Raw genomic sequence first — 144,179 nt, 5'->3', positions numbered from 1 at the left:
TGGAACATTAAAGGGGTTGACCACCTGTCCCAGTCCTCTCTCAGGCCTGAATGAGACCTCAGGGAGATCCTCTTCCTCCTGCACACCACCTGCTACCACTACCTCCCCTTTAATGTTGGGCAACTCTTTAAAGATCCCACAATGGCACTTTGTAAGAGCGCCCAGTTCAGCATGGAGACTGCTTGCAAATAAACGCCACACTGTGCTGTGACTTGCCTTAAAATTAAGAGTTAACATTTTAGAATTTTTGTGTTTACTCCCAAAAATAACCTCTGAGGGATATTACACCTTGTCAAAACGTGTTCCTGATAATAAAAACATATTAAACAAATAAAGAGAAATATCTGTTGTACAAGTGATCATGGTTCTATTGTTTTTTTATCCAAGTGTTATGCTTGGCCATATCCTCCAAACAAAAAGGGGGCAGCATTTCCCCTCCTTTCTCCTGCTGTAGTATTAAACCTTGCAATCCCTCAAAGATATAAAGTGAACTTTCCAAACTTCCTCTTTTGCCTGATCTAATTTTTTCAATGCAAGCTTTGATGAAAGTACCTTCTATGTGATTCACAAGGCCAGGCCAACTCTACTTCTTCTTCTTTGGTCTGAATAAAGTCAGACCGGACATAATCAGAATAAGAAATTATTTAATAATCCCATGGAGAAATCGTTTTTTGTGACAGTTTTTTCCATTATAGACTGCATCAGAAAAAAGATAAATACAATTAAATACAATGTATTATATAATTGTAATAATAATAACAAGTATGAATGTGTAATAAAAGAAAAAATAAGATAAACATAATAATTTAAGTAACATGTCCAAAAGTCCAATGCTACAGTGACTCACTATTGTTTTTGAAGATACAATTTGTATTACAAAGCAGGACATTTACTAGATAGCCCTGCAATACAATACATCGACATCTGACAGATAACACTTTCAAGTCACAATATCAAATAAAAAATGTATTTTGTATGAACATATTCTGTCAGCGCGGCAGTACAAACCACATACATATGTTCAAACCTAAAACAGATAGAGGGCAGTCAAAACTAACTGCAAACACAAAATCAACATATTATCACCTTTTAAATTGATGTGGAAAGTCAACAGTTGCCTTTTCACACATAAAGGTACAGAGTAAAATGTCTGCAGCATTCACCTGGCTCTATAGCTGCTAAATGTTCTACTGCGTCCAGCAGCAAGTTGCTGCTTTGATCTGCCTACAGTTTGGTGCTTGGCAGGTAGAATACAGTTGGTTTATCAGATCTGTTTTTGCTAAGAAACAGCTGCCTGCATGAGGCTGGAAATGGTGCAAAGAGAGCAGTGGATGAAAACAGTGAAGTCGTTGGGCTGAAAACCAAAACAATGTGTTGAAAGAGAACGAAAAATTCCATAGAGCTGAGGGAAACGCTAGAGTCAGGTGATAATTATCTGCAGGCTTTTCACTACGAGCCCTTTCACATTACAAGTTTTCATTTGATTTATCGCTCATTTCAAAATGTTGATTGTAGTTGCATTACATTTCTGCAACAAATTGTAACTGTGATTAATATGCATGTACATTACTGTTTTACTAGTTAATCTGCTTGCTTTGTTTCTTAATGTAAAAAACCTTTAGATCGGACAATTGTTATACAAAAAAAAATGCAATATTGGGAGGCTGTGGCTCAGTGGTATAGTGCGTTGATCTTCGGATCAGGGGAGCACTGGTTCAATCCCCACTGCAGTCAGCATGTCGTTGTGTCCCTGGGCAACACACTTCACCCCAAATTGCTCCTGTGGGGATTGTCCACAGTACTGCATGTATGTAAGTCGCTTTGGGTAAAAGTGTCTAACAAGTGTCATGTAATGTAATGCAATGTAATATTCCTTATAATGATGAGTGCTATATTAACACTTACCATATATCATGTAACAGATGTCAAGTTATTTGGATTTTGGAAACAGATAGGTGGGTTAGAATGCTGGTTGTGCAACTGCAGCTGTTAGAAGTCAGGATTGTGGTAAAAGAAGAAGAAACTAAAACTGTGAGACGGCAAAGCCTGTTTCATACAAGATCAGCATACCTCTCTGACTGTGTCTGCCTCTCTTTGCTCAAGGCAAACCGTTTCATCTTCTGTACCCACCCAAACAGCCTTCATGACACTTAGGAGTCCATTTAACTCCAACGGAATAATAAAGACTCAAAGTATGAGCTGATCTCTCCACTAGAGGTAACTTACAGTAATAACGGGCAACATATATTACATAAAATGTATGATGGATCAGCATATGCCTTTTCATGGAAGTTTATTAAACTGAACACAGCACAGGAAAAGGCAGAAACAAAACAAAAGTTCTATGCCAAGTTGTACTCAGTGTTAAATGTAATGGTGCGAGTCAGAAAGGCTGAGGAACATCAAAAGCCTCTTTAAACAGTGGGTTGTTTTTTTCTGCTCAAATAAAAGACAAACTGTCATCATCATTAATCTTGGCCACAGACAGTGTTTTCTCCGCTTTGAATAAAGAAAAGAAGGTTTATCTTTCCACCATTCCTCCCACTGCCATGTAGGTCAGTGTCAGTGATTCAGATGTAATATATATCGGAGAAAAAATGCAGAGCTGCAGCCAGACCCAGACTGGCCATCTGGCAGTTCTGGCAAACGCTTGAGGAGACAGTTCACTTTGGAGCCATTACTCACAGAAAATATTTAATGATAGATATTTGTAAAATACTGTAGTATGAATGTGATGGGGTGTTTCACTAAGCACCTTCACAGCATTTCATTGTGAAATCAAAACGCTTGTGCTGAGAACAAACTGAAGTCTTGGATCAAATTATCATAGTGAAACTACAGATTCTCATTGCTTTTGTATTTTTGCCTTGGAGACAACATATTACATGTTCAACAAATAATGTGTGAATGAAAGTTTTTTAAATGAGGAGTTGCAGACGATTTTCTTGCATTTCAACTACAGTAATGAAAATGTAATCTGCTTGCATTATGGCCTCTAAAAGTGTGCTCCTTAAACTAGGTGTTATCAGATTCAGTCAGGACTGACATATGTGTCAGATTTGGACATGCCCTAATAATAGCCAAAAATTGGTAAGACTTGTTTTTTAGCACTTTGGAGAGTTGAAAAAACTGGATAAAGCGCTAAATAAAATACAGTCCGTTTACCAATTCTTTTTTTTTTTGCATAAGTCTTTGTATTTCAAGTCACAAGAAAGTGTCAAGTATTTAGACCTATGGCCTGTGTCAAATCACAAGTCCTGATTGACAGCTCCCAAGTCAGCGCTCAAACTCTGAGTTTTAGTTTCTAAACAAGTCATAATGCAATATTGATCAATCTCGATCTGCACATTTTTTTTCATGTTAGGGTTAGGGTATGTTTTTGTACACAAATGTAATTGTCTTTGATATTTTGGTATTTGGTATAACTTTGCTTGGAATGAGTGGCATTAACTTGGTGGGAAATGATGGGAAATAAATTGACTTGAGGCACACCGTAGTTTTCAATTATTTTTCTGACAACTGGCTCATGTCCAAGTGAAATCAAACTCTTTGGTCCAAGTCCAAGGCAAGTTGCAAGTCTTTCTTGATTCTGTCATGTTGAATTTAAAGTTATTGAATTTGTGACTCAAGTCCATGATTTTTGAGTGATCTTTGTATAAACCCCATGAAAGAAGGTCCAATTTTTCCTCTCTTCTTATCACCGGTTTCCGCCTTTATCCACCATCCATATTTATATATTTATTTCTTAAATGCTTCTTATTTGAGGAGAATTTGAGATTGAGGTCATCATTCACTATGGGTTTGTCACTGTGAGAAACCTCTTTTACAGTACACTAATTGATTAATTGTTAATATAAAAATGTTGATTAGAGAAACATAGTTATTCTTATGCCTACAGTAGTTAATATAGCAAAATCTGAAGTTGAATTCTGGATGTATTTGGCCTCACCTACTCACACAAAGTTATGTTACGGTCCTGTCCTGGCTGCGTGATTTATAATATTACATTGTGATGTTCCCTCAGCTGGAGGTGCACATGTGAACCCGGCTAAGATCATCAAAGGAGATGCAGCCTTTTCCCATGCTTGTTCCTCGGGTCTTGCTTTTAAATATAAGAAGATCAGGTTAAGTGATCAAAGACCCTTGGTTTCTAGGGCTTAAGTGTTGCTCCATTTCATCAAAGGCCAGCAGTCTTTTAACCTCCTACCTCAAGGTAACATTAAACTAGCAGGTAATGGAGATTTGCCTTTCCTGTAAATACTGTACGTGTCTTTTTCAATGGGAACCAATATTAAAGAGGATATAATGACACAAAATGGCAGCTTCTTTTTTACACATTGCTCCAACCCCTGTCAACAAAGGCACCTGTCTCTTTTATCTTCAAAAAAACAAAACACAATACAAACACACTTCAAAAGAATATCCGGCTGACACTTGGTTTTCCTCCAACCACAGTGTTTATCAGGCAGCTATATATCAGGCCGGTCGGGGCATTGTGTAGCCAGTAACCCGCTTCCTCCAGCCCTTAGTTAATTGTCACGACATGTGTCCTTCCAAACCACAACTTGGGAGCTATTCGAATTAGCTTCCTGTTGATGACTAATGTCTTCACATGGTGCTGTGTGGCATTGGGATCAACAGAACAGAAGTCAAACACATTTGTTTTGTGTTACTCAGCTGATTAATAAATCAGATGTAAAGTCTTTGGTCTAAATAATCCTATGTAATATGATCTCATGCACTTTATGAAGGCTCACAATGTTTAACATTGACAATAAATGTGCTGCTTGCATAAAGTACTTTGTACAATCATTGTTACAGTAAAGGAGTTCAGTTATTGACTATAAATCTCTGCTATTAATTTGTCAGACTAGCTTTAGTGGAGTCTAACATCATTCATGTAGTAATGAGAGAATCTCCACATTACAAAGTCCTTTATATACAGTGCCAAAGTTGCCAAACAGTGTCAATTAAAACTACTATTACATACTGTTAGCAGTTATTGGACAAATGCAATTCAATCGGGCTGGTTAGTAAAAGGGTAAGATGAGCACAACTCCAACGAAGACTGCTTTGTTGTTTTTGTGAGAAAAGCAGCGATGTAATTGGTGACATCATGACGTGGCACCTTTTGGGCTCCGGTCGGTGGAATAGAAATATGTTTCTTAAGTTGTTTTCAAGATAAACCAACTGCGAACCAAACCAGCTCCAGCATGGAACTCGAACAGAACTTATTTTGGTAGAAAAGGGGTTAAAGTGCTCATGTGCTTCTCAGCTCATGGTGTTTGTTTCATGGCTCTGGTTTACTGTATCCATCTGCACGCCAGATAGATCTTGACCAGATGTAAAGGAAAATGAAGGTTTTTCTCTCTTTGTCTGTCTCTGTGATTCATCTGTGTGTGAGAGAGAAAGGGTATAACAATGTGCATTGAAGACAGACAGTCTCCTGAACATAAGGCCAGCATATGTTGCCGTGCTGCACATATAGACTTGCTTTGTGTCCAACTTTGAGCCTTACTGGTATGCACAGCAGCCACATCATCAGTATTTTAGGGCTACTCACTTTGTCTGCTTCGGTTTTGTACATCTTCATTTATTTTAGCCTGGAATGAGGGTGCAGGGTAAACAACCCCATACTAACCCCAATCTTTCTCATTAATGGCGCTTTTCCACTGCAGCACGTAGCACGGTTTAAGCGGGCCGGGCCAAACCAGGCCCGTTTTTTTTTGCTTTTCCACTAGGGGTAGTCTGGCCCTCCAAAAACGAAGTTCTTACCGGGCCAACAACCGGGCTGAATATGCTAAACTAGTGACGTAACACTCTCGACTGCTGAATGGTCAGAGAGAATCGCTGGCAAGGGGGCTACATCTACAACAAATCGATCAGGCTAAGCTAACGTTGTTTATGCTCCGTTCACACTCACAACAACGGCCTACAGACATAAATAAACCAGCGACTGTATTTGCCATGACACAGACAGTCTGTGGTTTGTACTTGTTTAACTTTTGTCTAGTTTCTGAACAGATATGAGGAGCTGTGAGCTCTGAGTGCTAACAGCTAACGGCTGATGTTTTGGTTTTGTGGTTCGCATTGAAGATGACATCACGGCAGTTTTACGAAGCGTCGCTCCGCCCGCCGAACAGCCGATCGCCCCGCCTACACTGCGTTGCTATAGTTACTACCCCTGTTACTAAACTGTAATGGAAACACAGCATAAAGTGAGTCTGGCCTACCAAGGCCTAACCATACCGTACTAAGCCGTGCTAGGTCCTGCAGTGGAAAAGCGCCATAAGTGTGCGTAATTGGCATGCGCTTGGATTAATTAAACTATTCACAGTATCTCTCATCCTACAAAAAGTAAACTAAGACATTAAAGATAACCTTGGAATGTAAACAACAATTACTACACATTTTCTGATATTGTCTGCCCGTCTGAGTGTCTGATATTGCTTTGGATTTGTATCCAAGACCTGGAATCAAAGGGGTAGCTTGCATTCTACCAGGAGCTCTACAGAGAAATGCAAGCCTTCTGTCAGTACCTGAATGCCATTAGATACCGTATGCTTCTAGAGGTCAGCATATTTGGAGTGAAAGTTATATTGACTTTGGCTACCAAATCTGCTGGAAAATCAGTGTAGTGTTTGACGCTATGAGCACATTTGGTGGAAAAAACAAATCAATGGTGGGCTTCAAACTAAATTATTGTCAGATTGTCGAACAATGTTTAGAACCCCTACCCAGCACACCTGTTCAACATCGGAAATGGGAGTTTGTCAATTTCTTTAATACTAGGAAACTCTCAAACAGACAACAACGCGATGCAGGGATTGGCCAGAAAATTGCCATTTGAAACAGCTTTAAGGACTAAGACTCAGATACTAGAACCAGATTAGTTTCAAGCACATTTGGGCTCTTCTTGAGAAAGGTAACCCCAGGTTCACTGACTGTGAATAGAAGTATATGGAGAATGGAAATACAAAACATATGCATAATAATGAGGTAAATCATTAGGTGAGACACTTTACATTTGATCAAACAGTCCTACAATATTTGAACCTCAACAAGCTTCCTCTGCACTAATGAGAACCTTATTGACCTCTGAGCGTTTCTATGCTTTAACATAAAACATACCTCTCCTTTTCTTTGAGCTTCCTCATCAATGTTGTCCTCTTCAACACTTTCTCTGTCTCCCTCCTAGTATCCTTTGCCATCTGGCTGAGAACCATAGCTGCGCTCTGTGTATCGGTAAATATTCCTTACGGCTCTTTGGCCACACTTTTCCCTGATGGTATATCACAGCACTAATCGGAAATACTTTGAAGCTCCACCGATCTTACTTTGTAGCCGACAATAAATAAAATGCATTTTTATTATTTAGTAGACATTTAGTATTTTTCCCCAAATCCTTTCAAGTTTGTCCTAAGCAGCGCTGTATGTGCTATGATCCGTCTCGCCGCACCCCCCCTATCCCTCATCCCTCTCTCTTTCTATCTAATCCCAGACGAAAGGGAGTTGGACACTCATTCCAAAAGTTGGATTTGTAAATAGCGTGAACCACATCTAAGGGAGAGACGAAATTAGCAAGGAAACACCAACTCAGAGCAGAGAAAGATGAGAGAAAAATATCGTATTGTTCAAATTCAGGCCCAGAAATCCTCTAATGCTAGTCCCATTGTGTAAGTAAAGTACATTTTCATCATGGGTTAGTAAAAAGTAAACCTTGGATACATGCATGATTTCCATTCTCAATTAACAAGGAGTTGTCTTTGTTCTCAGTTACTCGGTAGAAATTATAAAAGTTAATTAGATCAGTTTTCGTCCCATAAAGAGATTAATCTCATACATATACAGTAATTACAAAAAATGAAAAGGTATTTCTCCAATGTGGAACTGACCACATGTGAAAGTCTCAGCACTTTCGGAATAAAGCTGTGTCTTTCATGAGGGTGACATGTCCTGCCTGCTTCTTTAGGAGACGCCAGCAAGGCACCATGGTCCGATTAGGCAAACAATACCAGGGCCCAGTGCAATCTCCAGCTGCTTCCTCTCCACAAGGCCCTCACTGAAGTGGATTGTACTTATTTATTCCTCTTTTATAAAGCTGACATGAAAGGCAAAGCTGTGTATGTGTTTATCTTTGGCTCGCAATGGTAACCTATAGAAAGACTCCCACAGAGAATCAAAGTGCTGCTGTGGGTTTGATGACGTAGTCTTGCTCCCATGCTGGGATCAGCTGGGTTTGAAGCAGTACTCCGATCTCGTACTTAAGTAAAAGTAGAAGTACCAGATTGTAGGAATACTCTGTTACAAGTAAAAGTCCTGCAATCAACATGTTACTCAAAAGTACAAAAGTATTGGCATCAAAATATACTTAAAGTATCAAAAGTAAAAGTACCCATTGTGCATATTTTGATTATAATGATTGATCATTAAAGTGTTCTCAAAGCTGGTAAAGGTTTAGCTAGTTTTAATGACTTTGTATACTGCAGGGTAGCTTGTGAATCTGAAGTCTTATGTGATGTTTATATTTCACATTATTAATCCAATTGTGCAAAGTAATTTAAGATATTAAATAAATATAGTGGAGTAGAACTACACTATTTACCTCTGAATTGTAGTGGGGTAGTAGTACAAAGTAGCAAACCATTTGAATATTCAAGTAAAGTACAAGTCTGCCAAAAGTGTACTTAAGTAAAGTACTTGAGTAAATGTACTGTTACTTTAGACCACTGAGTTAAACTCTGCTAGGATTCAGGCATGATGTAGCATGACCTCAGCCCCTCCTCAGGAGCACGCATTCCCATCCTTTCCTCTCAGCAGATTTGGATAGGCTTAAGGCAAGGTGGCACACTGAGTTCTCTAAACCTGAAAGTGCCGCGATTCTGCCATCGCTGCACCAAGTACCTCCGCACTCTCTCTGAAAACTTGGCCCCATCCCATGTGCGTCCCTGTGGGAAATGGCAAAGCCTCACGTCTGCAGCCGATTAGGGAGAGAGATTAAGGCCTGCCAGGAGAGCCCGGGCTGTGGTGGAGGTGTGGGTACTGGTAGAGAGGGAATGAATAAAAGACGAGTTCAAACCAAATCATTCCTGGTGAGCTTATCCCCCATCAAGAGTGGTTGGAGCTTCCCTGATAAAGATGCAAGGAACCATATTGAGAAGAAGGGGGGAAAAATAAATACGTTGAACCATTAAGTTTACATAGGTTTCAACCCCCACCACCCACAGCTTGCATGCTATCCAAAATCTGCTCGCCTTTTTCTTCTTTTACATTCAACTCATCTCTCACCCAATGTGATGCCCGCTTTGATTCCAGAGTCATGCTGGTGCTCTAAGCTCCTAACCAGCCAAAAGAGATTTTCTCTTCTTATTGTAATATACAGTAAGATATTTCTCTGCATATATGCATTCACTGATGAGAGATGAGAGAACACTCTAATCCATTTATCCATTAGACAAACTACTGGCAGTTTCCTTTGGTGTCAATAACATCTCCATCTGAGAACCCATTTCATCTTGGTTAATATAAAATATATACCTTATAATGTATGTTTTATATGTGAAATCTACAGTATATTTGACTAATGTTACTGGATAGCATTTACCCCCAGTAGGCACGCCTTTTTGCACATTTGAAGATAGACAAGGTACCCGTAAACATGCTGAGATTGTTAACTAAATGAGATAATTGACACATGCACTCTATTTTCTTTACAACCAATGTACTTTACTTTGTGTTTGAAGCTGTGTTAACCTCCTGTTGCAAGTTAAGCTGGGATAATAACTTGCAAATTCTTGTCCGCATGCATGCCACATATGACATTATAAAAGGGTCTGTGGCAATCAATGGCTCAGCCCTTTTTCTTTGTTTGGCTCTTTAAATACATGAGCTTTAACTGGAGGGCACTGACAATATGGTGACAGATCATATGTAATATGTCAATGTTGGGGGTGCGTAGCTTTGCAATGCTTTGTTTTTATATATATTTAAATGAAACAGATCCATTTTGAAATGTGATTATGTGGTTTAAAATATCCAAACATTTCTAATATCTTCCAGTGATCCCATCTCTTCTCGTCTTCCAGTCAGTCTCACTCTAAATCAGGAGCAGCTCCACCATCTAGTGGTTTAATCTGAAACACATGCGCTTTCTTCAAAACGCTCGCACCTCGTTCGCAATGCAACAGTCTCCCGTACAGATCATAAAATAGAACTCATGTTGCATCTATGGTAACACAAATAACTCCAAGCCAATCATTTGAAGTTCATCCATACTGTGCTAATGATGCTAATAAGGCTAATGACAAAGAGGATCCTCTGTTCTCTTTCAAGTCAGCCACGAAACAAGAACAACATCTCGCTTCCTTAGGACAGTATTGAATGGATGTTGGCTTCAGAGGGTAGCTCAATTCGCTTTGAAAATCTAGGGGGGGGGGGGGGGGGGTTTATCATGAGAGGAGGCGACTGGAGCAAGTGAGAGAAAGCGGGGAAAGGATTGTTTGGAGTCAGAAACACATTTCAAAGGCTTCCCCAAAAACAGCCTGCGAAATCTGAGATGAAACCAGCTAATAAAGCGCCACACGGCAATAAATAATGCAACAAGAGGAAACAACATGAAAGATCTTTTCATCTCCATATAAAGAAGAAAAGGGAAAGGAAGCGCTAGAAATGTGTATACACTCAGTTCTGTAGTCAATACAATCGTTTGTTGGACTTTGCTTTGAAACTTTGGTCAATAGGAGAAATGTATTTCTGGTCTTTATTGTTGAGAAAATGAGAAAATAAAACAACGTGCTTTCATAAAGATAGGGACATGAGGAACATCATGACCTCTGACACCTTACTTATGAATGTACTGTAGCAAAAACTCATCGTGGCTTCTCTTGTAATATCATTTTCTGAAGGGATTTACCTTTAGATTTGTGTTTGATTTGTTTTCTTTTTATTTCCCCTATTTTCTGCCAATTCCCGGGGTGGAATACTATCATTTCCCTCATTTAAGTACGAGAATATATCTCAATCCCCTCCTTGAGTTCAGAAGTACAGCCAGTTCTTATGACTCAGTACAATCAACAGGCCAAAAAATCCCCTTTGCGCCCACCCAAAATAGTTTTCTCCACCAGCTGAAGGCCAAGGACAGAGATCAAACCGACCACAAGCAGAGGGGTTGAACCAATAGCAACAAAAGCGTTTCCTCTCCTAATCTCTGTTAAATTAGAGTAGACGTGCGTGGTGTGGTGTGGGCTTCCTGTACAGGATAAAGGGGCTTCAGTCGTGACTGGAAATGGACTGTGGTGTTATGATATTATTAATAAAGGCAGCAATGAGGGTGGACAAGTGCTAAAGCTGCTTGTTGAGTAGTGTGTGTGTGTGTGTGTGTGTGTGTGTGTGTGTGTGTGTGTGTGTGTGTGTGTGTGTGTGTGTGTGCGCGTGTGTGTGTGTGCGTGTGTGCGTGTGTGTGGGAAAGAGCGACAGAGAGACAAAAAGAGCGAGAGGAATTAGTCGTACAGTTGTGTAACACTGACATCTTGTGGCCTGATGTGGTAAATGGGGGGGCGGTGGTGGTGAAGTCCATAGGGAGTTGGCTTGGCAACTGGAAGGTCACCAGTTCAAGTCCCGGAAAGACCAAGTGCTACCGAGGTATCCCTGAGCAAGGCACCGTTCCCTACACTGCTCCCCGGGCGCCGTACATAATGGCAGCCCACTGCTCCTAACACTAGGATGGGTCAAATGCAGAGAAACCGTTTCGTTACATAGTACCTATACGTAATGACAATAAATTGAATATTCTTCTTCTAAATGAGCTAATAATCTCAAAGAGGACCATTATGGAGATTGACTGCTGTAATCAACATATATTCAACACAACAGTTAACGGCACAACAATAAATAGGAAGAAATTCCTTAAAATAATATTTGGATTTGGATAACTCTCGAAGTAATTGTAATGTTATCGGTAATCTGTTTGGTAAATTGAAATTACTTTGCACAATCTTGACAAATTCCCTGCAAATGCTCAACTAATTATCATCTGTACTCAGGGGGCAGCCAATATGGGTAAGATGACACTACGTTTTACACCATATTCTGTGATATCAATATGATATCTTTTTGAAGTAGCAATATCTTTATTGACAATTCTGGTATTTCATAACAGTGATGGCCAAAATATAAATGTCTTCAGCTCACTGATTTGCAGACTTGCCTTTACTTGTACAGCACAGTCCAAACCACTAGAGCAGCAGTTCCCAACCTGTGCGCCGCGGCCCCCTAGTGGTCCGCGAACGCATTGCAAGTGGGCCGCCAAATAAAAAATAAAATTATTTTCTTTTTCTTTTTTTTTGTACAGGCTAAAGACACAAACATGGACATAACAATAACATATAGGAGATGACAAAAACAAAACAAAAACAGACGAACTAAAGATACTACTAAATATAATACTAAATATTAATACTATAATAATAATACCACTAAAGATAGTAGGATCACTTCAACATTTCACAAACAAAAATAAGATGACAACCAAAAACCACTAAAAACACAACATGGCAAGCATACTTATTGTTCCTTTAATCCCACTCTTCGTTAAAGCTCATTATTTCCCATTTCATGGCGTGTTGAGCCACCCTTTGATTTGTTGTGGCCAGAGATGGGGTCGTTACTAAAAAAAAGTAATATATTACATATTACATATTACTTTAAAAAAAAGTAATATATTACACTACTTCGTTACTCTCTACATAAAGTAACTCGTTACTTTACTCGTTACTTTACTCGCAGGGCCGGCCCGCCCCTCCTTACAGGCAGATCACGCAGACTGCTAAAGTTTCAAATGTTCTCTTTAGTTCAGTTTCCATAGACTGATCCAGATAGCTCTGACTATGGCTGTCCTCTGTCTCCTGCTATCTGTATTTTGCGCAGTATATCTCTGAACGATGCGATGGTGATTCCACTGTGCAAATGGGCAACATTTTCTCTACTATGAAGGATGCTACAAGCCTGTCCATCTCTGCTTTGGTTACCGGTAATTTTTGCTGCTTCGGAGTCGGCGGCAGCGCACTCACAAGAATCCTCACTCTGGGTTCGGGGGTCCTTAGCTATTAGCTTCACCTTAGCATGTGTTCTTTGCAGGTGTTTGTTGAGGTTTGACGTGGTGTTTACAGCAGTGGATAACAGCTTCTGGCCTGGACACAGTTTGCACCTCACCGTCACATTCCTGTCTATTCTTCGGACAAACTCAAAATAATGGGCATACCTCCACCCCTCGAAAGTTATCGCTGACTCTGCCATGTTTATGCAGCACTGCACGTGGAGATGTGGACGCGCAAGTCGCGCACATTACGTACATATAAAACTGCGGCGGAAACCCCTCTTGTCTGTCAGTGTGATTATGACTGATTTTATAAAAGTAACGAAGTAACGCGTGTCGGGGCAATGTTAGTAACTGTAGTGTGATTACTGAATTATAAAAGTAATGCGTTACACTACTCCGTTACCGACAAAAGTAATATTATTACAGTAATGCGTTACTTTGTAACGCGTTACACCCAACTCTGGTTGTGGCAATACTTTTTTCCAAAATAAATTTCAAACACCTTAAATTAAGATTACTCCTTGATTGACTTTTAAAAATATGTATTTTAGCCAGAAGAATATTTGTATTTACTAACTATGTGGGGTAGGGGTGTAACGGTATCCGTATTCGTCCCGAACCGTCACAGTTCGGACTTCACGGTTCGGACGTCACGGTTCAGCACATGCAGTCACACGACGAATACACCTTTTTTTATGAGTGGGAAAAAAGTCTGTCACTCAGGGCAGTATCCATTACACTATATATACACAGGAGCTAGAAGACCCACCTGCTTCTTTTAAATCAGCTGTGTGGGAAAATGTCGGGTTCCCTGTGGACTACAATAACGATGGAGTGCGTGTGGCTGATCGGACGAGGACGGTGTATCGGCGTTGTTCGACAGCGGTGCCGTATGCTAATGGTAACACACGTCAAACATGCTAAATCATATCAGAAGGCATCACCCAGATTTGCCAATCACCGGAGCCTGGCGAAAGACAACAGCAGTTCAACAGCTTATCCTCGCTGTTTTTAAGAAGCCAATAGACATGAAAGCCGAGAGACCAAAATAAATAACGGAAGCTATTGGCATATTGCAACGGCTATGCACCCTGGAAACACTTTCTTATTATTTATTTTGTAATATTTTCAAAACATTCTTTTTAGTTTTACAGCTTGGTAAAACCTTTTTGTTTGACATCAGCCATTATAGATAATATGGCCATCTGAATGTGTGTGCTACTGTTTGTGGTTTGTTTTTAACTGTGTAATACAGTTAATTATTCAAGATGTTAAAACAACTATTCAAAATAAATAACAACAAACCTGGAATTATGCATTTGGGACTTTTTTTTGCTTTTTCTTGTTGTACCGAACCCGTACCGAATTGTGACCCCCAAACCGAGGTACATACCGAACCGTGAATTATGTGAACCGTGTGCGGTCTTCATCTAAAAGCCCAAATAAAATATTAAAGGGTGTAATAAATTCAATATTTGCCACCAAATAATTTGCAAAACATTATGATTTGTGTGGAAACATTTTCATTATTAAGATTTTTTATTTTATTTTAACCTCTTTTCCTTTCTTTCTTGATCCTCCTTAGCAACGGTCACTACAGTCCCTGACAGCGGTCTGTTCTACTGGATTAACAACGTGTCACATGTTCTGAATCGGCCAATCAGAACTTTATTTAGCCTCCGTATTGTTTATGGATGAATGTGGGCCGCAACATTTTTTTTAATTCTTAAGTGGGCCCTGAGTTGAAAAAGGTTGGGAACTGCTTCACCAGAGGACACTGAAAATGCAACCATGCTGTCGTGGCTCATTCTTGTAGGATATTTAAAACTGTGCCACATTAACAGGGCTCCACTTCTTGACTCACATGTTAAAAACAGTCCAAGTAAAACTCTGTAGGCGCAGATTTCTTTGCCTTCCTCTGGCGGATTTATTTACTTCTTCCATCAAATTAAACAAACAAATAAACAAAAATGATCAGTGTAACGTGAGGTCAAAGACTGTACCGATTCCCCGTTCCGTGCTGGAGTCAATTTCCGCTGAGGCTCAGTCCCACCCCTTCCTTATATAACCGCTGATTGGTCACAATAAATCAAAGCTATTCTCCGAATATTTAATTCAATACTAATTCATAAATGGAAACAATATATTAAGACCTAAATTAATTAGAAAATAATACATTTATTATCAACACAAAAAATTGCTCTAACACATGCCTTTTTACTTACTGTATGTGCAGCCTTGTAGGCTATGTATGTAGGGAGACCAGGGACAGTTGTAACACTGGACAGTTGTAACGCCTTCAATATCTCCAATCACAAACAAGCTAGAGTGATGACACTCACTCTGCACATGCTCAGTTAGATCGAAAGATCGCTGTGAAAAAAAGGAGCCATGTTTAAATCCCTCACGAAAGATATCAGCAAAAGTGTGTTTCTGAGGTAAAAAACTATATGATGTATTTTTTGGATACTGTCTTGAGGTAAAATGTCTAGGAATCCAAACTAGTATTATTAGAATCACTGTTTTGTAAGCTAAAAATTAGGGCTGTCAAGTTAACGTGTTAATAATGCGTTAACGCAAAAAAAAATTAACGCCACTAATTATTTTATCGCGATTAACGCATGTGTATTTTTTGTCCTCGACCGCCCCGTAGTTTCAGAGCGCAGTTTAAAATACCATCTACAAGCTGATGCTGACAGCCCCTCTCCTGCCGCCCGCTTGTGGCAGACCACACTTCCACGCTCACCGGCAGGCCCGGACTGGCCATCGGGAGGACCGGGAGGGTGTGTGTATGTGTGGCGCGACTCGCGAGCGAGGCACAACTTACGTGTTGTTGTTAGCATCTGGTGCTAGCTAGCTGTGCTAACGGATATAAGGAGCTGTTTCAATGAAAACAGAGGAGCGACATTTCGCCGACAACTGCGCCGAGCACTTGACTTTATGCAGGTAGCCAGACAGTGGGACATTGTACGAAAAGTCAGCACACTCAGCACGGATAGTGTGCGCAACATGATTGCAGCGTCCAGGCAGCTCCCGTTCGAGCATATATGCCTTGAGCTGCACATAGCTCCAACGATCCATCACAGTACACACACACACACACACACACACACACACACACACACACACACACACACACACACACACACACACACACACACACACACACACACACACACACACACACACACACACACACACACACACACACACACACACACACACACACACAGTATTATTGTATGAGAGAGGTTCCAGGTTGAATTGAGGCGAATATTTGTAATGTTCAGAGGTTGTTGTGTTTAATATTCATGACAATATTTGTCATTGTTCAAATGATAATAAACAAACATATAAAGCATATTTGTCCACTCATATGTTGATAAGAGTATTAAAAACTTGAAAAATTTAGAACAGATAAAAGATGTGCGATTAATTTGCGATTAATCACGATTAACTATGGACAATCATGCGATTAATCGCGATTAAATATTTTAATCGACTGACAGCCCTACTAAAAATATAACTAGCTAAATATGGGTCAAGCTAGCAATCAGGCAGTTTCACAGGGGGTGAAAACATGACTGGTGGTCCTGGGACGGTTGTAACACCCGTGTCCATCCGTCCACATCCAAAAGCTGGACCAAGGAAGCAGACCACAAAGGGGAGAAAAAGAAGAGAAACCGCTGTCCTCACAGACACTCCTATAAAAATCAACTCGAGGCTGAGAAAAAAAAGTCTAACGCAAACAAGTCTAAAGCGAAGAGAAAAATGAATTTCTGCAAAAAACCCAAACCCAACAAGAAGCAGAAGATTCAGGACTCATCTGATGAAGATGAAGCTCAATACTGCATTGTGTGCCTGGAGAGCTACTCCAGGTCCAAGGAGATCTGGCTGCAGTGTTGGTCCTGTAAAGCCTGGGCACACAAGGACTGCACAGATGGAAGTGACTTTTACACCTGCCACAACTGAATCAGATAAATTCCATCTGGTGTTCTGTTTTAAGTTCTGTTCATTGTTCATTGTTTGTTGGAGGATGTGTGAAACCCCATTCAAATATTGTTGCCTTAGAATTTGACAGCTTTCCCTCTTTTTTGTTATGTAGTGTGAAAAAAGGTAACCGTTATTAACATGTTACAACCGTCCCTGGCATTTGTTACAACTGTCCCTGTACACTGGGATGGTTGTAACAGTTGAGTGACTGTATTTAAATACATTTTCCAACCTGTACTTATTTCATAAAAACACTTAAATACATTGTTTCAGTAGTTGACACATTGAGAATGTATAATATAGCAAAATGGCTATCCTAGTCTAAATGGCTTTTTACTTATTGGGGAAAACCAAGTGTTACAACTGTCCCTGGTCTCCTATATGCATATGAAAGTCCTTTGTGCTGATGAAATATACTCCATTATTTTTACTAGGACATCCCATATAATGTGTTGAGTGTATTGTCAGCATATTTAAATACTAGTTGCTGGATGTAAGTGCACACTTGTAAAAGAATGTGCCCCCAGAGATCGTTGCTCTATGCCTCCTCATTTGTTTGTATTTGGATCAAAAAGAACATTTAAATGCCTGAACTGAACAGACCCTGAGTGAGTAACAGACAGCATTGGACATGAGCATGTTGGTGTTATTTGTTTAATAATGATATCTGCAAGCACTCGAAATGTCTCCCTGTAGATCTTTACAGTACTTTACCAACATTTGTAATAGTATTACAACTGGTTTAGCTTCAGTTGACTATAATCAAACCCCTGTTGCCTCTATTTCCTGGTAATGTAGGTGCACACAGCAAACTGGATGACAGCTTACTTTACTTACTAGACCAGGGGTGGGGAACCTCCGGCCCCCGGGCCGTATACGGCCCGCGAGACCATTTGGTACGGCCCTCGAGGTAATTTATAAACACACGCAAAAAAGAAAAAAATTAAAGAAATCTAGACCGCAATAAAATTAAACAAGCGAGTGCCTGTTTTTCCTGGCCAAGGTCAGGGTCCTTGAACACAACACGAGCCTAACGTGTCATCACGTGGTATATGTCTCGTCTGACAGGGGTGCAGTTCTGATGGAGAGCACCAGAACGCCACTCCGGCACTTCCAAAAATTGCAGTACCCATAAGGAGCCGTACACATGCTGCAGTTTTTGCGTGGCTGTGTCTTTAGGTGTAAGCCCAGTGGCGATCTGTTCATCTGTCATACTGATCATACAGTCAATAACTTTGTTGTTATTAGCATCTGGTTAGCTAGCTATGCTAACGAATATAAGAAGCTTTTTCTCCAACCAGTGAGGTAAAGGCACATCTTTATATGATCATTATAGTTATAAAAAAATAAGAGAATAAAGTAAACTGGTATAAAATACTATATGACAGTAAAAAAAAGTTGTTATTAATAAACAAGAATACAGGGGAGTGATTTGTAAAATATCCATAAAGAAAAATAAATCTGCTTACAGTTCTGTTTCATATGGGTGTTGAGAGATGTATTCATAGACCTCTTAATTTTGCTCTCAAAGTGCACCAGATTGATGATAGATTGCTTAACTTCAACATTAAAAAAGAATGCCCCCAGACCCCCCTAGAGGAGGTTAGGTCCCCCCCCCCCCCCACTTAAATCATGTCCACATGGATAAGAAACTAAATACATTTGCACACATCTTGTGTCCATATCTTTCTGTTTTGGTGGTCATGCCACAACCGTGCACGTGAATGCATGCGCGAGTCATGGTAAAATATCTGCATTAAGAGGTTGCTTTTTCTTTGCACAGCATGAAAGAAAGGCGAAATGAATGGGCTGTGATTTTAGTATTTTTAAGCAGAGGTCAATCATTTGTACGGCCCTTGAGAGGAAAAAGGTTCCCCACCCTTGCCTTATAGTCTATTCCTGCCACTTGACTATATCCCTTTGCAACATATCTGGCTTTGTATATCTCAGTCTTTTCTGTGTTTTCTTTGATTGTATAGACCCATCTACCCCCCACTGCATTTTTGCCCCCTGGTAGTGTGGTCAATGTGAATGTGTCATTTTCCTTAAAATAATTCATTTCCTACTGCATAGCATCAGTCCAGAGTTTTGACTTTGACGTTGCTAATTCAGAGGCTCAGTGTTAGCATTGTGGGTTTTCTTTTAAAAAAAAAAAAGACTCAGTTAGATGAGTTTCTTCCCGTTACATGGATATAAAACATTCATAGTTTATTAAATGAACATGCCCTCAGACACTGTTTCCTGCAAGATGTTGCGGCAGTGCCCCGGTACCGGGGTCTCTCGGGCTTAACAGGTTAAAGGTGTTTGGTACATTACACATTACACATTACTCTGTAGCAGTAGTCAATATTTACATACTTATGGTCGTCACACTGTACTTTACATTCGTAGTCCTCTAAATACTGAGGTCTCTTCCTTTCTCTTTGGGGATAGCGTGACAAACTTCACTTGCCTGTGTTTTCGAACACTACCTGTGTCTGGGTTGTAGACTAGGTATGCTGGGCTGTTTTTATCATACCCTACAAAAATACCCTTCTCACACCTCAAGTCTAACTTTTTATTTTCCTGCTTGTATGCATAGCATACAAATCCAAATATATTCATTTTCGAAAGGTTAGGCTTACGTCCTGTCAGCATATAATAAGGCGTCTGTCCTACACGTCTGTTGTAACATCTGTTACGTATTACAGCTGCAGTCATGACGGCATATGTCCATAGCTTCTTTGGTAAATTGCTCTCAAGAAGCATGCATCTTGCCATTTCAAAAAGTGTTCTCCAGTTTCTCTCAGCTGTCCCATTTTGATGGGGTGAGTAAGGTGCTGAAGTTTCATGTCGTATTGCATGTTGTATGAGGAGCGATTGAAAGTTTGTCCCGGTGAATTCTGTACCGTTATCGGACCTTATACATTTTATTTTACCGTAAGGTGCGACATCAGCAATTAATTTCTCTGTGGCTTTGAAAGTATCACTTTTAGCTTTTAGGAAATACACAAATACTGCCCCTGAAAAGTCATCTGTAAAAGCCAATGTGTATCTGAATCCATCCTTAGCCTCTGGCTCAACGGGACCTGCTAAATCAGTGTGCACAAGATTGAGCGCTGCTTTAGCTCTTGCATCTGGTTGTCTGTTCCTACTCTGAGCAAATTTACCTCGAGTACACACTTCACAGTTAAGATTAGATTTATCAATCCCACACTTCATTTTCATCCCCTCAGTGACTTTTTCCAGTTGTGACACATCATCATAGTTGCAGTGACCAAGTATTTTGTGCCATGTTTGAATGTCATAACATCCATAACATGCATCGTCCTCAGCTTCACAGTCCACAGTGTTTCAAAAATAAAGTCTATCATATTCCTTGATGTCAAATATTTTACCTTTCTGGTGAATCAGCTGGTTACAACCCTGACGAAAGTTCACTGATGCTCCGTTGGCTGTCGCTGCTTCAACAGAGAAAATGTCTTGTGGATAGGACGGTATGTAGAGCGCGTCCTTCAGCGTCGCTGTCACTCGTCGTCCCTCCGTGTCTTGCAGGCAGACCTCCGCCTCTCCTTTCTTCAAAGCGACACCACTTGTTCTGGTCCCGTCAGCCAATTCAAGTGGTCTTTCGGTTGAAAAGTCTCATCGAACCTTTTAAACTTGTCGATGTTCGTTATTATGTGTGATGTTGCTCCGGTGTCGACCATCAGCCCTTTATGTGTAACTCCGGTTACTGGACTGTCATGTACTTTAAAAACAAATGAGTGGTCCTCAACGTCAGTTGCTTGTTTAGCATTGTCTCTCTTTTTGCGTCTGCAGTTTGCATCTCCATGTGTGGATTTTTTGCAAAAACTGCACCACTGTCTCTGGTCTTTGCTGTTGCTGCTACGCGCACTTCGACACTCACGCGCCCGGTCAGGGGCGGACTGGCCATCTGTAGAATCTGGAGAACCACAGAACGGCCGTCAAAGAGAAGGGATTAGACGCCGCGGCAGACAGGGAGAATGAAAAAACATGGATAAAAATCAAAGAAAACGAAAAGAAAAAGGTGGTCACTCGCAGGTGAAGCATATAAATGTCGCAAATTGACAGATCTTTTTGGCAGCAGCGCTGCCACAAGCACTATTGCGGCAGTAATATTCCAAACAAAGTGCCGCGAGGGACTAAACAAGAGAAAAACATTGTGGACGTGCAAAAACTCAGTCTTTCCAACAGTATGCGTTTGACCTTTTATTTCCAAAGCAAACATTCAATAGTCCATATCCATATGCGTGTATTCTTTTATGCGTGCATGCGTGCGTGCGTGCGTGCGTGCGTGCGGTCAACAAAAATTGTCCTTCTCCAGCTCACTCCCCCTCCATCTATCACAAAGTGCGCAGGTAAAAGCAACCGGATATAACCGCAAACGTCACTACACAAATTCAATGACACGCCCACCACCTATAGTGACTCAAAAACATGTACCTTAACAAACACAGAAAAATACATCAAATGTGGCTCCTACATTCCGGCCCCTAATTATATCAACATAATAATTACACAACTGAAAAAATGACAATCAAGGAAAAAACTTCTAAGGATAAAAACGTGTCCTTTTCTTCTTTAGGCAAAAAATAAAATAAAAAATAAAATAAAAATATATAGTTTGTTAGCCTATGAAGGAGTGATCTTTACTATCACTTAGTAAAAGTCGGAAAAAACGTCAATGTCAAGGTCTATGAAGTTCAATGACCCACTAATTTCCTCACGGCTCTTCTGCTTCCTGTAGAAGGCAGATCTTTGTGATAGGCCTGTCCAGATAGCTAGTTTTTGTCTTCACTCGCACCTGACGTACAAGTCCTCTTCTGTCTGGGATGGTTTGCACAATCCTTCCTGTAAGCCATGAGTTGCGAGGTGCTGAGTCATCGACTATGAGCACAATATCTCCTGGTATGAAGTTGCGCTTGACATTTGACCACTTCTGTCGTTCCTGGAGTAGAGGCAAGTATTCCTTAATCCATCGTTTCCAAAACAAGTCTGAGATGTACTGAACTTGTTTCCATCTTCGACGAGCATATATGTCCTCTTTATGAAACAGTCCAGGTGGCAAAGATGGCTTGGTTTTTAGCAGCAAAAGATGGTTAGGGGTTAGTGCTTCCAAGTCATTGGGATCTGTGGATGCTCATGTTATGGGACGGCTGTTGATGATGGATTCGGCTTCACAAAGAACCGTGTGAAGACACTCTTCATCAAGGTTCTGTGCCTTCAGGCTGGAATTCAGAACCTTCCTCACAGATCTGATCAACCTTTCCCATACTCCTCCATGATGGGATCCAGTAGGGGGATTGAAAGTCCACTTTATTCCTTTCTGGAGGGTGTTGTTGATTTTAGCAATATTCAACCTTTCTATTGCCTCTCTCAATTCACGCTCAGCTCCGACGAAGTTGGTTCCATTATCTGAGCGTAATTCCAATACTTGTCCACGTCTTGCGATGAAGCGTCAAAGAGCATTAACAAAGGAATCTGTATCCAAGGATGAAGCTACTTCGATGTGGATGGCTCTTACTGTTAAGCATGTGAAGAGAACACCATACTTTTTAACTGTGCTCCTTCCTCGCTTGACCTCAAAAGGTCCAAAATAGTCAACTCCAACACGAGTGAATGGAGGTTCATCTGGAGAAACTCTGTCTCGAGGTAAATCTGCCATTTGCTGCATTCCTGGAGCTCCATTTAGTCGCCGACAAACAATACATTTTGACAGGGTTTTCCTTATTGCCACACTAGCACCAGGAATCCAGTATCTTTGTCGCAGGCTAGATAGCATGTGGTTACGAGCACCGTGTCCCACATCTTGGTGTACTTGCCGTAGAATGATGTCAGAAATGTGAAGATCTTTTGCCAATAAGATGTTTAGATTCTTCAGGCATTGCTGCTCTACTGAGACGTCCTCCCACTCTCAGAACACCATCTTCAAGTACTGGGTTGAGCTTGTAGATGTGACTAGTCCTTTTCACACCTTCTCCCTTTTGCAAGCCTTTGATTTAATCAGGAAACCTTTTTCTTTAGCAAAAGCAGATCATTTCTTTCTCAACTTTTCGGAGGTCCTCAATAGAAAGAAAACCAGAGACCACTTGAGCCTTGATAGTCTGCATTTCCTTTTTCATCTCTCGGTCTTGTTGTTCCTTATTCAAGCCAGACTGAGCAAGAGTCAGACTCAATTGCTTCCTCTTCCGACTAAGGCACAGCAGCAGGTTTTTCAACCTAAGGATCCAACCAACCGTCTTCTTCAGGTGGATCCAAGAAGAGAAGTGATTGATCAATCGGGTTACAGCATCCATCTCTTTTTCAACCCGCACAGCGTTCACATTCAGACTTATCTTGGCCTCAGGGTCTTCTGGTGCCATTTCAGAGCCATCAGGGTTCACAGGCCACTGTTCTTCAGGTCCAGTGAGAAACTGAGGTCCAGACACCCATGTGTCATCTTTCAGGAGCGTTTCCACTTTGACTCCCCTGGAAGCCCAGTCGGCAGGATTGCTTGCGGTGGGAACATATCTCCACTGAGATGGATTTGATACGCTGCGCATTTTTGAAACCCTGTTTGCAACGAAGGTTCAAAACCTTAACCTGTTGAACCCCATCAACCCACCCCCGGGCGGAAAAACGCATAATCTGCAGGAAACAGCGTCTGAGGGCTTCTTAATATTTAATAAACTATGAATGTTTCATATCCATGTAACGGGAAGAAACTCAGCTAACTGATCATTTTTATTTTTATTTGCAAAAAAAAACACAAAGCTAACGCTGACCCTCTGAATTAGCCACGAGCGAAAAAATGCTAACGGCGTTTGCACAGAAACTCACTCATAACACCCTTATTACTTATCGTAACTGCACATCCAACCCCTCGATTAGCATCGTGAGAAGATACAGAATCGCGACATAATAAACAAAAACAGACATCATAACACGTGGCGCTTGGTAGCAAAAACGGCAATATCTCTTACCTTCGTTGTTGTCTGATCAAAAGTAGTCTTCAATGGAATTAAAATGATAAAAACGCCGCTGAAGGTTAATCCATAGGTTAATCCAATGTGTCTGTGTCACTTTGAAATTATTTTTGATAATCCATAAGCAATAAACCTACTTTTCCGGTTTCAGATTTCAGAGCGTGAGATAGGTTTCGGTTTACGGCCAACTGCATGCGCGAAGCCCCGACTTTTTTTTGGTAATGTTGGTGTGTATGTGGAGATTCCCCTTCGATTATATTGGTTCTAACGGTTAAAAAGATATGTCAATCACCAAAATCGACCAATGGGTTCCAGAGAAACGGCAAAAACGCCCATTTCCACCCAAATCACCCCAGAGGTGGAGTCTTTTTTGCTAAACCTCTCTAAAAAGGTCAAATGTCACTTGTTTTGCATCAATCTTGATACAAGGTGCTTATTATATGTTGTACTTTGGATTCCTAAAGCTTTTAGTCTACCATCCCATCATTCAAGAGGTGCATTCACACCGGAGTACTTTGGTGTACTTTTCCCACAATAGTTCATCAGAACTACGATATATTTGCGTTCACACCAAAAAGCCCCAGGAACTAAAGTAGCTCAAATTAGTTCGTCCGACCCGCTTTTCAGTCCCTGCTAGAGAGCAGGGACTGTCGTGGGAGAAAATAGTTCGTACGTCTGATTGGCTGTGCGGAATGCAAACCACGCCCGTTTGACTCTGAATTTTTTTTTGGAAGCGGCCATTGTATTTGCTCGCTTCGGGCAGCGTACCCGAAGAGATTACTTTTGTGAAAGCAGTTATTATAGCAACACTAAATAAATCATCGGAGCGGTGGAATTGATGAGGATGTCTCGGCGCTTCTGGCGATGTTACTCGGAGGACGCGAAGCGCCGCATTCAGAAGCTTCTACTGAATGCAGTTTCCGTGGCTCTGCAAAGTTAGCAGACCTGGCAAAGTCATGTCGGGTCGACTACCAAGGTAAAATAAAATACATGCACTGCACTGTTTTAATCTGCACAATACTGGTCTTAGATGTACTTTTATTTGCTCAGTAGATCGAGCTAGCCATGCTAGAACTTGCTAACGTTAGGTCCAAGCTGGCTAACAACATCTAGCTAGCTAGCTATTCTCAGCCATGCCCGCTATGAACACGTTTTGACTTGTGAATAAGTGTGCAATGTTCTGTAATTTGCTTCACTAACTCATGGCACTAATCGTGTGTTTCAGGCGAGGTGTTTCTCTCAGGATTAGAAACTAGTTTTCCCCTCCGGGATAAAACGATAATATAACGTTAGCAATTAGCATGCTAGCTGGACATAATGCTACCTCTGTATTCTTACCTCTAACAATACATTAGTTGCTATAATTTCAAGTAATTTGCAACATTCATTCTACATGTTAATGGTAAAAGCTTAAACAGTTGATTACCTGCATGCCACAAAGACTGATGTTCTAATATTTTTGCACATTTAAGTAGAAATGTAATTGAAATTCTATTTATTTTTCCTTTTTTTTATTGATTGTTATAATTGTACTCAGCCATGTTATGTTAGATGTCAATCCACTTACACTGTAACTACTCTGGCCTTGAAAGAAGAAGAAGGTGATATAACTATTAATAAGTCAAAGTAAATCGAAATATGTATTGCATCACCGCTGCTTAGAGTTCATGCACAAGTCATTTGCTTGATAATGAATTGATGCATTGTAGCAATAATTGTAGTCAATATCAAAGAGAGATGTAATTTCGATATTTCAGTCCAAGCTTGATTGGCCCAGCTACCTCAGTATATGTGATGTATAAATAAAAGGATTACATGAAAACGGTTTGATATTCTATCTCAGAGTAAACTGGACTATTAATCAACATTTTGCCTCGTTGTTGCGATTAAACTGATCTTGTATCTTGCATATTTCACCTTAGGAAAGTGGGCACGCGATGACAGCTTCCTTGACACCATCATGGCGATGGACCGCCGTGCCATGGTCAGCAAGGAGAATGAGGACCTGCGTGCCAAGGAGATGCACGACGAACGGCTGCTGCATTCACACAAGGCCCAGGAATCGAGGTGGAGCAACAAAATACCTTTCAGGCTGGGCTTCTGGCAGTGCTAAGCGAGCTGATTAAATCCAACAGGCCTTCAATACAAAAATTAAGAAAAACTTGTCGTTGATAAACTGTACAATGACTTGTTGGGAGGCGTGTGGTGCAGTGGTCTGGTGCGTTGGTGTTCGGATCAGGGGAGCACAGGTTCAAACCCCACTGCAGTCAGGATGTCGTTGTGTCCCTGGGCAAGACACTTCACCCCAAATTGCCTACACCTGGGACAGTTAATTTTGTATTATTGTGATTATATATATATATGCCACTGTTATTAATACTGACACCTAACTTTGCACTAAGGTGTGTCTGCTGCTGAGCCTACCTATTGTTATTATATATATATATATATATATATATATTGCCACTGTTAATATATTGTTTTGATACTACTGACACTTATTGATCTGCTGCTGATAAATAAAAGAGAACCTACATGCACGGCACTAGCATCATGACTGTCTTTGTTTAAACCAGCAGCAGTGCAGCGGTACACAGACTAACCTGTGTGTGTGTAACGTAGTTCTTCAGGTGTGTATGCTTAACATGTATGTTAACATGTATGTATACAAAAGTTTTTAAAGAGCTTTCAACCTCATCCCATTGTCTTTAACACACATTTAACATAATAATATACTCATTAATATACAAATATACAGTATGAGTACTGTTTTGATACTGACATTTAATCTTTGCACTAAGGTGTGTCTGCACTATTGTAATTGTGTCTGTTGACTGGTAAATAAAAGAGAGAACCAAATGCACTGTACAAAAGATCAGCTTTATTGTCAATTTACAATTTCCATGCTGTTCAGATGCCTCTCCCCAACGTTGCTTCCAGGCGAATACAGAGGAGTTGAAAAGAGCCCTTGGACATTCGGAAATCTTTGATCCACTGCACATGTCGGCACCACCTCCCACCAGGCCGACGTTCTATTGTTCACCCAGAGTTCCGTAGTATTCGCATATCTGGAACACATACAAAGACACAAATTAGCCCTACATAACTCCATAAATCCTACATTAGATAGTATTAATGTGATTTAATGAACGTACCATTGCTGTTCTTTGGGCGTGATAACGGCCATCATCCTCAGCTGTCCTACGGCGAAACATGTCCATAGCGTGTGCTTTCGTCGTCCAATCCTTTTGTTAAGGCTTCTTAACCACCTTCGCCTCCGACTCAGCATTTCTATTGCATTTGAATGGTCGATCTGTATTTGTATTTGTGGTTATTGGCTTAAATAACTCAGTTACGAAGCTGTATAACACGACCACCAAAACGTCAACTCCATACCGTGTCTGAGGTCGGAAGGTAAACAGAAGCATACAGCGGAAGCGGAAGTTTTTTTTCTTCTTCTCTCGGTTTTTTGGCGAATTGCAACTTTAAGGAGCATACCGCCACCTACTGTACTCGCCGTGAAGTTGTTTGCGGCCTGCCAGTAAACCCAAAGCAGAAGAAGAAGAAGTGACGTCAGCGGCTCATTTGCCTAATCCACCCCCAGGAACTCATTTTGGTGTGAACGCGATCTGCTTTAGTTCATCAGAACTAAAGGAGCTCTCATGAACTAAAGTTCTCATGAACTACTGTGGGAAAAGTACTTGGTGTGAACGCCCCTGAGGGTGGTTTTCACTATAAGTAAAAATGAATTTTTGGACGGACACTATAATTTACAGGTTTTTACTATGTTCAATCTGAATTTTCTTTAAAATAAAAAACATCTATATTGATTCTGACTTTTCTACATCCAACTCACAGGTTTATCATTACTTTGAGAAAAAAGATTATTAATTTTCCCCTTTTAGAAGTGTAGTTTGTTCTGGAAATGTCATTTTCGAGCCTGAGACCTGAAAAACAGAGATGGGGTTTAACAGTTTAAGGTCTCATTACTGATGTACTTCAGTACGGAAGTACTATCAGTCCAAAAGATGGAGTCTTTAAGTTGCATTTGCAGCTCCTTCCTACACATCTTGTCCATACGACTTGCAACCACGGCAGCCGTCAATTCCATTCGAGGGATGGTTATTGGTTTCAATGGGGCCACTCTAGCTTTTCCCATAATGAAGACACAGTGCACTTGTCCTTTGATGTTATGTAATAACAGGTAAGTCACTGTTCCATAGCCGTCTTCACTTGCATCTGCAAAGTGGTGTAGCTGAGCAGAGGTCACTTCCCCAAAATCCACCGGTTTTAGGCATCTGTCAACTTTAAACTCTTCGAGATTGCAGAGCTCCTTCAGCCAACTTTTCCACTCTTGTGCAGCTGAGGCTGGTATAATATCATCCCAACCTAGTTCCCTTCTGCACAAGTCTTGAAGAATCATCTTGGCTGATAGGACCACAGGTGCCAATATTCCTAATGGGTCAAAGATTGAGCTGACCATGGAAAGGATCCCTCTTCTGGTTATGGGTTGGTCCTTGATCATGATCTTGAACTTAAAGACATCTGACTCAGCACTGTATGCCCAATTGCTAATCCACTTTGTGAGATGAAAGCCCCCTTGAGCACAAAGGGCACAAAGGTCATGATAGAGTGCCACTGCCTCCTCCTCTGAAACCACTGATGTTAGACAATCATCAACATAGAAATTGTGCAGGACAGTGTTGATTACTTTGGGGCTGAACTGCTCCCGATGATCCTCTGCACACTTTCTAAGGGCAAAACTAGCACAACTTGGCGACGATGTAGCTCCAAACAGATGTGCAACCATTCTGTGCTCTTCTAAGTTCTGATGATGATCTCCATTTGGCCACCAGAGAAACCTCAACAGATCTGAATCCTCAGCTGGTACTCGAACCTGATGAAACATAGCTTCAATGTCTGCCATGAGTACAACAGGTTCCTTTCTGAATCTTGTCATGACTCCAACCAGTGTGCTGGTAAGATCTGGTCCCTGTAGGAGCTGCGCATTCAGCGATGTTCCCTGGAATGTAGCTGCACAGTCAAATACGACCCTGATCTTTTTCTTCTTTGGGTGGTATACACCACGGTGTGGTAATACCATACCCTGCCGTCACTGCGTTCCAGATCCACAACTGGCACTTTCTCTGCATAGCCCTTTGAAAGGATGTCATTCATGAAAGCGGTGTAATCATGAAATGAAGCATCTTTATCAAACCTTCTCTTGAGGCTCAGTTTACGTTGTTCTGCTACTCTCCTGTTGTTTGGCACACTAACATCCCTTTTCCTTAAAGGTAAGCCAATACAGTAATGGCCATCCATCAACTTAGCAGACTTTGTGACGTACTCCATAAAGTGACAGTCCTCTCTTGACGGTCCCATCTGCTCATCCTGACTGCATTCAGGGAAATCAGCCTTTCGCTGCTGCTTCCACAGATCTTCAATGTTTGCAACATATATCCTATTGACAGTGACATCTGGCTGTCCACAAGTAATTTCACTACTCCTGTCTCCTCTGAGAGGTCCATTGACAGTCCAACCCAGCATAGTTTTGACTGCGTATGGGCCCCCGTCTACACTCCGAATAACTTCCCATGGCTCCAGTGCCTCAGGAACATTAGTCCCAATCAACAGGTCCACATCTGAATCAATCTCAGTAATCATTACATGTTTCAGGTGAGGCCATCTCTGAAGGTCTTCCTGCCGAGGAATGTTGCCTCGATGAACTGGCATAGTTTTCTGGGTGTAGATGTCAGGCAGCTCACAATAATGACTGCTGTCTAATCCAGCCACATGCAGGTCAGAAACAATGTGACTTCCAACTATTTTCTCCTGACCCATTGTCCAAGGAGAATGTCTGTTCTTCTTCCCCTGAGATTCAGTTTGTTCATCAGCCGCTCCGTGCAGAATGATGCTAAGCTCCCAGGATCCAGGAAGGCATATGTTATGAATGTTTCATGTCCCTTCTTGGACTTTACTTGAATAGGCACTATGGAGAGAGTACAATCTGGCTCACCGGCCCCTGTAAGACCACTGGACTGAACGGAGATCAGAGCACTGCTTATAGCTTTTCCTTTAGCTTGCATTGTGTCAGTTTATTTCTCTTTCTGATAGATATGAAGTATGCTTGGGTGCTTCAGACTGCATACTTTGCACGAGAGGCGTTTCCTGCAGTCTTTACTCATGTGCCCAATACACAAGCATCCAAAACACACACCATGTTCCCTTAAGAAAGTGATTTTCTCACTATGAGCCTTTCTTTCCAGTTGAAAACACAGATCCAGTGTATGTCCACCTCCACAAAACAGGAAAACACTTGTACCTAGTCAGCCTCTCTCCTTCATTCTTATTTCAGGTTCCACTTTCTTATCCGCTGTCGTAATAGTAGTAGCAAAGCTGCTTCCCCTCATCCTTGAACGAGGTTCAAACTTAGCTTTCCTCACATCTTTGTTTGCTGCTGGTGGAGTATCCTGTATAACTACAAACAGTGGATCTCTCACAATATCCACCTGTCTTTCAATGAAGTTAACAATATCCATGAAAATACTGTAGCTCTCCGGCCCTGACTTTTCTGTAAGTCATAGGCCAGAGTTCTCCATTTGTCCCTATATTTGTAGGGCAACTTTTTTATGATGGCTAGCATATTGCTAGGCATGTTTAACTCACACATGTATTCAAACTCTTCCATGACGTTGCAGCATCCTCTCAGAAAGAGACCGTAAGCTTGCAGAGCTCGCACATCTTCTACTCTTATTGGCTGCCATGAAAGAGCCTTTTCCATGTAAGCCGAAACAATTTTCTGTGCATTACCAAAATGCTCCTGTAGCAAAGCCTTTGCTTTGGCATATCCTCTGTCATGGGCCATATGCTGACAGCTTCTGACAAGCTCCAAAGGCTGCCCCCTGGTGTACTGTTCGAGAAAATACAGGCAGTCTTTAGGGTTGTGAGTCTTCTCCTCAATGCTGTGCTCAAAAGCTCTTATGAATGCTTGATATTGAAATGGAGAGCCATCAAAAATCTGAATTTCTCTTTTAGGCAGAAAAGAAAGAGACTGTTGCTGAACCAACATGGATGTTATTTCATTTTGTCTTTCCAAGACATTAATTAAAGGATTCTGAGCACTGCTGCTTGGTGCCAGTGCTGCTGGGTGATTGCTTTGGTGCTGTAACTGTGGATGTGTTTGTGTTGAACTTTGATGTATATTGGACTCTGAGCTTCTTGTGGCTTGATGTTGCAGATGTCCATATTCTGCTTCATGTTCTCTGTGCAAAAACTGTACGTCAGACTGGCCACCTGTAGGCCTGTTTGTGTCAGGCACAAATGTTTTTGCTCCAGCACTGAGTGTGGCTTCCTTTCGTCCCCTTTCCAAATAAGAATGCATGCCATTGGGACTCACAGATGTGTTACTTGAAGCACGAGACCTCCCAGAGCGTCTTAGCACATTCATTTTAGCCCTTGATGCGGCTATTTCCACTTCCATTTCCAGTTGCTCCCTCTTTTTCCTGAGCTCTTCCTCTTGTTCATCCAATGCATGCTTGTCTTTCAATAACATTTGTCGTGCCATGAGAGCGGCCATGTCAGCCTCAGCTTTGATGCATGATGATGTAGTTGAAACACTGGACCTGGTTCCAGCAGAGCTCCGCTTGCAAGACCCAATGCTTCCTATGTTTGAAACACTGTCGCTTGGTTTTATTTCCTCTTGTGCTTCAGAAGTTTCAACATTTTTCCCAGAGTGTTTTGAAACATGAGACATACTTTGTTGGTGTTCATCAGATATCTCAATTGAGGGAACATGTGCAATGGTGCTGCTCGGTTGTCTCCCAGTTTCAGAAAGCCATTGCTTGACATCGTCGATAAATCCATTATTGTATTTCAGTGTCTTGGCAAACCATACATTTAGTTTTTCCTGTTCGTCTGCAGGAAGAAGAGGAATTACAGACTTGTGTAACAGGGTGGTTTCTTTAACCAGTGGAATGAAATGCTCAAGTTGAGTTTGTATTTGTGAGGCGTTGTCATCCCTTTGCATGAGATCCTTCATTGTTTTAATCACACTTTTCATTTTGTGAACCTTTGATTGACGTTCCTTTTGGAGCTTTTCCATTTTATTTGCCAAAGCCTTGGCAGTGAGTATCGACTCTCTCTTTTGTTCATCCATTTTTGCCACATTGACATATGAATTTGATCCACTTATTGACATATCCCTTTAATGTTTTAATGAATGAACAACAAATGCTCCAATACACACAGCCAAACGCTCAATAAATCACTGCTGCCGACAATAAACAACCTCTAGCGGCACAAACCAACACACGCAAGCAACAAGTCAGTCCCCAATGGACACAGCAGTAACTTATTCACACTGTGTTCAAACAAACATTTACACAGGATGAATGAAGAAGTTACATACCGCTCGCTCCTGATGCTGTGTGGATTGTCCGTCAGTCTTTATCCTCCCGGCAGTACGCTGAAGTTTCCTTAAGCCGCTCTCCAATACAGCGGCGATCACGGCGTTTCAATGTTTCCTTTTAATTCCACAGCGTCACCGATCGATCCTAGGAATCTCCATATATATCCTCGATTTCCGTAGATCCACGCTGTGGTACAAGTATTTTTTGTTGACTTAATATTGTGGCAGTAATATTCCAAACAAAGTGCCGCGAGGGACTAAACAAGAGAAAAACATTGTGGACGCGCAAAAACTCAGTCTTTCCAACAGTATGCGTTTGACCTTTTATTTCCAAAGCAAACATTCAATAGTCTATATCCATATGCGTATATTCTTTTATGCGTGCGTGCGTGCGTGCGTGCGTCAACAAAAATGGTCCTTCTCCAGCTCACTCCCCCATCTATCACAAAGTGCGCAGGTAAAAGCAACCGGATATAACCACAAACGTCACCACACAAATTCAATGACACGCCCACCACCTATAGTGACTCAAAAACATGTACCGTAACAAACACAGAAAAATACTTCAAATGTGGCTCCCACAAGCATTATCATCAGCAGCTTAGAACAAGTGCAAGATGATGAAGAGATCTCGAATGATGAGGGCGCGAGTTCAGATATACAGCCAGCCTCCTGCGTTCATGATGAGGGACAGAGTTGAGCTGGTGGAAGAACCAGCTCAACTGGCACATACAAGTGCAGGGCAAGAGCAAGAGGTGGGTGAGAATTATCTCTTGAACTGCTTAAAAGCAGCCTAATAAACAGCTGATTTCTAATAACTAATAACAAATAGTACTGTATGTTTGTGTGTTTACTGTTTTACGATGTCCCATGTGTTTAAGACATCTGAGGAGTGGCCTCCCTCTTTAGGTGAGAATTATCCCTTGAACTGCATAAATGCAGCCTAATAAACAGCTGATTTCGAATAACTAATAGTAGGCTAATATATATATTTTTCAGTGTAGAGGCTGATACCCCGTGGTTTCCCTTTCCCAGCGTAGTGGTCCCTTAATATTTGTAATGCTTTTCTTCCGTTGTCCGCTGCTTCTCTCATGATCAGTGAAAGGCTTTTATCGTCCAGTACCTGGATCAATTCCGCATAGGCTTCTTCGTTCTTCTGATCATCAGCCTCATCATCCTCACCTGGCTCCTCTAGGATGGCAGCCTTCAATCCTAGCAGTCGCAGGTGACCCAAAAACGTTGTCTCCCATAACTCGTAGTTCTTCTCGTCTCCGTCGAAACACAAACGGTTCCACCGGCTTCCATGGTCCCTCCTGGGCCCATAACCTGTTGACGATGCCATGATCTTAGGGCAGGAATACCGTGAACATAGTTTAACGTGACAGAGGAATACATACACACATACACCCAGGGCCGGCCCTAGACTTTTGGGGGCCCTAAGCGAGCTTTGGCTTGGGGGCCCCCCTCACTCTAGCGCGTTCTCACTACACACAACACGGAACCAACTTTTGTCTTATGATGTTAGCATACGCACACATATTGTATAAATAAGCATGTAAACACTGAAGTGGGACCTGAGAACAGCAACACAGTCTTTAAATTGATTACAAATAACTACCTATAACTAATGACTATATCAACTCAGTGACCAGAAATAGAGAAACTCCTCAGTGACATATGTTTTGTTGTTGTGGCTCTGAGTCTGTACTCCAGCACATTGGAATTGAAATGAAACAATGACTATGAGGTTAAAGTGCAGACTGTGACCAAGTATTACATATGACTACTTTATTGAAGTGTATGTTAATTTGTCCAATATTACATTTGATCCCCCATTTTAGGGGATCAAAAGTAATCTGAAACATTAACATAAACTTGAATAAAGTAGTCATATTTAGATAGCACTGATGAACTGACAGTACAGAATAAAAATCACTGTTCAAAGATAGATCTTTTTAATAATGGTGTCCAAGCCAAACAAACAATGTTTACAGAGCAAAATCTATTGACAGGTTAACACTTTTAAAATGCTAAAATAACACTCAACACTAAAACAGGGTCTAAATAGATTAAAAAAAATACTTTTAAAAGGTTTAAATAATATGTGCAAAACAAACACCACAACTCAAATGTGCATAACAATACAATTAAATACAGGCAAAGTAATTAATGACCTGATTATAGGAGATCTGGCTGCCAATCTGGTGGTTTATACTGATAATTGCCAGTCCACTCAGGCATTCCTGGGCCATGGAGGTAGTGATGGGAATTATGGCTCTTTGAAGGGAGCCGGATCTTATGGCTCCGTTCCTTTCAAAGAGCCGTTCAAAAGAGCCGTTCAAAAGAGCCGTTTTTTAAAAGGGGGCGGGGTTACTAGGTTTATCTGCGAAATAATCACCAGAATAATGATTGACTGTATTGCCAGACCTAATGTCAATAATCGGCATTGTAAACATGACACAAGGTGGCGCCATATCCATGTCATTCATGTCAGTGAATGTACTTTGAATTGACCCTCTGTATGTGTTAAGTAAATAAAGTTGCCTTGCCTTGAATGAAATTCACGCAACTCTTAATATTAGATAGTGTGTTTTTAAGTGGCGATGGAGATTATTTGTTGACCCTGCTTTAAAGGATATTTTGCCTTTACAAATGGTGCGCTTTATCACTGCCTGGGTTTTGGTTGAAGTGAATCCAAATGCTGCTGCGTTTTCGCGTTTGGCTCATTTTCCATCCGAAAAACACGTCGTCTACCTGTCCTGTTCCACTTGTTATGACTTCTCTCTCCGTTAAGACCAACCCCATCTCACTCCTCGTGCTGAAACCTACCAATCAGAGTAGGGGCGGGTCTTCACAGAATACGTTTGGGGAACAAAATCAAGCTTTTTAAAAGGTGAGTGGATTTTGGCAGGCAGTGAGTGCGGACCAACGATTGAACGATAACAAGAACGGCTCTCACCAAGTACGACTCGGTTCCCCTCGTTCGTACCAAAGAGCCGTTCAAAAGAATCGGCTCGTTCGCGACCGACACATCACTACATGGAGGACCTCAAGTATGTTTTAATCAGTTTGAGCTTCGAGAAGCTTCTCTCTGCGGTTGCCACTGTCACTGGAAGAGTACAGGCTATTCTCAGCGCTATCCAAAGATTTGGATATATCTCACACAGCTTGTTTTCATTTAAGAAGGTAAGCAGCTCCAATGCGGTCATATCTTCATTGGGAAGCTCTGGAAGGCTTTGCATCTCCATGGCTAGCTCTCTACAGTCAACGTCTGCCTCTTCGCCACAGGTCAGTGTTTTTCCCAGCAGGGCACATTGGTCGCTAAGTGACTCGTCATCCAGATTATGGAAGTTCACTCCAAACTTTTCTCATACTTCCCCCAGGGACTTGAATCTGTCCTCCAAAGACTGGATGCCACAGTCCACTGTAGAATGATCGAGGGTCGAGTATCTTTCACGACTCAGGTTTATTATACAGTAAGTCAAGACATTACAGTAGGCAGCAACATGACAACTGGCGGGCTTACTCTGAAGTAAAGCAGTCCTTCGCATGCCGTAAAGCATGTCGCAACACTGTCGTAACAGCCTTAACTCAGTATGCATTGTATGCATATGTGACATCTCCCATTTTTTCCTAGTTATTTAATTTTAAATAACTGTAAAGAGTTTTGACCGATTAGTCACAGCATCATCCTGTAATAGTAAACAACAGTCAAACTGTGATAACAAATGTTCATACAGTCGTACTGATCAACCAAAAGTGTCCTATGAATGAAGGTTAACTTCACAAATTATGTTAATAAAGATGGGTAACCAATACCTTCAGTAGTGCTGTAACAAAATAAAATTCAAGATGCAAGTTTTCTTTTCTAAACATTGCAGCAGTAATATCACATTTGTACATAACATTCACGATAAACAGAACTCAAAATTCAGCAGACTCAGAGTCCACCTGTGTTTCCCTATTCATTTTCTCCCCCCCAAAGGCCATAGGTGTTTTTTTTCCTATTCACCCCCAGAGGTCATTGTGAAACACCCAAAACACTCCTGTCTACAAGTCCAACCTAGTGGCCGGCTTACTGACACGGCCAGACCTGGTCTGAACCCGTCCTGGTGTTGTTGTATGGGTTGTCACCTCACTTGGTTTCAGGGTAACAGTCTCTGGTGTGTTGGCGCTTACAGGCTGGGAAATCGCCACAGCACTCTCTGCTGGTGTTAGTGGGATGTGCTGTGCAGGTCGGGAAGTTGGTTCTGCCCGGAGATGAAGTCGGTTCCGCCGCAGCACTGCACCTCCTTGTGTGTTAATGAGGTAAGACCTCGGAGTAACACACTCTTTTGAGACGATTGCTGGTGTCTTCCAGGACTTCTCGTTGTCGAGCTTGGTGTAGACTGTGTCTCCTGGCTGTAGAGCTGGTAGATGCCTGGCACTATGTCGTCGGTTGTAATAAAAGGCTTGTTTTGCTTTCTCACTCGTGTCCTTTTGTTTGACAATCTGTCAATCTGTCAATTAGCAGTTCTGCTGGACTGACTCCTGTGGTAGTACAGGGGGTGGATCTATAGCACATAAGGGCTATCAGCGGATCTTCCTGACGAAGGATTCTCTTAGCGGTCTGTACTGCTCTTTCGGCATGACCGTTTCCTTGAGGATGGTGAGGACTAGACGTGATGTGTCTGAAGTCCAACCGCTGTGCCAGCTCCCGGAATTCTGCACTGGAGAATTGTGGACCATTGTCACTCACAACCTCTTCAGGAATTCCGAACCTAGCAAAGGTCGTTTTAAGTCTCTGGATGACAAGGGCACTTGTCGTAGATGGTAGTTGTAGTATTTCCAGATACCGTGAATAGTAGTCTGAAATCACAAGGTAGTTGTGCTTGTTATGTTCGCAGAGGTCGAGAGCGATTCTTTTCCACGGACGATCAGGAAGTGGTGTGGAAATAAGCGGCAACTTTTGTTGAGCCCGCTTCTGCTCCTGGCAGCTCTTGCATATGTTGACAATGTTCTTAATGTCTACAGAGAGCCCCGGCCACCAAACTGATGCATTCGCCCTTTCTCTGCATTTTGAGAGCCCCTGGTGTCCCTCATGTATTTTCTGCAAAATGTCTGCTCTCAGTGACCCCGGAACTACGATCCTGTTTCCTCATATGACTAAGCCATCAGCTTCCGATAGCTCATTTTTCACTTTGGTGTAGTCCCTGATGTTCAGTGGAACATTACTACTGTATTCAGGCCATCCTGCCCTAATCAGCTTGATGACAGCCTGAAGCTCACTGTCGGCGGCTGTATCTTTTCTGATATTCTCCATTCTCGTTGGAGATGCTGGAATGCCCTGTATCACTGTGGCTACATAGCATGCCACATCTTCTTGAGTGTCAGTCTCTTCCTTTGTGTGTGTCAGTGGGCTTCGGGACAGTGTGTCTGCGACAACAAGGGTCTTCCCAGGCACATGCTCTGCTAAAGGTTTGTACCTCATGAGCCTCATTAGTAGACGCTGACATCTCAAGGGGACGTTGTCTAGGCTTTGTTTGTTGATCAGTGGCACTAATGGCTTGTGGTCGGTCTCCAGCCTGAACTGATCCAAGCCACATAGATACTTGTCGAACTTCTCACAGGCCCATACTCTAGCCAAGCACTCCTTTTCTATCTGGGCGTAGCGTGTCTCCGCTTCTGTGAGACGCCTCGAACAGTAGGCTACTGGCTTCCACTCCTCTTCATGGAACTGGAGGAGGACCCCCCCCCAGGCCATAGCTACTGGCATCAGCAGACACCGCTGTGGCTTTAGCCACATCATAGAAGACAAGAACAGGTGCCGTGGTCAGCATCTTCTTAATGTTCTCAAAAGCTGACTGCTGTGAGTGACCCCAGGTCCAGATGTTCCTGCTCTTCAGAAGCTCGTACAGTGGTTGACCTATTGTGGAAAGGTTTGGAACGTACCTACCCAGGTAGTTCACCATGCCCAGGACTCTTTTCAGCTCATGGACGTTTCCTGGTGGAGCCAGCTGATGTATGGCTTCAACTTTATCAGGGTCGGGCCTGACTCCTGACTGGTCGATGAGATGTCCCAGAAAGCGTAGCTGGCTTTGCCTGAGGGAGCATTTATCTTTATTGAGTTTTAAGCCTGCTGACTCAACACGCTGTAGTACCTTCTCGAGTCTGGCGTCGTGCTGTTCTGTCGATGTCCCATAGACCAGGATATCGTCCATGAAGACTTCAACGCCTTCCAGCCCCTGCAGAGTCTCTAGCATTTTCCGCTGGAAGATCTCAGGCGCACTGGAAATCCCGAAAGGTAACCTTTTGAAACAGTACCTGCCAAACGGTGTTATGAAGGTTGTTAATTTACAGCTGACTGGGTGCAGTGGGATTTGCCAGAACCCACTTGCAGCGTTGAGAGAGGAAAACACAGTTGCACCACTTAGCTTTGCAGTTATTTCATCAGAGGTAGGTAAGATGTAGCGCTCTCTTTTTACTGACTCATTTAGTCTTTTCAGGTCCACACAGATCCTGGCTTTGCCTGTGGTTTTCTTTAGAACTGGCACCATAGGAGCACACCATTCAGTTGGCTGTGTTACCTTCTCGATGACACCGTTCTTCTCCATCCTCTGCCGTTCCTCTTTTACCATCTGTAACATTGGGAAGGGCACACGACGTGCTGTATGCACTGCATATGGTTGAGCCCCATCCTTTAATTGGATTTTAACAGGTTCAGTTTTTAGTGTGCCGTGCTCACCATAGGCTTGAAGGTGTTCACTGGTAGTGAATTTCACTTCATCAACACGCCTCACCAGGTTCATCTCCACTGACAGATCCCGGCTGAGTAGGTTATTGACACTCTGGCCACAGACTACATATGCTTCAAATAGGTAGTTATTTCCCTTGTAACTAACTGTAGCATTCAGACACAACAGTTCACCTCCTGGGCTGTCTAATGGGATGTCAGCTGGTTTCAGTGTTTTTGGTGGAGTGAGTGTGTGAAATGCATCCTCACATAAGACGCTGACATCAGCTCCTGTGTCAATTTTAAATTCCATTGGAGTAGAATCTACCTGGAGCTGTACTGTCCACTGCTCTTTCTCCTCTGCACTGCACACTGAGCCTAAGAAATAATGGGTCTGCTCAGCCTGTACAGTCCCTGTGACCTCATTCACTGATCTATTGCTGTTTCGGCACACTCTGGCCCAATGTCCTATTTTATTGCACTTGTGGCATGTAGCTTTAGCTGCAGGACACCCTTCTTCCTTGCTATGCTGTAATTTCCCACATTTCCTTTCACTTCCCCCCCATTTTCTGTCTTTTGACTTGCCTTGATGTTGTTGAGGTTTCCATTTGTTATTTTTTTCTTTGAATCTCACCTCCTGTACTGATCCCACTGTGTCTTCCTGCAGACTCACTTGTGCTGCGACCTCTTCTGACTGCCTGACGGTCCGTATCGTCAGTGCTAGTGTTAGGTCCGCCGTTAGCTGCAGCCTGCGCGAGAGCTCTCTGTCTCGTATCCCGACGACAATTCGGTCGCGGATATTCTCATCTCGGCTTGCGCCAAACTCACAGTGTTCTGATAGATCATACAGGGCTCGGATGAAACCCTCTGCCTTCTCCCCTGGCCCTGGACACGCTGGTGGAAACATGCCCTCTCGTGGATAACGTTCCTCCTCGGGAAAAAGTACTCGTTGAACTTTCCCACCACAACGGCAAAGTCATCGCCGTCATCTTCTTCGGCAAAAGTGAACGACTTGAATATGTTTTCTGCCTCGTTGCCCATGGCATAAATCAGGCAGCTCACCTGCACTCTCCCGTCATCTTTGTCGAGTTTAGTAGCGAGTCTGTACCGCTCAAAGCGTTGCCTCCATTCTGGCCATTCAGTCGGCTTATCAAAAGAAAAGTTCGCTGGGGGATTAAACTTGGCCATTCCGCCGTCTATATTCCTTTACTTTGTCTTGTTTATTTCCTGTGACTCACCGGTCACTTCTGACACCATGTAGAATGATCGAGGGTTGAGTATCTTTCACGACTCAGGTTTAGTATACAGTAAGTCAAGACATTACAGTCGGCAGCAACATGACAACTGGCGGGCTTACTCTGAAGTAAAGCAGTCCTTCGCATGCCGTAAAGCATGTCGCAACACTGTCCTAACAGCCTTAACTCAGTATGCATTGTATGCATATGTGACATCCACCACAACATTAAAGAATCCTGTTTCCAGTCTCGTCATGTTCAGCTCCTCCAGCCTGTTCAAAATTAGTGTGGACAAACCAAGCCCTGTGGATTCAGGGGCTATGAGGAACCCCAGAAAGTGCTCCCTGATCTCACTCTTTTTCTTCAGACTCACTGTTCGAATCACAACAGTCATCTGCTCCTGGTGGCTGACGTCTGGGGTGCAATCCAAAATGATGGCAAAATACTTGGACTCTTTGATTTCAGCCACCATTGCTGCAAGTATTGTGTCACTGATACAGGCAGAGGTGGGAGTAAGTCCTACATGTGCAAGTCATGAGCAAGTCTCAAGTCTTGACCTACAAGTATCAAGCAAGTCCCAAGTCACTGTGGTGAGAGTCAAGCAAGTCAAGTCAAGTCATTGCTCAGGTCAAGTCAAGTCAAGTCAAGTCATACGAAATTCTGATGAATAAGCCCAGTTTCCGCATTTAAATCAGTTAAAAGACAGTGGTTATGAAAATGGATTTAACCCACACTATGATCTTCATTACATTCACAGTTAATCATTTGAAATCTAATTTAGACCGATGACAATCATATTAGATCAATATTAACCCTAGAACTGCAGACAATATAGCTAGGACTCAATCAAAAAGTCTGTTCAAAAAGGCAGAATTCCAGGTAAGAAAATCATATATGGCATTTGCCATTACACATATTTAATTTAAATGTCTGTTAACACTAGAACCGCCAACAGCGTCAGCACCTACATAGATATCATTTTCAAATCATTTAATTTGTTCCTCTTCATAATTTCCTTATAAACTAAGTAGGATGATTTAAAACTCAGTTAATTGGGTTAATTTAGAAATTGCTTCAGTTTATCATCATAACAGATCAAAAAGTTCAGATTGATTTTACAATAAATCAAAGAATGATGCACTTCTACAAACAAAAACAACATAATTAAAACATTTAAACACACTACTAAAAGTAGATGAACTACATTATTCAAAAGTTTACAGTAACTTCTGATAATAACACAGGGGAAATAAACGAGGCATCTCTTTTCCTCTCTCTCTCTCTCTCCTGACAGCCCGTCAGTATCAGGGTTAGTACAAATGAATCCCTTGGCGGTTCTAGTGTTCATTTACCGTTTTTGTCTTCTCTTTGCAATGCTTAATCGATTTGAAACCAAGTCTAACGTAGCTTAAACTTAACGTTAGCTTTCTAGCTAACACAACACATTCACGCACCTTTCTCTGTAGGGTTTTTTGTAGTGACGAATGAAGTTGGATGTTGTGGTGGTCGTGTCACTGATCTTTATGCTGCAGACCCTGCATACCGCTGTTCTCTTCTTATTAGCGTCATCGACAACATAATCCTTGAATCCAAACCTCACTATTTTTGGAGTAACGCTAGCCGCTGCCATGTTAACTGACACTCCTGCCGTCTAGTGGGTTGCCAGGTTTGCGCGCATGGCGCTATAATCACCCAATCACGTTTTTCGAAAAAACTAAATGTAATATCTCAATACAAAAACAAACGCAAATATTTAATTTTAAACAGTCAAGTCCTTTCAAGTCATCTGTCTCAAGCTTAAAGGGGACCTATCATGCAAAATGCACGTTTGTACGTCTTTTATACATGAATATGTGTCCCCGGTGTTCCAGGGAACTCACCAAGTGTCAGAAAACACAACCCTCTCTATTTTCCTCCATACCCAAATCTCTTAAAAAGGGGCTGCAACGGATCTGATAAAAACTGATCCAGATTTGAACACTGTCCTGACGTCAGGACAGTGGCGCTATGGCTATTGGGCCAACTCCACCAAACAGGAGGAGACAACCACGGCATTGCCGTTCGAAAGCGCTGGAGACGTTGTAGTACATATGCCAGGCCTCTAGATGGTGCTGTTGCTCACAGAATCAACCCTTGCTAAAACAGATCTAAAAAATGTCAAATTGAGCAAAATGAGGCATGGCTAAAATGCATGATCTGTTTGGTATTTTGAAGAAAAAAAAAGTATAAATATGCCTTATATAGGTATGGTCCTACACTATATTATTCAAATATAGCATGATAGGTCCACTTTAAGTCAAGTCTCAAGTCATGAATACCAAGTCAAAGTCAAGTCAAGTCTTTTATCAATGTTAGTCAAGCAAGTCTCAAGTCAAAAAATATGCGACTCGAGTTCGACTCGAGTCAAGTCATGTGACTCGAGTCCCCACCTCTGGATACAGGAGATAAGTTCATTTTGGATTGTTTTACCCAAGTATGTAGTGTAATTCCCTCCACTGTCAATGCGTCTGATGTGTTCTTTCAGAACAGGGTCAAACTTGGCAAATAGCTCAACTTCTTTGAGGAAATTCCCATTGTTGTGGTTATGCAGGGTGTCAACAGTCCCTCTAAGTCCCAGGTTCCTCTCTGCTAGAGACTGGATGATGGAAACCAACCGAATGAGCACCTCTCTCCACCTCTTCTTCTCTGCCTCCAGGAGGGACAACTGTTTTGCCTACTGTCTTCCCTTTTCTAAGACGGAGCTCTAGTTCCTTCCAAGTCACCACATTTTTCATATGATCTGGGCTTCAGTAATGCGCCAATATTTACCCAGTCCTGTTGTCCCTCTGTTATGAGCTTTGATGATTTCTTGGAAAACAACTTGCAGCAAAAGCAGTAGACTGAATCATTCTTCTTGGAGTATGTTAACCAGCTTCGCTTAACTTTCTCACCATTTACAAGTGGTCTAAACATGTAATGATAATGAAAGCTTCTGTTGTTTGGTGTTTTCGGGAATACAAAATCTCTGTCCACCTGTACTGGCCCCCTAATCACCAGGGACCTCATTTATAAAGCCTTGTATAGGATTGACGTGGGAAGGTTGCTTACGTAGGACAAAGCAAATAAATATGAATCCCGATTCATAAAAGACTGCGTACCGGCACAGGACTTGCGTACGGCACATCCTACGCCGGTTTCCCTTTATAAATCACAATCAAATCGAAATGCGGCACAGCTTTTGCGGGCTTCACGTAACGCCCATATTTGCCTATAAATAGTAAAAGAAACGCCCATTCATTCATTCATTTTGACTGACTGCATGACGAAGATCGCAGGAAATGACGACAGAACAGCTAAAAAAGACATCTCACACCGTGTCAGATTTGGGTTATTTTGCGGAGGTTGAGATAAATCATATTGTTTGGTGGATGCAGTTTGAACCAGAGTAGCAGCATGGAGGTCGGATCGTCACCAAAATAAATAGTGGTCCGAAAAAGGTTAATGAAAAAAAAAATACACATAGCCTAACCTTCCTCAGGCAGTATGTTTGTACCGGGGAGGAGACACTGTTACGAACTCAGACACTTAGGATGTAGGACCCAATTGCACGACCCGGGAGACAGAGGTAAAGTATTAGTAAGATACTTTATTTTCCAAAATACAGCAATGAACAACAAAAAAAGGTAACTATCAAATCTCTAACCGAGATGACAAAAATAGAGGAACAAAATGAAAGCGCTCACGTAGTGAGGAATCAAACTTTACAAGAGTACAAAGAGCATAGACCTGACCATAGCAAGAGACAATACGAACTGACAAAGAACACTTGGGAGACAGGGGAATATAAGCACAGGGTAACTAGACACAGGTGGGACCAATCCGGGGCGGGGCTGACATTGATGAGCACAGGAGACACAGGTGAAAATAATCAGGAAGCCTGGAATGAGAGAAAGCAAACGTAAATAACATGCATCTCTCTAGCATTTCTGTCGGTGCACAACAGTACCCCCCCCTCTAGGGCCAACTCCTGATGGCCCAGGCTGATTGTAAAAATCGTGGATAAGCGTCTTGTCTACGATAAATGACGCAGCTACCCAGCTTCTAGCCTCAGGACCGTAACCCTTCCAGTCTACCAGGAATTGCTTCCCCCTCCCCCTATTACGGACCTCCAGTAGCTTACGGACCTTGTAAACCTCACCCCCTTCAAAGAACTCGGGCGGTGGAGGGGGCTTGGAGGCGGGAACAAGTGTGCTCTCGCACACCGGCTTGATTTTACTGACGTGAAACGTCGGATGTACTCTCATAGTTCTGGGGAGTTGCAAGCGTACAGACACCGGGTTGATGACTCTGGACACCGGGAAAGGACCCACAAATCTCGGAGCCAGTTTCTTTGAGGCGACATGGAGTGGTAAGTCCTTAGTGGAAAGCCAAACATTTTGGCCTGGTCTGTAGGAGGGAGCGACCCTGCGATGGACGTCTGCAACAGCCTTCATCCGAGCTGAACTTCGGAGAAGAGCCTGGCGAGCACCAGCCCAAACTCGTCGACAACGTCTGATCATGGCATGAGCCGATGGAACCCTCACCTCTTCCTCGTTGTTAGGGAAAAATGGAGGCTGGAAACCATTGACACAATGGAATGGAGAGAGACCTGTGGCTGCCGTAGGAAGAGTATTGTGGGCAAACTCGACCCATGTGAGGTGGTCACTCCAGGTAGTCTGGTTCCGGGAGACGAGACAACGTAGCGTAGTCTCTAGTTCCTGGTTCAGACGCTCCGACTGTCCATTTGACTGAGGATGATATCCTGATGACAAGCTGACGGTGGCACCTATGAGTCGACAAAACTCCTTCCAGAAAACGGAAATGAATTGTGGACCCCTGTCGGAAACAATGTCATCAGGGAATCCATGGATCCTGAATATGTGATTCATCATGACCTCTGCGGTGACTTTGGCAGAGGGAAGCTTGGTCAATGGGATGAAGTGAGCCATCTTTGAAAATCGATCCACCACTGTTAGGACCGTAGTCTTGCCTCTGGATGAAGGAAATCCTGTCACAAAATCCATTGAAATGTGTGACCAAGGACGTTGGGGAATCGGCAGGGGCTGGAGCAAGCCCATCTTGACTTGTGATGAGGTCTTATTACACGCACACACCGGACAAGCCGCTACGTACTCTGCCACATCTTTCTTCATGGCTGGCCACCAGAAACGTTGTTGTATCCTGAACATTGTCCTTGTTACCCCCGGATGGCACGAAAGCACAGATGAGTGAGCCCAGTGGATGACCTTGGAGTGAAGAGCCTCAGGAACAAACAGCAGATTGTTGGGACACTCGCTAGGTGCTGGATTCTTGACATTCGCCTTTTTTATGTCCGACTCCACTTGCCAGGAAAAGGCTCCGATCACACGGTTAAGTGGAAGGATGGTCTTGGGCTCTACCGCAAGTGGTTCCGGATCATAAAGACGAGACAAAGCATCGGGTTTTTGATTCTGAGACCCGGGACGAAAAGAGAGGGTGAAATTGAACCTACTAAAGAATAGTGTCCACCTGGCCTGACGGGAGTTGAGACGCTTAGCCTTTCTTATATATTCCAGATTCTTGTGATCTGTCCAGACTAAAAACGGCTGCTCTGCACCCTCTAACCAGTGTCTCCATTCCTCGAGGGCAGCTTTTACAGCTAACAGTTCCTTGTTCCCCACGTCGTAATTCCGCTCTGCCGTTGTCAGTTTCCGCGACAGGTAAGCACATGGATGCATCTTGTTGTCTTCTGCAGAACGTTGAGACAGTACTCCTCCAATTCCCTCATTGGAAGCATCAACCTCGACCATAAACTGGCGCTGGGGATCTGGAATGGTGAGTATGGGGGCTGATGTGAATCTCTCTCTGAGACGTTGGAAAGCGAAGTCCGCCTGGGGAGTCCACTTGAAAGGAACCTTAGGAGAAGTCAGAACATGTAGAGGGGCAGCAACAGAACTGAAATTCCTAATAAACTTCCTATAGAAGTTAGCAAACCCTAGAAACTGTTGGACCTTCTTCCTGGAGTCTGGTGTAGGCCACTGGGATACTGCACTGATTTTAGCCGGATCCATTTGCATATGATTAGGTGAGATTATGTATCCTAAGAAGGATACCTCTTTTGTGTGGAACTCACACTTCTCTGCCTTGACATATAACTGATTCTCTAGCAGTTTCTGCAAAACCTGACGGACATGGTTAACATGAGACTTAGTGTCTGGGGAGAAAATCAGAATATCATCCAGATACACAAACACTGAAATATTCAAAAATTCCCGTAAAACCTCATTCACAAGAGCTTGAAACACAGCCGGTGCATTGCATAGTCCAAAGGGCATTACTAGATACTCATAGTGACCACTCTGAGTGTTGAATCCTGTCTTCCACTCATCCCCTTTTCTTATTCTAACCAAGTGATATGCATTTCTTAAATCTAACTTGGTGAATATTTTGGCAGTTTGAAGTAGTTCAAAGGCAGATGTCATGAGTGGCAGAGGATAGCGGTTCTTCACCGTAATGTCATTTAGTGGACTGTAGTCTATGCAAGGTCTCAGAGACCCGTCTTTCTTTCCCACAAAGAAAAATCCCGCTCCGGCTGGAGAAGATGAAGGACGGATAATTCCTGATTTGAGTGAAGAGGAAATGTATTCGTCCATTGCTGCTCTCTCAGGTCTCGAAATCGAATAAAGTTTCCCCTTGGGAATGGGGGCTCCCGGTAAGAGATCAATGGGACAGTCAAAATCTCGGTGAGGAGGTAGCGACATGGCTTTGGATTTGTTAAAGGCTTCCTTTAAATCATGGTAACAGGAAGGTACCTTCTGTAGATCAGGATAGTCGGGGTGATCTATAATGATTTTACGAGAGTCTGTTGGTGCATTAACAGGTTGTGAAAGTGTACACCTGCCCATACAATCCTCTCCCCATTCCTTAATTTTCCCTGAACGCCAGTCAATGTGAGGATTGTGGATCTTTAGCCATGGAAACCCCAAAATAATCGGGTGCTGAGCCGACTCAAAAATATGGAATTGCATGCTCTCGGTATGGTCCTTATTCACAGTAATCTGAATGGGCTCAGTGCAATGGGTGACTGTGAACAACAAGCGGCCGTCTAAGGCACTGGCATTAATAGGATGAGATAGCGGAACAGTCTTTATTTCTAGCTGATTTACTACGCCCCAGTCCATAAGACTTTCGTCAGCCCCTGAGTCTATTAACACACCCTGGTCAATGGTTTGATTGTTAATACAAATGTTTACCTGCGTAACAGGTCGAGGAGGAAAGTCTGCGGGAAACTTGCTCACCAGCGCCCTCCTTTTGACTGGTGAGCACGATCTTTTCCCGGGCATGAAGCGAGTTGATGATCCGACTGGCCGCAGTAGAAACAACAACCCTCCCGTAGACGGCGCTGCCTCTCCTCCAGAGAAAGCCTGCTTCTTCCCAGCTGCATGGGTTCCCCGGAGTCATTCGGAAGTGTAATCCTCTGACGGTGTGGTAACATGGGCTGGACATCCTCGGCTGGCGGCGCGACCCACCAAGATGCATTCTGGGAGCTGGGAATAACGTCTCGGTTGCGTCGACGCTCCCTCTCTCTTTCCCGAAGACGGTTATCGATCCGGATGGCCACGGCGATGAGAGATTCCAGATCCCGGGGTGTCTCCAGTGGAGCCAGCTGGTCTTTTATCGGTTCCGAAAGTCCCGTCATGAAGGCGTCACGAAGAGCCGGAACATTCCATCCGCTGTCCGCTGCTGCTGTGCGAAACTCGATGGCGTAATCAACCACCTGGCGGTTGAGCTGGCGTATATGAAAAAGTTTTCTGCTGGCCTCTGTAGCAGGCGATGAGTGGTCAAAAATACGACTCATAGTCTCTATGAAATCGGTCAATGAGTAACATAGTTCAGTTTCTCTTGACCATTCTGCAGTAGCCCAGGCTGCAGCTCTTCCCGTTAAATGAGACACAATAAACGCCACTTTACCATGGTCCGATGAAAAGGCTCCTGGGTTGTGTTGAAAATGCAGATCGCACTGTACCAAAAAGGCTCTGCAATTAGAAGAATCTCCGGAAAATCTCTCCGGAAGAGCCAGCCGTAAAGGGGAAGAAACAGCCTGACTTGGGAAATCAGCTGGAGCATTGACAGGCAACCTCTCAGTTGTGGATGACGTCACCGGAGGAGCAGTCTGTTGGTGAGTGAAAAAATGATTCATTTGGACAGCCAGTTGTTGCATCTGTGTGGATAATGCTTCCTGAATCCCGGCCTGGCGTCCTCTTAGTTCTTGCATTTCCTGGTTGACTAGGCCCAGCTGTTCCTCGTGATGAAAGATCTTCACGCCCTGTGCTGACAGCGCTGCGTGAAGCGTTCTTGGGTCGGCTGGGTCCATAATGGTCAGTTCGTTCTGTTACGAACTCAGACACTTAGGATGTAGGACCCAATTGCACGACCCGGGAGACAGAGGTAAAGTATTAGTAAGATACTTTATTTTCCAAAATACAGCAATGAACAACAAAAAAAGGTAACTATCAAATCTCTAACCGAGATGACAAAAATAGAGGAACAAAATGAAAGCGCTCACGTAGTGAGGAATCAAACTTTACAAGAGTACAAAGAGCATAGACCTGACCATAGCAAGAGACAATACGAACTGACAAAGAACACTTGGGAGACAGGGGAATATAAGCACAGGGTAACTAGACACAGGTGGGACCAATCCGGGGCGGGGCTGACATTGATGAGCACAGGAGACACAGGTGAAAATAATCAGGAAGCCTGGAATGAGAGAAAGCAAACGTAAATAACATGCATCTCTCTAGCATTTCTGTCGGTGCACAACAGACACCCCCTTGATGAGAAACTGTAAGAAATGATCGGGGAATCCCTCCGGAGTGGAGTCATGACGACTGGATCTGAATTATTTTTTTGTATTTGGTGGTTTGTGTTCCAGCTGTTGATCAGCAACTATATATCCATAATCCACCAGTTAAAGGAAATACAACTATAACTTGTGTTATATTAGCTGTATAATTTACCACATATGTTGATCTTAATTTCCATCCATAAGAGAACATAATCGAGGGGTGATCAATAACATTTCCGTATTTATTTACTTCTCCAAGTTATGTTTTTGTGTGCACTGAGGAGTCTCAAACAGGCGTTTGTTAAATCATTTTAAGATTGGCTTTAATCTATTTGTGAAAATGAATTCTTCTTATATGATAAATGAGAGGTAACATTCTATTTATGGTATTATTTCCACATATTTCTCTCCATTCTTCCTTCTGCCAACGGTGTCGCAGTTTCTCGTCTCTCCTGTTTTTGTGCTTAGTGCGTACACATGGGTCAGAGTTTGCGTGGAGGACCGCACATTTTCCCGTCAAGTTTGTTTTTTATAAATCGCAAACATTGCGTAGAAACTGGCGTAGGCCATCTTTTGAGCGTATGCACCATTTATAAATGAGGCCCCACCAGATCTGTACGTACGTGATCGTTAAGTACTCATGGCCACTCAGCTGGATCCATTGGTGAACCAGAGAGAAAAGGAGTAGAAGTTACAGAGGTAGGTGTAGTAGGCATAATGGTACTGCTCTCAACTTCAATGGGTACAGAAATACCTATGGGGAAAAAAAGAAAAGTTTTTGTTACTTGACAAGTTGATGTTCCTGGCAATGAATAACACAGTTGAATGATTGAACACAATAGTAATAATAATATTAACTAGAGAATGCAATTCCTGAAGAAATTGCTAGTGGGAATGCTTTATGCTGAAAAGCTGACGCTAAACTGCTATGCTGAAATGTAATGTGTAAGAAGAAAGTGAAGAATTTAGATTGAAATGATACATGAACACTGGGGGCTTGAATGTGTGATGAGAGAAGAAAAGAGAGTAAAAAGGCTTGGAAAAGCAGCAGAATATTTGAACTGCAAACCTTTGAACTGACTTGATGGTGAATGATCTGTCGCCATGCCAACGGCATTTGAAGAAATCTCAAAACTGTCCCGTAGATGTCTTCACGGCTGGACTTTTAGCACACATGTGAAGTTTGAGCACTTTTTGAACATTTTCATAGGAGTTATAGCGACATCGTCTTTTATGGCGAGGGATGCGTTTCCATGGAAACGGCATATGGTGAGATCTCAGATTTGGCGTAGAGCTGTTGAGGCATGGACCGGTGATATACAAGTGAAGATTGGGGGACGATCGGACCGTGTCCATTGGACTTACAGCGACATCGTGGTTCATGGCGAGTGGTCTGTCGCCATGGCAACGGCATTTGAAGAAATCTCAAAACTGTCCCGTAGATGTCTTCACGGCTGGACTGTTAGCACACATGTGAAGTTTTAGCACTTTTTGAACATTTTCATAGGAGTTATAGCAATATCGTGTTTTATTGCAGAGAGAGAGAGAGAGAGAGAGAGAGAGAGAGAGAGAGACGCAGCAGAGAGGGAGAGAGAGAGAGAGAGGAGAGAGGAGAGAGACAGGAGAGAGAGGAGAGAGAGGAGAGGAGAGAGAGAGAGAGAGAGAGAGAGAGTTTGAGAGAGAGAGAGAGAGAGAGAGAGAGAGAGTGTGTGTGTGTGTGTGTGTGTGTGTGAGTATGAAATGAACAGTTAGAACTGACTGCTGTCAGTTGGAGTGATGACATCATCGTGTTCCATTACACAGGTGTTTATAGTTGAGCTAACGAGCTATGAAAAGATCAAAGGCTTCATTGTTCTGAATGAGAGATGAACCTCTTACATGTGAACGTTTTGTGGAAGAACGATAACAGATATCTGTGAAATTTCAAAACGTGAAGCATGTCAAGGAAGTTGAGTATCTGAAGTGTAATTTTTGTGTACTTTCGGGTTAATAATGTGACCTTTTTGGCAGTTTAAGAAAGGTGTGCGGCTGCTGCTGTGAGGAAATATCTGCCTGAAATTACAATGGGCTTTAATGGAGACATGTTGAAAGTTTTTGTCACTTCATGCCCTCAAGAGGCATTTTGTTTAATTATTTTGCTTAATTATTTGTCATTTTTCAAGCTACGAGATGTTTTCCTACGTTTATCATGAACAATTATGTCTCAATAATGTAGGGTTTGGGAATTATGGCAGTTTTAAAAAAAAATATGAAGGCACATTTCAAGATTTCTTACCCTCTAGCTGTGACATCACGCACTCTAGTTAATGTTAAAATCTGAAGAAAACCTCTTTAACAAGGTCTGAACAATGTTTAATATCTCTAAAAGTAAGAATCAGATTTAAAAGTTGTGTTACACGAATAATGTCGGAAAGATGTGTAACATCTCAAAGTTGGAATGATGTTTCTGAGTGAAAGTATGAATGAACAGTTAGCAGTTGAAGTCGCATGAAGATTTGTTGAAGTCTGAAGAATATCTCCATTGACTTCAATGGTTAAAAATGTGATGAATTATGGGATGTATCTCTGGAATTATGAAAGTTATGAATGATAAAAGTAATAGCGCCCGATTCTCGACCGAGCTGAACGTTTTGATGTTTGAACGGAGTTTCTGCGATGTTGAATGTGGGAGGAGAAGACGGACAAAATAATTGGATGGAATAATAATAACTCGTTTGTCCGTAGCATAATATATAGTTGGAATGCTGTATCAGCATTCCCACTAAATTATAAGCAATGAACAGCGAGCTTGCTCAATAGAACTTCAACAAATGGCAATTGTAGCTAGCTCTATGGGCTTAATTTATACACTTAACACATAACTTACCAGCATTGTCTGAGGCGGTTTCTTGGATGACATCGGAGTCACTGGTGCCAACAGCTGACCTTGTGGTTTCACATTCACCAACAGCAGTGGTGGAGGTTGATGGACCTGCTATGGAATAAAGAAATATATCATTTGTAATGTAATGACTTAATTTTCCAAATTCAGAAAGCTCTCACTTTGGGCCCATTTGAACTCACCAACAGTGTCCTCAGTGGATGTTGTGGTGTGTGCTGGCACCTGCTGTGGGCTTCCAAAGTACTTCAGAAGTGCTCCTGAGGAGAGTATGTTACAGAGTTAAGCTTTATGGGAACAGACTTAAAATGGAACATAAAATGGAACATACTGGCTTTATATAGCTAATTCAATAATTGGTTTGCCAATGAATGCTTGCATTTACATGAACTTAGAACCCACAAAATGATGTTTAGATAGATAGATGGATGGATAGATAGATGGATGGATGGATGGATGGATGGATAGATAGATAGATAGATAGATAGATAGATAGATAGAGAGATAGATAATATATAGCTAGATAGTAGTTTATTAATCAGGGGAAATTGGTTTATTTGGTCAAAATATGAAACAAGCATATATACCTAGCTAACATTAGCTACGAGTGTGACTTGCTGCCAAATACATCAGTAACGTTCGATGATGATGATGATGACTTTGAGAGTAGGCAATCTAGGCATATTAACACAATTAATTAAACATATTTATCACGGCGACGGTGTACTGAGATTATTATTATTCTTTTCATTTTTTCATTTTTTGCTAGGGGGTCCTTAGTGGCTGCGGGGCCCTAGGCGGCCGCTTATGTCGCTTAATAGGTCGGGCCGGCTCTGCATACACCGTCGGCTTTGCTTCAACCGGAAGTGACACGTTTTATTGCGCATGTCCCTTTTATCATGGGAATACAGGAAGTGATTAGTATAAGAGTATTAAATAAACAAATTCATATCTTACAATTCATAATTCAACATGTGTAATGGTTGGTTCCATTTCCACTTTTATCCATCCCATGCTCAAACTACAAAACAAAAAGGTGTTTTAGCCCCAACCCTCTGGATATATATTTTCCAATCTGTCAGATTTGCTGCATTTTTGGATTTGGGTTTAAGCGCCTTCTGACAAACCCATCTTCATGGTCAAACCTTTTTGTAGCTTTCCGTCCTTGTCTTATGATTGTGTTTGTTTATTTACATCTGTCTTTCATTTTTCTGTTTTAATGTATTTATACTTTTTTCATTAAGATTGTTTTGTGTGTGTTTGGGTGTGTGAAACACACTCTAACCGTCTTTAAAAAATGCTATATGATGTAATTACTTCCATGAACAATGTTGTGGAAAGCTGAGAGATGCAGTGAACCAATGATGCCAGCAGGGGGCGACATTGGTCAGTTAAAAATCTATTTACCTTTCTATCTAATCTATTTATCTATCTATCAGATAGCTAGTTAGATAGATATCTATAGATCTATCTATCTATCTATCTATCTATCTATCTATCTATCTATCTAACTAGCTATCCATCTATCTACCTGTGGTTTGACCACATATGGTGCAGTTTATAGTGAAAGTGACATACTGATATTCTGATACATGTGATATGTGTGTTTGTCTCTTTCTGAAGCGAGAACATGTAGGATATTTAACGTTAAGTCATTATTTGAACATTCGAGTAGGTTGCACGGCTGTTGTGGTCCACACTAGCACGGCATGCACTCTCACACGCACGCGCATTACAAACGCAGATCGCGAGACACGCAGGTGTGTAAACAACAGCTCGCGCGCGGTCTGTCTGATCTCCACTGTTGGTTTTCCCTTTATGAAGCGAGAGTACCGCCAGAGAGAGAGAGAGAGAGAGAGAGAGAGATAGAGGGGTGGAAAGAAAGGAACAGCGCGCGATAGAGAATTACCGTCGTTTAATCCGCGTTTGTCACCTGCACTCGCTGGGACTCTTTGCATCGCACTTTACAGGGACGTCGACCTGTGCACCTCGCGCTTCCTAAACGCCAGGTGATGGATAACTGACTTGTCGCTCTCCGGGGAAGGTGCGACGTCTTTTCTTGTGGCGCTTTTCGAAGTTGTTCCACATCCAGGACGGTCTGGACGGCTCGCCCTGCGCGCTGGAAGCAGGAGGGGATTAGAGAGGAGATACCCGCTGCTCGGTAATGTCTTTACACCTGATTATCACAGCCAACTACACGGAATAACAACCAGACACACCGTGCCCAAAATAGATTCCTGTCTGTATTTGTTAGTGCCTCACTGCGAGCTAGCAAAGCAAATGACGTTGCTTTATTAGCCAGACAAACGCCACACTTTAAAAACAATATTACGAAAAAAGCCAAAAATGAACGGTCAAAATGCTTTACTTTTACACCAGTTCACTGTAATATAGATAAGAAACTCAAATGTATTGAACTGTAAAAACATGGAGAAATTGTAAATGAAAACCAACTTGACGAGTTTAGCTTTCAAATGTATGCCCTAATTGAGAAAAGCCTTCTCGACATCTGTCATTACAGCTAATTGCCAATACCTCTAATTCACAACCTACAGTGAGAACATACCTGCTACTCTCCTCTAAAAGTACTCCAGCTAATGGGTAGAGACAGATACATGTTACTACCCTTCCATTTTAACGGTTTAAGTCATATTATGCACGATATACTTCACAGCAGCATGTAGATAAGACATTGCACATTCATTAAAAGTAATAGAAGCTTTACATATCAACAGTAGAAGATAAACAAACAAAAAAGTGGTACATGATAGTGATATACATATCAATATTGAAGGATATATATCTATAGAGAATATCTATTGAATAGAGTAAATCTATTGAATCTATTGTATATCTATTGAATACAATATGATGAAGGAAGGGTGCTCACTCATGGGGGGAGGTGGCAGGTTGATAAAAGGGATTTTTATGCCCGGTAAAAGTGGATTGTGTAAGGGGACTGGAAGGTATCAGGGATGAAGTCCTCGTGTTCCACATGTCCCACTCCAGTCAGTTTAGATCAGGGGTGTCAAACTCAATTTCATCGTGGGCCACATTAGCATTATGGTTGCACTCAAAGGGCCGGTTGTAACTATATAAATATACATATATAAATACATAATATATATGAAATAATGTATTATATTATATTATTGCCTCTGCATTGGATTATTATTGGATAGAGTAATAACTTCATAATTAACTACGTCTGAAAGCAGAAGTCTAGGCCCCCTGGCCTTGAGTTTGACACCCCTGGTTTAGATACAAACAGACTGAGGTATTCCCTGGCTCCTTTTAAAGCAAATGACTCAGTCATTTTCTATATTCAACTACTGTTAAAGAATTAATGAATGGACTAAAAGTACGTAGTCCGTGTGTATTCAGAATTTGTTTTACTAATGCATCACTTCAACCATGGAACTTGCACAATCACACACAAAAACACCTATTATGTGCACACAGACACACTCAGATACACACTACTACAGTACATGCATCTTACAGTATTATGTTGCTCCACTTATTTTGCTGCATCATGCTTCTATTCATCCCCCTGAAACACATCCTGTACAAAGGTTCAAAGGCTTTATTGTCATATGCACAATGGCTTCAACCTAGTTTGGTAATGCAAATCTAAGGCGTTTCAAACAGTGCAATATACAATATACTTAAGACATGAAAACAAGTGAAAATAGTGCAATAAGAAATGAACAAAATTGTTCAAGACAATGGTGACACAATGTGCAAGTTTGCTAAAACAAGTGATGATGTTATTGTAACATGCTAATGAGTGGCATATTCTACTGCTGTGTATATGGCTTGGCTCTATCTCCATGTTAGGTGTATTTGCCAATATTTATAACACAGTGTATACATGTATCTGTGTTTCAAGAAGACGTGAATACAAAGCGAGCCCTGACACTTAGAGCAGAATTGAAACAGAAGAAGAAGAATATGAGGCCGTCTGCGTTCTGAAGCGTTTACTAATTTATGACGTTATCTTTAGGCTTAGCTACATTTTTTATGCTTCGTATTTGTCAAGTTTAATACTGAGCGAAAACTCGGGGTGTGTCTGTCAACCTCTTTGTACGTTAGTGCACACAAAAACATACAGTACAGTACACAGACGCACACACAAGGCTGCACACATTCTGACATATATGATGTGTGGATATACTTGAAAGGCCTGTTGGCATTGCATTATTTATAATGATAGTAACGTTTAAAAGTATGCTTAATTAGTATGCTTTTCAAAATCAATGTTTTAAAAGAGCTTGACATGAATATGCGCATTGTTGAGCTTTGGCGTATCTGATGTAACCAAATCCCCCTCAGCTCCCTCTTCACTGTCACAGACTCACAGCTTTACACAGCTTTATTACACTATAGTTCAATTATATCACTAACCAGAAGTAATGACATATTGAACTTTTAACCCTAAAACTAAACGTCACACTTTGACCAATTTGGATATACTCTGGTTACTTTTAGAACCTGAATAATTTAAGAGGTACATCCATTTAAAATCTTCTCAACACATTGAGGATGTTAAAGACACTATGAGTAGGATTTTCCTTAAAAATTATGCAGACAAAGATCTCTGTATGATCTAGTGTCACATAGGTGCCAGAACAGCAGACACGGCTTGTTCCAAAAGGAGAGTAAATCTTGGTTTGACTTTCACTGTCTCAACACCATAACCCTGGTTGACCTACAGAGGAGGCCAATGCATTCGAATGTAATGTGTACAAACCACTACTTTTTGAAGTAGCGGTTTGTACACAACCGCTACTTCTAAAGAGACTAAGACCCCATTTACACGCAAACGCATACGAAACGCAAACGAACCGAATACGATATCAAAAAAGTATTCCGTTCACACGAGACCGCTCGGGAACGCTGGAAACGCTGTGGTACATATGCCGGGCCTGAAAGTGGCGCTGTACTTGCGCACGAGACCGCTCGAAAGCGCTGGAGACGCTGTAGTACATATACCGGGCCTGTAAGTGGCGCTGTACTTCTGCCACAAAATACACCAAAAGCAGCGAAGAAGACCCCCGAGCATGGTTGCCATGGTTGCCCTTCTGTTTATGCCCCGCGGTGGATTTAGCAACATGTAGTTCATGTAATTCTCCATGTCCACTTGTTGTTGATGGTTGTGGTAGAGGAGCTGTAGATTTTTGCACTAACATCTGTAGCATGGTCAGTAGCAGTAGCAGTAGCTACTGACCGTAGCTACTGACCATGCTACAGCAGTGAGCAGCAGAGGTGGGGAGAGAGGCTATGGCTTCATCGTTATCAGGAAATTACCGTGTAGGGCGTACACACGGAGCCGTTTGGCCCCCCAGAGCGTTCCGTTTGCAGATCTATCCACCTTGGGACCTGTTATCGTTTGCGGGGTCCGTTTCCGTTACGGCCTCGTGTGAACGAACGGGCTATAGGAAAGAGAAAATTAGCGGATACAACCGGTTGCGTTCTCGTGTAAACAGCACCTAAGAGTAACTGCTCTCAATAGGTCTAAAAGCTTCAACCCTTATCTCCATATAGTGCTTTCAGTCTGAAGCTCCTGATTAGAGAGTTTTCAAACTTTAGCAGAAATAGTTATTTAAGCGCTTTTAGTGCAGTAGGCAATAGGCATCTCAGAAGATCAAAACGGTTTTATTCAAAGGCAAGTAATTTTATCAGCAACGTCCGTATACTGTCAGAGCTACATCCAGTGAACATGAGAGTAACCAGTGCTTGCAAACTCAACTATCTTGCACATCTTTGGTTTCAGTAAACTAGCTTGGTACCCAAAGTACCAACTCAATACCCAATATAACTCATGTGAACCACATTTAAATATTGCCCACTTCAGCTGGGGATTGGTCAGAATCCAACAAGCGAATGTGGCGCGTGGTGCGTTCACACCGCAGTACTTTTCCCACTTTAGTTCCGATATAGTTCCGAAATGTCGCGTTCACCGTGCCGGAACTAAAATTAGTTAATGAGAACCTTTTTACCCCCTTTTCCGTCAGTTTTCCGTCCCTGCTAGAGAGCAGGTACTTTTGTGGGAGAAAAAGGTTCCTATGTCTGATTGGCTGGGCGGAATGCAAACCACGCCCCGTAAAACTCCCAAAAAGTTTTGTGAAGCCGCCATTTTATTATCCTCGCATTAGCATTATTAGCATTAGCATTAGCCCAGCGCAGAAACGCAGAGAGACTAACTTATAACAACACAAAAGAAAACATGGGAGCGGTGGAGATGAGGAGGTGTCGGCGTTCTGGCGATTTTCTCTGAAGGCTTCAGTAGAAGCTTACTGAAGCCAGTCCCGGGGACTTCCGGCGGCAGTATACGCCGTGAAGTTGTTTGCGGCCTGCCAGTAAACCCAAAGCAGAAGAAGAAGAAGTGACGTCAGCGGCTTCATTTGCCTAATCCTTCCCCCAGGGACTTATTCCGTTGTGAACGCGATCTGTACTTAGTTCATCAGAACTAAAGAGTTCTGATGAACTAAGTTCTGATGAACCTTTGTGGGAAAAGTACTGCGGTGTGAATGCGCCTATGGATAAATATGCTAGCACCAGTTAGCTCTTACCCTATTTAATTATTTACCACAAACACCCATTTAGAGTATTGACTAAGTGGAGATCGAAGATAAATGTGTTCTCTGAATCAAAGCCAAACGTCTGCTCCCTGAGACTAAACACTTAACTTTATAAACTAAAATGAAATATGAATCAACTAATGACAGAGTGCAACATATCATCCAAACCTTCACTCTGTCTGACACTGCATATAAAACACAAATCTTGAAAATCTCTCTAAACGTTATCCTTAAAGGGACAGTTCAATCGAAAGACAAACACATATTTATATTCTTCCCTATATCCGTATTAATAGTTAGCAATTGACTTTGTCTCGGTGGAACCAAACTAAACTAATATCTTAATTAGACATTGGGTAACTTGTATCAATATAGACATGATGCTACACATAGATCAGTTAGATTCTCCACAATTCAATTGTTCAGTTTATTTTACAGAATCTATCGGCACCAAAGTCATTTATTCAGATGTACCATCATGATAAACAAGAGAGACAAGAAAAAAGTGACTCCTTAACTTTAATGTTTGAATATGTGTCCATACATCGATAATTGGTGTTCGTCTAACCTGCTAGGGCTCACCCATCAAATGTTTTTTCATAAAAAATGAATCATTTTTGTTACCTTGGTGGCCTAAAAAAAACAAACATATTCTATTATTTTGGAGAAAAGGCAGACATCTATAATATCAATATATCCACCACCTGGCAGTTCAGACCTCAAGAATATTGATAAACAGCCCTACATGTAAGAGAATCCAAATGTATTTTAGATTTTCAGGTGGACTGTCCCTTTTAAGTAAAACATATCTTTCATGTAAATACCATGTACTGTATCACCCTGTGACTTAAGACACCCAAACACACTGTCATGAATACTTACAATGTCAGCCAAACACTGTCTGTGTCAATCACAGGCATTTACCTGAGAAGTTCATTAGGTGTGTGTGTGTGCGTGCGTGCGTGCGTGCGTGCGTGCGTGCGTGCGTGCGTGCGTGCGTACAGCTCCTAAGCTTCTTGTATCTGCTCTCAGCTGGCCTTAGTGAACATATAGTCAGGTCAAGAGCTGAACAGACCAAAGAAAAAAATATAAATACTGTATTATTCCAAACATACCAAATATAATTTTCTAAAAAAGCCAGCATAAAGACTCCTTGTCAATGTATTAAGTAATATTGACAGTGTGGTTAAAGGCTGACTTTTAAGTGTGAATTATCAACGGGGGCTATGTCTTCACTCCCAGATCAGTCCTGACAGGTTAGGAATATATCCCGAAGCAGTCACTGAAGTTGAGTTTGTAATCATAACAGTGGTGTGGTCAGTTTACTGATGATACATTTGATACACAGCTTTCGGCAATGTAGCTAAAATGTAAAGCCTTACTTTAGCTCCATCCAAATTCAAATGAACTAAAGGTGTAATCTGCCAGGGTAATTGAACACACCTTTATGTGTGAGCAGCAGAGCCTTTAATCTACTTGTTTCAGTAGAACAGAGAGCTTATCTTGCAATCAGAGTTTCCGCCAGACCAGGGCTGAGAGGGCGTCCACCCGAGAGAGAGAGAGAGAGAGAGAGGGGGAGCGGTGACGTCACGTTGTGTCACGTGACTTGAATTTTGAATTGAGCCGTCCCTTAAATTAGATAATATCTCTTTACGTTAGTGATGGGAATTACGGCTCTTTCTAGTGAGCCGGATCATTTGGCTCGGCTCACTAAGAAGAAGAGCCGGCTCTTTTTACCACAGTTTACCACGGAGCCTCAGTTTCACCGCTGCGAGGCTCCGGCGCTCGCAGTTCACGCGCGTGCTCCACCGCTCATCGCGTCTAAATCGTGCACGTTCCGTGTTGTCCTGTGGCAGGCTGCAGGCACTGTGAGTTCAATACTCCGAAAAGAATCCCAATAGGCTCCTTTGCCCCTCCAACAGAGGGATGTCCTTGTCCTTTTTCCTTTTCGTCATTTCAAACGATAAAAACTATTTTTTTTTTGGATGCCCTCGACTCAAGTTCAGGCCGTTCCGAGCTGAATAAGGCCGTCAAATGACGGCAAGACGCCCCCCTGGCGGAAACACTGCAATGTTATGTCTCTATGCATCAAGAAATGGACAGCTCTTTAAAGGTTTCTGTAATAGAAATTGAAGAATAAAATCTGAAAAGTACATTTTAAGAAAGTGTGTGGTCATAAGAGGGAGTGAGAAGGATTCTTAGCAGGTGATCGTAGTGCAAAAGAAATAAGCAATAAAGTGAGTGGTAGTAAATAGGGGTGTAACGGTATCCGTATTCGTCCCGAACCGTCACGGTTCGGACGCCAAGGTTCGGACGTCACGGTTCGGCACTTGCAGTCACACGACGAATACGCTTGATAATACGAGTGATAATGTCACTCAGGGCAGTATCCATTACACTATATATAATCCAGGGGGCGGTATTGCGCCTAAAAGCTGTTTGCCTGCCGCCCTTAAACAACAAATGAAGAACAAGAAGAAAACACAACAAAACAAACAAAATACAAGAAGAAGAAAAGTTAGCATGGCGATTTCAGATAACACACAGGAGCTAGAAGACCCACCTGCTTCGTTTAAATCAGCTGTGTGGGAACATTTCGGGTTCCCTGTGGACTACAATAACGATGGAGTGCGAGTGGTGGATCGGACGAGGACGGTGTGTCGCCGTTGTTCGACAGCGGTGCGGTATGCTAATGGTAACACACAGGGCCGTCCCTGGCCAACATGAGGCCCCACGCAAAGTTATATGATGAGGCCCTCTGTTTCGCGAGCGCCACACTAATTGTGCCGCATAAGCGCATAGGTGCGCCGCATTTTCGGCTCAGTTGAGGCACCCTCTGCAAGATGAGGCCCCCTCCGCAAGGTGAGGCCCCACGCAGTCTGCATGATCGGCCTGTAGGGAGGGACGGCCCTGGTAACACACGTCAAACATGCTAAATCATATCAGAAGGCATCACCCAGATTTGCAAATCACCGGAGCCCGGCAAAAGACAACAGCAGTTCAACAGCTTATCCCCGCTGTTTTTAAGATGCCAATTGCTATGCGCCCTTGAAACACTTTCTTATCATTTATTTTGTAATATTTTCAAGACATTCTTTTTAGTTATAGATAATATGGCCATCTGAGTGTGTGTGGTACTGTTTGTGGTTTGTTTTTCACTGTGCAATACAGTTAATTATTCAAAATGTTAGAGTTCCTTATTTGTATACTGAAACTTGCACGACTTCAAAAATAAATAACAACAAACCTGGAATTATGCATGTGGGACTTTTTTTTGCTTTTTCTTGTTGTAACGAACCCGTACCGAACCGTGACGCCCAAACCGAGGTACGTACCGAACCGTGAATTATGTGAACCTTTACACCCCTAGTAGTAAATGTACTATGGGATTTAGTTTGTCCATTGGTAATAAAGCAGGAAAGGTTACAACAAGGCTCTAAAATGTATTTATAGGGGTACAGCCTGTAAATGTGCAATTAAGTTGTTACAATACTGACTGGAGTTAAATAAGAAATGTGTCTTTATTGTCCTTAAGGTTTCTTCACCATTCATTTTTGTATCATTGCTTAAATTTCACTTCCTCATCTTTCCTCCCTGCTTCCTCATGTGTTTTTGTCTCCTTCTCTCGGCTTTCCCCCTCATTCTCTGTCTTCCTCTGAGCGTCGGTATGCCTGTTAGTTGTTCCTGGTAGAGTGAAGCGGCTGCATTATCTAGATACATTATTGATGCACGCAGCACTCTTGACTAACACACACACACACACACACACACACACACACACACACACATGCACACATACTGTACACAAACTCCACTCGCATAATAAAAACATACATACACTCTTAAAATTAAACACTCGGTTGCACATAGACACATGCGTACAGCAGGACACAATCACATAGAGCATGTGTCTCAATTTGTTTTTGAATGTGAGTGGGTACAAGACAGAAAAAGAGAACGGCAGCAGACATGCATGCTGTTACGCTATTGATGAGAGAACACAGCTGATTCTGCCCAGCCCTGTTTTTTAAGCAGTAGTTCTGTAATGCACAGGACTAATATTAAAACTCCATTGGCGGCCACATGCTGAGCTTTGTTCTGAGTACTCGCTAAACACCCTGTAGTGAAACGCATGGAGTAGGGCTGCACAACTGTCTACATTTTAGCTAAATTGCAATATGAACTTGTGCAATATTCAAATAGCATGAAGCACAATCTTTGTTAAGGCTGAATTATGTATTACAATTATATTTGAAAAAAAACTAGATTGATTGATCAAAAAAGAGGTATTCAGAAATTCAGTGAAAGAACAGTAAAGGTTGAGATAATTATGAAAGAGAAAAGTACTGGCGGTTGAGTCTTTGAGTGGGAGGGATGGGGTGGGGGGGGGTTGCAGAAGACTTCCCAGCATCTCTTTTCCCAGGGCTTTGTATGGCCTCATTAAATATGGATGGTGTTTGGAGCAGAGCAGGGGCAAGTGGGACTCCACAAACAGCCAGGCAGGCCCGTCCTGCTGCGCACAGTCATGCTGTCTTTTTCGCCTTGTCTGTCTCTGTTTTCCTCCCAGGACTCACTTCACTGCTGTCCCTCTTTTTATCCCCCTTTCATTTCCTTTTTGTTGTCATTTGCATATGTCCATCAACCTCCTCATGACAAAGTTCCCTTTCCTCTTTGTCTTTTTCATCTACTCATTTTCCATCTACAGTGTTTCCTCCTCTCACTCCTTCTCTGTTCCCTCTCTTTGCTTGTTTGTATTATTATTTATCTCCGTCTCTGTGACAAAAGAGTGGTGTTGGAATGAGTCCTAAAACCTGGAGATGAGTCAGCATTTTTAGCCCTTCCATTCCCTGGTCTCGAAGTCTACAGTTTTGAATGTGTTTTTTCGGTTAGACGCCTGCAATAAGATAAAAATGAAGAGATTTTCATGTTTTGTTCTTACGACAAAAAATAGGTCAGTAAATGTCCCGTTTATAATGTGCCGTACAAAGCATAGTTGCTAACAAGGAAAGCCATCACGTCAAACAGTCTGCCTTTAGCTTAGCTGTGGTGAGGCATACCCATGAAACTATGATGTAGTTTGTTTAAAGGTTGTGTTAATATGTGGAGATTATCCTGCCGAACACAATGTGTAAGTATCATAAACATGTGTTTGCCACAGATCTTATTTTGTCTATCAAAATAGTGTTCATGTGGAGAGAGAGTCTGTAGTAGGGATGGGTACCGAGCCCCAGTATTAAACGGGCCCCGGGGCTGAATTATTAAAGACCGTGCTACCGTTAAGCTCCGACGTTATCGGTCTTTTTATCGGTACTGGAGACATCTAAAAAATATGTCATGTGTATTATTGCTACACAAACATTATATTGTAGTTTTAGTGTCGCCAACTCCGTTTCTAATACGCAAAAAGACTGCAAAATGCGTCATTTTTTGTATTTTCGATCTCTCCAATCCAGACGAGAGATCTCTCCCCCGCCTGTGTGCGAGGGGGCGGGGCAGTTTACACACACGCAGCTGCTACATGCAGCAACACACACACACGGAGGAGATGGTGGAGAGAACGCGCTCCGAGGTGTGGTTAAACTTTACCCGTCTCGCCTAAAGTGCAATAAGAGTTTAGCATGTCAGGGCGGTAACACGAGCAATTTGTCTAAACATCTTGCAAAAGTGCACCACGTTCAGACGGAGGAATGCACCGGGTTCGACTGTCTCTCTAGTAGCTCTGTAGCCCCATCCACGAGTAACGTTTCCACGTCAGGTATATTATGTATGCTAGCAGCAACACACGGAGCTAACTCAATGATTCAAACATGGGTTAATGATTAGAGGGAACTGAGTTATTTAGTTTGTTAAAGTTTCAGCCATTCTGTTCACAGTTCTGTCATCAGATTATTTAATATGATTTGTTAAAACGTTGATGTGAAATATTATGTATTTAATTTAAATAAAAAGCAATGTTAGTTTTATTCACAATTTGTTAATTTTCATTTAATTGTTTATTTGAATAGGGACAATGCACATTAATGAACACTTTAGACAAATAATGCTTCAAGTGTAAATATGCCGGATTTTAGCTTTGAGCTAATTTCCATCCGTAGTCCCTGACATACAACATATAGTTAGTTTACCTCATTTTTCTCTCCAAAAGAACCGATAAGAGTACCGTTAAAAGACCGGACCGATAAGCGGTATCGATAAAAGTAGTAGTACCGTTAAAACCTTAACGATACCCATCCCTAGTCTGTAGCCATAACTGTACAATCACAATATTATCATATGTGTATTATTAACATAATATCAATATATATAGTAATATAATACCATAGTTACTGTGATTACTAGTACAATGTTTTGCATGTATATTCATTGTGTTTAAAGCCTGTATTTCTGTACAGTTGCAGATTAGGATTAGGATATAATGATATAATAATATTATCCTATTTGTAGAATTAGATTCCAGTGTTGGCTTCATAGGAATGTTTCCAACTTTTGTGATCCAATCATTTCCAATAAACACTAGGTCCAAAAATTAAGTTTACTGAAAAATATAGATGTAATATTTGACTAAATTCACAGCAAGTTTTTGTATTGAACCAAATGTTCTCCAATCCATGTTTGTAGGCGTTTAAATTCAACATTCTCCCTGCTTCCTGCAATAAAGGGAAGCACACACGTTTATTAACGGGACGGTTTACCAGAACGATATGTCACTTTAAAATGTTTTAGGGTGATGCCATCCTAAAATTAGATGACATTCAAAGCTTTACTGGAAAACCTCAAAAGAAGCTTTGAATGAAAAAAAAGACATTCAGTACAGCCCAAGTCCACTGATAATCCTGATTCCCCTGCATCTACTGTATCTGTCTGAAGGTGTCCCATCTATCAATCTGACGAAATATGCTGTTTGTCCCAGACTGAAGCAGCCCTAAGCACACTCTAAATCCTGAATCTGACACTACGTTTGCCCTCAGGAGATGAAGACACGTCACGCTGGTCCTCTTCAGAAGAACAATGGACGGAGAGAAAGCAGAGCGGCACTGTAACCGGCGCCTTCATGGAGCCCTGATACACAGGGCAGAGAGCAGGTATGTGCGTCAGTGTGTCTCAGTCTGTAAATACAAATGGGACACACAATTCCTTTGTATGTGTACATAGAACGCAAGATGACAAGATTAAAGGATTTACAGAGTGGTATAAGGAGTGAGTGAGACGGACAGACCGTGAGAGGGAAGTGAGTAGAGACCCGTAGACACACACCGTCTGTGTTACCCTTTTAGCCAGACTGTTCCCTAAACAGACCTGTGAGGTGGAGGTGAGCTCAGTGTAATCTGGCTCAGCGGGAGTGACGCACAAACTCCCTGCAGACACTCTTTAATCCCATTTGCATGCTTTGTGTGTCCATGTGTGTGTGCATTCAGAGCATTATGCAAAAGTTGTGTATCAAGATTTGAGTAAAACATGCAGCCCGTATGTTGTTTTATTTGCTTATGGAAATTCAATTTCCAGGAGGTACTTCCTGCATGGTGTGCCATTTTCACTGGCAATTTCTCTTTTTACTTAAGCAGTTTGCCATACCTGTGCAACAGAGAAGCCATAAGGAGCATGTCTAGGTGTTACATAATTAGATCAAGAGCAAAAGCTTTACATCGGGGATCAGGACTTTTTACATTAGCTTTAGGCTAGGCTTGGGTGAAAGATTATAGTTCACAATTTTGACAACAATTTTGATTGGCTGCATAACATTACATTATTGTATGTGTCAGATACATTGCAGCATACAGTGAGCAATCAACTTCACACAACATTATTCAAAAACTAGGATTATTTTTATCAAAAGATATTTGAGTGTTTTATGTGTGAAACTTTACTGACTCAAGGAATATATATATAATAATTAGGAAATGGACAAATATTTGGATATTACATAAAATTATTTGTCATTTAGCTGACACTTTTATTCAAAGCGACTTGCATGGTATCTCTAGAGCGCTTGCCTACGGAAGCAATTTGGGGTTCGAAATCTCACGCAAAAACACACACGTGTGCTGCAATTGCTGGAGATGAAACCACTGTCCTTCTGAATGGTGGACGACCATTTACCCCCCTTATTTATTTTTGCTTCAACGAGTGTTCCCCTCACAGACTCTACTGTACTGCGGTACATCAAGGGGTGCCAAAAAAGGCTTTATTAAAGACCTATTTCCCTTTTATCCATCATAGAGAGCAGCCTTCATGATCGATTAACCAGTAATGGAGTTATTCTTTTAGGGTGATGAAATCATAAAATATGAAGACAAGACATTCCAGTTTCATTCCAAAAAAACTCAATATAAGTGTATTTTCTAGAGGATAAACTCAATGTTTCTTCCGCAGATTTCTGTCAGGATACAAACATGGTTTGTTGGGGTGTCATTTTGAAGCTCCAAAATAATAGTTCTGTTAATATTTGATGACATTTACTGTATTAAAGGTCCCATGTGGACATAATGGAATTATTTCTACTGATCATAATTCCATTGTTGAGGTCTACTAGAATAGATTTACATTGTGCAATTTTCCAAACTCACATTGTTTTCTCATACAGCATCTTTGTATAGTATAGGCGCGTTCACACCAAGTACTTTGCCGTATTTAGTGCCGGCACTCAGTGCCCCGGCACTTAGTACCCCAGGGCATTTAGTACAGATCACGTTCACACCGGAGTACTTTTCCCTGAGGGAAGATTACGCAAATGAGCCGCTGACTTCACTTCGTCTTCTGCTTTGGGTTTACTGGCAGGCCGCAAACAACTTCACGGCGTATACTGCCACCCGGAGTCCCCGGCCGGAAGTCCCCGGAGTTGGGGACTTTAAAGCATATAAACCACAAATTCTAGTCAGGAGTAATCAAATGAGAGAAATTAATTTGTGCTCATGCAATGTAAGTGCTATGGTCGATAGACTGAGTTAAAGGAAAAGTTAGATATTCAAGTAATTCCTTCCGAGTAAATCGCCAGAACGCCGACACCTCCTCATCTCCACCGCTCCCATGTTTTATTTTGTGTTGCCATAAGTTAGTCTCTCTGCGTTTGTGCACTGGGCGAATGCTAATGCTAATAATGCTAATGCCAGGATAATAAAATGGCGGCTCTACAAAACATTTCAGAGTTGTACGGGGCGTGGTTTGCAATTCGCCCAGCCAATCAGAACTGGGGCACTGGGGGTAAAAGTTCCCGAGATTAAGTGCTCTTTTTGGTGTGAACGCGACATAAGGGGTACTAACGGAACTAAACGCGAAAAGTACGGTGAAAAGTACTCCGGTGTGAACGCGGCTTATGTGTATTCCCTCTGTCCTAAACGGCTTGTTGGAGCTCCTGCCCCCCCCCTCCCTGTGAGCCCAGTGTGCTCTGATTGGTCAGCTCGCCCACTCTGTTCTGATGAGTCCACCACCGTTACAGCGGAACATCAGTGTGTATGTGTTACAATGGCGTTTGTTAGCAACCAGAAAATAACACCAGTAATGACAAACAGATGAGAATGCTGCGTGGGGTCTGGGTGCCGTGTTGGTGGGACGTTGCGAGGAGCGCTGCTGCGAGGAGCGGACAGTGTGAGCTGGCTTACTGGTGTGGTTTCCTAGTTGCTGCGTGGGGTCGGCGAGACAGCGAGACACAGCGAAACCCAGCCCGAAACCAGCCCGAGCACACACACACCCGCAGCCTGGCTGTGAGTCTGTGTGGGTGCTCACAAACTCTGCAGGCAAAAAGTCGCCTCTGTATCCTCTGACTATTAGTCGAGTAGTCGAGGGTTGCCCTTAATATTTTCTAAGTTCCTAAAGGTTTTGCGTTTGTACACTGTGTGTACAATTATTAGGTGTGAGTATTTTGACCATATCATAATTGTTATGCATAACTCCAAGCTGTATACATTTGAATTCGTATTGGCACTCATTTATTTAGTCCATATAAATGGTGTTTTACCACACACACCTGTGCAAAAAGGGTTGAAGAAAGTTTGAACTCCTCACCCTTCCCTAATATACTCTGCGTTTAAAGTGCATTGTAAATGGACTGAATGTATATAGTGCTTTACTAGTCTTTGAGACTACTTAATGCGATTTTACAACACGTCAGCTGGTCATACACACATTCATGCAGATGCACCTACCATACATCAGAAGCACATTTCCATAAGGAGCAAATAACATGTATACACACTCACACACCTTAGGCCATACTCCATTTTGCATTCATGTATGATGCCAAACAACCCCTTTTTCTTTTTTTCACTGATAGAAAAAAACATAACTTAATCCTGACGGAACCATTTATACACCTGTTTTACAGGCATAAACAAAGTAATCAATTCATGTAAATATAGCCTTTAAACCAAGCAACCACAATTATATTTCCACTCTTGATTGTCTATAACTGCAAATGCTACTTTTTGAATCATTGTGATTCAAAATTCAATTGGATTATGTCAAATCTGGCAAATTGAGCTTCATAGTGGATGATCTTGAGCACTGTGGAGCCGTCCTAACTGTGTGGGTTCAGAGTCAATAACACGCCCATGAACATGGCACCATGAAATATGAACATGCTGGGTCTGTTGAGGTCGTTTAGGTCTTCCACATATGAAATAGATTGAATAGAATATATACAAATGTTGGACTTTCATTATAAAATGAATGATGAAGAGATGTAAAATAAATATAGAAACATGGTATTAAATCATATTAAATAGGATGTGTCGTTCTCTGAGGAATTCGTTTTTCTTTAGGCTCCATTTTTGCATTTGTGTTAGAGGTACAGAGAAACAGATGTGAGAAATCTGATTCCACCAACACTTGAACAGTAATCTAATAATCACAAAGAGAGAGAGGGTGGGGGGCACAAACAAACAATGAATCGCATGTCGATGGCTGCAAAACATTTGTGAGGAAAGAAGAAACTCTTTAATGTAGATTACATAAAAAAGGCATCAGTGTGAAATAAGGCAATTTCTTCACCAAACAAATAAGATGACCAACAGAAGGACGAAGCATGATTTTTAGAGCTGATTCAGTAGACCTGAAGTTCTGTCCTACACCTGTCCCCACAGTGGGGTTGCCAGATTGTGGCTAACCCTAACACTTGCTCTGCCAGCACGACATCCATGTCACTAGCTGGTGCAGGTACCTGGCACCACACTCCTTTGACCTGGGGGTGAGGGCCATCACACATCCTGACATCCTGCAAGATGGTGAACAAGATAGGAGAGATTGGTTTCTGGTTTTTAAAAACTTTTCAAACCAAACGCGGACATTTCTCTTTTGGGCTCAACTATAAAAGGAAGCCACTAATATACATTGTTTCAGGAATTGTTTTGGAGGAAATGTTGTGAGCAAAAAGCTAACACATTAAAATATTTTATATGAAAAATTATTCAATCGACTGATAATGTTCTGTCAATCAACTGATCAATCATCATTTTATAACAAAAACATGATATTTTATAAACTCATCATATGCATTGCACATAAATATATTAGGAAAGAAACTAGCAACTAAAAGTGATACATTTATGAAAAGAAAATACGCAAGTAAAGAACAAGTATGTAAAGTAGAGTTTTTGAGTTATTCACTTGTTACATTCTACCTGTTTGTAATAAGTCATAGGAATACCCAACTTAACAACCCAACTTTTTGCATTTGTAAATGATATGATATATATTTATTTCTCATGACACATCAATATGTTACCCTAAAAAGATAACAATGACTACAGGAGTAGAAAATGCTTCATACAGTATCCACTATTTTAACAGTCAGCAATGTAGGCATCAAGATTATTCATGAAGAAGGCTGAGATATGCAGTGTCTGGGGATTGGTGTGAGAAGGATGTGCAGTATAATATTCCCAGCACCCTCTAATGTTACACCTTTTAAAAAAAAATCTGCCGACATTTCCTGTTTGGTCTCTTATCTTGAACGCTGTGGTTGCAAAACGGGAATGGCTGTGCCGTCTCAACACATTTGACCAGAGTGGATTGGACCACTGGACCACTGAGCCTGTACTTCATCAGAACAGTCAATCAGAGCCAACATGTTTATGGGATTGGAGGGGATTAGATGTGTGTGAAAGCTTTGTTTTACTGTTGAAATACGATCGATGCCTGGTCATCCACCTTAAGAACTTTCAGAACAACAAGGTTTTCACTTTTCTTTACATTTGTATTCACTCATGATTTTACCCTTAAGGAAAGCTAGATGCAATATTTGGACCCGATCAAACCTAAGTACACTCCTGCATTTTGTCTCTGTAACCTGAGAAGTGAGATACTGTGAGCAAACAGGAAGCGAGCTATGGAAGAGATATAAGGGAGAGAGGAAGGAGAGGGGTATTCACTGAAAGATGGATGGATAATGTGCTTATGACTCAAGAACCCCCAGGAGACATTGCTGTCTGGGTGGGTCACTCAACACTTTCATCACTAGGCCCTCCTTGCTCACCTTCTATCACACTATAATGTTTTTATTGTGATACCACCTTTTTCAGTGTTCTGCTTCTGGCACATCACTGTGTACATAATGATGCACAGGACACCTTGCATTTTTATTATTTCTTCAAAACCCCATCCCCCCACTATATCCTCTCTTCCTCTCCCTCCCTTCCTCTTGTTTCCTCTAATGGATCGTGCTAATGCAACATACGTCTGGGGGAGATTCCTTCCTGCCTCTGCTCACTGTGGGACCCAACAGGCCTGCTGAGATCATTCACTCATTCATTACAGCCAGCTATGAATTCATACATTTATCTACCTCCATCTATAACCAATCGTTCCATTTGCTCATTCATGCATATTTGTGGATCCTTGCAGTCACCGTTTGGAGCATTCTTTATTGCTGTAAAGAAATGTTTTCACAATCTGGAAACAATGAGCTTTCGGTCTGAGGATGATTTTGCCTCTGGGGGCAACAACCAATGTTTCAGTTTCTGGTGATACCAGCAGATATGTGGATTACAGAAAACCAAGAAATCCCCTTCCTACGCTGGTCATTGTTTACAGGCCAATAAGCAAGATGACACGAAAAAAATAAGAGTTAATGTTCAGCGAAGATGTTGAGAGATAATGTCGGGAGACTATGTTGAGGGAGGCTGGTTACAAGGTAATTTTAAGCTTAACAAAAAACAAATCAATATAGAGCAATAGACATTTCTGCCAATACCTAAAGACTATTTTGCTTTCATTACCCACTGATAACCTTAATTCAACCAAAGCCCGCCACAACCTTATTGGTAAATACTACGCTGACTACAGATAATCTTAACCCAATTCCTTCAGAATCTGCATTTATTTGCAGTTATGTTAATAGATATTTGTTCATTCATGCATCAATTGACATTTTCATTCATTACTTATATGCTTTTCCATCTGTCATTCCAAGTAAGGGGGATTACGTGAACGCTCACAAGACCATGAGTATCTATTTCCCAGTCACAGTCTGATTGATTGAGCCTTTGATGATGTGAAGGGAGTATAAATCTGAATGTGTGTGTGTGTGTGCGTGTGTGTGTGTGTGTGTGTGTGTGTGTGTGTGTGTGTGTGTGTGTGTGTGTGTGTGTGTGTGTGTGTGTGTGTGTGTGTGTGTGTGTGTGTGTGTGTGTGTGTGTGTGTGTGTGTGTGTGTGTGTGTGTGTGTGTGTGTGTGTGTGTGTTAGGGCTGCACGATATTGAAAAAAACTGACATTGCGATATTTTTTTCCCCTGCGATATATATTGCGTTTTTTTTAACTATATTTAACCGGATGAAGGATTTTAGTCACGGACGTCTGGATCTTAACTGGTTGACTCAATTCATCATACCTTAAGTCATGATCTAACATGTCATGATAATGCATGTTGCTTACCCTCAAATAAGGGGGTTCATCTGTGAATGAAGAAGAGAAGAACCTTTTTGTATCCAAAATAGTTCCAGATGGCAGATGTTGCTTTTCTTTTGGAAGTAAATCTTCATTCTCGCTGGTATTGTCCTCCTGTGCCTCGCTAATTTTTTACCGGTGTTTTGATGGTCTGCAAACTAGCGGGGCGGGGCCTGCTGTGATCTGATCAATAATGATTGTGTTTGGTGGTTTGCTGTGCATGCAGAGCCTGCATGTCACTCACTCAAGTTCCCCTGACAGACATGAGAGCCGCGCAAGTTTTCCTTTTGTAGCAAGCAGCAAAATAATTGTAACATGTCGTGTTTGAGTTAATTTACCTACTCAATGCTCAAGGACCTCGCACGTCCTAAAAAAAGAAAAAGAAAAAGAATAATATATATTAATAAAAATAATTAATAAAATCACACGTCCCTGCGATGTGAATATCGCGCATGCGCATATCGCGGTTATCGCCATGACACGATATATCGTTCAGCCCTAGTGTGTGTGTGTGTGTTAGGGATGTGCATCTCCATCACTGAGTCCGATACGATGCGCATCTCGATACGTTACATTAACGATACATTTGAAACACCAGGCGATGCGATACGATACGATTCACCCCTGTTGCGATACAGTTCGATACGATTTGATTCAACATTATGCGATTCGGGGCGATACGATGCGATTCAACACGATGCAAAATAATGATACTTCAATATGGTACGACAAAGGATTTTTGTTTTATTCCTTATATGCAGCAAATCATAAATTAACAAAAAAGTGCTTTACATATTTGGTTCTCTCTACTAGTGCATCCCATTATGCTGTTTCTTTTTTTACCTTTTTTACCTTAAAAAACTCTCCAGAGTACAGTACAATTGTATAACACCTCACAGTTAAACAATTTAAGGATGCATTGCCCAGGATTTACCATAGTGCAATGCCCATACAACTGCCAGCCTGATGTGCTTAACACTCATTCATAGGCTAACTCACCAGTGAGCAGAAAGCAGTGGTTTCTATATGAACAATAAAGAATACAAATAACCTTTCACAAACAGGTATTTCATAACTGCTTACAATTGTAAGGAAGACATTTAAACTATTATTGGCCACAGGCTGCTGTAAACTAAACACCACTCTCTCTGACATAACACCTCACTGAGTGATTTAACTCATATGTCTAACTTTCAGGTTTTTCTTTTCCCCATGTCGCCTCTTTATGTGCGTCGCTAAGTTCCTCGTACTACTTGTGTACTTTAAAGCGACACGGCATCGTTTACAATTTGCGAGTGATTTTTCAAGTTGACCGTCTGTCTTGAAAAATCCGAAGTGTTGCCAAACGTTTGATTTGTAGGTATTTTCTGGTGCGCTGTGTTTCTCTTTCTCCTCAACTTCCATGTGTGTTGATAACTGAGACTCTCAGCCTCCGTAGTGCGAAGCAAAGATCAAAGATCGTCTCTGAGTGCTGACAGGATGAAAGGATATTATATGAATGAATCGTTTTTTTACCGATGCAAAGACGCTACAATTGATGCATCACGAGTTCAACCCAAACTGTAGTCGATGTGCACTCTTTCAACCGGTGCACTCGCATCTTGAACGTTTATGCCGGTGCTCCGATGCGAATCGGTGAATCTTAACATCCCTAGTGTGTGTGTGTGTGTGTGTGTGTGTGTGTGTGTGTGTGTGTGTGTGTGTGTGTGTGTGTGTGTGTGTGTGTGTGTGTGTGTGTGTGTGTGTGTGTGTGTGTGTGTGTGTGTGTGTGTGTGTGTGTGTGTGTGTGTGTGTGTGTGTGTGTGTGTGTGTGTATAGTGAAAGACGTAGTGAAAGACGTGGAGAGCCAATACTTATATTCCATGCTAATGTTTGGATCTTTTGAACATTTTAGTTTTTCAGCAATTAGGCCAAATGTCAACACAGAGGAAGTAGATACAATAAAATGAACGTAATCAAAAAGTCTGCAGCAGCTAATGTAATCTCTATTAAATGTGTACAGTTTGAATCTGGATTGCTATATCTTCCAGCTGTTATACAAGACTGTCCTTCAGAGCATTCTGGTCTTTGGCCTGATTAGGGAGATCGGTCAAGACAGGTTACAGCCCATGATAACAATGGTGAATAGCATCATTTGGTTTGACCAGATTTTCAGTTGGTCACTTGTTTTAAGATCTGAGTCTGAGTAGAGCTGAGGTATCCTCAGTGACCCTGGTCACCCGTTAAACAACATGTTCCAACTAAGCCTCTTGGGCAGAGAAGGAATACTGCAAAGACATCTTTTACAGCGAGGTTTACCAGTCAAACAGAAGCATTTTGTGACAACTGGAATTTGGGGGACCTAACAGAATGACTTTAGACTTGTTATAAATTAATGTAACACCATTTTGGGACATCCAGGATTTTAATGTCATCTTATATAACTGAGTTTCAACAACATACAAATGCTGCTCAAGCATATCATGATTAATGAAAACCTTGTTGCATGTATATTGAAAACAGAAGGGGGCCAATAAAAGAGCCTTGAGGGACACCACAAAACATTTTTGTGGGGCCAAAAGTTAAAATGAGTGCATTGTATTTGAATGTATATATGATTATTCCCTTGTGCATCCTAAAATGTGTGTGGACTGTATTACATTTGAACACATCCACTTAGCAACCAATTTAGTATAAATGCTACTTGATATGAAACACATATACATTAATCAATCATATCAAGTAATAATTTAACTTTTTGGATCATTAGTTTATGATTTCAGTCCATTTCTGCTGAAGAATGCTACGTTTGTTTGCTTGCCTGTATAATTCTGTTGAAATTAAGAGATTTCAGCTTTTCACCAACATTTTAAAGACAATCAATAACATGATACTATCATTGTCAGATTAAACAAATAAATAATGAAAATAATCTTTACTTGCAACCCTAAACACAATCATTTCTGTCCATTTCCCAGTACCTTAAGAACATCACTAATGGCTGTAGGCATGTGTGTGTGCGTAAGGGGATACTGCATTACAGAGAAAATTGCAATGTTCCACAAAGACCCATGAACTCATGACTCAGGACCATATATTATTTGGTCTAAACCCCACAGACACCAGAAGAGACACTCTGGTCCATTACTGTACATCCAGCTCACTAACCACTACAGCTGATCAACAAGCATTTATGAAGACCACCTGCCTCACAACACACACAACAGGGACCCATTTAAAGGAGACACCATCATTATTGGTGATAAGAAATTATTGATTGTGTACTGAGGCTTGAATGCAACAGGCAATTGGCCCATAACTCGGGTTAAGAGCCTATTAGGCTGCATGAAGTGACATCATCGTTGGCTGCAGCCCAGTAAAACACACAGAAACCCCATCGCCAAGCCAAATGTGTGTGTCAATGAAGCACTGCATTTTCCAAGCTATTTTAACTCCAGCAATTAATTTGGATTCTGATTTAAAAAATCTAAAGTAGTTGGATTTTACAGTCTTGTGATCATTTCTGACAAACATCTTCTCATAATTAAAAAAAATAATATATATATATATATTGGGGTTTCAGCCCCTAAGCTCACTGCCTCATGTTTGATTTGTTTTGATTCACGCATGAAAGTTTCATTACATCACACCAACACTTGGTCGGGGATGTAGACCCATATAACTGCAGTGTTAGTACTGTTTGTATGAATGATTTGTCCTTTACCCCCTGGTAGGTAAATGGAGGTGCAGGACAGGAGCCGCTCCCCTTCCCGTAGAACCAGCCGGGTAGAGCAGGTGGTGGGACGATGGCTGAGAAGGTCCCGAGACCTGGGCAGCAGGTCTCACTCTCTGAGCAGGTAAACTCTGTTTTTATCTTATTTAGATTCAGCATTTAGAGTCTCAACTTCATCTGACATATATGCATTCTGACTGAGGGAGGGAAGTCCTTGCAATCAGTGACTCACCAAGCCGTTTGCATAAGCTTTGAATCTTTGTCTTGGAAAGAAAACAAATAATTTATGCTGTATGTTGCTACTGTGTGTTATACATATTCTATCTCTCCTTATTTTTCTAATAAACACAAATATGAAGTTGTTCACCACAGAAATCTACCAGGGCAGAAATGCAAATCAGATTCTGAAAAGGTGTGTTTTCCCTTTTGAATTGATGTGCATCTGCTCCTCTCCAGAGAGCGTGTTGGAGTGGATGGGAAGTCAGAGTGCAGCGGCTCCGATCAGAGGAATTACCCCTTCCGCTTCATCGTTCAGATCCAACGGGACCTGGACCTCAACTCTCACGGCCTCACTCTATCCTACACCACCCCCATCCTGGTGCAGGAGGTCACCCCAGGTACGAGACTTGTTAAATGTAAACATAACCGAGGGAAAAAGAAAAACAACATGACTAGAATAACTTAGACTTGTGCAGACATAACAGTCAAATGTTTTTAACAGCTCCTCCTTCACTTGAGTGCCTCTTTTAAGGGAACTGTTTTGAAGGGTCTGAAGTCTCCCTTTCCCATGGTTCTTAACACCAGTTTCCTTTGCCATGGTCTGCAGTGTTTGCTCTACTTTCTTAGTGTTTCATGCCTAACAGGGACAGCTGCTACTCCTTACTCTGAAGGTGGTGGTTCATTCTAGTAGCTGCCCTGAAATGACCTGTCCTATCTATAGGAGGGTAAGAGCCATGATAACAGACATGCAGGACATGCTTGAGATTATTAATCATATGTGACTGTAACAAGAGCAATTAAGCATTGTTGCATCAATACATTCTACTGAATGGAATTGAGATATGATTTGCTTGTAAAGACAGAAAATAAGGCTAGGCTTGTTAGAATTAAATGTATTCTATTCTCCCAGGTGCAGAGCATTTTTCTTCCCATTCTCCCTGTTGTCTCTTATTATGCATAGAGCAAGTTTCATCAGCAAATGTAGTAGTGGAGCAGTGCCAAACCACTGCAGGCCTCTGGCTGGTGTACAAGACAAGCTGTAAAAAGTGGAAACTCCCGGAGAGGCTGAGACTGTATGGACTTACTGTACCGCACACAAAATCGTATTAGCAAAGGAAACTTACTGTGGCTCTTATGTTCCTCGAAGGAGAAGTTTTACAAGAATAGAGACCTTTTTCTAAGCTCATTGAGATTTTCTGGCAGCACTTGATCCCAGGCTGTGTACTGCCCCCAATCAAAAGCCTGATGTTTTTTCTGTTATGTAATAGCTAGATAAAATTGGTTTCAGAGGTGTGATCTAAATCTCACCAGAGGAGGTAGGATATGCATATCAGCTGGAGGTGTGACTGGGAAGCTTAATCAATGAAGGTGAACAAGTCCTCAGTATAAAACAAGGATGTCTTATGGACATTCTCACATAATGAGCAGGTTGTAACTGAATGAATTTGAACAGATGATAGTCTATACAGTACGACTTTACTGGGGAATGTTGGTGCATACATATGCTCCTCAAACGTTCACATTTACTAGGTTAGGATTTCTCTTTTTCTTAATTCAGTGAGCTGAAGAGCTTAAAAGGGGCCCTATTATGCTTATTGTGGTTCTTCCCTTCCTGTAGTGTGTAATAGAGGTTTTGTGTGCATGTAAATGGTCTGCAAAGGCTAAAATCATAGTGACATCACTATGTAACACTCGCTCGTCTGTTGGTTAACGATCCAACACATTGTACGTCATTATGCTAAGGGTCAGGACATCTATAGGCAGTTGACCAATTACTACAGAGCCAGTTAGCTATAACCAATCAGAGCAGACTGGGCTCTGGTTTCAGACAGAGGGTGAAAAGAGGTGCTGCAGCACAGGCAGTATGAGAAAAATAAAGAGCTTTTTGAACATTAAAGCATGGAGACATGTCACAATATACTGTATATATGGTAAATACCAATATAGCCAGGAATGAGCAGAACAGGGCCCCTTCAAGAAGTTATGCTATACTTTATTGAAAGGAGCATTTTAACCACACGTTGATGGCTGATTGGTTTGAAAGTCAAAAAATATATCTGTCTTTCTATTTTATGGACTAGTTTGCATTTGCAACCAAAATACAATTCAGATTACAATTGTTACAAATGTTTTTTGCCTACAGTTAAAACTAAAATGTGTAAAAGTTACTACCACAGCCCTCAAGACATGTAAATAAAAATATGTGTAGCCAACATATTATGTGCCGATAAAACCATCATTTTCACTGACAACAAGTAGCAAAAATACATTAACATTTATTTTGTAATGGCTGGACAATATACTGTATACACTCGGCCTATATATTTCGTTTTTTCTTTTTATTCTCTACAATTCACTGTAAACTGTTTATTTTATATCAGAGTTCTTTATATACATACACATGTTTAACTCAGTAGTATTCATTTGTAGTCAATTCACATGGTACAAAAGTAAATGGTACCATGTGGTAATTTCCAAAAATACAATATATTAATTGAATGCTAAATTGCTCTTTATATCCTTATTAAGATATGAAATGACCTTGTCCTGGTAGAACATGGCCAAATCTCTGAGCGCTATTTTTCTATTAATTACCCACTAACTAAGTTATATATTTAAATTAATTGAAGAAGCTAGAAGATATACGTTTATGTCCTGAAAACCAGACTGTAACTGCTGTTGATACCATACATACATATGTTATATTCTGTCTAAATTTGCATACTGAAGTGCAGTTTCCTCCTGAGCTCCAGAGGTACAGGGACCTGAATCCCCCTGAGGGTCCCAGGCAGATTACCTCGCTTCCGCCTGTCTGGCTCAAGTCTGCTGTCACCATCTGCTGCTGCCTGTCCAGCCCACAAAAACCACACACACACACACACACACACACACACACACACACACACACACACACACACACACACACACACACACACACACACACACACACACACACACACACACACACACACACACACACACACACACACACACACACACACACACACACACACACACACACACTCACACACTCACACACACACACACTCAAACTCTCACACACACACACACACACACACACTATTGCTCCTGTCTCCAGTGGCCCCACTAAGACTTGGTTCAATGTGTCCTCTCTCTGTCTCTCTGGCACGTGCTGCGGCATCTTCAGAGTGAAATATGAATCCTTTATTTAAAAGCTTCTTCAGAGCTATCGATGTGACCTGCACTATGCTCATTTTGGATGATACATCAAGTACTTTCGTCACAATTAAAGAACTCAGTATGTGAGGGTTACCTGATGTTGTGCAGACAGAAACAGTGTTGCTGACAGTAGGAAGACAAAGGCAGATCATATCTATCAGTATCTATACATTACACACAATTTTTAAATTAGAATATTGGTACTTGAATTGTGCACAAGCATACCATGAAATATGTTCCAAACGGCTTACTACTTATCAATACACACTGTCCCCTTACAAAGTGCGTACATGAGTCTGCATAGAAACGGGACATACTGCATATTGATTTTTGGCCCTCTTGCTTATATCCATATCACAACATGCCAATGTAATCTGTCTTTATTCACACCTGGTATCTTTTTTGGGACATACTGCACTTTTTTTGTATGCTGGTATCGGTATTTAAACCAAAATAAGCTTTAAACGCTTTCTTAGAAGATATTGAATGTATAAAATATGGTTGAACTAATAAGAAAAGAAAGCACTTGGCTCAGTTTAACATACATATATTATACAAACCTACAGCTATGAGTTGATGAAATATTTTCACATTTTCAGCATGTTGTCATAAATCATTGAAAACATTCTTTGCCATACCTTCAGCTTCACTGATGCACTAATGGAGCAGTAGTTTCTATAATACTTGACTACAGCAGCAGTTCAAAGATGTGCGGTTTTCAAACAAAGTTTATACTCAGCATTAAGAGATCCTTTCTTAATGCACTGCATATCATGTATAATATAAGTTATAGCGGACAGAATGGATCTTTCACAGCCAGTAGCACCTGACTATGGTTTTAAAACAGACGTAAATGGAACGTATCCTTTAAATATGCACAGTACAGGACATCTTACTCCATGAAGTTGTGAAGCATAGGAGTTGCAAAAAAAGTCCGAATTTAAACTGTTACTGTTACTTCTGCTGACAATGCTGTTGTACTGTTACTCAGTTTTAACAGTGCAAGCTATCCATGGGTTTTATTTTTTTGTATTAGCACAAACATAAAACTGAAAAAACAACCCAGTGTGAAAGGAGAGGTAATGGGAATCTTCAATCTAAGGGGAAAAACAGAAACACAAATATATAATAAGACAATGCTTTTTATCATTTTGATGATAAAAAACAATAAAGGGAAAACAATTTATATATATATATATATATTTAGATGTGATGCCAATATCCCTTACTGATGTGTACTTTGGCTGTTACATCGTTAGAGTTGAGGTAATACTGACGATTTTCCTTTTTTTTTAAAGATATGTGAAGATGGGAATTAAATATGATATAATATATACATGAACACATACATGATAGAGTATGTAATGAATGTGTCATATAGACATTTTAAGTTTAAATCTCCTAAATAATAGGAGAAATGCTAAACTGGGCACACTAAATGAAAGCTGACATTGATGTTGGGATAGATGTTAGGAATGGTAGAATGCTCAATGAGGCAGAGTGCTTCATTTACCCTAAAACGTATGACCAGTGATCATTACTGTAGTGATGTGCTGTGGTGGTCCTGTTAGATTATGATTATAGAAAATTATGCATCCGTGTGAGATGAAAGGAGATCACTAGAATGAACTGCAATTGCAGTATGAATGCAGGCTGATTGAAGAGCCTCAGGGACCCTGTGTGTGTGTGTGTGTGTGTGTGTGTGTGTGTGTGTGTGTGTGTGTGTGTGTGTGTGTGTGTGTGTGTGTGTGTGTGTGTGTGTGTGTGTGTGTGTGTGTGTGTGTGTGTGTGTGTGTGTGTGTGTGTGTGTGTGTGTGTGTGTGTGTGTGTGTGTGTGTGTGTGTGTGTGTGTGTGTGGCCTAGCATTACTATACTTGTGGGGACCTAAATCTGTTTACACAGTCACGTGTGGAGACTCGCCTCCCTTATGGGGACAAAATGGAGGTCCCCATAAGGGGAATCATTGATTTTAGGGTGAAGACTTGGTTAGGTTTAGGGTTAGGGATAGGCATGTGATGGTTATGGTTAAGGTTAGGATAGGTCTCCAGGAAATGCATGTAAGTCAATGTAATGTCCCCTGTGTGTGTGTGTGTGTGTGTGTGTGTGTGTGTGTGTGTGTGTGTGTGTGTGTGTGTGTGTGTGTGTGTGTGTGTGTGTGTGTGTGTGTGTGTGTGTGTGTGTGTGTGTGTGTGTGTGTGTGTGTGTGTGTGTGTGTGTGTGTGTGTGTGTGTGTGTGTGTGTGTGTGCAGGTGGGCCCGCAGATGGCCGGCTCGTCCCTGGCGACCAGCTCGTGAAGATCAATAACATCGCTGTCGATGACCTGACCCCGGAGCAAGCTGCTGAAATAATCAGGTCCTCACAAACACACACACACCCCCACACACATGATTTTCATCCACAACACGCTGTTTAAAAGTTAAGTTATTCACATCACGTCTAACCTTACCAGCCCTTTGTTGTTTTTTCAGGGAGTGTCAAGATACGTTGACCATGACTGTCCTCAGAACAATGCTGGTGAGTGTACTGCGTCTACTGTAACTAACCACACACATGCACACACACTACAGAAACACACATTTACACACAAAGACATTTAAAGGTGGGGTAGGTAAGTTTGAGAAACCGGCTCGAGATCGCTAGAATTTGAAAATACACAACCGGAGAAAATCTGCCACTTCCTTATAGAGCCCCTCCTCCAACACACACGAACGCGCACATGACCAATGAGGGCACGAGATAAGTTTGTGCACAGATGGAAGGCTGACAGGCAGGTAGGCCATCCAGTTATTTTAGCCGGGCCGGCTAAAATGATTGGTCGTACTTTTTACAGTATTACGGCTTCCACAGATGACATTTTTTTATGGATTTTTTGTCAAAGCACTTAAAATATTCATTGCTATTGGGATGTTAAGAGCATTCCATGGAATATAACAAAAAGTGTATCTCGAGCCGGTTTCTCAAACTTACCTACCCCACCTTTAAGGGCACTACCGGTATATAAGGAAACATTTTTAACTAAACTATGTAATAATGATCCTTCCCATTGAAAAACATACATTAGGGCAATACAATTATAATAAGAAAGGGCTCAAATATGCAAATTAGTCATTATCATTACGTGTATGCTAATTTGCATTCGTTTTGAGAACATTGGATTTAGCCAGGTTTATTATTCTTGAGTCGTTTTAGTCAAAGAGAAATACAGAGAGAAATGCAGACATACAGTATTTGACATTTGACAGAATACTGTCAACATAAAAAAATATATTTCCCCCATGTTTTTAGGAATAAATGTACATATATGTACATCAATATGGATAGGAATGACACTGGAAAGTGGGATATATGTAAGTGTACCTATTGTGCAAAATCCAATTTTCATGTCTTTTATACTGAAACATGTGTCCCCTCGGTGTAAAGAGACTCTGAAAGTTTCAGGGGGAAAAAATGTGCTCTCTTTTTTCCTGATCCATTTATATAAAACCCTGTCTGAAAATGAGCTGATCAGATTTTGGCCACTTTATGATGTCATAACGTGAGCACCATTGTGTTCTTTTTAACCAAATATCTCTCAGAGGGGCGTGGGGAGTGGCTCCTTATTTCCATCTAGTAAAAGACCCAGAATCAGCACTTTTGAAACAGGGCTGAAACAGAGGGGATTATGGGATGCTGCAATGGATGATCTGTTTGGTGTTTGGAGACATGTTTTGTATATATCTGAGACCTATAATATATTGATGAAAAACAGTATAATAGGGGACCTTTAAAATGACTGTGTTTGTATTTGATATGTTTTGCATAAATTAATTATACGAACCTGGAGCTATGAGTTGACAAAATCTTCTCATTATTCAGAATGTTGTCATAAATCATTGAAAACATTCTTTGCCATACCTTCAGCTTCACTGATGCACTAATGGAGCAGTAGTTTCTATAAAGGCTTGACTTCAGCAGCAGTTCAAAGATGTGCGGTTTGCAAACAAAGTTTGATTACAGCTTGCTGTAAACATTCCTCCACTTCATACTCAGCATTAAGAGATCCTTTCTTAATGCACTGCATATTATGTATAATATAAGTTATAGGGGACAGAATGGATCTTTCACAGCCAGTAGCACCTATGGTTTTATAACAGATGTAAAATGTCTGTCTTTAAACATGCACTGTACAGGACATCATATTCAACAAAGTTTGAGCAGTTGTTGAGCATAGGATGTGGCAACAAATCATTTCCCAATGCAAACCGCTACTGTTACTTCTGGGGACAGTGCTGTTGAACTGTTTGTATGTTTTAACAGTGCAGAGTGTCCATATGTGTGATAGGAGAGGTAAAGAAACCTTATTCAACTCAAATGGTCCTATTATGCTCATTTTCAGGTTTCAATTAGTATTGTGTGCCACTACTTCAATGTTAAAAAGGTCTGTATTTTTAAACTCAGAACATTTCCTCTTGTAAAAACAAACACATACAGTATAGCGGCGTGCATGTGTGTCTCATGCTTACATGCTGTGGATGTGCAGCCTCTCTATACACATGGGATTTTAAAGCGCTGATAGTAAACAAACCCATTAATCAGTGTGTCAATGAGGCTCAAGGTCAAGCGCCACTGCTAACAAGCATCCTGTCACCAAGGTCCCACCTCTACATCAGTGTTAAAGTGACGACACGTCACACACTGTGACACTGATACACACACTGTATCATGACCACTCAATCTCTGTGTGTGTGTGTGTGTGTGTGTGTGTGTGTGTGTGTGTGTGTGTGTGTGTGTGTGTGTGTGTGTGTGTGTGTGTGTGTGTGTGTGTGTGTGTGTGTGTGTGTGTGTGTGTGTGTGTGTGTGTGTGTGGTGGAGGATCTCACTGAGTGAAGCAGACGTGTGTTTTTACACTAAGGTGAAGTAGATAGGTAAATGATTGGCTGCTTGTCAGTGATTCTCATCAGCCGCTCTGCTGATGAAGCATCTTTACCATCTGATTCATCGCTCACGGCTCCTCCAAGAAATCTGTGTAGAGGAATTATTGTCATTTCCTAGAAAATATTCATCTCTGCCATGCTGGTTGATGGTATCAACATATCAGGACAATCCTGAACCATGGCAGGCCAAAGCAATTATATTTTCACTGTGAAGCAGACATTATTATAGAGCAGGAGGACTGTTTGGCAGTTTCCTCTGGGGCTTTTCATCCACCATCTACCACTGACTGCTTCTATATTTGACAACATCACAAGGGCTCACTAGACAAAAAGCAATAGGATTTTTCCATTGGATTTGGGAATACTGCAGAAAATGTATCAATGGCTAACACACTTTTATGATACTTGCATGTTTTGTTCAGTAAGATAATCTCCACATATTTACACGTTTATGATTTTGATGGGTAAATGCAATCGCCAGAACTAATAAACTAACGATTGGCTTTAAACAAACTACATTACAGTTACATGACTTCGACTTATCACCGCTCCAATAGCTTCAATAAGAAAATTGAATATTTAGGTCATTATAGGTTTGAACAAACTCTCTAAAAAAAAGTTGTATATTAATCAAATAAAAAATGGTATTTCTCTGAGTATGAAGTGGTACATTTCATGAATTGTATTTATTTATTAAGATGCAGAAGTCACTTGTTTTACTTCTTGTGAATATAATCCAATGAATCCAACTAAGTATTTTCCACAAAAACCTTTTGTGAACACCTTACAGTATATGGTAAACCAGACCTCGTGTGGGTGCACTACAATTTCAGCATTGGCTTATAACAGCTAGGGTTGCAAAGGGGCGGACATTTTCCGGTAAATTTACGGAAAGTTTCCATGGAAAGTTAAGCTGGGGAATTTTGGAAATATTCGATGCAAAATTAAACAAAAAAACATGACATTTCAACAGATTTTTTTTTTTTAAGTAGAACAGAACAAGTTTTAATTATTTTATTGAACAATTATTTGTTTCATTGAAGAACAAAAACAGGAATGTTGAGTTAAATGTTACTCATCCCCCCCAACCCCACTCATTAAAAAATGAACAAAAATGCACCCCCCATCCAAAAATCCCCACAAAGTCCCATTGAAAATGTTAAATGAAAAGAGCCCTTCTCCCTCATAAAAGTCCCATTAAACATGCAAATCTTCCTTCAAGCGATCCTCTGCATTTTTGCTAAACCCTTTCAGTCAATGGGCTCTTGGCCTCATCAACATCCAACTCTGAGTCTTCCTCTTCAGTGTCACTGTCCAGTCTTGTTGAGGATGGCTCTGTGTCAGGCTCAAAGAGCCTTAGGTTTGCCCGAATGCCAACCAGTTTTTCCACTCTCACATTTGTGAGCCTGTTGCGAACCTTTGTGTGGTCTCAATAGCCATGCAGTAAGCAGTGTGCTATGGAATGGATATTCAAGTGTACTTGAATGGCATCTGTTTGTTTTAGTCAAGATTATGCTAAAATATACTTTCCCCAACTATATTTAAGTTCCCTATGAAGAGCCAACCTTCAATTTTGAAAATTCCCAGTTTATTCCCATAAATTCCCGTTAATTCCCGTTAATTCCCGTGGAAAGTTTCCATCTTTGAAAATTCCCGGAATTGGCCGCTGGCGTGAGCTCAGTGTGATGTGGTTGATCCAACATTACAAAGTGATGCAGTTCCTTATTTTCAGATAATATACACGTTTTGTGTTGTAAATTCACCCTAAGTACGAGTTCTGTCTCAGAATATTACCCCCCTCACATGTCTTCTTTATTCATTTATTATATACAACGGCTTAAACTGTCGTCCTATTGTCAGTAACAATATTAAGTTGCCAGAATGATTTTGACTTCCAGTGGTCTGTAACCAAAAGGAAACAGGGTATATAATCAACCTTTTGAATAATAAAATGTGTTGGGTTGAACTTCATGCATGCTAAAGCAGCCTGTGTATCCTTTTCATTTCCCTCATTATGAGCCACTTTACTTTGCTCCACTGGAAAAGTTATCCTTACCGCATTCAGTCCTCATTAAATAATTGGCATGGCATAATGGTACCGGGCGGATAAACGCGTCATTTGCAGGAAACAACGTCTAAGGAATCTTAATATTTAATAAACTATGAATGTTTTATATCCATGTAACGGAAAGAAACTCAGCTAACTGATCTTTTTAATTTTTTTTCTCCAAAAAAACCCCACAATGCTAGCACTCAGCCTCTGAATTAGCCACGAGCGAAAAAATGTAACCTAAAACGGCACTTAAACTCACAATAACTCCCTTATTACTTATCCTAGATGCACAGCCAACCACTCGTTTTTGGTGTCCTGGAGACACTGAATCTAGGGGTGCCCACCTCAACACTCAGTGATAAACATTTGCGACGCTATAAACGAAAGCGTACATCATAACATGTGGAGCTAGGTAGCTAGAAACGCTAACATGGCTTACCTTGGTCAAAACTGGTCTTCAATGGCATTAAAACGATAAAAAAACGATGCTGCAGTTAATCCATAGGTTAATCCAATGTATCTGTGCCCTCTTTGACATTTTTTCAAAAAAAGAAGCTTTTTCGTTTCCAAATGCCAGAGCTAGAGATCGCTTCACTCTGTTGCACATTTACATGCGCACAGCCCCCACCTTTTCTCTTCACAACGTGTGTGTTTGGGGGCCTCCCCCTTCGATTCTATCGGCTCTAACGGTCAGAAAGAGGTGTCAACCATCCAAATCGACCAAGGGGGGCCAGAGATATGGAAAAAAAAACATTTTCACTCAAATCACCTCAGAGGTGGGGTGGTTTTGGCTAAACCTCTCTAAAAAGGTCAAATGTCACTTGTTTTGCATCAATCTTGATACAGGGTACTTATTATATGTTGTACTTTGGATTCCTAAAGCTTTTAGTCTACTAACCCATCATCCAAGGGTAGTTTTCACTATCTGTAAAAAATAATTTTTGGACGAACATTATAATTTACAGTTTTTTACTATGTAAAATCTGAATTTTCTTTAAAATAAAAAACAGTTATATTGATTCTGACACTTCTACATCCAACTCACAGATGTAACCTTGCTTTGATAAAAGAAATTATTCATATAACCCTTTTAGAAGTTAAGTTGTAGTCATTTGTTTTGGGCATGTCATTTTCGAGCCTGAAACATGAAAAACAGGCTTGGTGCTTAACAGGTTAAAAAAAATATTTTTTATTTTTATTTTTATTTTTATTTTTAATAAACAAGGTAAATATTATATAATTGGTATCAGTAAAATGTATAATCTACAATAAAATCTCGTTTAAAATTGTGTTACGATGTCTAAAGTTACTGATAAGTCACATGTTTCCTGCCTGGCCTCTCCCGTGTATCATTACTCCCTCTCGTCTGGGCGCTATGCACAGCACCGAGACGAGAGTGCAGCAAGTGCAGCAGAAGCCAACTGTTGCTATCTTTAAACTATGCCGCCGAAACATAATTTCAGCCAATCAGCGTCGTCAAATCTGATGGTCACAGGGCGCCTACGTCAGCGCCCGGTGCAGTCTGTGAGTTGTTTGGACTCGTATCCAAGGAGACAAAACAGGAAGCTGTCATACACTCTGGAAGCTACCATTAGCAGCTAATGAAAACTCCGTTTTTGACATAAAAATTGAATTATGGATCATCAATAATTTTTTTCAAAGTGACAGACACATTGGATTAATTTATGGATTAACCTTCAGCCGCGTTTTTCTCGTTTTTGATCAGAATTGTTATTCTGCAAAAGGTGAGCATATCTCCGTGTTTTGCTACCGAAAGCTACGTCGTGTGATGTCTGTATTTGTTTGGTCACCATTTCCACAGCCCCACCTAAAATATTTTCCACCAGCCGCCACTGATCCTTAGTGAGACCGGGAGCCAGTGCAGTGATTTGAGGATGGGTGTGATGTGTTCGTACTTCCGTACTCTCATCAGGATCCTAGCAGCGCTGTTCTGGATGTATTGCAGCTTCTGGATGTTCTTGCTAGGAATCTCAATGAGAAGTGCGTTACAGTAGTCCAGCCTGGAGGAGACAAAGGCGTGGACAAGTTTTTCAGCATCTGGCAGACTGAGTGTGGGGCGGAGTTTCGCAATATTTCTCAGGTGGTAGAAGGAGGTCTTGCATATTTGTTTGATGTGGGCCTCAAAGTTCAGGTGAGGATCCATTTGAACCCCCAGATTGGTAACAGTTGATGAGAGTGGAATGTTCTGACTGGAGAAGGTGATGCTGGTGATGGCGGATGAACGGACCTGATGTGGAGTGCCAACTAGAATGGCTTCAGTCTTGCAATGGAACGATATTCCATGCCGGCTGATGACACGACCAAGGGGGGACATGTATATGGTGAAAAGGGTGGGGCCGAGGACTGATCCTTGGGGGACACCGCAGGTCACAGAGTGTGTTTTTGATTTTGCCGCTCCCAAGGTGACGTGCTCAGTCCTCCCGGTGAGATAAGAGGTGAACCAGTTTAGGGCAGAGTCAGAGAGTCCAATTGTAGAGCGAAGACGATGGAGTAGAATGTCATGGTCGACGGTATCAAATGCTGCAGTTAGATCTAGTAGGATGAGGAGAGATGGAGATCCGGTGTCAGCTGTCATCAGCAGGTCGTTGGTCACCCTGACTAAGGCAGTTTCTGTACTGTGGCCCTGGCGGAAACCAGACTGGAATTTTTCAAAGACTTTATTCAGTTTTAGATGTTCCTGGATCTGAAAGGCAATTACTTTCTTATTGATGTGCTTCCCCCCCAGGGCCCCAAGTCATCGTTCATCACACCAGAGAAGAGGGCCAAGCTCCGGTCCAACCCTGTGAAGGTCCACTTTGCTGAGGAGGTGGAGGTCAACGGGCACTCTCAGGTGAGAACATAAGAAGCAATTATTCTGAACCCTGACAGTGTCGTCTTATAATTTCTCTGTTGGTTTTCCTAGAGACAGATCATGTTTTTACATTTAGTAACAATGTGAAACCATACAGTGTATTTTATGTTACTTGGGACAGTAATGAATTCATTCAAAGTTTTGTACAAAAGTATTAGCATATCAAATCCACCCAATAAACACACTTCACAGCAATACATTTTTGGTGCCCCACCAGGTCCATCATTAAAGTAAATTCACATGTGCATCTGGATATATTACCCCATAATGCCACTTAATGATGGACCTTTACTTTTAAACCTTTGAAAAGAGTCACTTGTACCTTTTTGCAGTGTTGCATGCCTTATGATGCAGCGCTCACATTCAAAAGTGGCTGGCATCTCCCTTAAGAATAAGGTGAGAAGTTCAGTCATCCGGGACTGGGAGGGACTCGGAGTTGAACCGCTGCCCCATAGCGTAGAAAGGAGCCAGTTGGGGAGGTTCAGGCAGTCAGGATTCCACCTAGCCGGTCCCTTAGGGAGGGGTTCAAGGACCATTCAGCTGGGAGGAGACCCAGGGGCTGAATAAGCACTAAAAGAGGGTTGGATGGAATTTACATATAATCATAGTCATTTAAAATGTATATTTTGCAAGATGAGTTCAGCCAAAGGACTGTTCTATTTGAGTTTTCAGAAACCTTATTTCATTTAAATTTCACAATTGAGTTTTCTTTACAACTCATTTTCTTTCTCTTATCTTGTGATATATCCCGGGACCCCAAGGGAAGCCTGAAATTCAAGCTTGCAATCATGGATTTACAAAGAAGGAAATACTCTACATATTTGTTAGACCAAACCAAACAAAATAAACATAATTTATATTTGTTTGAAATAAAACTCCTTAGGGCAACTACATCCTGAAAAAGGAACATTTTTGATTCAACAGACTTTAAAATGCAATTTTAGAAAGTAATGCCAGTTGTACGTTTCTAAAATGACGAGGAATAATTTTTTTCAATATTGTATTATTATCCCATATTTCACAGTATGACGTCTTTCTCTCATAAGCCTCTAGTGGGTGAGAGTTCCCGAAATTAGCTGTACGAGGAAAACCACAGAGGCTGGAGTGCCCATTACTAATCACAGAGAAAACACGGATCGATATCTCCCTCATCCTCCTAATGTCTGTGATTACACGACAATAAGCACCAGATTAGGGAAAGAGCAAGACAGAGAAGATCATTAACAGAGGAAACTGGAGAAATGGAATATGGGAGGGGCTGTCTAACATTTGAGAGCTCTCCATTTGAACTTCAAAACATTCAGACATTAATGTTGCATTACATCACCGTGTCTGTGCAGAACACACTTTCTAAAATGATAAGACACGGGGATGATGACTCACCACAGGGCGGACAGAAGCAGGCCAGCTGATGAGAGGAAGCGCTCTGTGAGAGGAGCTGAGAATGAGACCAGACTAATCCCTCTCCTTCAGCTCTTTCATTTTGATCATTTAAAATAAAAAACGTTTGAGCTGTTAAAGCAAAAGTGCTCTTTCAAATGTCTTAAATTAATTTAGAATAAACTGGAAACACAAGGCATTAGGTGCAATTCTATCCATCTGTCTTCATCTGCATTTTCGATTGAGATGCTTTTATGCTTGGCTGAGGTGGGAAGGTTGGCGTATGAATTAAAGCAAAATGTGACAATGTGCAATGGAAATAGGCTAAGCAAATAAACCATGACGTACAGACAGCATGTGACTCAAACACCCCCAGAATCTTCACTGAAGTGACTAAAAATAGCGGCCCACAAAATCTGCATACACAGATGCAGTCCTCACAAGATCTCTTTTCCAACTGCACTAAGCCTTCTGTTAAGCAGATAGGCATGTTGTATTTTATAGATGCCTTTATTAATAATACAATGGTAAATATTTAGCCTTTTTTGAATGATACAATAAGTAGGGCTTAAAGGCAATATTGGACGGTTAAAAAGAACGCAAACCCTTTTAAAATGTGATTGTATTCTGCCTTAATATCTTATTAATAATAATACACAGCTTTTTATATTGTATTACACATTTGATATATTGTAGTACACTGTGCACATTTTAGCTTTGAATTCTTATTTCTATATAAATATCTTAATTATATATATTTGTATTCCTTTATATGACATTTTTCTGTAATTTTCTATGTTTATATAAATATGATTATTTGTAAGTGTATATACTTTTATTGCACAGTCTTATTTTTTATTTATTTCTCTCTTTATTTAAATTTTTTATTTGATTACAAAATGTAGCAGCCGTCACGAAACCCAATACCCCCCCCTGGGATAAATAAAGTGTCCTGATTGATTCTGATTCTGATACAGATTGATGGGGGGGGTGACATTCAGCAAACAGCCGGAGGTTGAGTTGTGTATATATTATTCCAACCATAATGTTGATTAAGTTCTTTAATTGTTTTAGTACAGAATTAAATTCAAGATTGTACTCATTATTTTTCAAAGCACTTCCTGGCCTGCACTTCAGACTGTATCTCTGGAAGCTGTTAAGAGTATTTTTTTGTTACTCAAAATTTGACCTGCAGGATCAGTATTTTATGTATGCATAGTATCTAAAGGCCGTTGTAACCTTATTCTATTTAAGTAAATGTGTCTAGTTTGAATGCAGGTTTTGTCATGTAACATGTATATCTATATTTCACTTCTTCCTTTGTAGTCTGTGATCCTTATACAGTAGGTGCTACATTCATCATTCTTAAATATTATATACAATACAAAGACAGCGGGGTCAAAAAAGCCACCCCATAAATCTAGGTCTCAAACAGAGAGGCATAAACTGCTATCCTTTTCTCGACTCTATCTCATATCCATTTTATCCTCTTGAACCAGGAAGTTTTATGATGCTCACATTTTCATCTGCCCTGTCCCTGACCCCACCCTGACCCCACCCTGACCCCCTGTCTTCTTCACAGGGCAACTCGCTGCTCTTCCTGCCCAACGTTCTGAAGGTGTATCTGGAGAACGGGCAGACCAAGGCCTTTAAATTCGACCCCAGCACCACAGTCAAGGTACCACACCATGATACAGCCCATCATGTCATTTATTACTCACACTGGATACCTAACAGCTGTAGGGTTAGGGTTCAGAGATGAAGCTGAGGTTCACAATGCGCTTATGTAATGGAATAATATTCTCAAGTCAGAAACTGAAGCCAGTTCTCTTGCTGTGATGTAGTGTCAGGGCTACATTTAGATTTATTTTCTTCTTCTGGCACGAGGCAGCTAGTTGTTCCAAAGTGCAGGACTAAACCCTTTGGTGAGTCAGCGTTTAGCTCTAATGCTGCAACAAGCTTCCTGAGGATCTGAGAGCTGCAGGAAGTTTTGAATGTAAACATAATACTTGCCTGTTAAGAGTTGTGGAATGTAACTTAGTACATTTACTTTAATACTATATTTAAGGAAACAGTTGATGTACTTCTACTTGACTCGAGTACATTGACATTATGCTGCCTTATACTTTAGCACGACTAAAGCTACATTTTGGAGGAACATTTTGGACATCTTATTATAGCTTTACTTACAGATGTAGATGATTAATACTGCATATAAATCAACTAATTCATTATGTTTAATTATTAAATATATACAACTTATTCTGAAATGGGACCTATTGCATAATGAGTACTTTTAATTTTGGTACTTTGATGCTAATACTTTTATACTTTGAATTGAGTAAGATTTTGAATGCACTACTGGTAACAGAGTATTTTTACACTGTAGTATTGCTACATTTACTTAAGTGAATATCTGAGTACTTCTTAATTATCTGCCTATTAGGGCTGCTGTGTTTGGAAAAATGACTAAATGCAAATATTGTGACTAATATTGCAATTGCGAAATAATTCAGATTTTTCTAATTATCATGAAAACATGATGTGTTTCTGTACCAAATAAAGATGTTTTATTAAGTCAGTAATATAGTATGTGTATGTGGGAACATCTTTGCAGCAGCACAATCCTTAATTCAATATCATATGTACACATGTTTGTCCTGTAACAAATATTGTAGAAGAAATTCCATTTTAAAACGAAAAGTGACTTTATTAATGTAATGTAGTTTGTATCTTGTGCTGTTTTACAACTGCAAATGTTATTCAACGTTTTTATATAAATGCTCTTATAATTGTTAGTGTCTGCTGTGCTTTGATCGAGTTTGTCAAATTCTTGTTTTGGTACATTTTTGTGGTTTTCACAGTTTCACAGTGTTCTTGTTGTTTTTTTGCTTGTCAGTCATCTTTAAAGCACTTTTAACTGAACTAACCTGAATGAAAGATGCTATACAAACAATTTATTTATTTATTATAATTCTAAATGCATAACTGAATAGGTATTAGGCGCGTTCACACCGGAGTACTTTTACCCGTACTTTTCCCGTTTAGTTCCGATAGTGCCTGGAATTTTGCGTTCACACCAAAAAGAGTACTTAGTTCCAAGAACTAAACCCCCATCTTTAGTGCCTGCTAGAGAGGTGGGACTATCCTGGGGAGAAAAAAGTACCAATTTCGATTGGCTGGGCAAATTGCAAACCACGCCCCGTAAAACTCTGAAAAGTTTTGTGAAGCCGCCATTGTATTTGCTGGCATTAGCATTATTAGCATTAGCATTAGCCCTGCGCACCAATGGAGAGAGAATAACTTATGGCAACACAAAAAAAAACATGGGAGCGGTGGAGATGAGGAGGTGTCGGCGTTCTGGCGATTTACTCAGAAGGCTTCAGTAGAAGCTGCTGGGAGTCCCAGCAGCTTCTACTGAAGCCTTCCAACTCCGGGGACTTCCGGCCGGGGACTTCGGGTGGCAGTATACACCGTGAAGCTGTTTGCGGCCTGCCAGTAAACCCAAAGCAGAAGAAGAAGAAGTGACGTCAGCGGCTTCATTTGCGTAATCTTCCCTCAGGGAATTATTCCAGTGTGAACGCGATCTGTACTTAGTTCCATAGGGGTACTAAGTGCTGGGCACTAAGTACGGCAAAGTACTTGGTGTGAAAGCGGCTATTGGATGTTGTTTATAATAAAATGTTAAAGCTCAAAAGAAAGAAATTATTCACTATCAGATTTCATCTGCATTAGATATAATGTACTTTCCTTTGATTTGCCTACTACTCAGATTTCCACTCGCTTCATTGAGAATGCAAACCTCCGCTCAGCTCAGCAATTATGTTTTCTGAACTCTCAAAGTATTGTCTCTCAAGTCTCAATGTTCTCTATGCGGCAGGACATTGTGATGACACTGAAGGAAAAGCTTTCTCTAAGCCGCATTGAACACTTCTCCCTGGTGCTGGAGCAGCAGCACAGCATCACCAAACTACTGCTGCTGCATGATGAGGAGAGGATACAGCAGGTATAAACACACACACACACACACACACACTAACACACACACATACACCAATAACCACTGTTTTACAAGTCTCCGTATATGTACATCTAAATCTAATTAGCTGTTGGGCCTACTGGGGACGTGCACAGGCCCAGGGGCCCAAACATGGGAGGCCCTAGGGAATGTGTTGTAGCTAACCATATGATAGCTATATCATTCCCAGGATATTTCTGTGATTTATTCATAATACTTACATTTATTTACACCATTTTGTATCCAATATTTTTGATATAATCGTCATCAGTTTCACAGCACAAACACCCACTCTCAAGCTTTTGGGCTTACAATATCCATCTGCTTAAGTATTCAGATCTCCAAAATTATGAAACCCCTCGAAAGCATAAGGAACATTTAACAGTATCAACTTTCTTTTGTACAGATTAATATTGTTATTACTGGCTGCTACTTTCCTACCCAAGACTGTATCAGCATGGTTGTGAATAACACTGTACACTATCTGCTTTTACAATTGAATAATGTAAATATTGGCTGCTAGTTCTCAACTTGTTCACTAAATGTATAATGCTGTTACTTATATGTATACCTTGGATGTGTACTTACTTGATGTGTATTTTAGTAACATGTGCTTCTTTATTTGTTACGTTAGTTTACTGTTTGCCTTTCATTTGCACTACCCTCTTTGCTGTAATTACTAAAACGCCCTGCTGTGGGAAAAATAAAGGATTCTGATTTTTGATATGTGGGGCAGAATACTGTTGATTTTTATAGTCCACTGAATCTGTGACTGCTGCATGTGTGTTTCAGGAGTGTTGTTGTAAACAGAGAAATTGAGGCGACAGGCACATTTATGGGAATACCTACATTATAGAGCACTGAAAAGTTGAGTAACCCCCATAGCACCTTCAAAAGAAAGTATCTGGATCCAAAGTGACAGTGGCTTCCCTGGCCTTCATCTACAACATTTCACTCAAAGAGACACATAACAGCCAAGACTACAAACAACAGCAAAAAGATACAAAGAGACTCACCCACTATGAAAATGTGCAATATTACCAAATATAAACACAAATCTACAAAAAGGGACAAAACAACTACAGTCAAAAAGACTACAAAAGACCAAAACAGTTATAACGACAACAAAAGAGCACAGACACCTATTGTCTCATCAGTCATTTGTAAGTCGGTTTCATATATGACAGTACTTAAGCTTTCACCTGCATTTAGAGAAATACATTTGAAGCATTGTGTGTATGTGTGTGTGTGTGTTCATGTTCAGGTGGTCCAGAAGAAAGAGGCCCATGACTACAGATGTCTGTTCCGTGTTTGTTTCTTGCCGAAAAGCCTCCACACGCTGCTGCAGGAAGATCCCGCTGCCTTTGAGTACCTCTACCTGCAGGTACCTCAACTTCTGACCTACTTCAAAACCCCAGGCTGCAGCTGTTAACTCCTTACATCATACATCTGTGAAGAATGTGTAGATACTTCATTATACCCTCGTTCACTAGCACGCCTCAACAATATGTTGGTTAAAGACAGTTTGAATTCAAGGTGAAGGGTGAAGAAGGGTGAAGAAGGGGGAAGAAGGGTGAAGAAGGGTGAAGAAGGGTGAAGAAGGGGGAAGAAGGGTGAAGAAGGGTGAAGAAGGGGGAAGAAGGGTGAAGAAGGGTGAAGAAGGGTGAGGGATGTCGTCTGGCAGGCTGGTCTGGAGGATGAAATGAAGTCCAGACGGAGGGAGACTCAGGGTGTGGGTTCAGTCTCAGGAGGGTTTCTGTCAGATCTGAATACAAACGTAGGGTTATGGATAAAAATGTTGAAGAGTGGGTCGTAAAATCCGAGACAAACAAGGCCAGATGTGTTGACAGGATATAAGTAGCTCAGCAGGTGTTTAGGGTGTAGTTGAAGCGCTAAGTTGAATTATTAAATGAAAACTGAGTCCCCCACCTAACTTACCCCACGGTTCGGCTGTAACGTTGTAACACCTCCGAACAGTCTGGTTTCTGCTGGAGCTGACACATCTCACCATAATGTAAATCAGCAGACTGAAAGGTCATATTTAAAATGTGCAGTTTTTGTATCCAGACTCACGACCTTTATTCCTGCTTTGTTCCCACAGTAAGGTCTTTTTATACTAAGTTACATCCCCTCAGTGATGGATATTTTTGCTGCCAATAACACAAACCAGTGAGATCTTTTCTTAAATGAGATGTCTGTTGTTCTCATCTTTTGTACCGTTGTGAACTGTTTTGTGTGTCAGGGTGTGAACGATGTGCTGCAGGAGCGCTTTGCAATAGAGATGCGGTGTAACACGGCCCTGCGACTCGCCGCTCTGCACATCCAGGAGAGGCTGGCGAGCTGTGGACACTCACAGAAGACCAACTTGAAGATGATCACGTGAGACAAACACACATTTTAACTATACTTATGTCGACTATAAAACTATAATAAAACAGGATTGTACTGCTTGTAGGGACTGTAGAGCAAAGTGTGGTTCCATGCCTTTTAGAGGGACAATAATAAATATTTATTGGAGATGTTTTATTGAGCAGCGCCCCGTCTAACAGTCAAACACTAACACAAGTTGTATAGTACAACTGCAGTCTTGTAGCACACTTTGAGCTTCAGAAATACATTTCAAGATTTAAAATGTATGCTTTCCAAGGGTTTCCATTCACACATCCTAGCTCTCTCACAGTCTTGAACACGACAACAGACCTCATTGTGTTTGTCTGTGTTTGCTCTAGGAAGACGTGGGGCATAGAGAACTTTGTGTCATCCACCCTGTTGAGAAACATGCGAGAGAAAGACCTGAAGAAAGCCATCACTTACCATATGAAGAAGAGCCAATCACAGAACGACCCCAAGCAGAAGGGCCTGTCAGTGGATCAGACTCGCATCAACTACCTGGAGGAGCTGTGTGAGCTCAAGTCATTCGGAGGGAAATCCTTCAGTGCCACCATGATGGTAGGTGTTCAACATTTTACTAATGGTGTCAATTCATAAAATAAATTCAAGTTATTTAGTATTTTGGAAGGAGATAAAACAAACGTGTGGTGTTGGAAATGCATGACAAACAGCAAAGAGAAATCAGTGGGTTTTATACTTTATTAAAGTCTGACAATGTTCTGACAGTTAGCTAAAGCATCGACAAAGCAGCTGACTCAGAGAGGCGCTGTGATTGCCTTCCGTATAATGTGAGCTAGGTATATTATCTCTGCTGCTATCATAATGCGAGCACTATCATTCATTTATTAGATGTGCCGTTACTTACTGATGTCCAGTGTCTCCAGTCAGCACAATACGAAATTTGTAATTTCTCCGCTGACTTTGTCTTCTCACTGCCCTGCAAGTCTTGGTAAACATCCACGCTGCAATTACATGAGGGCATTGGGGTCAAACTTAGTCATGTGATTATGTATGTCATTATTTTTCTCATGCGTTAAGCTTTGCAAATTAGTCGCAACTGTTAACGTCTTAACACTGACAGCCATATTTTTTATTTATTTTGGTTGAAAAAAAATGTCAAACCAATCTCATCTACAATTGTCCTCCTTCTTTCTGTTCAACCACCCTTCCCCTGCTCCCCCCTCACTCCAGCTTCAGGACAGGGAGTCAATGGTGACCTTGTTGGTGGGGGCGCGCTACGGGGTGAGTCAGGTGGTCAACCACAAACTGAGCATTCTGTCCACCCTCACAGAGTTCACCTGCATCACACGCATCGAGCTGCTGCCTGAATCCGACAAGGTCAGCCTGGTCAAAATATACCTGCAGGACATCAAGGTAAGAGCAATTACATTTCCTCTCCTGTGTTTGTGATTGAAATCATGATAAGTTCTTTCTTTTTCATCTGTGAATACAGCTCAATATTTTCTTGGGTGGGTGAGTCTTGTCATGTCAGGATCATATCATGTTGTTGTAATACTCGTTTTGGACACAAGGGCTGAAGTGCCTGTCTTGTTTTAATTAAGATTAAAAGCATTTATATTTTCTTCCAGGTGAGTTGAAATACCTCCATGCGCTCTAATACCCTAGCAAAATCTTTTGTTCACAGCTTCCTTAGTCGTAAACAGAATCAGACTTAGAAAATAGATCACCAGATGTTTTTATTGTCACTTGCATATTGGGGTTTCCATGTAAAGTACTGTAAACCTTGTCAAAAAGCACCTTAGCTGAATCTGAATCAGCTTAACAAGCACTGGTTGGGTTATCTTAGGTTGCATAATAATTAGCATGATTTGTTCAGCCTATGTTTAAGCAGTTTGATGCACCTGCAGTTTGATCTCTCGAATTAAACTGCCTCTTTAATGGCTTATAAAAACAGTGAATTAGCTCTCAACTGTTCTTGTGTTTATGACTGTGATGTATTACTTACAAATATGACCTGTTCACATTATTTTCCATACTACCTCATGTCAATTATTTGCAGACTTCAGCATGAGAAGGAGTGCCTTTTCATCAATATTTTGACCCTTTTGGATACAAATAGAACGCTAAGTGTTTTTCCACTGCTGAAATTGTCTTCCCTTCCCCCTCTTCCCATCTCATATCATCTCTTCTGCTTTCTCATTCAAAGCCCATCACATTACTATTGGAGTCAGCGGCCGCCAAAGATATGTCCTGCCTAATAGCAGGGTACTGTCGAGTGTTTGTTGACCCCAACCTGAACATCTTCCCCTGGATACATGTGTCCAAGAAGCACCGAGTGTCTGCTGAGGAAGGTACACATTTACAGTGATGGTCAGCCATAACATGAATGAATCAGTATGTTTCAAAAAATGTAACTAGCAGGGCTCTCAAAGAACAAAGATCTCTGCCAAGGCCGTTTCTATAAGTGAAAAACAGTGAGTTGCTATCCGCCCATTGATTCGGATTCATCCCAAATTTGTATGAGTTCTTTGTTGGCCCATGCTTCACCCTTCCACCAAGTTTCATTCAATCTGGTGTGTAGTTTTTTCTGTAATCGTGCTCACAAACAAACAAACCAACCAGAATATAATAATAACCGTTGCATGTTTTAATGTCGGTGTATGTACACAGGTTACGTGTCACGGTGTGGCAGTGACTCGGACACCTCCTCAGACTTGGGCATGGACGCGCTGATCACCAAGGCGTCACATGACGATAGGCCACGCCCTCGCATCAGATCCTCATCAGACCCAGACGGGAGAAAAAGAAAAGACAGAAACAGAAGGAGAAACAAAGACAGCAAAGAAAAGGGGGATAAAGCATGGGAGGAGAATACGAAGCAAAAGGAAGAAAAGGATGCTGACACGGAAAAGGACAAGTCTCCAGAGAGTAAAAACAGAGAGAGTAAGAATGAAGAGACACAGAACAAAGAGGAGACGGAAAAGCTGCAGGAGGGTCAGCAAACAAAGATCGAGATAAGGGACAAATATTCTGGGGAACTACGGGAGAACGCGGGACAAGAAAGTCGATGTGACGAAGACGTTCATGCGGCAGAGGAGCATCCTTCGGTGTCAGAAGCATCTGATTCTCTGAACACAGACTCTCGTGTCATCACCAGCCCCTCCAGCGACTCCCTCGACGCTTTGGAGGAAGACGACCTAGTTTCATGTTCTTCCTCGTTCACTGTCCTCCCCAACGCTCCCTCACTAACACTCAATAGCCACTTTCCCCTTCAGCTCCACCATTACTCCCACAATCAGGTTCACCCTCATCTCCTCGCCCCTCCACCAGCTCACGCCCATCCCCTCATCCACCTCACAGCTGACGACAGACGACAAGGAGGAGGCCTCTGGAGGTCCGACGACGGAGCCGATCCCCAACTCCTCTCCTCCGTCCCCCCCTCTTCGAGCCTTCACTGCATCCAAAAATGTCCCAGCAACCCCTGCTCCGACGACAGCTCCCTGTGTTTCGCCGAGCTCTCCCGCCTGGTGGACTTCCTGCCGAGCCCTCCAGAGGCCAGCGACGACGATGAAGAGGCAGAAGAGGAGTTAAGGAGGAGGAAGAGGAGGAAGGGGAAGATGTTGAAAGAAACAGGAGAGTGTGTGAGAGGTGAAAGTGGAAGCATAAGCGTGGAGGGCAGTCTCAGAGAACACCCACTAACCTCCTCCCCATCCTCCTCCAACCTGGAGTTTGTCTTCAACTTCGACCAAAGTGACGCTCGCTGCTACTACAAACTCTGCTCCAACATCACCCCCGACAGCGCCCGCAGCCTTCCCTGCCCCCCGGATCATAACGAGGGAGGAGATTGGGTGAAGGTGAAGGCAGATCCGGCTGAGGCGGTTTACCTGGAGCCCATCCCCATCCTTCAGCCACCACCGGGGTTTGGAGACAGCAGCTCTGACGAGGAGTTCTTCGACGCCAGAGATCGCTTCACCTCGCCTGTGGACCCAGCCTTAGACGCCATGCCAAGAGGTGATTTACTTTGTATTATAGGGCTTCTAAGGCTCTGTAGAGTGCTGGAAACACAGGCTGGGAATGCTGCCTTTACTGCCATCTGGTGGTTGAAGTAGTACTGAAGTTTTACTGCACTATAGTGACTGTATTATAGAGTAATGTAAGTGAATTCCCTGGAAAGCAGGCACACCTACTCTATCAGTGACTTGGAAATGGTCTACTGTCTAGAGTGTAAAGACAGTGACATTTACTCAACATGAAGTACTAAAACTAGATTGTTTGGTACTTTGACTTGAGTATTTACATTATCTGCTACTTTCTACTTTTACTCCAATACATTTTAGAGAGAAATACTTATTACTCAACTGCAATTATCTAACATCTTTAATATCATGTTATTTTATAGGTAAAGATTTCACAAACAATATTTAAAAAATGTTTTATCTGATTATTTAATTTAGATTAAACTATCCAACTGTACAAAAGGCTACACCTCACATTAAAATGCTGCATATTAGATTTAGCCTCATTAATTAATATTAATCATATATAATAATATAAACACTTGCTATATATATATATACTGTATATTGCAAAATACTTTTGTAATTTAAAGGGGACCTATCATGCAAAATGCACTTTTGTACGTCTTTTACACATGAATATGTGTCCCCGGTGTTCCAGGGAACTCACCAAGTGTCAGAAAACACAACCCTCTCTATTTTCCTCCATACCCAAATCTCTAAAAAAGGGGCTGCAACGGATCTGATCAAAACTGATCCAGATTTGAACACTGTCCTAACGTCAGGACGGTGGCGCTACGGCTATTGGGCCAACTCTACCAATCAGGAGGAGACAGCCACGGCCATTGCCGTTCGAAAGCGCTGGAGACGCTGTAGTACATATGCCAGGCCAGTAGATGGTGCTGTTCTCACTGAATCTGCCCTTGCAGAGCAGAGCAAAAGTGCAAATTGAGCGAAATGAGGCATGGCTAAAATGCATGATCTGTTTGGTATTTTGAAGAAAAAAAAAGTATAAATATGCCTTATATAGGTATGGTCCTACACTATATTATTAAAATATAGCATGATAGGTCCACTTTAAGTAAGAATTTGAATGCTTTCGTATTAGCAGAGTATTTGTCCCCTTTGGTATTGCTACTTTCACTAGATACTAGATTTGGAGTAAGTGTTTTTTTATACCACTCCATTTATTTGACAGATTCAAATACATATTGAAATTGTGCAATTGGCAGATAAGCAGCTAAGAAACTTCAGAATAATATATTAATACTAATCACAAAATTCCCTCAAAGAATTACTTTTAACTTCGGTCCTAAGGTCAGAATCTGGGATTGTTATACAAATGGGACTGTAGACTCTACAGACTCACAGGTGACTCTTAGGATGAGTTACAATGCAAGTTAAAGATTAATCCAAAGATTTTTCTCTCGCTTGTGACCCTTAAAAAAGCTGTGTCATGATATAAAGTACCTCTGAATTGTTTGCAGTTTCACCACAGAGAGATTAACCCTCTAAACGTTGCAGGTGTTTTATTGAAATAATTGTTCAGGGCCCACAAAGGTGGAGTTATATTTCTCAAAAAAAAGACTTCAAAGTGCAAAATATATTACAAAGTTGTGCGACTACCCACACATTACCTTAGGGCAGCTTATGTGGCAAAGTCTCTAAATCAGTCGATTCTGCCTTTAAAGCTTAATAGCTAGAGTGTTATAATAATTGAAGGATTTTTATAATCTCCTCTTTTCTCTGGATCTTGGCAGTAAATCAGACAGAAGCTGTAAAAGTGAGGGAGACGAAACAAATGGAAAAGTTGTGTCTCCCAACCCCAGTGGAAACGATATCCTTATCAAAGATTCATTACACTGTCAATGCTAATATTGCAATATCATTTTGTAAAAACAATGTATCCTTGAATCTTTTTATTGCAAATGTGTGTTTATGTTTACAAATGAATTACAATCCAATAATGTGTGTAGGGATGATCATTTCAATATTGTAATTCAATATTATCTTTGACTTTTTTATCGTCACCTAAAATGGATATTTACGTAAACACACAAGGTAATACATTTTGGCATTAGTCATTTTATTTATGTTTTATGAGCTCCCTACAGCTTATGTTAGCAAGTTAAACCTGCTCTTATTTGTTGTTCACAATTAATTTGCTATATGATTGTATATAATTACATAAAAAAGTACTTTTCTGTCCAAAACACAGTTGATATTTGTTATCAAGTTATTTTGAATGAAAATATAGCATGTCTTTTTCTTGTTTCTATGTATCGTACACAGACCACACGAGGAATTAGTTTGTGTTGAAAACATAAAAAGCTCACTTTTATATACACTCTGTCGTATTATGCTCTATTTGGCTGAGCATTTTGTTACTATCTTGCAGATATTCGCTCAGAGATGAAACTGGACTTCCACAGCACACTCAGCCTGAGTGACATCAGTGTCTCGGTGGCAGACGCAGACAGAGAAGAAGAAAAAGAAGAAGACAGAAAAGACGTAGAGGAGGAAGGAGGAGGCATAGAAACATTGTTCCAGCTCAGAAAAAGATCTCGGAAGCGACGTTCCTTCGTGGAAACTGATTTCACCTCTACGGTGTCATTTCCGGAGCCAGATCCAGAAAAGCCAGACCAAGTTTTCAACAGGCTTCGTAACAGCATGTTGGCAGATTCTAATGATGCAGAGATGCTGAGTTTAGATCCTGAACCTTCAGAACAAACGCAGAACCCCTGTCCTACTGTCTCCTCTTTGAATCACTCCGAAGGGGAACCGGCTCAGCTCGAGTCCAAACCCATCCTGTCCAAACCCCGCTTGCATGGATGTAGCTCTCCTTGTGGTGTGGGGTCTCATGAGCAAAGTAGAGACCCCTCGAGAAGCAGGAAACAGGAAATGGAGATGGAACCCGATGCAATGGAATCGAAATCGGTCACAGATTTGGTGAAGGCAGCGTCTCCTACGATAACTATTGTCCGCTGCCGGATGGATCCAGACGAGAAGGAGGAAAGGAAAGAAAAGGTGGAGATGGATAAGGAGAAAGACGAGGAAGAGGAAACATCAGGTGTGTCAGGGAATGGGCCGTTCATTAATCATATGTTTTTGCCAGAATACACTAAGGAGGGAGGTAAGGGGGAAGAAGAGAAGACGGAGGGGGTGGAAGGGTACTTAGCGAGTTCAGATAGATCACTTATAGAAGCTCAGAAGCAACCGGAGGCCAACACGCTGCCTACATGTTTGAAAGATGTTAATACAAAGAGTAGTAATGGCCTTTTTGGAGCACATGTGATTGCCGTAGAGGAACATCTACTTAAAGGTGTGTGTGAAAATTCAAACCCTCACTCATACTCACCACCACCCCCTCCACCCACAACCCCTCTACCAGTTCTTCCCAAATCACAGAGTGACTGTTTTGTTAGTGGAAAAGGCAGCATTAAAAACACGGGGTCCTCAACCAAAATGTCTTTATCTAATTCTGAGATGTCACTGGGCAAACAAGGTCCCACTGAAAAAGCACAACTATATTTAGACGTCACCACCCGTGTTAATGAGGAAGACACCATCGGTGTTAGCACTCCTACCGACAGCACCAATTCAGACAATGTTTTTGATGATGATGAAGTGGGTAACTCCTTACATTCTGGTTCAAGTAAGAACAATGATTTGGCTATAGCTACAAAGCATACCATCAGTGCAAATGTGGTTAGTGCAGGTAAAGGTGAGTCTCAAATTCCTATCATGTCTCCTACCAACACTGAAGCTCACTCAATAATGAAATCAGGAAGTTCTGATTATACTCGAGCCATAAACTCTATCACTGCAAAGCTTGGAGCTGCAACAAGTGCCACATCTCCTACATTTAATGCAGGTGCCAGATTGCAAAGTGAGGCTTTGTATGAAAGTGTTTTAGGTTTGAATCAAATAGTAGACAAACCCAGTGACTGCTCTATTCCAAGTCCTGAAACTAAAGATAGTTTGGCTAGTCCTAGCTTGGCGAAAGCTGATACAGCCACAATCCACAATCTCTCCAAAGCGCCTCCTTCTCCACCTCACTTCCTCTTCCAGACCTGTTCTCCAAGCTTTATGGGTCGCTTATCTTCCTCCACACTAAGAAGGAAGATTCAAAATTTGCCCCTTTATCTATCACGCTCCCAGGAATCCCTCCACCAAGCTGGGGTGGGGGATGTAGCTCAGAGTCCTGCTAAGGATAACAGTAGCGAAGGGATAACCATCAAAGTTACGGACGTTGACGAGGTCACACAAACCATAGACTTCGATAGGGGCACTGCAGAATCAGTGGAGTCGGATGATTCAGATACAACAGTTACAGGATCCGATGTGGAAGGGGAATATTATTTCAACACACATTCAGAAAATAGTTTATCTCCGGTGTCAGAGATGAAAGAAGTAGGCTCTCCGTTGCCTGTTCAGGCTGAGCCAAAACCCCAACACCAAAATCAACTTCGGTACCATAAACCTAACAAGAACACACCGGGACCAATAACAGAGCCTCCAGTCTCCATAGTAAACAGCCTCCAGAAAGACACTTCAGGCCTAAAGATGGACACTCCTGGCCCTATAAAACATTCTCCAGAATCAAAGATAAAGGTCACAAGTCCAGGTGAGGACATTCAAGGTTATAAAATGAACATAAATGATCTGTCGTGTTCCATACCCTCTCCAATAGTGGTGACCACACAGAATCTAAACGGGCCAGGTCTCCCATTTCATAATCAGTCCCAGATAGTAGGACAGACCAGTGGCGACAGACCTTTGATGGGTCTTTGTAGAGCTCCAGTGCAGACTTCCGACTCACCAAAAACACTTTCTTCCGTCTGCAAGGTCTTTACCATCTGTGAGGATCCGTCCAAGACAAAGGGCCCAGTCGAGGTGGGATCTGCACAAGCCTTGAAGACTCAGTTTGGCTGCAATTCTTTGCAAGAGTCGGTATGTGAGTCGGTTGTGGAAGGGTTGCAAGTGCCGCTGGATGCTTGTGGTTGTCCAACGTTGCCCTACACAAACTGCTTCGGCAGCGGGGACAGCTTTGACGAGGAGCTGACGGTCTACGAGTTCTCCTGCCGCACTCAGAGCAGCGGCGTGACGCAGACTTCAGGAGCAGGTCTTCCTCTCATCACCTCCCCACCTGTTCCCTCCTTTCTCTCCACCTCTTCCACCTTCTCTCCGTCCTTCCCGCGCTCCATCCATTTCTCCACCTCTACCTCTGAGCTCAGCCCTCTCCTCTCACCGTTGTCTGACGCCTCAGACAATTTCCAGTCTCAAACGCACAAGGACACCATCAGTCAGCTAGGCCAGCAGCGCTACCCAGAACCCCCAACAGGATTCCAGATACTTCGCGTGGACGTGGATCAGCTCCTTACGATTCTGGAAAGCAGCGGTGCTGACCGATCTATGGCAAACCATGGAGGTCGCCACCCTAGAGACACCTGTCCGGCCCACTTTACAGAGAACAAGAGGGTGCTGCAGATAGAGGCACGGCGGCTGATGTCAGGCTGCCAGGAGGTGGTGGGTATCGGACAGAGCCCAGAAGAGATGCTCCTTTCCCTGGCCAACAGTTTCCGGACCCTGGTTGAGTTGGCAGGTATATGCCTCTGGTTCTCTGGTTGTGAAAGGTGCGACCGGAGGAACGCAGAGGCGGTCGCAGGTCTGGCTGACGTGGCTCGTTCGTTCAGAGACTTCTGTCTGGCCGCAGAGCGAGCCAGCAGCAAGCGCAGCTGCCAGGATCTGAGCACCAAGCTGCTAGCCAAACAGTGCACCGCGCTCACTGCCTCGGTTTTCTGCCTCACTCAGCTGTTCCGCACCCTCACTGCACTATGAGTGGTGCACAACCTTGGAAGTCTTCTGAAATGAACTTCGAGCTACCTGTGGGGGGTAACCTCAGGTACATGAGGTCACCAGTGAGTCCACAGCTGCTGAGTGGCCCCAGACAGACAGGTTTAGGGCGGGCACTGTGAGTTCAGGTGGCCTCAGTGAGCTACATGTGGTTGCTGACTGTCCTGTGCACAAACTGTGCAAACGAACTAGACCATCAACCAGACTGTAGGTTGGTGCAAGAAGCAAAAAGCAGAACCTGCTCACATTCCAGTATTGATTAAAACTGATGTACTTGAATGTATTCTATGCTATCGATTATGTTTATTTATTCATTTATTTATTTATTTATTTCATGAGTTACTACAGTGAGCAAACAAGGAATGTAAAGACAAGGAAGGAAACTGGAAATGTTTACAGGCATATCTTTAGATAGATGTGAAGTGGGCCTTTCACACACAGTGAATCAGTATTTCATTCCATTCATACACAGGCCTTTTGTATGACTGACCATGATAAGATAAGAAACACTGCAGTTTACTGACCCTTACAGTATATATCTTTACATTCTCCCGGCTGTCAATGAGGACTCTGAATGTTACTGTTTACAAAACCAAAAAGTGAGAAATGTTTTGATTTTTAAATCCCACAAATCAAGCCTGAAGCTGTGTTTGCCATTTTATAAATCTAGTAGCAGAATGCTGATGTATGCAATTATGAGACTTTATGAAGCAACAGTTTGGATGAGATACAGTCCTTTGCACATGCAGTGTTTCGTCATTTTGTATTTAGTATGATGAATGGAAGTGTAATACATTTGCTAGATTTCTGTTATTTATTTGTCAACACACTTTCTCCACCTCTGTTTGAAACACTGAACCGTACAGTGCGTGGTGATGTGGCTGTCAACCACCAGTGTTTTCCATACACTTGTTTCTTTTTTTTCATTCTATTGGAGACTTACTTTGGCCGACACGGGCAAATAACAAACATTACAATGGCTCAAAACAGTTCCATTAGCAGAAATGCGCTGCAGTTACAAAAACGATGCAAATAAAAAAAACATCTTCACCAACTTGACAACAAGCTGCATAAACGAAACGCTGCAAATACAAAACGCAGCAAATTCAAATAAAAGGTGCTCAAAACGGAAGCGGGGGACAGTAAAAAGTGATGCACACAGCTGGGATCAGAGAGCTTGTTGACATTCGGGGATTATAAAGTTGGCCACCTGTCACTGGAAACTAACCGAAAATTGAAATGGCTTATTTGAACAATGTGATCACATGATTCCTTCTGATAATATTGCAAACTGCCGTAAGCTGGCTAGCTTACCACGTCATTTCAAATATACTGACAAAACACTTACATAACTCGGTCAACAGTGGCAGTTTGCCAACTTTGAATCCCTAACGTCAACAAATGCTCCGGTCCCAGCTGTGTGTGTCACTTTTGATTGTCGCCGTTCCCTATGTGTTTTGAGCCTCTTGCAGCTTTTTGTTTATGCTGTGAATGTTTTGTCAAGTTGGTGAAGATGTTTCTTCATTTGTTTTGGCACATTTGTGTTTTTATATTTGCATCGTTTTTTAAACTTCGCCCCCTTTCTCCTGTTGAAGCTGTTTGTGCCGTTGTAGCGTGTTTGCCCGTGTTGGCAACCATAGAGACTTGGTAGAACTTCCCAGTAGATACTTAGGGTTCGTTACATAGTTTTATGATCATTTTAAAAATCTTAAGTTCCAAGCTAATGACAAGCTTTTTAATCGCATTAAACCTCTCTCTGAGCTCTAGGGACAGTCAGAAAGGACAATGTCCCTTACACTAAGTGCATTATTATTACAGATTTCCCAGTATAACTAATAGTGTAAAACCAGTGACTAAATATGGGCACAGAAAGCCCAAGCAGTGCAGGATTACAGTGTGTAGCATTGACTATTCATCATCTCAATAACGCATTGAGTGGGAGGCTCTAATAGAACCTCTATCAAACTGACCCAATCGTTGGTTGACAGCCAGTCATTGGATTTCCTTGAACCCAACACATTGGTCACAAAATCATGTACAACACTGTAAAGCTTATTGTGGATAGGCTGTGGAATTAAAGCATTTTCACTTGGAATGTTTCTTAAAATAAAAAGGGATGACGCACACTGGACCTGCATGTTCACTGGAGAAATTAAAGTTATCAGAAATCATTTCACCAATGCAGCGAAGGGAACACAATTGATTGCAAACAGTGTTTCTATATATTTATAATGGCAACTGAAACACTATTCATGAACCTGTCATGTTTTGTTCCCTGTGGTGGCGACAGAATATAGTGTCCCCTATTTTATTCCCAGTTATGATCTCAGTGAGAAAATTGCCCAAAAAACAAATTATGGAAAAACGTTTTTTATCTGTGCTCACGAAGCATGCTGTTATAAGCCATAAAATGCATTGTTGTTTCATCAGGGATTTTATCTGTGAATGACTGAATACTGTCGTCTGCTCCTGCTTTGTAATGCTCAACTACCACTATTAAACAATGTCAAGATTTCCTGTATGATTCCGTTATTGCTCACACATTTAAAATATATATACTTTCTCCTAGTATGCGGCATACATTACTGGCAACGCTGAACTTGAGCCAGTTAAACTTGGTTGGTGCAAATGTGGGGTTAGGGGTCATGTTTAACCATTTATACATCAATAACACAATATTTTGCATATTATGGATTTTGCTATAACTATAGGATAGGCACCACAATTTAAATCTTCTGTACAGCAAGAATGTTTCTGGGAAAAAAGACAATGTTTATTACACCTTGATGGTATAATTTAAGAATAAGTAAGTATTCAAAATATTCTCAACACTTGAAAGCCTACTTTCTCAAATGCTACAAAGAAAATAAAACGGGCCTTATAACGTAATTTCACATCACAAAGAAAGTGTAAATAAAAAATAATGCGTAAATAAATTAAATAGGATTAAATCAATTACTGTAGTGTCGCAAGTAGTTATAACATACACTGCAGCATCTTAAATATATCGCCATGTTGATTCTAAATAAGGCTAACATATCAATTTGTTTATTTAAATACGTACATTTTTTATTACATTTTTTAAATAAAATGCGTGCGTGCGTGCGTACGTGTGAGAGTGTATGGATCTCCTGTTCGTTTAAATCAGATGGGCTTTAAAAACTGGACTTCAACTCCACTATGATTATCAAATCTGTTAGCTGGTCTCGTTACAGCATCTTTGATGCTCTCTTGTTGTTAACCCAGGTTAGTTGACCCTGTTAGTTGACAATTATTTGTCTAAAGTGTTCATTAATGTGCATTGTCCCTATTCAAATAAACGATTAAATGAAATGAAATGTTTCCTGTGCCTGCATTCATCCTGCCCTCCTGGATCACTCTCTGGACTAAATATTTCCCCTGTGGACTCACACTACCTGTCTTCCTCTGCTCAAATCCTCTGGCTCTCATACTTATTACTCTTTCCCTATCCATTCATTTCACTGAGCCAGGACTGGCCGATCAGAGGCGGGGCTTAAGGGAAACTCAAGTGCGCATGCTTCATGGTCACAAGGCAAAAGATGATTGGGGCCCCGCCTCCAACGCTGCATCCAGTTTTCTTTAAACATCCATGTCCTCCTCCCAAAGCATTTCCTTGTGGTATTATTGTGAATGCCGCTGACAGTCCAAACAGAGACGTTAACATATTTTCTATCGATGACAAATAACTGATGATTGTCACAGTGTGAGAGGAATACAGAGTTGGCAGTCTTGATTTAAACTGTACATGGGAATCTACTTATCAGTAAAATACCTTCATATAGGTACAACTCAAGCTCTATCCACTTCCTTTGTGGGCTGTAAATAGGCCTTCACTTTCCCAAGGACCAGACCGAATTGTCAGACAAATAGGGAACACTTTGTAATGATGAGTTATAGCAAAAAAGAGTTGTCTTTTACCACTTCTAAAAAGTTTTTGGTAGCGGTCTGTCATCCACTTGTGATCCCCTCATATCTCAGCTAGTGTTTTCTCTCTGCCTCACAATGAGCTTTCTGTTCTTGTCCTGTCCAAACATTTGCTTAGCAGTGTGTTGGGTGTTTTAAACTTCCCTTATTTATCTACCTGTTTCATGCACACATGGGAGCGGTAATCTGAATCGTGTTGCTGTGATTCTTCAGAGGGGGCAGGGGGTTCTGGTTCAACATCCTCATTAACACTTATGGCGCGTTTCCACTACAGCGCGGAGCACGGTTTAAGAGGGCTGTGACGTCAGCGGCCCGTCTTTGGTTGCGTTTCCACTTGGCCTAGTACCGGCCGGCGGGTCCTAATTCACAGTTTTTCTGGCCTCATAAAATCGCGGGTCTAGGGCCAGAGACAACGAGGCTGAGTCGGGCTGAGTATGCTAAACTAGAGAGAGCATCGCTGGCAAGGGGGCTACAACTACAACAAGATGGACATATTTGACCGTGATTTAATTGTAATACACGTTTCAAAATGATGCCGAAGTAACAACATACTGATACCGGTTAGTAAAAACCATGAATGAATGCTTTGTCAAGTCTGCAGACAGACGGCAGGCGGAAAACCTTTTAAAATGCGTGTTTTTCTAAATGGAGATTGGCTAAGCTAACGCAGTATATGCTCCGACCGTCCACACTCACAACAACGGCCTATACAGACATAAATAAAGCAGCGACTGTATTCACCATGACACAGGCAGTCTGTGGTTTGTACTTGTTTAACTTTTGTCTAGTTTCTGAACATATATGAGGAGCTGTGAGCTCTGAGTGCTAACAGCTAACGGCTGTGTTGTTTTTCTGGGGTCCTCTGAAGATCACGTCACGGCTCCGCCTACACTGCGTTACTATAGATACTGCCCCAGTTCCTAAACTGTAATGGAAATGCGCCATAAAGTGAGCCAGTCCTAACGAGGCCCAGCCATACCGAGCGGGGCCGAGCGAGGCCGTGTAGTGGAAACGCGCCATTAGCCTCTCCTACCTGCTGTCAAACAGAGCCACCAGGTCAGTCCCAATCTTGGAGTCTTTTAGGCTCACGTTGATTCCTCTGCTTTTCACTGATAAATTGATATGTTACATTGTAACATTTATTCTTTAGTATTCCACATGTTTTTAACATAACATGTCTTTCTGAAGTATCTTAATATCTTCTTGTCTGCTGTGTGAGGTAGGTCAACCCAGTCTCACATCAAAACGTGTAATAACTACGTTGGTCCACAACTTGGGACGTAGTATTTCTACAAAAACACCTCTGAAATTGTAGGATCCCTACGTTTTTTTTCACCATTCATTTCCAATGGCTGGCGTCTATGTCACGTGATCTTCAACTTTCTCTCCGCAGAAATAAAAAAACATGGCCGACCTTGGTTTTATTCTCGGTAGAAAATGCCTATTTTAAGGTTAGTTTGGCCATTAAAATGCGTTTTGATGTCATTTGATGCGAGAAATATGAGTTGTTATTTCAGATTATGTGTGCAGTGGATGTACATGATCTTTAGTTTGCTAGTTATTACGAAGAATACTTCAGGAAATTGTGTAAATACAACGTTTTCATTGTTACCAAGGTGGTTGCTAGGGACGCTGCTATCGATATTATGTCTGTTATGTTGTGTAACTGTTTAATGGTGTTATCTTTATTGCTACCCCCTTCCCCCGTCAATTTATAGTGTCTACAGCGCAAACGTATTAGTTTAACAAAATCCGCATCTAAAATTGTGGCATAGATACATTATTTTCCCCTGTGCAATTCTCCAACCCAGTCTCACATCTCACATCTCACATCGTCATAAACACCGGAAACAGACGTATGCAAGATCCTCAGCTCGGTGATTGGACGGTTTAGCCGCAATGCACTTTGGGAAATGGTGTTTATGCGATGTGAAATCCGAAAACAGGAAGAACTGCCGCCAAAACTGAAAACGTGACGTGGATCATAAATATATCAGCAGTTAAACAACATCTTAGATTTATTTTCACACAATACGTCTCCTTGCAGTATCAACACTAATTCGGCTGACTTTTATATTTGATCCAATTGGTAGATAGGCTGTATTTACACCATAACGGTGCACAGCTGATAGAAAGGGACACCTACTGGTTAAAGCACGTTATTGAATTTTATTATTTGTATTATTAGATATTAATAGGATAAACCTCTTCTTTCTGTTTAGGTAATAGTGTGTGATAAAATATTCTATCTATTTGTATTGCAATACTATAGTATTGCAATGATCTACTTTGGCATGTAGCTTTTATTTTTCAGCTGCTAGGAAAGTATCTTTAAAAAGGAGATAATCTATACTCATTTTCAGCTTCATATTAGTGTCTCTACTGTGACATGTCTCCATGCTTTAATGTTCAAAAAGCTCTTTATTTTTCTCATACTGCCTGTGCTGCAGCACCTCTTTTCACCCTCTGTCTGAAATCAGAGCCCAGTCTGCTCTGATTGGTTAGCTGGTCGGCTCTGCTGTGATTGGTGAAAAAAAGATGTCCCACCCCTCAGCCTATCATGTACAATGTGTTGGAGTGCTTGCCAACAGAAGTGCGAGTGTTACGTAGTGATGTCACTGTGTGGGAGAGAAACACTACTTTTGGACTTTAGCCTTTGCTGACCATTTACATGCACAAAAGCCTATATAACACACTACAGGAAAGGGAAAACTCTAAAAGCATGATAGGGCCTCTTCAAAATCGGTGGCAGTCTCAGCAACCTACAGCAAGTCATGTTTTGGCTTTTAGTTTGCTGGTTTTGGGGATGTTTCACACTGAATGCATTGGCTAGATAGATCAGTGCGTGACAGGTAAGGTGTTGACTTTTGTATACTTCCCTGTTGGTATGTTTTAAAGTGACTTATAGTGAAAACCACCCTTGAATGATGGGATAGTAGACTAAAAGCTTTAGGAATCCAAACTATAACATATAATAAGTACCCTGTATCAAGATTGATGCAAAACAAGTTAAATTTGACCTTTTTAGAGAGATTTAGAAGAAAACACTTCTGGGGTCATTTGGGTGGATTTTCCATATCTCTGGAACCCATCGGTCGATTTTGATGATTAACATCTCTTTTTAACCGTTAGAGCTACTGTAGGGATGCTCCTATCGCCAATTTTGGGGCCGATCACCGATCGCCGGAATCAGTATCGGCCAATACCGATCGCCGATCCGATCGAGTGGGCGGGGCCTTTGGGGATCTTCCATTTAAAGTGATGTTTAAAACTCAGTTAATGGGGCTCATTCACTGGCGCTTCCACAAACAACAACCAACATAATTATTACATTCAAATGAAGTACATTATTCAAGTTTACATTAACTTTGGATAATAACACGGGAGAAATTAGCGGAAGCGCTCTCTTTTCCTCTCTCCCCCTCTCCCCCTCTCTCTCTCTCCTGTCAGCCTGTCAGTATTGTCTCATGCAGCTCACTGATCCAGTAATGAGTGACCCGACAGTGAAGAATAAATATATTTATAACTAGTTTAGCTTGTTCCAGAGGTAGATAAAATAGCGAAGTGTGTTATGTCTAACTCTTAGTATGTGTTTTGCTCCGCTCACCGGTCCGTCACAGCAGGTGGAGCTGCAGGATTTCTGCTTCACACACGTTGCATACCGCTATTTTATTGTCATTTTCGGACACCTTAAAATACTGCCATTTTGGCGAGCTTGTTTTGCCGCGCACAGAGAAAAGTCATGTATTTTACGTCATCCTTTTACGTCATGCGATCGGCTCTCGCGATCGGCATTTTTAGAGAGCACCGATCGATCGGGAGAGAGTGAGTATCGGCCGATATCGATCGGCGGCCGATAAAAAAATCGTTTAACGTCATAATTTAAGTTGCGCTGACGGCCGACAGAGGGCGACAGCGGCCGCTAATGCAGTTGTGTGGTTCTTATCTGTCAAATAATCACACACGAAGAAGAAAAAAGACCGGCCACACGAAGGCCCAATCCCAAACCGCCCCCTACACCCTACCCCTATACACTACCCCTCCATTTGCGCATTCGCGCGGAGGGTCCGCCACATTAAGTGCTGTTCCAAACCAACGAGGGTGGAGCGGTGTGGAGGGGGAGTGGGCTATCAAGCCCTCAAACAGCGAGTCTGCAGCGGTGCTGACTGGAGATCGGTCTCTACCTGACCGGTCTCAACGCTGTGTGTGTCCGTAAGGACACACACAGACAAACAGTTCCAGCAAACATCCACTGATAAATTGCGATGTTAACAACCTCATGATAACCTCATATATTTTTTTAACTTCATACCTGTGTTTAGTCTAGATAAAGGTAAATGTGTGCATTTTATTATAAAGTTGTATATATTTACAGACTGTTGCAAAAACTAAGAAGCTTATAAACATCAGGTTTAAAACTAAAAGAGCTTTACAAAAAAGTAACACAATTAAAGATGTTTGGAGTTTTATTTGAGTTATTAATTTAAATTTTTTGTCAAAGAGATGCTGATTTGAAACCGTTGTTACATACAGTTACGGCATTTCCTGTTTCTGCCGGAGAGAGGGGAGTTTGTGCCAAAGCTTGCAGCTGTATTTACTCCCTCCATCTGACAGGAGGGAGCCTCATGTGTCACTCCACGGAGTTCACTCCGTCACGGAGGGGGAGTGTGTAGGGGTAGGGTGTAGGGCGTGGTTTGGGATTGGGCCGAAGAGAAGGGATTAGACGCCGTGGCAGACAGGGAGAATGAAAAAACATGGATAAAAATCAAAGAAAACGAATAGAAAAAGGTGGGGCCGAGAAGGCAAGAGAAAAAAAGGTGAAGTCACTCGCAGGTGAAGCATATAAATGTTGCAAATTGACAGACCTTTTTGGAATTATCCCTTGAACTGCATAAATGCAGCTTAATAAACACCTGATTTCTAATAACAAATAGTACTGTATGTTTGTGTGTTTACTGTTTTACGCTGTCCCATGTGTTTAAGACATCTGAGGAGTGTCCTCCCTCTTTTAGGTGAGAATTATCCCTTGAACTGCATAAATGCAGCCTAATAAACAGCGGTTTTCTAATAACTAATGGAATGATGGATTATCAGTAATCATTTCAAAGTGACACAGACAAATTGGATTAATTTATGGATTAACCTATAGCAGCGTTTTTATCATTTTAATGCCATTTGGCGCGTTCACACCAGAGTACTTTTCCCACAATAGTTCATGAGAACTACGATATATTTGCGTTCACACCAAAAAGCCCCCTTTTACCCCCTTTTCAGTGCTAGAGAGCAGGGACTTTCGTGGGAGAAAAAGGTTCATATGTCTGATTGGCTGGGCGGAATGCAAACCACGTCCCGTAAAACTCCCAAAAGGTTTTGTGAAGCCGCCATTGTATTTGCTCGCATTAAAAACTCCGCGCAGCGCACCAACGAAGAGATTACTTTTGTGAAAGCAGTTATTATGGCAACACTAAATAAATCATCGGAGCGGTGGAGTGATGAGGATGTGTCGGCGCTTCTGGCGATTTACTCGAAGGACGCGATCCAGAAGCTTCTACTGAAGGCAGTTTCCGTTGTACAGCAAAGATAGCCGACCTGGGAACCGTCCACAGCGCAAAGTCATGCCGGGACGATGACGAAGGTAAAATAAACAACATGCACTGCACTGTTTTAATCTGCACAATACTGGTCTCAGATGTACTTTTATTTGCTCAGTAGATCGAGCTAGCCATGCTAGCTGAACTGACTAACACTGTTAGCAGGCCGACTCCAAGCTAGCTAACAACATCTAGCTAGCTAGCTATTCTCAGCCGCTATGAAAACGTTTTGACTTGTGAATAAGTGTGCAATGTTCTGTAATTTGCTTCACTAACTCATGGCACTAATCGTGTGTTTCAGGCGAGGTGTTTCTCTCTGGATTGGAAACTAGTGAGCTTTCCCCTCCGGGATAAAACGAGATATAACGTTAGCAATTAGCATGCTAGCTGGACATAATGCTACCTCTGTGGCTACACTGAATGAATAGAGAAGTAAACAATAACTTACATTGTAGTTGCTATAATTTCATGTGTCATTTGCAACATTCATTCTACATGTTAATGGTAAAAGCTTAACCTGTTACGCACCGCCCCCCCCGGTACCGGTCATTTGCAGGAAAGATGTCTAAGGAATCTTAATATTTAATAAACTATGAATGTTTTATATCCATGTAACGGGAAGAAACTCAGCTAACTGATCTTTTAAAAAAAACTTTTTAAAAAAAACCCACAATGACACGAAGGGCTCTTTAAGAACTCAGATGCTCGATTCCTTTGCTTTGGTAATAGTCTTTATTCATAAAGATCACAAAGCTTTTCAATAGTCTTCTAGGATCTACTAGGACATTTCCAAAGAATCCTTAGGTTCAACTAGGTATTTACAAAGTCTCTGGTAACAGCATGGATATCATGAAGAGACAAGACGAACCAACACAAGACAAAGGGAGAGAAGGACTATATATACACACACACACACATTAGGTAATGAGGCACAGGTGGACCCAATCAGGGGCGGGAACAACAATCAGTCTGACCGGTGACACACAAAGACAGGAAGTGCAGACACCTGGAAAGATAGAGCAGAGTCATGTCACAATAAGACAGATAGACAAACACTAAAACCTTACAGTACCCCCCCTTTTACGGACGACTCCAGACGTCCCTGAAACCTGAGACCGTAGTCTGTCAAAATCCGTGATCAGAGTCTTGTCGACAATGAAGCTGCCCGGGATCCAGCATCTTTCCTCTAGTCCATACCCTACCCAGTCGACCAGGAACTGTCTCCCTCTACCCCGCTTTCTTTCTGACAGTATCTTTTCCACTGTATAGACGATACCTCCGTCGATGACCCGAGGAGGTGGAGGTGGTGTGGAGGAGGGAACCAGTCTACTTTCTAAAACTGGTTTCAGCTTGCTGACATGGAACGTGGGGTGGACCTTGAGAGACTTTGGGAGACATAGGCGAACAGCAACAGGATTAATAACCTTTGAAATGGGAAATGGACCAACGAACCGGGGGGCCAGTTTCCTGGAGGCGACATGAAGAGGAAGGTCCTTGGTGGACAACCACACTCGTTGTCCGACCTTGTATCTAGGAGATGGACGTCGTTTTCGGTCGGCCAAACTCTTCATGCGGGTCGCACTTCTCTGCAGCATCTGGCGAACACCCTTCCATACCCGGCGACAGCGGCGAACCAGAGCATGTGCTGATGGTACGGTAACTTCTTGCTCGAGCTCCGGGAACAATGGAGGCTGGTATCCATGGACACATTGGAAAGGAGAGATTCCGGTGGCTGATGTGGGTAAGGTATTGTGTGCATACTCAACCCAGATCAGATGTTTGCTCCAGGTGGTAGGCTTCTGGGACACCAGGCATCTCAGACATGTCTCCATTTCCTGATTCATCCTCTCCGCTTGGCCGTTTGACTGGGGATGGTATCCGGATGTCAGGCTCACAGTGGCTTGGATCAGGCGACAAAACTCCTTCCAGAAACGTGAAACGAATTGTGGGCCTCGGTCTGAAACGACATCACTAGGGAAACCATGTATTCGAAAAACATGGGACAACATGGCCTGTGCAGTTTCTTTGGCAGTAGGTAATTTGGACATGGGGATGAGATGTACCATCTTGGAAAAACGATCAATGACTGTGAGTACTGTGGTATTACCTGCCGAAGGTGGAAATCCTGTCACAAAGTCCAACGCAATGTGCGACCATGGTCTGTGGGGAATGGGCAGAGGTTGAAGAAGACCTGCCGCAGCTTGACGAGATGTCTTGTTTCTAGCACACACAGGACAAGCTGCCACATACTCTGCAACATCCTTCCACATAGCAGGCCACCAGAATCTGTGTTTCACCATAAAAAGGGTCCTCTTGGTTCCAGGATGACATGAAAGGACAGATGTATGGGCCCAATGAATCACCTGAGAACGAAGTGTCCTAGGAACAAACAGGTGATTCTGAGGACAACCTTTATGGACAGGATTCTCTCCATTAGCCTGTTTTACTTTAGCTTCAATGGGCCAGGTCACACTCCCGATCACCCGGTCTGACCGCAGAATGGGTTCTGGAGTCTTGGGAACTGGCTCCGGATCAAAAACTCTGGAGAGAGCGTCCGGTTTCCCGTTCTTAGAACCAGGTCGATAAGACAGAGTGAAGCTAAATCTGTTAAAGAATAAAGCCCACCTGGCTTGTCTGGAGTTCAAGCGCTTTACCCTCCTGATGTACTGCAAGTTCTTATGATCTGTCCATACCAGGAAATCCTGCTCCGCTCCCTCCAACCAGTGCCGCCACTCCTCCAAAGCAATCTTCACAGCCAAGAGTTCCCGATTTCCCACGTCGTAATTCCTCTCAGCAGAAGATAGCTTACGGGAGAGATAGGCACACGGATGAAGTTTATTGTCCCCCGCTGACATCTGAGACAGTATAGCTCCAACGCCATCGTTAGAGGCGTCTACTTCCACCACAAACTGTCGGTTGCGATCAGGTACAGTCAGGATAGGAGCTGTGGTGAACCTCCTCTTCAGATCCATGAAGGATTTCTCTGCCTGTGTATTCCACACAAACTGAACATGGGGAGAGGTAAGGGAATGGAGAGGAGAGGCAATAGCACTGAAATTGCGTATGAAACGTCTGTAAAAGTTAGCAAACCCCAAGAATTGCTGAACTTTCTTTCTGGAGTTTGGCGTAGGCCAATTTGCCACATCACTGACCTTTGCTGGGTCCATTTCCATCTTGTTAGGGGAAATCACAAAGCCCAAAAATGATACTGAGTTGACATGAAACTCACATTTTTCGGCTTTCACAAACAAATGATTAGCCAGGAGTCTTTGAAGAACAAGATGAACATGGTTGACATGAGTATTCTCATCTGGAGAAAAGATGAGAATATCATCGAGGTACACAAAACAGAAAACATTCAGGAAATCTCTTAACACATCGTTAATGAGAGCTTGGAAAACAGCAGGTGCATTACAAAGTCCAAAAGGCATCACCAAATATTCGTAATGTCCCGTAGGTGTATTGAAACCTGTTTTCCACTCATCCCCCTCCCGGATGCGCACAAGGTGATAAGCATTCCTTAGGTCAAGCTTGGTAAATATCTTAGCTCCCTGTAATAGTTCAAATGCCGTAGAGATGAGTGGAAGGGGATATCTGTTCTTGACCGTGATCTGATTTAGCGGACTATAATCAATACAGGGCCTCAATGTCCCGTCCTTTTTTCCCACAAAAAAGAAACCTGCCGCTGCTGGGGATGAAGATGTCCGAATCAACCCAGTCTTGAGTGAAGAATCGATATATGCCTTCATGGCCTCCCTTTCTGGCCCAGAAAGAGAGTACAGCCGTCCCTTGGGAATAGTAGAGCCCGACAGAAGTTCTATGGGACAATCGTACGGTCTATGGGGAGGCAATGAAGTAGCTCGTGTTTTGTTAAACACCTCCTTAATGTCTGAATAGCAACCAGGAACTTTAGACAAGTCAGGAAAGTCAGAAGGTTTAGAACAAATGTCACTGCTATTACCTGACCCCTGCTTAAAGTTACTAGGTCTGCTACTCAACCCTGTTTCACTGGTTAAACATGAACGAGAGCACTCAACCCCCCACCCTTTCACCTTTCCTGTCTGCCAGTCAACGTGAGGGTTGTGTTTAACAAGCCATGGGTACCCCAAAATGAGAGGATGTTGAGCAGAGTTAAATAAGTGAAAACTAATTTGCTCTCGATGTTCCTGATCTACGACTAATACCATGGGCTCAGTGCGATGAGTAACTGTACATAAAAGGCGGCCGTCCAAAGCACTAGCCTCTAAGGGCTGATCTAAAAGTACAACCTTTAAATTCAAACTCTTAGCCAGCTCCCAGTCTAACAAACTCTCATCAGCCCCAGAATCGACTAATGCATCCTGAGTCACAGTCTTATCCCCAAGCTTGATTCGTACCTGCATTAATTTTCTGACTGGAGAGTCGAAGGAAGTCACTCGGCTCACCAGCGTCTTCCTTCCTGCTGATGAGCCTGATCTTTTGCCGAACAGGCTGCCGAAACATGACCCTGCTGGCCGCAGTAGAAGCACCGCCGCTCCCGTAGACGGCGCTGACGCTCCTCCGGCGTGAGTTTGGCTCTTCCGAGCTGCATCTGTTCCTCCGCGGCGATAGGAGGCGCTGGTCGCTCTGGAGATGAAGTCTGGGAATTCCTCTGCCAAGTGTAGTATTCCCTCGGTAACTCCCGTCTGAAAGGTGGAGTGGATACTGCATTCCTTCCCTTTTCCCGCTGTCTATCAGCTAGACGTTGATCAACCCGGATAGCCATGGCGATGAGCGAGTCCAAATCTTCAGGCAGCTGTAATGGAGCTAACTGATCCTTTATGGGATCCGCTAACCCATGCAGGAAAGCATCAAAGAGAGCCGCCGAGTTCCACCCACTCTCCGCTGCCAGAGTACGGAAATCAATTGCGTAATCCGCCACTCTCCTCTGCCGCTGTTTAATGTTCACCAGGGCTCTCGCTGACTCTCTCCCGGGTGATATCTGATCAAAGATCTTGCTCATGGTATCCAAGAACAGTTCCAATGACTGACAAACAGGCGAGCACCGGGACCACTCCGCTGTTGCCCAGACTTCCGCTCTACCCGTCAGATGAGAGACAATAAAAGCTACTTTAGCTTGATCGGTGGGAAATGCTGCGGGCTGGTGTTTGAAGTGGAGATCGCACTGTACCAGGAAGGGACGACAGTTTCCAGAGTCTCCGGAGAATCTCTCCGGCGAAGCGAGACGGATCGTAGGTGACTGCATGGGTACTTGAACGGGGATATCAGCAGACCCGACCCCCGCTGAACCGGAAAACTCTACCGCAGGAACACCAGGGTTTGCCACGAGGTGAGTCAGTATGTCCCGCATCTTTTCAGCCAGAAGATTTATTTCTGTCGTCACCGTAACTTGAAAGTTGTCTTGACGAGCATGTAAATCCTGGACCCCTTGGTTGATTGCTGACAGCTGTCCCTCATGTTGATGAAGGCGTGTACCCTGCGCCTGCAGGGCCGTTCTGACTGTAGTGGAATCGGCTGAGTCCATCTTGTTTGGTTGGTTCGTTCTGACACGAAGGGCTCTTTAAGAACTCAGATGCTCGATTCCTTTGCTTTGGTAATAGTCTTTATTCATAAAGATCACAAAGCTTTTCAATAGTCTTCTAGGATCTACTAGGACATTTCCAAAGAATCCTTAGGTTCAACTAGGTATTTACAAAGTCTCTGGTAACAGCATGGATATCATGAAGAGACAAGACGAACCAACACAAGACAAAGGGAGAGAAGGACTATATATACACACACACACACATTAGGTAATGAGGCACAGGTGGACCCAATCAGGGGCGGGAACAACAATCAGTCTGACCGGTGACACACAAAGACAGGAAGTGCAGACACCTGGAAAGATAGAGCAGAGTCATGTCACAATAAGACAGATAGACAAACACTAAAACCTTACACACAATGCTAACACTCAGCCTTGGTCGTGCTTTTTACAGTACTACGGCTTCAACAGATGAATTTTTTTTAATGGATTTTTTGTCAAAGCACTTAAGATATTCATTGCTATCGGGATGTTAAGAGCATTCCATGGAATATAACAAAAAGTGTATCTCGAGCCGGTTTCTCAAACTTACCTACCCCACCTTTAAAGGAGAGGTGTCATGCTTTTCCGGTTATTACCCGTCCCCTTGTGTGTTATGAAGGTTTTTATGCATGTAAACGGTGTGCAGAGTCAAAACCCTCAAAGTACACCCTTTAGCGAGTAAAACTCTAACACAGAAAATACCTCCCCAAAACGCCTCGTTGGAGATACGTCATTGTCCATTTGATTCTTCCGGGACGGCATGATGTCAAGCCGTACCCGGAACGAAATGGACCAATCCGTGGAGCCGTTACGTTACGTCCGCGGAGCCGTTACGTTAAGCCCCCGCTGATTGGTCCAAATTGACCAATCCACGGACTTCCTCACACACACATCTGTGTGCAGGGAGCAAGCAGCTCAGCTAATTTCTCTATTTTCTACAACCTCTGCCTATCCCTCATCGCCCCTGGTCCCACATTTCTCTGGACTTTGTTACTGGTCTACCACCGTCCAACGGGCACACTGCCATCTTGACGGTGGTAGATCGGTTCAGTAAGATGGCTAATTTTGTGCCGATACCCAAGCTCCCCTCTGCTAAAGAGACGACGGAGCTGGTCCTGTTCCACGTGCTTTACGCTGTATAGTCTCCAAGCACCCAGCGGCCTGGGCTAAACAACTGCTCTGGGTTGAGTACGCCCACAACACGCTGATCAGTTTGGCTACCAAGCTTTCCCCATTTCAGTGTGCATACGGGTTCCAACCCCCTCTGTTTCCGGCCCTGGAGAGGGAGGTTACCTGTCCGTCCGTCCAGGCTTTCATCCGTCGCTGTCGCCAGACCTGGAATCAAGCCCGGATAACACTTGTTCGTTCGGCCAACCGGTACGCCTCCTCTGCCAACCGCCGACGTTCTAAGGCACCCGTCTACCAGGTGGGCCAAAAGGTATGGCTGTCCACCCAGGATATTCCTTTATGGGTGGAGTCGAAGAAGCTTGTACCGAGGTTCATTGGACCGTTTGAGATTGTAAGGATAATCAATCCCGCAGCAGTAAGGCTAAGACTGCCTCGGACTCTGCGGGTCCATCCCACCTTTCATGTTTCCAGGATCAAACCTGTCCGAGAGAGTGCACTGGTTCCTGCGGTCCCTCCTCCACCACCCCCCCGGATGATTGACGGTGGACCTACGTACACTTTCAATCGACTGCTTCGTTCCCGTCGCAGAGGGAGAGGAGTCCAGTACCTGGTAGACTGGGAGGGTTACGGCCCTGAGGAGAGGTCTTGGGTTCCAGCTCGTCATGTGTTGGACCCCCGGCTCATCAGCGTAATCCCGAGCAACCTTCTAAGGCCATCACATCGACGGGCAGAGACACAGGGAGAGTCTCTCCACATACTGTCAGCTCTTCCGAGGAGGACAGCGATGGGCCTGCTTCTGATGAGGACGTCGATTCCCACAGAGGGCAGGAGAAGGAGGCCGAAATAACTTTTTCAGATGAGTACTAACCCCACCTCCCACCCTCCTCTGTAGATTAGCGTTTAGGGACGTCAGGAGCCGTCCATTAAGGGGGGGTTCTGTCACAGTCTGCTCCATCATTCACCAGTAGTTTTCCATTCACCTGTCTCACCTGTTAACCACACCTACATTTTTGCTCACTCTCTTTCTCTACTGCACCCATTAGTTTTACTGCCAGTATTTAAACCCTCACCAGACACACACCCGTTGCCAGATCGCACTTTGCCTTCATGCTAGTCTTTCACGCGTTTGTTACCAGATTGCCTACCCGGTTCCGACCATGCCTGTCCCTGACCTGCCTGCTCTGCCTGTTCCCCGATCCTGCCTGTCCTTGGACTATCCTGCCTTGCCTGCTCCCTGACCCTCTGCCCGGCCCTGACTCACCTTCTGCCTGCTGTCCTCTGGTTCGTTTGCCTGCACATCATCCGGCTGATACTGTTCTGCTGGTATCCCTCTGTTCTGGTATTATTACCAATAAAGTACATTACCAATACTCCTTGGTTTCTCGAGTGCTGCATTTGGGTCCTTCATAAGATTGTGACAGTATGAGAGCTACAACCCAGCTTCTGGTTTTGGGCATGCTGGCTGCGCATCACTCATTCACCAATGGTAATGTTTAGATGGATTTTAGGAACTTCCCCTCGATTCTATTGGCTCTAACGGTTCAAAAGTGGTGTCAATCACCAAAATTGACCGATGGGTTCCAGACAGCGACGTGCAGTCAGGGGAGGCAGGGGAGGCAGAGCCTCACCTGTCATACTCCAATGTAACGGAAAAACAACTAAAGAAAAACTAAATAGTAATAATAATAAAATGTCTCCACTGATCTGTGTTGTAAGTGTGATTTATGTATGATTCAAATCGCTTTTTATAGTCAAAATCAGCAAATTTGCCGAGCTCCGCTACGGGAGCAATGAGAAGTGAGGCAGGGACGTGCTCTGCCTCTCGTAAGCCCACAGTAACTTGCTGGAGCACAGGCACTAATTTAGCGCGGGCACTTATTTTGTGAGCGCGCTCAAGCCATTTACTGTGGGGTGAGGTGAGGCACAGATGAGATCTGCCTCACCTCAGAATGCGTCACCCCACAGAAACTGGCTGGAAAGCGGGCACTAAGCGCATGCCTGTTACCATCTCACTGTAGGTCACCAATGTAATGTGTGTAGATCCCTTTATTACATTTATCCTCGCTATCCATAGTCTCTAAATAACTTATTTCACATATATATGATATTTAGGCTCGCTGGTCTCATCATACAACGGCAATGAAAAAAGCACCAGGGGAGGCAGCCATAACCTCTGCGCACGTGAGCCCACAGGTTCTTGTTGCTACTGTTATTCTACGCAGAGACGGTAGACGCAAACAACAAACTAGACTTTTGAAACTACAGGAAGATAAGGAGGACTTTTACAAAAAAGTAATGGAGATTGTTGTCCAGAAGGATAGCATGGACTTCATCTTCAAGTCAAGGTAAGACCACATTTGTAATGAAAATGGGATCTTACTAAGAAAGAACAATCCAATATTTAGATTTTGGGTATCCTTTTGTTGAACGGTCTGTTTAAAATGAATCGAAGCATCAGACTAAAAAAGCTTTTGAAAATAACAGAATATTTTGATTAACCTGTTTCACGCCTTCCCCCCGGTACCGGGCGGATAAACGCGTCATTTGCAGGAAACAACGTCTAAGGAATCTTAATATTGAATAAAACTATGAATGTGTTATATCCATGTAACGGGAAGAAACTCAGCTAACTGATCTTTTTAATTTTTTTTTTCAAAAAAAACCCACAATGCTAGCACTCAGCCTCTGAATTAGCCTCGATCGAAAAAACGGGACCGACAAAGGCACATAAACTCACTCAGAACTCCCTTATTACTTATCCTAGATGCACAACCAAACACTATTTTTTGGTGTCCTGGAGACACTGAATCTAACGGTGCCCACCTCAACACTCAGTGATAAACATTCGCGACGCTATCAACGAAAGCGTACATCATCACATGTGGAGCCAAGAAGCTAAACATATAAATATGGCTTACCTTGGTCAAAAGTGGTCTTCAATGGCATTAAAACGATAAAAAAACGATGCTGCAGTTAATCCATAGGTTCATCCTATGTGTCTGTGCCTTCTTTGAAATTATTTCTGATAATCCATAAGCAATACAACTGCGTTTTAGTTTCCAAACTCCAGAAGGAGACATTCCTCCAGTTTAGTTTCGCTTTCCACACGCGAAGCGGCAACATTTTTTCTTTACAATGTGTGTCTATGTAGGTATCCTCCTTCGATTCTATTGGCTCTAACGGTCACAAGGGTATGTCAACCAACCAGATCGAGCAAGGGGGGCCAGAGATAGGTCAAATCCACCCAAATGACCCCAGATGGCCCAGTTTTTGGCTAAATCTCTCTAAAAAGGTCAAATTTCACTTGTTTTGCATCAATCTTGATACAGGGTACTTATTATATGTTGTACTTTGGATTCCTAAAGCTTTTAGTCTACTAACCCATCATCCAAGGGTAGTTTTCACTATCTGTAAAAAATAATTTTTGGACGGACACTATAATTTACAGTTTTTTACTATGTAAAATCTGAATTTTCTTTAAAATAAAAAACATTTATATTGATTCTGACACTTCTACATCCAACTCACAGGTTTATCATTACTTTGAGAAAAGATTATTAATTTAACCCTTTTAGAAGGGAAGATATGGTCATTTGTTCTGGGAATGTCATTTTCGAGCCTGAGACCTGAAAAACAGGCTCAGAGTGGAACAGGTTAAGGTCAAAATATAATATTTGTAAATCTGACTCAGTGAGTCAGTGCCTCACCAGCCATGAACCTCACCGCACGTCACTGGTTCCAGAGATAGGTCAAATCCACCCAAATGACCCCAGAAGTGTTTTTCTTTCTTCTAAATCTCTCTAAAAAGGTCAAATTTCACTTGTTTTGTATCAATCTTGATACAGGGTACTTATTATATGTTATAGTTTGGATTCCTAAAGCTTTTTGTCTACTATCCCATCATTCAATGGTTTTCACTATAAGTAATGTTTTTCTTTGTACGGAAACAAACACATTTTTTTTTACTATGTTCAATCTGAATTTACTTTAAAATAAAAACATCTATATTGATTCTGACTTTTCTACATCCAACTCACAGGTTTATCATTGTTTTGAGAAAAAAGATTATTAATTTACCCCTTTTAGAAGTGAAGATATAGTCATTTGTTCTGGGAATGTCATTTTCGAGCCTGAGACCTGAAAAACAGGCTTGGGGCTTAACAGGTTAAGGTCAACAACTACCCATCTAATGTAATCTTTTTCCCTAATCTCATCTAATTTGCTAATAAATAAAGCGGAAAAAGGGAATTTGCTGACGACTCATCGTGCAAGACTCGGATGACGGTGTTGTGTACACAAAAGACGGAACCAATAATATCTCTGTAATATTCCCCTGCTCTCTGTCACTCTTACAAATGCAAGTTGCAGCATGAGTTTAGATTTGCATGTTTAATAGATATTACATGAGCTGGCTTTGGGACAGACTTTTGTTCCTGAAATGATAGTTGAAGGGTTTGTGCGGCTCGACTAAGTTGTAGTGTTTTGTTTGTTTGTGAATCAAAATAAAGAAAAACGGTCTTGTGCTTTGATGAACTGTTGTCTGTGTCTCTACACTCTCCATATTTGTCACAGTTGTATTTATATCCACCAAGAGCAAACACAACACAGCCTCAGTGTCTACCTAAAGACTGCAATCTATCTCCTGACGCTCCGAGTTCAGTTCTCGGGGGCTTTCATCACTGTTCACTGGAATGAGTGGTTCTACATGCTGACCAGAGATGGGGTCGTTACTAAAAAAAAGTAATATATTACATATTACATATTACTTACTTATTAAAAAGTAATATATTACACTACTTCGTTAATCTCTACATAAAGTAACTCGTTACTTTACTCGTTACTTTACTCGTTACTTTACTCGCAGGGCCGGCCCGCCCCTCCTTACAGGCAGATCACGCAGACTGCTAAAGTTTCAAATGTTCTCTTTAGTTCAGTTTCCATTGTCGCATAAGACTGATCCAGATAGCTCTGACCATGGCTGTCCTCTGTCTCCTGCTATCTGTATTTTGCGCAGTATATCTCTAAATGATGCGATGGTGATTCCACTGTGCAAATGGGCAACATTACCTCTACTATGAAGGATGCTACAAGCCTGTACATCTCTGCCTTGGTTACCGGTCCTCCAAATTCAAATTTTTGCTGCTTCGGAGTCGGCGGCGGCGCACTCACAACATCCTCACTCTGGGTTCGGGGGTCCTTAGCTATTAGCTTCACCTTAGCATGTGTTCTTTGCAGGTGTTTGTTGAGGTTTGACGTGGTGTTTACAGCAGTGGATAACAGCTTCTGGCCTGGACACAGTTTGCACCTCACCGTCACATTCCTGTCTATTCTTCGGACAAACTCAAAATAATGGGCATACCTCCACCCCTCGAAAGTTATCGCTGACTCAGCCATGTTTATGCAGCAATGCATGTGGAGATGTGGACGCGCAAGTCGCGCAGATTACGTACATAAAAACCTGCGGCGGAAACCCCTCTTGTCTGTCAGTGTGATTATGACTGATTTTTATAAAAGTAACGAAGTAACGCGTGTCGGGGCAATGTTAGTAACTGTAGTGTGATTACTGAATTATAAAAGTAACGCGTTACACTACTCCGTTACCGACAAAAGTAATATTATTACAGTAACGCGTTACACCCAACTCTGATGCTGACCACACTCAACAAGACTCTTCTTTCAAAGGAGTATTCAAAGTCCCCCCCCAGCCCTATTGGATGGTCTGGCCCTGACTGCGTCCAGCCATGCCGTGAGGAGAGGGAAACCCCTCAGACGAAGAGCGGGACGGAGCCTATGACTGCTGTTATGACTGCACAGACTGGGATATGTTAGGGAGTCCTGACATGTTATGACATTGATGATCTCTCTGATGTTGACAATGGTCTTGTTTCTTAATGTGGAGACATAGATGAGATTAAAATCTTTAAACCGAATGTAAGCCACACTAAAAAACTGAAACATTGACTTTAATTAAATGTATTATGTCAACACATTTCACGTAACTGTATTAGGTTAGTTGAAAGCTAATATTATACTACTACTACTACTACTATTAAGTTTAACCTAATATTTTGGTTTGGCTGTGGTGGCATTTACCACTCAATATCACCATGGAATGATACTGTGTGCCTTTACAGTAAGTTAGACAAGCTCGCTCTCCAATTACGACCACGACATTCTTGTTATAAATGCCATTTATGTATCCCACAAACAGCGTGTTGCAACATGGTCAAAACGGTATGCTCTCACAGCCTTAATCACCCGCACCTGTGCCGGTGAGGTCACCTAAATATCCTGTGCCCCATTGCTCCATCTAATGCTCAAAACAAACAACAAAAACATACAAATGGGCACAACAATGCAATTTTTGGTTTCACTTGAACATGTTTGGATGCTTTAATGTTCAAAAATGTTCTTCCCTAATTGGCTTTACAAAGGTTGTTCTCATGCGTTGGATGGAGATTACTTAAATTATGTTGATATAGTCTGATGAGCCCGCAGGAAGGAGAGCCGAATCTTTAGCTTGCTGAATTACATGTTTTCTGATCAAGGCAGCACACAAAACAACTGACCAGTGGGCTACTTCTTAGAATTTAACAGGATGACAGGGAATGTAAAAAAAGAACAAAAATGAGTTACAAAGAAAGGACAGAGGGAGCTTGAAAGGAAGAATCTAGGTTCGTCCTGGGACATGAAAACTGTTATTGGCACAAAGAGCTAAGGGAACTCTAAGTTTGTCCTGGAGGGTTTCTGTCAACAGCTTGCCAAAGAGTTTATTAAGTTTTACCTGGAGTCTGATACCTCTTATTACAGGAGTGTCATTCTGGAGCAGAAAAAACACCCACTGTATCTGCCGCTGATCCTACGTCTGGGGTCAATATGTTTGAACAGTCCGGAGTTAGCAAAAGCCTGGGGCCAGACAATAAAGCATATTTCCTGTCCAGAGCATTCATATCTCATTTTTTATTACATTTTGAAGCCGACCCGCCGAAAAAACCTTCTACAGTTATCCCAGTGGTGGGTTGCCCTATATTACGCTGCCGTTTGCTTAAAGGGCCTAGCATGAGATGGAGATGCTACTCCCACCTGTTATTATAACAGCTAAAATGAAGTTTAACACATGCTAGGATCCTATTTGTTGACTTTTCATCTCTAAGAACATCGCTGGGGGCACAAACTGACTCTACGTTCTTTGAAAGGCTGTAGTGGGCTCATGTTTAAAGCTTGAGTGAAGATACCAATAACATATGAAACTTAAAAACAAGGACATCTGTTGTGATGCTAGCAGAGTTGGGTGTAACGCGTTACAAAGTAACGCGTTACTGTAATAATATTACTTTTGTCGGTAACGGAGTAGTGTAACGCGTTACTTTTATAATTCAGTAATCACACTACAGTTACTAACATTGCCCCGACACGCGTTACTTCGTTACTTTTATAAAATCAGTCATAATCACACTGACAGACAAGAGGGGTTTCCGCCGCAGGTTTATATGTACGTAATCTGCGCGACTTGCGCATCCACATCTCCGTGTGCAGTGCTGCATAAACATGGCTGAGTCAGCGATAACTTTCGAGGGGTGGAGGTATGCCCATTATTTTGAGTTCGTCCGAAGAATAGACAGGAATGTGACGGTGAGGTGCAAACTGTGTCCAGGCCAGAAGCTGTTATCCACTGCTGCAAACACCACGTCAAACCTCAACAAACACCTGCAAAGAACACATGCTAAGGTGAAGTTAATAGCTAAGGACCCCCGAACCCAGAGTGAGGATGTTGTGAGTGCGCCGCCACAAGAATTTGGAGGACCGGTAACCAAAGCAGAGATGGACAGGCTTGTAGCATCCTTCATAGTAGAGGTAATGTTGCCCATTTGCACAGTGGAATCACCATCGCATCGTTCAGAGATATACTGCGCAAAATACAGATAGCAGGAGACAGAGGACAGCCATAGTCAGAGCTATCTGGATCAGTCTTATGCGACAATGGAAACTGAACTAAAGAGAACATTTGAAACTTTAGCAGTCTGCGTGATCTGCCTGCAGGGAGGGGCGGGCCGGCCCTGCGAGTAAAGTAACGAGTAAAGTAACGAGTAAAGTAACGAGTAAAGTAACGAGTAAAGTAACGAGTTACTTTATGTAGAGAGTAACGAAGTAGTGTAATATATTACTTTTTTTTTAAAGTAATATGTAATATGTAATATATTACTTTTTTTTAGTAACGACCCCATCTCTGGATGCTAGCTAGCCAAGAATAATTATGGGGACGAAAAGACTGACAGGGCCATATTAAAAGGGGTCCCTTGACCCCTTGTCCGAAGGTTACTGAATGAAAGTGGTAAAATGTGGCTATTTTTTTGTCAACAATCCTGTGGGAGCCATCAGTTCTAGTGCGTACCAACATGTTTACTTCCTGTTTGTCTTCTTTTGCTGTTCCCGTCAGTTTTTACTTCCTGTCTGTCTGTTCCTGCTGAGTTCTCTGGCATCCAGCACTCTGTCTTTTAACATCTTTCCTTTTCTTGCACTGTAAAAACAGTTCCGATGGTGAAGTCAACAAAACTCAATTTTTTTATGTAATTTACTTGCCCTAAATTAGTTTTTTTTCAATGTGCGTTTAAATAAGTAACACGTAAGCAACAATGAGAACATGTTTTAAGAACTCATTCATTTGTAAATTAATATCACATTTTCTGAACTTTCTTTAAAAAGACGTTTTGGAAAACGTAATAAAAATGCTTTTTTCAACGCCACGGTCATGCCACGCCCTCAAACGAGAATACCGCGGTGTGAGACTTCCTGTTCCTCTTTGCACTGGTTCTTCAGCAGTTGGACACGTGTTTGCGTTGGATCCTCCTCAAACCATCATAAAACAAGTAAGCATGCCACCTGAGTTATTAATTACTGCTTTTTAACTAGAAAGTGTTATTTACTTTTCTTGTATTCACTGTTTTGAACGAAACATCGACATTTTAATGCATGCCAGCGCCATTACTGCTGTTAAAGTTAGACTCAGCCCTGTCATGCTCATGTAGTCTATTTCTTCACGCAAAGTTGTTGGGCAAAGTTTGCATCAAGTGCTTACCGACGCAATTCTGTTAAAAGTGGTTAAGTTAAGAGTACGTATTAAGAATCAACTCCGCAAACTGTTCCCCTATGCCGCTCTAAGCGTTGGCCCGGGCACCGTGATGCGGCCGCGGGGCTCAGAGGCTCTCCTGCCGTGCATGTTGTGCGATAAAATACCTCCGTTAAAACTATTCCCTACTACTTTATAACCCAGCGGTTATGTAAGAGTAAGTTACTAATGCCAGGGTGCGTACGGGTGCTGGAAATCCTTGAAAATGCTTGAAATTGTACGAGGTGTTTTCAAGGTTTGAAAAGTGCTTGAATTTTGGGAATGGTGCTTGAATTTGGGATAAAGTGCTTGAAATTGTAAATGCTTTACTTCGCTTTTTAGATTAAAAGAAAATAAAGAAGTCGGAGCGCGCTTAATTGCTTCGCTTTTACATAAAACAGCTCCGCTCCGGCCTTCCCGCGCAATGCGCGTGACCGGCAAGTGTTTTTGTTACGTGTGTGACCTGGGCATTCTGATGAGAGTGATAGATGATAGTATGCCAGGAGGTTGCCATTTCAACGAGCGTTGGCTAGCAGAAGACAAATACAAGCCATGGCTAAGACGAGGGTCAAGCGAAGCTCAAGAGTAGCCTCCTGCAAAGTGTGCAACAATAACGATGCGAGAGTCTGCGCTGACGAGCCACACCACACGAAAGGTACGCCATAGTAGAGCATTTTAGATTAGGCTATCGTTGCATGTAAAATACATGACACTTTTCTCTGTGCGCGGCAAAAGAAGCTCGCCAAAATGGCTTCACTAGTCTGGCAGTATTTTAAGTGTCCGAAAATGACAGTAAAATAGTGGTATGCAACGTGTGTGTGAAGCAGAAATCCTGCAGCTCCACCCGCTGTGACGGACCGGTGAGCGGAGCAGAACACACATTAAGAGTTAGACCTAACACACTTAGCTATTTTATCTACCTCTGGAACAAGCTAAACTAGTTATAAATATATTTATTTTTCACTGTCGGGTCGCTCATTACTGGATCAGTGAGTTGCAGGAGATACTGACGGGCTGTCAGGAGAGAGAGAGAGGGGGAGAGAGGAAAAGAGAGCGGTATCGGCCGATACTGATTCCGGCGATCGGCTCCAAAATTGGCGATTGGAGCATCCCTAATAATTGTATATGATATGTTTTATAATGATTGATCATGAAAGTGTTATCAAAGCTGGTAAAGTTGCAGCTAGTTTGAATGACTTTGTATACTACAGGGTAGCTTGTGGATTTACTCCAGGTGGAACTAAAGTCTGATTTAAGGCGAGACACGGCAGGCAAAAACATCATTTTTCCTGCACTGGTCAATTTTGAGATTTTGTGCTATTTTGATTCCATAACATGTTTTCTTTCAGGCTTTTGGAAGGAAAACGTACAAAATACACATTTAAGTGTTTATTTTACTATAGTTTGTCTATTTGCGTCTGTAGATTTCTCCTACATTCACCAAAAGTTAGCATTCAAACGTAACATAAAGTACTGCGACCGCTGTTTGCACCATGTCTTCAGAGGTATCGTTTAGAGATGGGCGAGTCCTGATTCATCCGGATCATTAACCCGGATCCTAGAAATGAGCTGGTCATGACGAGTCTCCCCTCTCCATTAAGGCGAGACACCCCAGGTGAATAGGGTAATTTTTTTAACTTAAAGATATCAGCAAGAAATGTCTCCAGTTAATTACTTACAATAAGGCAATTGTTTTTTGTATTACAAGTCTTCTGAAATAGCATGTTTAAATATGCAAATGAGCCATTATCTCATGAAATATGGGCATATTTGAACACATTTCAGGAACCGAAATCTGAACTTTGGATAAAGCCAGGATCAAAATGATTGTTTCATTTTGTAGTCATATTAGTATCTAAGGCTTTTACAGAAGGGATTTTGGATATCTCTTTGTATCACTCCATAAATCAGAAAATACTGTCAACAGCCCTAAAATATCAATTTTCACCATGTTTTTAGGTATAAAATGTTATATAATTCAGGCTATGAATTATATATGACCAAACCCGTCTGTAAAAGCCTTCATAATATTGATAGGAATATAACTGGAAGGTTTGGTGTATGTAACTGCTACTGAAGTGGAAATTTCGAACTCAGAGTAGGAGAAAAAACTCATTTTGAGAAAAGGACCTTTAAAGATTGCAGTGTGACGCTAGCTAAACCCTCCTGTTATCTGGATGATAGCTTGCGCATCGACGCACTCCATGAAGGTATTTCATGTTCGGGGTCATTTGTTTTTTGTATAACCTTGCTTTGTGCAAGTGACAATTGTTGTCGTCTTCTCTGTGAACGTTTTTTTCGCCGTTATTTTGCCATTTTCAGATTTATGTTTCTAGCGGAAAGCTAACCAGGAAGTGCTTTAGCACACCACGTGACGCATCTGAACGAATCACGTTGTCAGATATTGACACCAGCCAATGAGATTTCGTTTCTTGGTTTAAGACCCCTTTGTACTTTCACGATTGGTTGCTGATACAAAGGAAATGACCATATTTGGATCCGATGAGATTGTGCAGGAGAGACGGAGCTTTCCAACGATACCTGTGATGACATGGTGCAAACAGCGGTCGCGGTACTTTATGTTACGTTAGAATGCTAACTTTTGGTGAATTTAGGAGAAATCTACAGACGCAAATAGACAAACTATAGTAAAATAAACACTTAAATGTGTATTTTGTACGTTTTCCTTCCAAAAGCCTGAAAGAAAACACGTTATGGAATCAAAATAGCACAAAATCTCAAAATTGACCAGTGCAGGAAAAACGATGTTTTTGCCTGCCGTGTCTCGCCTTAACCCGAGTCCTTGAGTCCCACACTTGGTGTGACGTACAAATTAAAACTATAAATTGCGTCACTCGCTACTCTCTTTATAACATGTAAAATCACATTACAACGTACCCCAAGTCCATCTACCTACCCTTTAGCAAGTATACAAGATAGCTGCCAGAAGTGATCGTTTGGCTCAGGGGAGGGGACGCAGATCAGTGAAACTTCCTGCAGACTCGTGGGGACTCAGAGGAGCCGACGGCTCCAACAGCAGACTCGCAGATTCGCAGATTCGCAAATCCTGACTCGCTGCAACACACAGCGGATCAGACTCGTGCGGACTCGGAGCCGTAACCGTATAGCAGCAGATCCAGAGATCCAGCAGACTCGTCGTCATGCACGAGTCCACACAGCAGACTCGGATTCGCAGATTCGCAGGTTCGCAAATCCTGACTCGCTGCAACACACAGCGGATCAGACTCGTGCGGACTCGGAGCCGTAACCATATAGCAGCAGATCCAGAGACCCAGCAGACTCGTCGTCATGCACGAGTCCACAGCAGACTCGGATTCGCAAATCCTGACTCACTGTGTGTGCAACACACAGCAGAGCAGACTCGTGCGGACTCGGAGCCGTATATAGCAGCAGATCCGGAGATCCAGCAGACTCGTCCTCATGCACGAGTCAACAGCAGACTCAGATTTGCCAAATCGCAAAATAACCCTTTTTTTTGTGATCAACATTTTTTATTAAAGCAAAATACACTGTGTAGCGGAGGTTAATTATAACGTCAGTTTAATAGATAGATAGATAGATAGATAGATAGTACTTTATTGATCCTAAATTGGGAAATTGTTGTTGTTACAGCAGCATAAAAGGCATTTTACAATAAAACAAAACTACAAAATATACAAGAATAGAAATAAAAATAAAATATAAAATATACATGTCGAAATAGAAAATATACATGCAGATATTATATATATATATATATATATATATATATATATATATATATATATATATATATATATATATATATATTCAAAATATATGGAATAATAATATGCTCGTGAAATGCAACAACTTTTCGGTTTCACCAATAGGATTTCTACGGTCTTGGTCATGCTGACTCATATGACTCAAATGACTCGTATGATCCGGATCTCTTCAATGACTGACTCAGAAGACCCTGAGTCCGTAAAATGATCCGGATTTGCCATCTCTAGTATCGTTAGAAAGCTCCGTGTCTCCTGCACAATCTCATCGGATCCAAATATGGTCATTTCCTTTGTATCAGCAACCAATCGTGAAAGTGCAAAGGGGTCTTAAACCAAGAAACGAAATCTCATTGGCTGGTGTCAATTTCTGACAACGTGATTCGTTCAGATGCGTCACGTGGTGTGCTAAAGCACTTCCTGGTTAGCTTTCCGCTCGGAATTTAAATCTGAAAATGGCAAAATAACGGAGAAAAAAACGTTCACAGAGAAGACGACAACAATTGTCACTTGCACAAAGCAAGGTTATACAAAAAACAAATGACCCCGAACATGAAATACCTTCACGGAGTGCGTCGATGCGCAAGCCATCATCCAGATAACAGGAGGGTTTAGCTAGCGTCACACTGCAATCTTTAAAGGTCGTTTTCTCAAAATGAGTTTTTTCTCCTACTCTGAGTTCGAAATTTCCACTTCAGTAGCAGTTACATACACCAAACCTTCCAGTTATATTCCTATCAATATTATGAAGGCTTTTACAAAAGGGTTTGGTCATATATAATTCATAGCCTGAATTATATAACATTTTATACCTAAAAACATGGTGAAAATTGATATTTTAGGGCTGTTGACAGTATTTTCTGATTTATGGAGTGATACAAAGAGATATCCAAAATCCCTTCTGTAAAAGCCTTAGATACTAATATGACTACAAAATGAAACAATAATTTTGATCCTGGCTTTATCCAAAGTTCAGATTTCGGTTCCTGAAATGTGTTAAAATATGCGCATATTTAATGAGATAATGGTTCATTTGGATATTTAAACATGCTATTTCAGAAGACTTGTAATACAAAAAACAATTGCCTTATTGTAAGTAATTAACTGGAGAAATTTGTAGCTGATATCTTTAAGTTAAAAAAATTACCCTATTCACCTGGGGTGTCTCGCCTTAACACTTGATTATATTTCACATCATTCATCCACATCTGTGAAGTAACTAAAGGGATTATATACATGCAGTGGAGGAAAAGTACACCATGTACCTCTGAACTGTAGTGGAGTAGAAGTACACCGTGTACCTCTGAACTGTAGTGGAGTAGAAGTACACCGTGTAACTCTGAACTGTAGTGGAGTACAAGTACACCATGTACCTCTGAACTGTAGTGGAGTACAAGTACACCATGTACCTCTGAACTGTAGTGGAGTAGAAGTACACCATGTACCTCTGACTTGTGTTTACTGCCAACCTAAAAGTACCTCAAAAATAGTAATCAACAATGTATTGAAAAGTTATTTGGCTGATCGTTTTATATTGGCTCAGCCAGGTTATATGGGATGCCCAGTCTACTCATGGGTCACTCATTTTGAAATATTAAACTTAGTTTTCTTTTCTAACATTTTTAATTTGTCATCCTCATGTAGAATGCTATTATGAAACACACATTTGGTTGTTTATAGCATAAAGAACATCTGATTTAATGTGAGGTAGGGAAATAATCATTTGAGTATAAGTATGTGTATATAAATATGTAATTTACAACAGCTGTAAGATGCTTGAAAAGCTTGAAAATGCACCTTGAAAATGCTTGAAAAGTGCTTGAATTTGACTTTGGAAAAGGTGTAAGAACCCTGTAATGCGCCTATTTGATATTAATTCCTCTATATGTATTTCGCCGTTTGTTTTACTGTGAGCAATAGCCGCGTTCACACCGGAGTACTTTTACCGTACTTTTCGCGTTTTAGTTCCGTGAGTACCCCTTATGTCGCGTTCACACCAAAAATCGTACTTAATCTCGGGTACTTTTACCCCCATTTTTAGAGCCAGCTCAGAGAGCGTACTTTTCTGTGGGTGAAAAGAGCTCCAAAAGTGCCCCAGTGCTGATTGGCTGGGCGAATTGCAAACCACGCCCGTACAACTCTGAAAATGTTGTGTGAAGACGCCATTGTTTTTCCTCGCTACAAAAACACAACGCTCCGTGCGTTGTGTTTGTTTTTGAAAGCAGTTATGGCAAGCATCAAGAAATGATGAGGAGGTGTCGGCGCTTCTGGAGATCTACGCAGAGGACGCGACCCAGGGAATGCACTGAAGCCAGTTCAGTAGCTTTCACTCGACCTGGGAATTGTGCACAGCCCCACGGCACACCGGCTAAAAATAAAGAAACTCGGGCAGGACTACAAACGGCGGATTCAGTGGCCGACGACCACGACGAAGGTAAAATCAACTACATGCACTGGGGTTTTAATCTGCACAATAATGGTCTCAGATGTACTTTTATTTGCTCAGTAGATCAAGCTAGCCATGCTAGCCATAATAGGCTAACACCGGCCCCGAGCACACAGTACACACACACTGTAACTTTGTCTTGAAAGAACGTTACGCATCGAACTGATGTTCACAATCATGTTTATTTCATAATATTCATCATATTTTATGTTTAACTTGCCTCAACAACATTAAACAAAGTTCAAGCATACATGAAGCACTCTTCAAAAAGGAACAATCCTCCGTGTTTGAACCTCTTAAATCGCTGCATAGCCGATTTATTTGGACTGGATTATCCCAGAGAGGCCAAACATTCTTTATAACACAGTTTCAGATTTGTGAAACCTTAATTCTATTTGTGAAAATACAAAAAACACATTCCTAGTATGTTGTAAAACTACATGGCGACTAAACTTGTATATTGTATATTGCTTATTTTCCCCTCTTAGGAAAGCGGACACGGGATGCGAATTTCTTTGACACCGCCCAGGCGTTGGAGGACCGGCGTGCCGTGGTGAATGAGTCGCTGCGTGGAGATCAGATGGTGCTGTTCACCAAGGCCCAGGAAACGGAGGACAAGATGCTCACCTCGATGGAGCGCCAGGCAGAAGTGTTCAAGCAGCAGATGGAGCGCCAGCAGCACCAGGATGAAGTGTGGGCGCTGCGCCATGAGGAAGTGTCGGCGCAGCGGCAGGATGAGCGACAAACTGCATTTAATAACAGTTTATTTGGTATAGTTTTTGTAAATAATGACACACGACACACAACGTTGCACTAAGGTGTGTATGCTGCTGAGAATATCCCTACACCTGGGACAGTTTATTTGATATTGTTATTACTGTTATGACTTTATTTTATATATAATGTTTACTGACATGTACAACTGACACTTTATTTACATTTAAAATTGTTCTATTTAATGTTATGTCTTGAGAGTGCAATAAAGAAAACCGACATGGCGATTAAGCTTATTTCTCCTGACACTTTATCTTTTGTGACCTGTGTAGCATCCTATACATCACATGTAAGTGATTATTCTGATACCATCATGTTTCATCGGTTATAAACTGGCAAAGCTTTATTTGTCATTTATTTATCATCAATGTTGCAACCTTGTGGGGGAATGGCAGGGGCACATACACAAATATGACAATTTATATAATTTTAAATATTATTTGACCTAAACTTTTAATTCCCCCCCATTTCACACAACACAACATGGAGTCCACTATGGGCCAAAACTAACATGTATGTTTGCATAGTGTTTATGGCAGTGGGTCTCAGGAAGATATATAATAAAGGTGGGTTTGCTGCTGAGACTCCCTACACCTGGGAGTTTATTTTATATTGTTATTACTGTTATTATATAGTACAACTGACACTTTATTTTATATTGACAATGTTTACTGACATGTACAACTGACACTTTAGTTACATTTAAAATATTTCTATTTAATGTTATGTCTTGAGAGTGCAATAAAGAAAACCGACATGGCGATTAAACAGATCCTGTATCAGTTTTTCTTCTTCTCTTGTTTTGTAGCGGGTTGCAAACAACTTTAAGGTGCTTACCGCCACCTACTGTACTTGTAATCTTCCCTCAGGGAAAAGTACTCCGGTGTGAACGCGATCTGTACTAAGTACCCTGGGGTTAAAAGCGCCAGGGCTCTTAGTGCCGGAACTAAGTACAGGAAAGTACTTGGTGTGAACGCGGCTAATGAATTATCTTTCTACAATCTTAGTGTACCCAATTTAAACTCATAGTCTGCAGTTACAGCATTGAGTTGTTATTATACAAAATTAAGTGCAAACTATATTTTTCATGCTTATGCAACGCTATAGATGCAAATCCATGTTGAAATCTGCAGGAGAGTTAACGTTAGCTCTCAGTAGAAAGTCACGGAGGTGACTTCAGTTAAGGTGCATTCAGGCGCAATTCAGTAAAATTGTGTATTGGGCGAGGAGGCATGTATAACGTCAGCAAGATGTGTTCAATGTAGAACAGTAAAATGCAGTCTTTAGCGAGAAATATCAATAAATACAGTTTTATTAAGGAGATGTTTTACTACAACATAAAGTAGATATTAGACAGTATGCAAACGAGATAAAGGAGTGTATATTGAAGTTATTAGGATCTGCTGTGTAGAGAATCATGGAATTGTACTGGTATCTAACAATACCATCCTTAATAAATGCCATCCTTATAAATGTATATAAATACAATACCGTTTTAAATGATACTTGTATTTTAATGTTTGATTCCATTAATTAATTAAATATGTTTTGATGAATTCTACTGAAATGATTGTTACATTGTCATCATGTAACTATTTTGTTCTTTCATTTGCCTCACCAGAAAACAGTCACACCTCCTCTTGCCTCCTGCTATGGACTTCAGGTTCACATTAGGTAAGCCCTTGAGTGTGTCAGACTAGTTGTTGTTTCAGAGGTTAATTCAAGACGTGTTATGTTTGCATACCAATATAATGAGCATCAGGTAAACGTACCCATTTCTATTTTTTTAATCACAGATGGGATACCACTCAAAGTGATATTTTAAAACATTATCGACTCCATCATGGAAACCTTTGGACAGAAACGTGCCCTGCCCTGCATTCATGTAGACTGGCCTGCGCTCTCACTTATCAAGATAAAAGTTGAAATAATCGTCTGTTCTTTTTATTCTAGGACCCATGTGCCACTTTCAGGGTGCGTACGGGTGCTGGAAATCCTTGAAAATGCTTGAAATTGTACGAGGTGTTTTCAAGGTTTGAAAAGTGCTTGAATTTTGGGAATGGTGCTTGAATTTGGGATAAAGTGCTTGAAATTGTAAATGCTTTACTTCGCTTTTTAGATTAAAAGAAAATAAAGAAGTCGGAGCGCGCTTAATTGCTTCGCTTTTACATAAAACAGCTCCGCTCCGGCCTTCCCGCGCAATGCGCGTGACCGGCAAGTGTTTTTGTTACGTGTGTGACCTGGGCATTCTGATGAGAGTGATAGATGACAGTATGCCAGGAGGTTGCCGTTTCAACGAGCGTTGGCTAGCAGAAGACAAATACAAGCCATGGCTAAGACGAGGGTCAAGCGAAGCCCAAGAGTAGCCTCCTGCAAAGTGTGCAACAATAACGATGCGAGAGTCTGCGCTGACGAGCCACACCACACGAAAGGTACGCCATAGTAGAGCATTTTAGATTAGGCTATCGTTGCATGTAAAATACATGACACTTTTCTCTGTGCGCGGCAAAAGAAGCTCGCCAAAATGGCTTCACTAGTCTGGCAGTATTTTAAGTGTCCGAAAATGACAATAAAATAGCGGTATGCAACGTGTGTGTGAAGCAGAAATCCTGCAGCTCCACCCGCTGTGACGGACCGGTGAGCGGAGCAGAACACACATTAAGAGTTAGACCTAACACACTTAGCTATTTTATCTACCTCTGGAACAAGCTAAACTAGTTATAAATATATTTATTCTTCACTGTCGGGTCGCTCATTACTGGATCAGTGAGTTGCAGGAGATACTGACGGGCTGTCAGGAGAGAGAGAGAGGGGGAGAGAGGAAAAGAGAGCGGTATCGGCCGATACTGATTCCCGGCGATCGGCTCCAAAATTGGCGATTGGAGCATCCCTAATAATTGTATATGATATGTTTTATAATGATTGATCATGAAAGTGTTATCAAAGCTGGTAAAGTTGCAGCTAGTTTGAATGACTTTGTATACTACAGGGTAGCTTGTGGATTTACTCCAGGTGGAACTAAAGTCTGATTTAACACTTGATTATATTTCACATCATTCATCCACATCTGTGAAGTAACTAAAGGGATTATATACATGCAGTGGAGGAAAAGTACACCATGTACCTCTGAACTGTAGTGGAGTAGAAGTACACCGTGTACCTCTGAACTGTAGTGGAGTAGAAGTACACCGTGTAACTCTGAACTGTAGTGGAGTACAAGTACACCATGTACCTCTGAACTGTAGTGGAGTAGAAGTACACCATGTACCTCTGAACTGTAGTGGAGTAGAAGTACACCATGTACCTCTGACTTGTGTTTACTGCCAACCTAAAAGTACCTCAAAAATAGTAATCAATAATGTATTGAAAAGTTATTTGGCTGATCGTTTTATATTGGCTCAGCCAGGTTATATGGGATGCCCAGTCTACGTACAGATGGGTCACTCATTTTGAAATATTAAACTTAGTTTTCTTTTCTAACATTTTTAATTTGTCATCCTCATGTAGAATGCTATTATGAAACACACATTTGGTTGTTTATAGCATAAAGAACATCTGATTTAATGTGAGGTAGGGAAATAATCATTTGAGTATAAGTATGTGTATATAAATATGTCATTTACAACAGCTGTAAGATGCTTGAAAAACTTGAAAATGCACCTTGAAAATGCTTGAAAAGTGCTTGAATTTGACTTTGGAAAAGGTGTAAGAACCCTGCACTTTATATAAATCTCTGAGCATGAGGTGGGGTTAAAAATAAGTAGTTGGACATTTTATGAACTATATCAATATCATGACTATTTGGTTCATTTTCTTGCAAACCAGCCTTTTTTTGATGGCTTAAACCCCTTGTAATGCATGTGAATAGCACCTCTGTTACCGTCTGTTAACAGCTAATGTAAACTGGCTCGTTATGTTTTCAAGACGGATTTGATTTTTGTTTTGAGGAAAACACATGGTGTGTCCTGATTTGTACTCAATTTAGTGTTTTATTTGTATTTACAGGGAACAGCAGAGGTCGAAGTGCAACAGGCTCGTGATGCACAGCATGAAGTTATACATTGCCCAAGAGCCAGATGCAGTTATAACCATCAAGTAATAACCATGTGTCTCCATGTATGTTAATGTGTTGTGCTTTTAAACAAACTTGTTACTCTTTTATGACAACTGTTTTGAAATAATCACATTTTAATAAAATGTATTAACATGTCCATAACGTTCCCTTTTTTAATTTATTTGTTTAATCTGCGATGTTTCAATGCTATCAAATATTTAAAGGGTTGGATTGAAATCAGGAAGAGTTTGTCGTATATAGGTTCCGGCAACTCAATTGTGTTTTATAATTTACTTTATTCTCGTGTGGTTCTTAGCAGATTGTTATTTGCATTGGTTACACTTAATATCTGGGCTTTTAATTGTAGGCTCATCTCATCTTTTCATATGCAGAAAAAATCACATTAGTGAGTTTACCCAACTCCTATAATTGCTTGGAATCGCTTGACACATATTTTTTAAGTTTTAGCAAAGTAACACATTCTTGAGTAGAGGAAAACTAAAGAAAGTACATTTCACCAACTCAAAAAATGCAAAAGTTGACTAAACTCTTAAAATTGCTTGGAATCACTTGACACATATTTTTTAAGTTTTACCAAAGCAACAGTTTTTACAGTGCTCTCTTTTTCTTTTTCTTACTGCGG

At 41.7% G+C, this 144,179-nt stretch overlaps 1 protein-coding gene across 1 annotated transcript; it reads left to right on the top strand.

Annotated features, from left to right (window-relative positions):
* The first annotated feature begins 54,068 nt into the window (after nucleotides 1-54,068).
* On the top strand, nucleotides 54,069-109,689 carry LOC117483124 (FERM and PDZ domain-containing protein 1). The gene is made up of 16 exons (XM_034131301.1): nucleotides 54,069-54,292; nucleotides 65,684-65,797; nucleotides 76,305-76,427; nucleotides 76,760-76,920; nucleotides 81,973-82,075; nucleotides 82,192-82,237; nucleotides 89,436-89,540; nucleotides 92,524-92,619; nucleotides 94,822-94,947; nucleotides 96,224-96,343; nucleotides 97,202-97,338; nucleotides 97,689-97,908; nucleotides 98,542-98,724; nucleotides 99,518-99,662; nucleotides 99,982-101,322; nucleotides 103,726-109,689. Exons 3-16 carry the CDS (start codon nucleotides 76,309-76,311, stop codon nucleotides 107,166-107,168), a joined length of 6,345 nt encoding a protein of 2,114 aa, XP_033987192.1. The 5' UTR covers nucleotides 54,069-54,292; nucleotides 65,684-65,797; nucleotides 76,305-76,308; the 3' UTR covers nucleotides 107,169-109,689.
* The last annotated feature ends 34,490 nt before the right edge of the window (nucleotides 109,690-144,179 follow it).

This window comes from Trematomus bernacchii, unplaced genomic scaffold (genome assembly GCF_902827165.1).
Source record: "Trematomus bernacchii unplaced genomic scaffold, fTreBer1.1, whole genome shotgun sequence".
Classification (NCBI taxonomy): Eukaryota; Metazoa; Chordata; class Actinopteri; order Perciformes; family Nototheniidae; genus Trematomus; species Trematomus bernacchii.
Note: the sequence above shows the minus strand (reverse complement) of the source record. Positions and strands in the feature narration are given on the sequence as shown.

Excerpts from the sequence above, each read along its gene's own strand:
- LOC117483124 (XM_034131301.1), top strand. The coding sequence starts at position 76,309 with ATGGAGGTGCAGGACAGGAGCCGCTCCCCTTCCCGTAGAACCAGCCGG. Across the intron at positions 76,428-76,759 it reads AGGTCTCACTCTCTGAGCAG|AGAGCGTGTTGGAGTGGATG; the intron begins GTAAACTCTGTT and ends GCTCCTCTCCAG. Across the intron at positions 82,076-82,191 it reads CAAGCTGCTGAAATAATCAG|GGAGTGTCAAGATACGTTGA; the intron begins GTCCTCACAAAC and ends TTGTTTTTTCAG.